This window comes from Camelus bactrianus, chromosome 17 (assembly GCF_048773025.1).
Source record: "Camelus bactrianus isolate YW-2024 breed Bactrian camel chromosome 17, ASM4877302v1, whole genome shotgun sequence".
Taxonomy (NCBI): Eukaryota; Metazoa; Chordata; class Mammalia; order Artiodactyla; family Camelidae; genus Camelus; species Camelus bactrianus.
In genome coordinates, this window is record NC_133555.1 from 45,142,230 (window position 1) to 45,248,705 (window position 106,476).

At 42.6% G+C, this 106,476-nt stretch overlaps 2 protein-coding genes and 1 non-coding gene across 6 annotated transcripts in view; all 3 read left to right on the top strand.

Moving 5' to 3' along the window:
• The first annotated feature begins 6,157 nt into the window (after positions 1 to 6,157).
• CNOT10 (CCR4-NOT transcription complex subunit 10) lies at positions 6,158 to 60,139 on the top strand. 4 transcript variants are annotated; one of them, XR_006726654.2, is made up of 21 exons: positions 6,158 to 6,463; positions 17,536 to 17,630; positions 18,494 to 18,655; positions 21,511 to 21,661; positions 24,094 to 24,236; positions 26,520 to 26,606; positions 27,164 to 27,247; positions 28,888 to 29,005; positions 31,515 to 31,664; positions 32,719 to 32,921; positions 36,396 to 36,517; positions 38,222 to 38,398; positions 39,309 to 39,389; positions 51,356 to 51,469; positions 54,566 to 54,696; positions 55,260 to 55,295; positions 55,491 to 55,618; positions 57,188 to 57,330; positions 58,412 to 58,636; positions 59,037 to 59,112; positions 59,793 to 59,828. XR_006726654.2 is itself a non-coding variant. In XM_010959657.3 (19 exons), exons 1-19 carry the CDS (start codon positions 6,442 to 6,444, stop codon positions 59,942 to 59,944), a joined length of 2,229 nt encoding a protein of 742 aa, XP_010957959.1. In that variant the 5' UTR covers positions 6,159 to 6,441; the 3' UTR covers positions 59,945 to 60,139. The 4 variants fall into 4 exon arrangements, 2 of the variants coding, with proteins under 2 accessions (XP_010957959.1, XP_010957958.1); XR_006726655.2 differs by lacking the exon at positions 58,412 to 58,636 and having other exon boundaries at positions 59,793 to 59,810; XM_010959657.3 differs by lacking the exons at positions 57,188 to 57,330; positions 58,412 to 58,636 and having other exon boundaries at positions 6,159 to 6,463; positions 39,312 to 39,389; positions 59,793 to 60,139.
• Positions 58,683 to 58,755, top strand: TRNAT-AGU (transfer RNA threonine (anticodon AGU)). The gene has a single exon. It is a non-coding gene; the product is annotated as a tRNA-Thr (tRNA).
• A 21,525-nt stretch (positions 60,140 to 81,664) lies between the features above and the next one.
• TRIM71 (tripartite motif containing 71) overlaps positions 81,665 to 106,476 on the top strand; it is a 62,675-nt gene continuing 37,863 nt past the window's right edge. The window contains exon 1 of the mRNA XM_074345345.1: positions 81,665 to 84,164. Within this exon, the coding sequence (XP_074201446.1) occupies positions 83,313 to 84,164 (852 nt within the window). The 5' untranslated portion in view covers positions 81,665 to 83,312. The remainder of the gene's footprint in view (positions 84,165 to 106,476) is intronic.

Below are 106,476 nucleotides of genomic sequence, written 5' to 3' on the forward strand. Positions count from 1 at the left end.
TTGTCTTGGGACCACAAGAGGAAGACAGAAAGAATCCCATGGATGCCAAATTGCTTCTTGACATTGCTGGGTCATTGAGATAGTGATGGAACAGTCTACCCGCAGATTCCAGTGAGAACTTATGAATGCCTATATTAGTTATGAGACTTTTATGTGGGGATCATGCTACAAAAGTATAATCATTTAGTGAAATACTAAACAGTAGTCAAAATAAACTACACGTGTAACTTAATATAAATATATATATTTAATGTAAATATTATATATTATGAATTTATATTTCGATCTAAAAAATATAATGTTGAGTTAAAAAATCATTTCAGAAAGACACTGTCAGTATGACATTTATATAAAGTTGAATGAATACAAATAAATGTTGTTTATGGGTACATTATGTTTTAAACATAGACTAGAAAGACACCATCTTCAGAATAGTGGCTACCTCTGGGAAGGGAGTAAGGGAAATGCAATCAATAAGGGAATATAAACTGGACTCATCAGTACCAGTAATGATTTTCAAAAGAAATACCTAAAGTAAATGTGGAGAACATTGACATTTGTCAAATCTGAGTGGTAAACAAACGTGTCATAATGTATTCTGTACTTTTATGTGTTCTGAAATAATTCATCATGATGATGATAAAGATTTAATTACTCAAATTTTCCATATTTATAGTTGAAATGATCTCGAATTCATGTTTCAGAGAGTAATAGAAATATTTTTAACATACATATTTTTTCCGCCCTTATAAACTGGAAATCTTCTGTAGAAGGTGCCAACATGTCATTAAAAAAAAAAAAAAAAAAAAAACCCTCTACCTTGGCGGTTTGACATAGAATACTCCTGAAATCACTAGATACAATTGTGAACATCTCACGTATACTATTAAGATTTCTATCAACAATATCTTGTATTTGCACAGTAGTGGTTTAGAAATAATGATAAAGACAGACTTTGTAGGATGTTTCTAGAAGGAATAAAGAACCTCTTTTCAGGAGGGCTTGGGATGAGACAGGAGACCATCTGGGTTGATATGTTTTTCCTAAGTCTTTTGCCAAAGGATTTATACAGGTCAGAGTCTAAAGAAGAAAACAGAAACCACTCTAAGCACTTAAAGCAAATGAGAGAAAAACCGGAGGGGACCTAATGCAGGGAGCTGGACGGAGGAGGTGAGAATCAGGCGAGAGAGGCAACGCAGACCTTAGCACAGTCGGAGGCTACTACCGCCCTCTGCTGGAGGAGGAAGGGAAGGAAGGAGGAGTTGTTCCTCGAGTCCAGGGGTCATTGAGCAAAGCCGGAACCGCCAGGAGCCTGTTGAGGGATGAAGCCTTTATCAGAAAGACTTAACTGAAGCCAAGAAGAAAGGGGAGAAACCTGAGTGTTTCTCCCCTTTCTTCTTGGCCTCTGATTTCCCAACAGTGCTTCCCATTGGCTGGACTTAGCCAGAGATCAACTGACGTGGGAGACTGGGAAAGCCAGCCTAGGGGAGTCAGGCTTGTCACAGAGAGCAGAACAGAGCAGAGTGAAGAGGAGCTCGAGATCGGAGGGCGGAAAGGATCCACTCCACTAGTTATAACCTTCAGGAGTTATAGTGAAACTTTTCGGTTGCTCATATTTATTTTATAAACAGTTCTCAATATCTGTATACCTAGAGTTGTCAGATTTATGGGGGGAGAAAACCAGGATGCCAGCTGAATCTGAATTTCAGATAATGCAATATTTGGAACATACTTACAACAAAAACCTTTATTATTTATCTGAAATTCAAGTTTACGTGGCATCCTGTATTTAAAGTTGTATCTTATATACTGTATACCAAGGATAACTCTAAATGATACCTGCTTTAAAACCAAAAGGAACTTGTACATTCAACTATACAAAAAAGAAAATTTATCCTAACTTATGCATCTGTTAAAGATCAAGAGGGACTATTTTGGAGAATTGGATGATACCACCACATTCCAAATATTCAGGGGACATTGCCTTTAAATATGGGGCCCGGCATAGGCTGAACCAAGTGAGGCTCTTGCCTTGGGTGCAAAGTATAACAAGGAACCAAAAAAAACCCAGCTTCAAGATAAATAGTGTCTTAATACAATATCCTGTAAAATAAAAATTAATGCCAAAAATCCACAGAGAACAAAATTTTCAAAAAATTTTAAATGCCAGGTTCAGGAGTTTTACTTCCTGGAGCCTCAGTTTCCTCATCCATAACATGAGTTTGACTATCCACATCAAAGGATGTTGAGGACAAAAAGAGATAATCATTGTGAAACCTTTTTATGAAACTGTGAAAGACCATACAAAAGTGAGGATCAACACCCCTGAAACACTGAGGAATTATCATCATCTTAAAGGCATCATACCTCATAGATACTGGAGTAATTACTCAGCATCACTAGAATGATGCTATCTGAAGACAGTATTTAGAGATTCCAATTGGTGTGATAGAGATTGTCCCCAGTAGTGTAATAGAAGAACGAAAGTTATTAGTACAGCCTCTGGCAGTCAGGAAAGTCTTCTTGAAAAAATGATGCTCATGTTTCTAGGGATGGAGATGGCACATGGGTGACAAAGGAGGGTGTATGCGCAATGGAGGCTGAAGAGGGCTGATAGGCAGGTGATAAAGGGCCTTAAAAGTTGTTTTAAGGAGTTTGGACTCGCTGCTAAGAGCAATGAATTGTTGTAAATGGATGTGGACATGATTGGATTAGCATTTAAAAAATCTCTCTCTGGCTTAATGAGGGCATTCGGGAGGGAGAGAGACTTGATGAGAAGGTTGCTGCAGCATTTGTCTCAGTGAAAGATGATGGTGACTTGGGACTGGAGTGGCAGGGGGAACGGAAGGATCCACCATACTAGAGAGTTAGAATCCACAGACCTTGGTTGATTGGTTGAACCAGATGGGGCATGAAGACTTGGGAGATGGTGTTTCAGTTATCTACTGCTACACCATAAAGCATCCCAAAGTTTAGTAGTTTAAAAGAACAGGTTGTATATCCACATGCAAGAGATGAAGCTGGACCCGTAACTCACATCATAGATAAAAATTAACTCAAAATGCATCAAAATCCTAAATGCAAGAGCCTAAAGTATAAAATTCTTAGAAGAAAACATGAACAAATCTTCATGACCTGGTTTATTAGATGTAACACCAAAAGCAAAAGTATGACAAAAGATAAAGTAGATAGATTGCACTTCATCAACATTAAAAACTTTTGTACTTCAAAGGACACTATCAAGAAAGGGGAATGACAACTCACAGATGGGAGGAAATATCTGCAAATCATATATCTGATAAGAATATGAATTTTACAACTCAACAATAAGAAGGCAAGTAATCCCATTTAAAAATGGTCAAAGAACTTGAATAGATATCTCTCCAAAGCAGATATACAAATGGTCATTACACACCTGAAGAGAAACTCAGCCTTATTAGCTGTCAGGGAAATGCAAAACAAGACCTCAAGGGGCTCACATTCCACAAGACAGCTATCATCAGAAAGACAATAGCAAGTGCTGGTAAAGATGTGGAGAAATTGGAACTCTCATAAACTGCTGGTGGGAATGTAAAATGCTGCAACCACTTTAGAAAACAGTTTGGCAGTTCCTCAAACAGTTAAACCAAGAGTTACCATATGACCCAGCAATTCCACTCATAGGTATATATCCAGGAGAAGTGAAACATATGTATAGACAAAAATGTGTACATGAATGTTTACAGCAACATTATTCATAATAGCCAAACAATGGAAATACCCAAATACTTGCCAATTAATGAATAGACAAAAGGTCACATATTGTATGATTCCACTTAGATGAGATGTCTGGAACAGGCAACTCCGTAGAGACAGAAAACAGATTCCTGGATGGGGGTTGGGAGGAATGGGGAGTGACTGCTATTGGGTACAGAGTTTCTTTTTGGGGTGATGAAAATGTTAGATATTGGTAACATTTGCACAGCTTTGTGAATATACAAAAACCAAAGAAACATACCCTGTAAAGGGTGAATTGCATGGTATATGAATTATATCTCAATTTTTAAAATTAGATACAAAAAAACCGCAACAACTTACTATTTTTCACCATTCTAGGGGTTGACTGAGTAGTTTTTCCTCTTCATATGATGTTAGCTAAGATCACTCATGTGACTACACTCAGCTGGCAGTTGAGTTGGGCTGGAGAGTTCGAGAAAGCTTCATTCTCATGTCTGGAACCTTGGTGCTGGCTGTCAGTTGGGGCATCTTGGATCTACTTCACATGGTCTCTTTCCAGCAGGACTGCCTTACAGCATGGTAGCTGAGTACAAAAGAGGATGTGTGGAAGCTGCCGTGCCTTTTTTCAAAAAAATTCTTTTTTAAGTGGATGTACTGGGGATTGAATCCAAGACCTTGTGCATGCTAAATATGTGCTCTACCACTGAGCTATACCCTCTCCCATGCCATCCCTTCTAAGGGCTACACCCAAAACTGGCTCAGCATCTCTTCTGCATTCTGTTGGTAAGAGCAAGTCACAACTCAGATTCAAAGGCAAAAGAGCAGCATGATCATATCGGGTTGGGAGTAACTGATGACAGCCATCCTTGGAGATAGTCTTCCATAAGTGGCAAGGACCACATCCAGTTGGAGGTGCTGTGGGTGCCCAGTGGTACCATCACTAGCTGGAGGCAAAGTGACTCGCTGTGGTTGGTGACAGAGCAAAGTCTCGCTGAGATTTTCCACCTCCCACTTCTAAATTAACTCTTCTCCATCACTGAGGTCAGCCTGGCTGTGAACAAGAGAGAGCTGCCTATATTGAAAGGTGAGAGACCCAAGATGTCTCTGGCTAAATGAAGGCATTCAGGAGGGAGAGAGACTAGATGAGAAGGTGGCTATGTTAAGCTGATGAAAATTCAAAACCCTGTGCTTATGAGGTATGCATTTTCTGTGGATATGTTAATGGGCAACCATGTCAAAGGGACAGAGGAGAAAACCTGAAGAAGCTCCCAATTAACAAAGCTGAAAAAATTTGAGCAACAAAATAATGTATTGGATTATAACCACAATATAAAATAAATATCCTTGTATCCATACTGACATAAAAATTGAGTAAGTGACTAAATGGGGGAGAAGAGATGAATCTCCCTTAGAGAAGATAATTTATGTACACACTCCACACTGCAGGAGGTAGAGCTTAGCACCTGCCACCACCAGAGTGTGGGCTGCGCTTAATGACTCACTTCCAAAGAGTGGAGTGTGGAGGTGACTTTATAGTACAGAAGCCTGGCAAACGCTAACCTGAGCCAGGTAATCAAGATCTGCATCATCAAGAAGTCACTTTGTTAGCATGTACCCTTGATTTGATGTGAGGCAAGTCACCTCTCTGATCTTTCTCCTAAAAACCTATAATCCTGGTCTAACCATGAAAAAAACACTGGAGGAAACCAAATCAAGGTCCATTATTCAAGAATCCTGACCAGTACTCTTCACAGCTGTCTAAATCTTCAAGAACAAGGAAAATCTGAGAAACGACCACAGTCAAGAATAGCCTAAGGAGACACGAATAAATTTAATGTGGTATCCTGGACAAGAACACAGAACAGAAAAGGGACACTGGGTGAAAACTGGTTAAACAAACAAACAAACAAACAAAAAGCTGAGTTTAGTTAATAGTAAAGCACCAAAGTGGTTTCTTATATGTGATGGATGTACCATACTAATTTAATAATTACTCAAGATGCTCACAACAGGGAAAATTAGGTGAGGGGTATACAGGAGCTCTACGTATCATTTTTGCAATTTTTCTGTAAATCTAAAACCATCCTAAAAGAAAATGTTTTGTTTTTAAACGGGGAACCGTTGCAGTGCCTTCTCACACAGCTGTGAGAAATCAGTAAGATTATACAGGCCAAGTGCAGGGCTCAATGCTTAGCACAGAAATGTCAGGTGTAGTTATTGTGATTTATGTAAAACGAGGGACAAGAGCCCTGATACTTAGGAATTTTAATTAGGATGAACAAGAGGAAGTGGCACTCAGCCCGCTCCGAGCCCAGCCAGGACACGCCCCGAGGCGCGGGTGAGCGCACGTCCGGCCGGACGCGCGCGCACGCCGCGGGGGCGGGGCGCCGGAGGACGCCAGCGTGGGGCGGGGCCAGCAGCAGTTCCCACGCCGGCCGCGGTTCCCGGAAGTAGTGTTGGGGGGACGCGGCAGGGCGGAAGCTGTGTACGGCTGGAGGCCGTGGCGCCGCCGGGGCGGAGACGCTGTTGCTGTTGCTAGACGACGCGAACTAGCCTTCGTCACTTCCTCAGCCCGCCGTCTGCCCACTCCCCAGGCCGGAACCCAGGGGCCCGGAGCCGGGGTGGGCGCAGACTCGTCCTCCGAGGTCCAGGACAGCAGCCAGCCGGGCAGCTGGGGTGAAGGCCACGCCACCTGAGGGGAAGAACCCGAGCTGAGGCGGGAAGATGGCTGCAGACAAGCCTGCAGGTGAGGCGCCCGCGCCCCGCGCGCTGGGGCGCGGGGGACACGCGGGAGCAGGCAGACCCTGAGAGCTGGGACGGCGGGGCCCCAGGTGGGAACTAGAGGGTGGGGGCTCGAGAGCGACTCTAGTTGGGGCGTGCATTTCTCTTCCCCTTCCCTTTCCTTGGCGGTCGCTAATGTGAGTCGTTGGGCCCCAGGTTCGATAGTTTTGGGTTTTTTTTTTTACCAAGTACAACATGAAGCGGCTTCTGACCGCCTTTGCCCCGCTCTCCAGAGTATCTCAGGTTTAAAAAGCTTAAATCTATGTGGCCGCTTCACAGACTTTTCGACTTCCCACCGGGGAAGGCAGAGCAAAGAAAGTTCACCCCGCAGCACACAGCTGCCTGGAGGACTCACCTGGGTGGTTTCGGCCACATAGCCGGCCTCTGGTCAGCGACGTCCAGTGTGATTAGCTTTGTGAAAACCACTTATTTAAATGGACATAACATTATTGTGTCTCATTCGGTCTGTGCCGTCTAATATGTTGCGTTTAGAACCTATTTTCCCCTAGTTTCTCAAGATGAACTAATTTAATCTCGACAGTTTTCTTTGTGGATTACTGCCCCATCCCTAGAGTCTTCTCCTTTAAGGAATGTAAAATTCTTTCCTGCCTACTTCTGGGACAGTCTGGCGTATATTTCCTGTGAGAAAATAATGTTCCCTGTGGCATCCAGGTTTTGTTGGAAGTAACTTAAATGACAGGACTTAGAAGTGGTCAACGGTTAGAGTTGTTACTGTAGAATTAATTTTAAAAAAAAGGAAAAGAAAATCTCAGTGTGCTGTAGGCTTATTTAGTAGATAAACTTGATTTGAAATTAAAGTGAGCCAACACTAATGCAGGTACAGATGATTAAAATCGTTAGGGGATCTTTCCAGTAATCTGCTAAGAAGGAAAACAACAAAAAAGGTTTAGAAAGTGAAGCTAAAAGAGTGTTCTAGAGAATTTTAGTAGGCTGGTCAGGGAAAACCTCTGGTGGTGATACTTGAGCAGACACCTCAGTGAAATGAAGGGTGAGCTATATGGAATGGTGAGGGGTGGGTGGAAGAATGTTCCAGGCAGGGAATAAGCATGACCTACCAAGGGGGCCATCATATTCCATCTTAATTTGGGGCACCATCTCTCCCTTGGGTTTATCATTCCTACTTGCCCAAACCACTACATTTGACTGGAATGACCTTTTTAGGCCTAAAACCTATCTAGTTTCCAAGTCCTGCCTCAGCCATGAAGCATTCTTCTAGTTCATTCATTTGTTCACAAAAACTGAGTTAGTGCCAGGCACTGCCTTTGATGTTAAAGAAATGGATATGGCACACTCCCTGGTTCTGGAGACCTACTCTTCAGTGTGTTAGAGACAGCCCTGTTACAGTGGTACTCCCACTGAATCAGAGCTATGTGATACGTATAGTAGAAGAGTAAGGTTGGGGGGAATTGGGGCCCATCTGTTTGACTGGTTTAAGCTTATAGGCAACGTTGTAGGAAACTTCCTACCTAGATAAGTAGGTTGATTGTGCATTAAGTAGATGAGTGTTTAGTGTGACTCCCTTGAATCTCTCTGCTCCTGGTCTCCATCTTTATTTCAGCTACTGTGGTTCTGGCTTTTATCTCTTGATGTGGTCTATTTCACCTTAAGCAGCCTTCTCAGTGGCTTTGTGTCTTCCTATCCAGTCCATTCTGACTGCTGCCTTTTCATTTTATTTCTAAAACGCTAATTAGATCACACCATTCCCCGGCCTGTAAACTTTCTAAGGCTACACCATTTTTTGGCATCAAGTCCTCAGTTCTTCCTGTCATTTGTAAGGCTCCCCACAATCTTTTTCCAGCTGATGCTTCTGTAACAACACATCTAGCTGTTCTCCCCAGAAATGACTCTTGGAAAGCCCCCTGTTCTTCTGAGTGGTGATGCCCTTTCTTTCTCTTCTCTATCTGGTGAGCATGCTCCTCATTCACCTTCTAGTTTATACGCTGCTTCATCTCTGAGCTCCTGAGCCCAGGGCCCTCATCCTGAAGCTTGTTCTTCATTAGGTGAGAAAAGAGCTTCTTGAATGGATTTAAGAAAGTAAATGACCTGGTCACACTGGCTGCAGTAGAGGGTGGTTTAAATGAAACAAGACTGGAAACCCAGGAACTAGCTAAGACCAGGTAATGTTGTGATAGGAATTTATCCAGTCAATATTCACCAGGGGCCTGCTCTGCCAGGCACTGCAAAGTCTGTCCTCAGAGGGCTTGTGAAAGACGGAGAAACTTGTAAAGAAAGGAAGAAAATAATTATGATTTCAAGTTGTGATAAATCTTGTGAAGAAAAGAAAAATGAGTAAGAGGATAGAAGATGACGGAGAGCAGAGACCCTGTTTTGATTGGACTGGTTAGAGAAGGAAGGGGAACAGAGACCCTAAAGGCAAAGCCATGAGGGAGAAAAATGATGGGGTAGGAGATGCCACAGTTGTCCAGACTCCTTGGAAGGCATTTAAAGGCAGCAGGAAGACCCCTTGAGGACAGGCGCTGTTGTCTGTTAGTCTGTGCTGTCTCTGGCGCCCAGGCCAGGGTCTGGCACACAGGCACGCTGGGCATTTTAATAGTGAGCAGAGGAAGCGTGGCCAGAGACGCTGTCAGAGCTGTGTCGAGGGACAGCTTCAGTTAGGCCCCGCAGCTGCAGAAGAGGCTGGAATTTCATTTTACCTCATGGAAAGCTGTTAGAATCCTGTGATCTGGTTTGTGCTTTAAGTGAGCCAGCTGACGAAGAGTTGGGAGCATGGTTTGAAATCAGATGGCCTAGGTTCATCCTAACTGTACCACTTGGTATTTGTGTGACCTTGGGCAAATTTTAAGAAACCTCTTTTTTTAAGCCTCAGCTCTCCTATGTGGAGAATGAGAATGGTAGTAATATCTATCACAATGTTGGTAAAGGCTTAAATGAGACCAGGTTAGGCCCTGGTTTTAAAAAATGCTGGCTGATACTACTTTAGAGTAGTGGATTTGGAGGAGATTGGAGGACAGGCAGATGTGAGAAGTGTTGAGGGAATAAAATTGGCAGAATTTGTGGCTGATCTGATAGAGTCGGGGAGCAGAGAGCCAGCCTTGCTGCTGGGGAAAGGTCCTAAGTTGAGCCTCGGTTTCTTCATTTGTAAAATGAGGGCCTAGTAGTCCCCTAATGTATTCCTAGTAGCTTTCTGATTTGTTTGCCTCACAGGATTGTAGTTTGTGAGGATCAGCTGAGGTGAGGTATATTTTAGCCGCGTCCTCTGGGAGGCAGAACCCGATGAAGGTGCCAGCCCAGAAGAGTGAAGGTGAGGGAGAGAAGGAAGATGCAGTACATTCCATCCCTGCCCACTGACCCACCTTGACTTGGGAAGAGACACAGCAGGTCATTTGCACATAGGACTGTTCTTTAAGGTTTTTGAGGAGAAACTGTACTTCAGAGTAATTCATACCAGAGAGAAAGAAGGGATGATTTATTTGTCCTGCTCTCTCCCATTTCCTGTTTCCAACTGGTCAAGACTCACCTCCTGGAGAACTAATTCACGTGTGCATCTAGGTTATGTGGCTTCTGAGTGACTGATCAACCCGCAGTTCTCACACCCTGATTTGTATTTCAACCAAATTCTAATGGGAGGGGTGTCCCAGGGTGGATGGGGCACCAACCAAAGACAGAGATTGAAGAGGCGGTGGAAAGTGCCAAGGTTCATGTCCCTACATAATATGTAAAAATGGTGCGAAACCAATATCATTTTTGACTAAAATACCAGCAGTATTTTAGGATGATTTATTCGACTTTACTTTTGATAGTTATTTGAAAAGAGAAAGTGGCTGGAGTTAGGACCTCAAATCCTAGATTTGAATTTATCTGGGAATTTGGACTTTGAGGATGATGGTAGTAGACTTACTAGGAAAAGGTTGATGACATTGTGAATAAGGAAAAGACAAGACCAGAAGAGTAATAGGGAATCAGGAGAAGAGTACTTAAAGGTGGCTTTGAAAGTGTGAGCCAGCACGACTGTAAGGTGGTAGGAAGGACAAACAAATGGGGATACTTTAAGCCAAGGCTATTTTTATTTTATTTAAAACACTCAAAACTTTCTGTTGTAATTAAGCGTACAAGGTGAGAACTGTGAAGTCCTCTGTTGCTTCTACGCAGTCCCACTGTCCAGGCAACCAGTACTGAGTCTGTGTGTTCTCCCAGACTTTTTCTATGCCTACCCAAGCTCACGTTGACTTAAATATACATGTATGTTTGTGAGTGTGTGTATATGCAAAGATAAACTGCAATACTGACCTGCCATTTGCCTTTTTCAAGGTCCAGTAAGGAATCTCTGCATTTTTTTTTAAGTTAGTGTCAATCAATTTAATTTTTTTAAAAAAACATCCTTGGTAGGATTTACACAGCTTTATAGTTAGATATTATCTTTTCCAGGTCCTTAAATAATGTAGTGAACATTCAGTAGTGTAGTGTAGGTTGATATTTCTCCTTTTTTAATCAAGGTATAATTGACATATATAACTATATCAGTTTCAGGTTTACAATATAATGATTTGATATTTGTGTATGATGTGAAATGATCACCATAAGTCAAGTTAACATCTGCCACCATATATAGTTACAAAAATCTGTGCATATTTGATCATTTCCAACTTTTTATTGCAAATGATTTCAAACATCAAAAAAAAAAGGAAAAAAAGAAAATGAATATCCAAATACCTACCACCTAGTTCAACAGTTGTTACATTTTGCCATGCTTACATCCCCTGTCTCTAGCAACAATTCTTTTCTTTTTTTTTTTCTTTTTTTCATGAAGGTACTGGGGATTGAATCCAGGACCTCATGCATGCTAAGCATGTGCTCTACCACTGAACTATAACCACCCTGCTAGCTACAATTCTTAATTCTTGAATTATTTCTAAATAAGTTATAGACATCGTGACACTTTATCTCTTAACTATTTCACCATGAGTTTATTAAAAATAAGAATATTCACCTACATAACCACAATGCCGTTATCATACTTGAGAAAATTAATGTTTGAATATATTAAATTTCCCTAATTGTTTCAAAAATGTTATTTAAAGCTTTAAAGAAGCTGTGCCTTTCACATAAGATCCAGTCAAAGCCCATTCATTGTATTTTGGTATGTCTCTTGAGTGTCTTAATTCCCAGTATCTGTTTTTATGACAGATTTTTTTTTTTTTTTGGAAAAGACTAAGTCGGCTGTCTTGTAGAACACCCCATACTCTGGATTTGTTTAATTATTTCTTCCTGGTATCCTTTAATTCTTTATCTCCTGTGTTTTCTGTAAACTGAAAGTTCTTTCTACAGGCTTGATAGACTTACATTTAACATATTTTTGAGGTACTTTGTAGGTGATGCCATGTATTTTATATAAAGTACAAATGTCACTTTGTTCACTATTAGTGATGCTCAGTTTGATCAGTTAAATGGTGATAGGAACAGCTTTTTCCATTTGCAGTTAGAGGTAATCCATGGGATATACACAAACATGAAATCATTATGTTGTACACCTGAAATTAATATAATGCTGTATGTCCACTAAATCTCAATTTTTAAAAAAAGTAATCTATGGGGTAATAACTTGGCATTATGTAAACATCCACCATTGGTGGTCTTTGCCTTAATCAGTTATAACATGGGGAGTTGCAAAATGGTACTTCTCTTAGTTCTATTACTGTGTCTGCATTTATTAGCTGGTATTCTGCAAAGAATAGCTCTCACATGTCAGCTGGGGATGAACTATAATTTTTCCCAGAAAGGCATGTTAATTGTTAAAAACTTAATTGGGGGTGGGGCGTATTGTTCAGTGGTAGAGTACATGCTTGGCATGCACAGGGTTCTGAGTTCAATCCCCAGTACCTCCATTAAAATGAATAAGTAAACCTAATTACCTCTCCCTCCAAAAATAAAAATAAAAACTTAATTTAGCCTTTTCATTTATCGGTTTTCAGAATAAGAAGTGACCTACATTGGATATTTTAAGTGTTTTAATGTTTAAGAATTTAGAGCCTCAAGATTCCAATTTAAAATACATAATTGAGTGAATAACTGACTTATATTTGTGAATGTAAGTTGAAGCCTGACTGTATTATTCCGTGGACATTTTTGGCATTTGGTTTAAGGGTACCTAAGAGTAGTCACTATTTTCATAAGCTTAATTTTTAAGATTTATAAGTTACTTGAGTTCTCAGAAAATTTTGCCTTTTTAAGTCAAACAGTTGTACTTTAAATGGAATATATTTATTCAATTTAATTAAATAATTTAATTGAATATAATTATTTAAAGTAGTTAAAATTTTATGTTTGAAGGTGTTTAACTTTGTAAATGAAATAACACATGCATCACAGCCCTTTGAAACTCCAAATAGAATAAGATGTCTAAGTTGAATGTAAAATGTTTGAGGAAAATCTAGGCTTTTTGAATTTGTAATATTAATAAGTCAAGTATTAATATTTGAAAACTAGAGTAAATCTCTTTTCTGTAGGTAAAAACTACTCTCAGATAGGAAAATAAAAATACCCATCAGCAGTGGTAGTGCTCTCCTTTGCTCTCTTCCCCAAAGTATGCTGACACTCTTGATGCTTGGTGCTCTGTTCCTTTATTTCTGCAGTGCTGGTTAGAGTGCTCAAGCCCATAGCGTTGCTGGTCACATGTTAGTCCTCTCAGCTATGGAAATCAGCCATCATATGTGGGGCTTTGATATGTCAGGGATACTTGTTCAAGTGATAGAAAACCACGTGTGAGGTGTGTGAACCTTAGCTATATGGTGGCTTTGGTAAACCTGTATTATTTTTCTCTGAAATGGCATCCTTCTTATTTAAAATTTTCCTTCACAAAGGCATCAACACTACTTTGTGATTGTACCTGTAGATTTCCTCAGGCCTTAAATTTCTTTTTTTTTCTTTGGAGAAAGTTTCTCTTTTCTTGAGCATCATTAGAGCTATATTTTGAAAAGTGTAGCTTTTATGGAAAACCCTCCTCCAATCAGATTTGAATTGTTCACATTCTGTACTGGAATGTGTCTGGGCTTTCAGTTAACTGACTTTTTTCAGCTTTGAAAAAGCAGTGTATTTCTTTCCTACTTAGTTTAAACCTAAAGGCAATTGTTTGGTTAGAAATGAAGCCCGTTGGCTTAAAAAGCGTCAAGGTTTGTGCACCGAAGAGCTCTGTACACCTGGATAGTCAGCCGTGTTCATTAGGCCAGAGTAAAAGGAAAGTCAAGCTTATGGATGAACGGTCATACACTCTTTCAATCGGCAATGGAGACTATTTTTGGACAAATAAAGACACATTGTGGAAATATGTGCAGACTCTTTCTGGTAAGAAGTCAGTAGTTGCAAAAAAAAAAAAGAGTATTTTAAAAACTAATTGCAAAAATAATACCTGTTCTTGCAGAAAACTTGGAAAGTACAGAAAGATAAGAAAAATAAAAATAGAGTAATCCCATTGAAGTGGGTTTTTCCCTAAGTTTTATCTTGAAGTAAAAGAATATAGGTGGTAGGTTAACATGTAAAAGGTTATTTATTGAGCTCAATTCTCTAAAATATCTGTAGAAATGGGAATTTCAGAGTCTTGTCAACCTTAAAATCTAGCTTATTAAAGTTGGCTTCTCTACTTATTTGGAAGATTTTTGGAGATTTTTACAGTCCTTAGAGGATAATGATAGCAGTGACCCCATAAGCCAGTCTGCTCTTGATGGGAAGTAGAAGCTTAACCTCTTCAGAGCCTCAGTGACTTGTTGGGTGTTCCCCCTGCCCTGTATTTATAAATCACAATTCATAAGTGACAGTTGGGCCCAGAAGTCCCATTGAATGTCATCTAATCTAGAGAAGATATGCTTTAGAAGAAGCCATGGAGGTAACTTGATGGCAAACTAAGAATTTTGGCATTTAGTTTAAATTTAGTGTACTTTTTTTTTAACCTAGTAATTATGCCATTTTTTTAAAATCTCTTTTTTTTTGATTGAAGTGTAGTCTACAACGTTGTGTCAATTTCTAGTGCACAGCGTCATAGTTCATAGTGTACTTCTTTATGAAAGGAGATACATTTTTAAAGCACTTCAGGTTTCCTAAAGTTTTTAAAGTATTTATGTTTACTGTTAAAATTTTATGATGAATATACATAGAGTTAAGGATTCTGTCTCAGTCTAAACTCATACTTTGCTTCCTGAGATCCTGAAATCGTGGGTCCCCATGTTTTACACATTTTAAAGAAATTGGCCCTTACTGTTATTGTGCACTTGAAAGTTTTGCAAAACAGAAATGTTGTGTAAACAGCTGAGTTAACAGTAACTTATTGTTACTGGCTTTCTAAAAAAAAGGCTGTTTGACAGTGTTCTCTTTAATCGATAAGCTCTCTTTATTAAACTGTTAGTTTTTCCTCCTTTTTAGGTCTCAGTTCTTATTTATCTGTATGAAAAAATGAAATACTAATTTTCTAACTTTAATTATCAGAAGTAACAAACTAAAAATGAACTTCTAATAAACCCAAATACTACAACCTTTTTTTTTAGGGCAGATCTAAGTCTTAGCTAAACTCACTTAAAAACAAGTTATATTTTGTTTTTAAGTATAAGTGGTGATTCTCAAAAGAGCATTTGATCTAACAATAGGAGTTTCACAGTGATCTGAGGGGCTGTTCACACTAAATCTAATTTCATTGTTAATTTGTATGTTTAAAGTGCAGAAATAAGTATAAAAAAAAAAAACTGTAAGAATCCTTAGTTGTTCTGTCAAAACAGAAGGTGGAAGAGAGCTAATATTTATTTAGCATCTCTAAGCAGAGAGTGAGCTGGCCAAGAGGAGACCAGGCTGAAGATGTGACTGATTCTGAGACTTTTGTTTCCATTATACCATGTTACCCTCTAGAGAGAGGGAAATTGGGTCTTCACTGACTGCTGACTTGTGCCAGGCCAGGGCTTCCCAAAGTCAGCGCTGCTGAGGATCAGTTCTCTGAAGTGCTCCTGGAATACAGGTTTCTAGGCAGTTATCAAAAAAAAATGCCCGCACTGTAGGTGTACATACAGTTTAATGAATTCTCACACACCCAGAAGCACCTACCCAACCCCACCAGATGCATCTAACCAGACTCCTGAAGGTAACCCCTTTCCTGACTTCTAAACCTTATATTAGTTTTAGGCAGGCATTTAAAAATAAAACTTTTTAAAAAAGTAATTCATATTCATTATAAAAATTTAAATTGCTGAACAGAAGTTCTTGTGCCAAGCACAGTGAGGCCAAACAAACCAAAGTGTCAAAGTTTGGAGCAGAGAAAGGTTTATTGCGGGGCCAAGCAAGGAGAACAGGTAGCTTGTGCTCAAAAAACTCCAACTCCCCTATGGTTTTCAGTGAAAAATTTTTAACAAGCAAAATTTGGGGTAGGGGCGGCAAGGTGTGTGACTTTCTTTTGATTAGTTATTGGTGAGGGTGACAGAGCAGTGTCCAGGAACGTGGTGCTCATCTTTTTTTATTTTAAATTTTTAATATATTTTTATTTAAGTATAGTCAGTTTACAATGTTGTGTCAATATCTGGTGTACAGCGCAATACTTTAGTCATATACGTATGTTGATTTTCATATTCTTTTTAACCATAAATTACTACAAAATACTGAATATAGTTCCCTGTGCTGTATAGTATAAACTTGTTATTTATCTATTTTATATATAGTAGTTAGTATCTGCAAATCTCGAACTCCCAATTTATCCCTTCCCACCCTCTTCCCCGCTAGTAACGGTAAGTTTGTTTTCTGTGTCTGTGAGTTGGTTTCTATTTTGTAAATAAGTTTGTCCTTTTTCTTTTTTAGATTCCACATGTAAGTGCTATCACGTGGTATTTTTCTTCCTCTTTCTAGCTTACTTCGCTAAGAATGACGGTCTCCAGGTCCATCCGTGTTGCTGTAAATGGCATTATTTTATTATTTTTTTATGGCCGAGAGTGTTCCATTATATAAATCTATCACAACTTCTTTATCCAGTCATCTGTCAGTGGACATTTAGGTTGCTTCCATGTCTTGGGCAGTCTGTTTTCTTTCATTTAAGAAGATGTTGAAGATATTTTTCTGTGTCCACATATGCAGACTCAACTTCTTTAACAATTGTTCAGTGTGCAATTATTTTTCTATAGTTAGCAATTTTCTTCTTTTTTTTTTTTTTTTTGTTAGCAGTTTTCTTAACTGAAGGATATTTAAGTTATTTCTAGACATTTGCTATCGTAAACAGTGCTACAGTGAGCATCTTTGCATTTGTAGAGTGAATGCCTAGAAGTGGGGTTCTTTGGTCAAGGCCATTACATAGGTATGTATTGCCAGTTACCTCCCAGGAGGTTGTACCAGTTTTTACTCACACTCAACAGGTGTCATACTAGAGTAGTTTAGGAGTTGCTTCAGCTGAGATTTTTACGTTTATTTTTGGGGTTCTTGTTTAAAATTAAAAAAAAAAAAATCAAAATCTAATTTTTAAAACAGTAAATTAAGGGGGAAAAATTGTTAATCTTAGAATGTATATGAACACATGTTAAGGAAACTTTTTAAATGTATTAAGCTTGGCTTTTGAATTTTTAAGCCTATGAAAGCATTCTTTGCCTGAAAATTACTTGTGAGTTCTTATCAGTATAGTTTTTTCATTGTTAAATGTTACTACAATCCAATTGGATTATAATTTTTGAAGGCATTGTACATATATTTATAATCTCCTTATGTCTTCAGGGCCTGGCATAGTTTCTTGAATATGTGGGATTTGGAGCATATTGCTGGGGGGCAGATCTAATATTTTCAAGAGAGCACAGTATTCTCAGCCTGAATGTCCTGATGGACAGGGCTGTAATCCTTATATAAGGACTTCCACAACAAAGAGAAACATTTCCTAAGTTTTCGAAGCAGTGGCATTTTACTCACTTACAACACTAACTAGCCATTGTGGTTGAGAGAGGTCTAACCTTGGCACCTTCGTTAGGAAGAAGACAATTAAGAAGAAAACTAGGGACACATTCTCTGAATAGCTGTTATTTCTAAAGAACTACAAAACTTGTGTGTTTGCAGATCAGGGAGCAGAGAAACATGAAGGGACAGGTCAGTCCTCTGGGATCACTGATCAGGAGAAGGAATTGTCCACCAGTGCTTTCCAAGCCTTCACAGTAAGAATGGTTTCTCTCAGTCTGCTCCGTTTTTAGCATCTGTCAAGTGCAAATCTTTTTACAGTGAATTTAATTTATAATTTTTGTTCTGTACTAATTCAAGTTGTTTTCTTTATTTTTAATTTTAGAGTTTAAATATGTAAGACAAATGAGAGTAATTTGAGCCATTCCTAAGTTTTTGTATTTCCACAAATAATGTTTTAACTCTCACTGTTAAGTCTCTTAAATTTAGATTTGTAAATATATGGGTTGGTTTTTTCATTTCACTGCTCTCTTCAGTTCTCTTCCTTGACTGTGCTTTAAAATGGAACCCCAACGAAAGTTTATTGTCAAAACTTTAACTTTTTTGACATTAAACAATATGAAAGGAAACCTTATTTGATTACCCGTTACATACATGTAAGCAGAAGAACTTGATACCTGGGTATTCAAAGTATACTAAAAATTAAAATTTGGAGTAATTAATCATATTGCCTTTCTTAGCTAGCCTTGGCTATTATATCCTGCTAGCAATGTATACCAATATGTACTCATATATTATATGTGATTATAATATATATATAGGTATATAATATACCGAATATGTGTATGTGTATGTCCTGTAGATACAATGCACATGTGTCAGTGTTAGAGTCTTAAGAAATGAATATCCAGGTTTTTTTGTTTTATTAAGATATAACTGACATATCATAGGTTCTTAATTGACGTGACTATTACTTAATCTAATGGTTTAGTATATTTAGTGAAATTTTATCTGTCTTTTTTTTAACAGTTTTTAAATAAAGATAAATGGAATACATTTGGAAGTGAATGTGTAGTTCTTAAAGTTGGTGTGTAATTTTGTTTGTGTGTTTTTGTTTTAGGCTGGAAATTATGATGTCTGTCTGCAACACCTTGCCTGCCTACAAGATATAAACAAAGATGATTATAAAATAATTTTGAATACAGCAGTGGCTGAGTTTTTTAAAAGTAACCAAACAACAACAGATAGTTTGAGACAGACGCTTAACCAGCTGAAGAATCAGGTGATACAGAAATGAATTTCACTCTAAAAATACTGTGGTGCTCTCTAAATTGTGAAATAAAATTAGTTAAGTAAAATTAATGTGACTTCTTATCTGATATTTATAACACAGTTTCTAATATATCTGAAACATTTGTTGCTATTAATTTTTATTTGTATAAAATTATTATTCCAGGAAATGAAACATTATTTTATTTTCTATTGGTTTTGAACTTGAGCAGAATGGACTAATATACCAAATTTGAATGAGCTTTGGAGAATTTGGAGTTTTGAGAAAGAATGAAAATAGAAACATATGAAAAGGATTAGCTGCTAAGATTATAGCTTATTTATAACTGTAAAGAGCTGATTATTAATAACAGTGTTAAATTATTTTAGGATTTTGGTTCAGATGATTAATTGATTACATGGAAGATACTCTGATTTATATATGGTTTAGGTCTTGCCTTGGTCACTGGCTGGTCATGACAGCATCACAAGGTTAGACAAGGCTTGATATTCAGGAGGGCTGATGACGAGATCAGCTAGCAGACGTTCAGTGCTTGCCATGTAGCTAAGAGCCTCGTATGGGGCATCTTGCTTATTCCTCCCAGGAGCCCTGTGAACTAGCTACTATAGTTTTTCTTTTATAGATGGGGAAGCTTGTGTAAATTGTCCAAAGACACAAAGCTTTTTTTTTTTTTTAATGATTATTTTCCCAAAATACATACCATAAAAGTATACCCAGGTGTCCCTCCAAGTCTAAAACCCAAAGACACAAACTTTTAAAGTAGTAAGAGCTACATGAGGCATGGAAGGGTATATCTCAAGCAGTAGAGTGCATGCTTAGCATGCACGAGGTCCTAGGTTCAATCCCCAGTACTTCCTCTAAAAACAAACCAACAAACAAACCTAATATCCCCCCCAAAAGAAGCTACATGAACCCAGTTCTGTTTGATGCTAGAGCCTGTGCCTTTAATTACTGTTTCATGCTATAGAAAAAGGTCTTGAGACGGTTTGAGCCCCTGTCCTATTTTCACAAGTACCACTGTGCTTTAGAGTATCACCTGAAATGTGACACGGCTAGAAATAAGTGACCCCTTCGGGCTTTTCATGATTCTTCGTAAGAGTAAAGTAATTTTTAACCCTATTACTGTTCTTCAACAAAAGTGAGACTAATAGCCAACATTTATTAAATGCCTATTATTTGATTCCAAATTTCATATAAAGTGCTTTTTGCACTGTATGTCATGTAGTCTTCCTATAAAAGTAGGTACTTGTTATCTCAATTTTAAACTGGGGTTTGGAGAGCCTAACCTTACAGCTGAGTAGGGGAGGAGCAGGCTTTGACCCAGACCTGACTTCTGGACCTGTTCTCGTAACTGCCTCAGTCTTTGTTGTAAATGTCTGTCATCACATTGCATCACTACTCTAGTAGTGTTAGCCATGACTTAGCTCCAGAATCAAAGGAATAGTGATGTTTGTTGTCTGGTACACGTGCCCTGCAACCCCATAGACAGTTTCTTGCAGGGAACATTTGGTCTTTGAGCACAAGTTCATCCTTAAACTTTCTGTAGAATAAGAGGTTTCTCCAAACTTCCTGTTAAGCCAAGAAGACTGCTTTTTGAAATCCTTTTGATATAACCTATGCACATTCCCATATACTTTAAATCATTTACATTTAAATCATCTAATCATTTACAATGCTATGTAAATGCTATGTAAAAAATTGCCAGTGCACAGTAAATTCAAATTTTGCTTTTTGGAACTTCTGGCATTTTTTTTCCCCAACTGCAGTTGGTTGAATCCACAAATGCCAGACCCATAGGTACAGAGGGCCAACTGTATATCAAAGTTCTACTGTGTAATTTAGGGAAATATCAGTCTTAGAATTAATTACTTCACATTCCTCAATAATTTATTGCAGTCTTTGTAATGGCAAAGAAAGTTAAGTTTTAATACAGGTAGAATTCCATTTTAATGTGTTATATGGAATCACAGAATGGTTGTGAAACTTGATTAAAATTTAAAAGCCTATTGCTTCAGCCTGAAGAAATTGGGCATACAGATAGTCACTAGCTCTAAAATGCAGTGTTGACTTTTTTTCTTTTGGTATCAGATGTGGTATCAGGGTTCTAGTAAAGCTATTAAAGCCTGTGTTCACTGTTATGTATGACAAAGTGTATTTTTGTTGTTCATTACTTTGAAAAAATCTATTTTTTTTTATTATGGGAATAAAACCTGAATATAATAGGAAAACTAGAAAATATACTTCCTAGCCACATGGCCTTGGGCAGAATAATTAAGCTTTTTGTGCTGGTTTGCTTATTTATAAAATGAAACTGATAATGTGATCTGTGTCCTTGAGGTGTGGGGAGGGTTAAATGAGGTGTTCTCTGTAAAGGATTTAATGGAGCAGGCCTACCACTTAGTTATTAGTTAGCTATTGTTTGTTAATGTTTAAATTTAGTTTGTACAAAATGGAATCAGGCTTATGTATATGTACCTCATAACATTTTCATAGGAAAGGTCATTTTGAGTTTCGCCCAGTCCCTTTGTAGCCTCTTGATACGTGAGGCTAGAAAGTGGGGCTCCGACTCAGATGCCACGTTGGCTGTTAAAAAGCACTGAAGATGTCTTCATAGTAGCAAGGAAGAGACTCACCTTGCCTTGTGCAAGGCACTTAATAAAGTCCCAAGAAAATGTTTTATTTAACAGAACTTTATTATGAATGAAATGATTTGTAGTATGTGAAAGTAATTGAAATGCACAATCCTGTTGAAAATTTGGGAAATTTTAAAGTAATGTTGGCCTGTTTATTCATATAGATTCTTTCACTGTGTTATTAGAATATAATCCCTGGTGAGTGTTTTATAGGTCCACTCGGCTGTTGAAGAAATGGACGGATTAGATGATGTTGAGAACAGCATGCTGTATTACAACCAGGCAGTCATTCTCTATCATCTGCGGCAGTACACAGAAGCCATATCAGTCGGTGAAAAACTTTATCAGTTCATAGAACCTTTCGGTATGTTAATCCGTCAAGTCAGAAATGTGCCTGTCTTCTCATACTTGCTGAGGTCCCTGCTACTTTTACCTAGACCATCTAAATCAGAACTGTGTGTGTGTTTAAAGAGAGAAAGAAAGCTTTGTCACATTTTCTTAATAATAGTTCAAAAAAATTAAAACTATATTACTTTTAGATGAATCCAGGCTTGCTTTCAATATCCTGTGCCCCATTCCCGCCACCCCAGTTTTGGAAGATAACTGTTAGAAATGCTGTTTCTAATTGGAAAGACTTACTGATTTCTTTTTTTTGTTCCCCTTGCTGTTTAAATCCTGCCTTACTGTACCTGATCCCTCCTTACTTGAGTAGGCATGAAGGAAGGAGTGTTTTGGAATGTTAGGGAACAGGGTAGTATTTTATTTTGTGTATTGCCTAATTGAAATTTTTGTGGGTAATCATAGAGTAGATAGTATAGAGCTATGTTAGCTTTTTTGTTGTCTTAACTACTTTATAATTACAAGCCTGGAGTAAGAGTAGTAAGAAAAGTAAGGGCAAAGAAGAAAGAGGGAGCAAAAGAGCAGCAAAGCTGGACCCAGAAATGTCTAGAGAGGAAATATTTCCATCCCACAGGCTGTCAGATTTCAACTTTTTCTCCATGGCTATTTTCTTTTAAATTCAAAACACTAGTGCCAATTCCTGACTTATAAGACCCTGATTGCTGTTATGGTCACCAAGGGGAGGTAGGGGAGTGTGATGGCCGCTCTGGGAAAGTTCCAGGGTCCCTCTTGCTGACAGCTGACTGGACACCTCTTCAGGGAGCCCTCCTTCCCCTCCGCCCTGGGGACACGGCTGACAGACTGGGCAGGAGTGTCCCGTCAGGGGTGGAAGATTATGTAACTAGTGACCTGTTCCTTTCTCCTGTAAAGCTGGAAATCAGAATTACACTTCTAGGATGGCACAGATGTGTCTTTTCTATAAAACTGGTTTTTAGAATTTCCAGAGCAGTTGATGAAATCCTGTTAATCTGTACCATGGCTGAGCAGAATATGGCAACCAGCGAGTCAGTGTTCAGAGCCGTTTTTCTTCTTCTTTGAAACTCTTTTTTTTTTTGTTAACTTTATTACTTGGTTCTTCATACAGCGTATATTTATCGAGCATGTGCTATGGACTGACACTGTTCCGGGATCTGAAGATAATACAGTGAATGAAATAGAGAAAGGCTTTCTTCTCATTAAGCTTATATTCTGATGGGAGGGAGAGCGGTACAATAAATGCGTATGTGAGGCAGTTAAATGCTGCAATGAAAAGCTGAAATTGGGTAAGAGGGTTGACTGGGGATGTTATTTTTAGATAAGGTAATTGAGGAAGGCCTGGGATAAGACAGTATTTGAAAAGAGACTTGAATGAAGGGAAGAGGTGAGTCCTGCAGTGTGGGGGGTGGGAAGCCTCCCAGCCAGAGGTAACAGTACGTGCAGAGGCCCGGAGGTGAGCAGGGTCGGGGAGGAGCAGCAGGCATGCCCCTGTGACTGGAGCTGGGTTGGGGGAGCAGGCAGCACGCTGTGGCCTCGGTGAGGACTCACTGTGAAGTGTGGTGCGAGACCCTTGGAGATGTGTGGCCTTTTGCACACCGGCTGCACTGATGTTAGTTCTAAGTGGATTCTACTCCAAGAATGAGGTCAGGAAGACTTGTTAGGAGGCTCCTAAGGGGTTTTGCAATGTTCGGTTCTTGACTATGGCAGCCTTCTTTTAGACCCTCTGTTTATCTTTTTTATTGAAAGAAGAGAAAATAGTGTATGTCATATGCCAGGTTACCCCTCCTCTCTTCAGTAGGCTCCTCATCCTTTGAAGTCCTTGTCTTTATTTCTTCCTCTTGGCTATTTCAGTTTTCTGGTATCCTCCAGTCCACACCTGGTTTCTTTTGTCTCTGTAATCAGCCTGTGTTACTTCCTCATCTCTGTGCCTGGAGAGGAAGTCTGTTTTCCAGACTCATAGACCATCTTAGAGTTAGAAGGAACTTCAAGAGGTCACCTGGGGTCCCCTCTCTTCAGGCATGTAAAGTATTCTCCCCATCTTACAGGTCAGCCAGCTGAGATCAAAGTAGTTCAGTGATGTGCAGAGGCTGCATGTCTGTTAAGTAGCCAAGCAGGTACTGGAATTGAGATTTTCTTCCACCTTAAGTAATACTCTTCATTTCATGTACTGGTATTTGGTAGGTATTTTGCCAAAGGAAGTTCAGTCACTAGAATCCCTGATAAGAGAGGCCTTGAGATGCTTCATAGAGTCACATTGTTGACACTGCAACTTGCCTCCATCCATGGCTCTCAGTAATGAACATTCCTATAAGTAAAGACTTGGACTTTGCTTTTTAAAGCTTTTTGTTGGGGGAGTGACCTGAGATGTCTGCTTCACTTTGGATTGTGACTTTTCTTTTCCTGTTTTTTTTTTCACCCTAGAAGAAAAATTTGCCCAAGCAGTGTGTTTTTTGCTGGTAGACCTGTATATATTAACCTACCAAGCTGAGAAAGCTCTGCATCTTCTTGCTGTTCTAGAAAAAATGATTTCCCAGGGCAACAATAACAAAAACGGAAAGAATGAGGTGAGTGTTCTCAGGTGATCAGGCTAAAATTTAAAGTTTGATTAACATTTGTGGTTATTAAGTATTATTTTAACAGCTTTACTGAAACATAATTCACATACACTGAATTTATTGTTTGTAAGGTTAGAATTCAGTGGTTTTTAGTTTACTCACAGAGTTGTACAACCATCACCACTGTCTAAATTCCAGAACATTTTCATCCCTCCAGAAAGAACCCCTGTACCTGTGAGCAGTCACTCTGCCCCTCCTTCCCTCGGCCCTGGGCAGCCACTCATCTGCCTGTCTTGGTGGATTTACCTGTTGTTGACACTTCACACAAATGGAATCGTACACTGTGTGATCTTTTGTGATTGGCCTCTTTCACGTAGCGTGTTATTTTCAAATTTTACTGTGTTGTAACCTGTGGCATTCCTTTTTCTTGTATTTCAGTGCTTTTCATGGCCACATATTATTCCATTATGTGGGTAGGCCAACTTTTTTTATCCATTCATCAGCCGATGAAAGTTGGGTTGTTTTCCTCTTCTGTCTATTATTAATAATGCTGCTATGAACATTTATATTCAAATTTTTGTGGGGGCATATGGTTTCAGTTCTCCTGGGTATCTATATAAGAATGGAATTGCTAGATCATACGGTAACTTTGTTTAACTTTAGGAGGGACCATCAGAGTAGTTTCCGAGGCAGCTACACTATTTTATATTCCTGTCAGCAACTTTTGAGGGTTCCAGTTTCTCCACGTTCTCGCTGTCCCTTGTCTGTCTTTTTAAGAATTTTGACCGTCCTAATGGGTGTAAAGTGGTTTCTCAAAATAGTTTTGATTTCCCTAAGGCTAGGGATACATGCTGAAACCTTTTCATGTGTGGGGTACTAATTTTACAGAATGTAAAGACTAGAATTAAGATAACAAAATTCCATAATCTGGTTAAACAGAGTAGCTTTCACTAGACAAAATTTCATCATTAAAGCTCTTCAGAAAGAGCACACATTTATGACAGTTAAGCTTCACCATGTTCCGGTGAGAGACTGGGTGCACGTTAAGAATACGTCTTGGTTGTCATGTTTTTTTTTCATTTTGCTTGTGCTTCCGACTGCCCGGGCATGATCCTTTCTTCCTGTTCCTCCTCCTTTGTTAAAAAAAACAGTATTTGCAGAAAACAGGTTGTCAGTACCTTTCTTTCTACCTGTATAAACCCTTGAGGTTTAAAAATAAACATCAAAAAAAAAAAAAAAATCTAGCAGTACTTAAAAAAAAAGTGTGTATATAAGAAAGATCAGTTAAATAATCTTGGCATTGTTCCCAAATACTGTGTAGTAAAATATTTCACTTTCATATTCAATACTTGTAACAGTTTATGAAATATAACTCGTTTCAACAGATGCTTGTGTGCTCTCCTGGGTACTAAGGTGACAAAAATAAAAACATTGCAGTTCTTGCTTTTCAAGAAACTCAGGTCTGTGGGGAGAGAAAGATGGAACAACATCTATTCATGAACAGGGAGGAAGGACATTAGGGAATGTTTCAGAGTAGTTGGGATGTTTGTTTTGAGCCTCGAAAGATGTGATAGCTGAACAAGTTGGGAGAGGAAGGGTGGAGCAGGATGGCCATCCTGGCAGGGAAGGTAATACAGAGAGCGTGAGAGTGCTGTGTTGGGGGAATTTCTGGTAATCTGACGTGGGGAGTGCCTGAGAATGTCGTGAAGCTCATCGGGGGATGCGACGGGCTACTCAGGGATGGGGGATGCAACAGGTGACTCAGGGATAGGTCCTGTCATGGAGGACTTGGAATGCTTTACCAGGAGCTTAGCGTATGATGTTGGTAGTGTTTATACCAGAGTAAGTTTTTAGAGAGGGAAAGACTTAATCTGTTTTGGGTTTCAGAAAGATCATCTGAGTTTTACCCAAGTAATATCCATGCTTTTTATATATGTGTGTATATATATATATACATATATATAATTTTTTTTTGTGGGGGGTAATTGGTGAAGGTGCTGGAGATTGAACCTAGGACCTCATGCATGCTAGGCACGCACTCTGCCACTGAGCTATACCTCCCCTCATCTATGCTTTTTAAACCCAGCCCTTTTTATACACTCAACTGTGAGCTGCTTTAAGTAGAGTTTCCTGCACCCACTCCAGACTGTTACAACTGAATGTCTGCAGCTTGGAATTTGGAATTTTGAAAATGTTCTCTGGGTGATTCAGATTAATTCTCTTGAAACTTAGTGATTTCAATTATGGTCAAAAATATTTAATTTTAGTTAACTTTGTTTCACTACCCTACAGACTGGTAATAACACCAACAAAGAAGGATCTAATCATAAAGCCGAAAGTGGAGCTCTAATAGAAGCTGCAAAGTCAAAGATACATCAGGTAGTGTAAATTTAAAAGAAGCTACATGTCGCATGTATTTCCTTGTAGTTATGGATGATGAAGGATGTGATAGGTCATGGAAAGCCATAAATAATTCAAGGCAGGTGTGTTTATTTGTCTTTGAAGTATTACAGTTTAGAAGCACATTTATCCTTCTAAATATATTTTGCTAAAGATGATAATGCAATGTCATTTCTTTTAATTCTCTCTGAAAAATTGAGAGAAATGACCTGAGAACCTACTGGAGGATAAAATCAGTTTGTAGAATTTTAAAATTCATTGTTAGTTAGCCATATGCAGATAAGGATTGGTAGAATTTTTGCTTGGAACTGAAGTATAAATTTCACTCTACTGTGTTTCAGTTTTTAAAAGTATGTTCCAAGAGTACAGTAAATATAAGCTATTTAAGATAATTTTAAACATGCTTTTCCAAGTAACTAGTATAACTGTGTTGTAAACAGATTGGGTTTAATTTTCTTAACTTTAGAAAGTAAAACTACTCCAGCGTGTGTAAGTGCACCACAGTTCTTACACAATAGCATTTTTCCTTCCGACAGTATAAAGTAAGAGCTTATATCCAAATGAAGTCCCTGAAGGCTTGCAAAAGGGAAATCAAGTCGGTCATGAACACAGCTGGAAATGTAAGTTTCTTCTTGACTTTTTTTTTTCTTCAATTAGTGGCTTTTATGTCCTAAAATTTTCTTGTTTGGTTAATAGGTATTTGCTAGTCTTAAATAATTTATCATACTCGATTATAGTGTATGTACACTACCAGCTGTAAACCTTTATATTGAGTTGTGCAGTAGTTCTCACTCTGTGTCTGCCATTTAATGCAATACTTTACTCAAAGTTATAACAAGCATCTCCCCTTGGTACGTAGCCTTCAAAACACCATTTTAAATGGCTGTCTAGTATTCAGTGAGTGGTTTGTCACAGTTCACTTAAACATTTACTGTTATTAGACACTTTAGGACTTTTCTAGATTATACTCAAAACAATTATTAACAATAAGCAGTCTAGTTGTAGTCCTAACTTGCCCCTTCCAAATGATCTTTGGCCCGATGGTACCTTCAGTTTGATTGATACTAGAGTGGTATTTCAGATATAATTACTCCTTCCTTTTCCTCCACTGATAAATGATTTTTGAGACAGTAGAGGGAAGAGACAGATACTTTGAGGAAACCTGTTAATTAAAGAGTGTGAAACCCTGAAGAGATCCAGTTTATAGTAGGTACAGCTTAAGAACGTGACTCCAGAAACCTCAGACAGGTTCCAGATGAGCCACTGGGTCAGTAGTGCTTAGGTGATGTTGTAGAACAACTGTTGTCTAGACCTGAAGGGGTAGGGTAGACTTCAGGCTAAGGGGGAAGGGCTTAACTAGCCAACCAGCCGTTAACACACCTTTTTTGGGAGAAAATACATGATCCCCTGTCTCAGAGGATGCCACAGCCGTAGGGAAGAGACAGATAGGAAAATAAGTAATTGTTCGTCACACCCAAATCAGGGAAAACTCCAGGAGGAAACACTGCCTCCTGGAATCAGCTTTGAATGCCTTGTTCCCTTGGTGACCAGGGGGCAGAGCAGAGCATGAGGGAGGGTTTGGAAGGAAAACCTGTAGCTAAGCTCAAGTGAATGAATAACGAGGCAAGGATCCCAGGTGTCCTCCAGGATCTCCAGATCTCTGCATGCTTTTTGCATTCTAAACTTAGTTGCTATGAAGGAGACCCTCACCACAAGGATTCTTAGGAGAAGCAAAATGTGGTCTGCGATCCAAAACATGATTTTTTCTAATGGCAATATTAGCCCTTGAAAACAAGACATTCTGATTGGAAATTTTTCCATTCATAGAATGACACCTTTTTTCCTTACTTGGCAAAGCATTTGATTATTTCTACCTCTCTGGGTTCTAATGAAGGTGTATTTGTATCCAAAAAAATAAGAGAGATCACTGTTCTCTCTAATAACCATTAAAATGAAGGACCTGGTTTGTGCTGTTGAGTTGGTTTTCAGTTGATACAGTGATAGATAGAGACAGTCAGTTGATACTTTGCAGACTGTATTCTTATACGTATATGTTGTGTGTATTTTTTTAGGTAGACCTTTAATAATCAGTTTATAAAGTGCTCTCCGCCAGGTTTCAGTTTTTATGATTGTGAGAGCAGTGGGAAACTCAGAGACTCTAGTCTTTCGTGCCCATGACTTAAGTGATTCATTTATGCTTATACAACAGCACGATTATGATCTGAAAACAAATTGTAAGTAACTTGTATTTTCTTTACAGTCTGCACCTTCTCTGTTTCTCAAAAGTAACTTTGAGTACTTAAGAGGCAATTATCGAAAAGCTGTGAAGCTATTGAATAGTTCAAACATTGCTGAGCATCCGGGATTCATGAAAACAGGTAAAAGAAAGATGGGAAGTTTTGCTATTTTTTCTTCCTGACTCTTCTATGCCTTGATGCTTGTTTTTTTGTTTTTACTAGGCTGCTTTTCAGAATAATTTTTGCTAATTTTTTAAATGAAAATGTTTTATTATTTCTGCTGCAGGAAATCCCTGGAATTTTATTTTATTATTACTTGTTTCCATTTTAGTAGAAGCCTCATTCTTCTTTTTACTTTTCTTTCACCTCAAATGTTCCCTCTATCATTTTGGTTTTAATACCAGCTTAGAAATTATATCCAGAGCATAAAGTCTTTGGGCTTTTGCTTTGTGAAATGACTCCCTTTAAGGAAATGAGATGATACTGTTTTTACTTTTCCCTTCTCTCTCATAAAAGCAGTGAATAATACAATATTTTTAGGCCATTAACTGTATCAAAAATATTTTTATAAGCTTAGGAAGCTAATTGCTGTTATCTCTTCTTGCCTCTATTTAGAAAGCTTTACCAAACTGATTAATGTTAATAATAAAATGAAAGATAAAGTTTGAGGCTGTCGTTTAAGTTCGTATCATTTCTGTTTTATGGGGAGAAAGGAGAAAAATCAGTGTATTCAAGAAATGAGGTTAAACTATTGAAAATGTTTTGTACCAAGTTCAAAATGCAAAGGATGAATATGGTGTTTGTTTTGTTTTAGATTCTGCTCAGATCAGTGCACAGAACACCCATGCAAACATAATCAGACTTTCCTCCACTTACCCTTCAGTTCAGTGGAGTCATAGAGGACTGAGAAAGGCAGTTTCTGAGAACTGAGGCTGCAGTTCTCTTGGGTACTCTGTTGTGAGTACCCATTTCTTTCTTTTCTTTTTTTTTCTTTTTTTTAATCTTTTCTTTGGGCAGGGAGGTAATTAAGTTTATTTATTTATCTTTAGAGGAGATACTGGGGATTGAACCCAGGACCACATGCATGCTAAGCATGCGCCCTGCCACTTGAGCTATACCCTCCCCACAGAGTACCCATTTCCAATTCTGCTGAATTTTTATTTTTCATGTTTTTATTGTCATGATTTCCCCTCAGACCTTCTAACACCCAAACTGGAATGATCTCAGACTAAAAAAATAATATACTTGGCAGAAATTTTGCTTAGGATTGACACTAGTCCAGATTTCAGAATTGGTACTGAAATTGATACTTCAGTCTGTAAAACGGAGCAGGGCATATAGTTGACTAGTCGACAGTTGTGATAATCTAATAGGAAAGATGTTTTACATAGTTGTGTACTTTTATGTATTGATTATTTTCATAGTTAATTTTTAAAATCTTCAGCTTGTTTCCCATTTATCATATTTAGTGTTTGCTGCTGAAAAAATAGGCTTATTAGGGAAGATTTGGGAATGGAATTTTTCTTAAACTGTTCACAGTGCTGCTTCCCAGGAACAGCCTCCTTTGAACATATTAGTGTATTTCCCACTCTTTTTCTTAAATATTATGGCTTAATTTTAAAATATATCAGAAGCCAACCTTTAGTTTTTAGCATTAATAAGCATTGAGTGAATATTCTGATTATTAATTTTATCAATCTAGTCAAGTGTTTCATGTCATTGAGGAAAAGATAGACTGTCTGTAAATTGTTTTGGAATATTTGGGAAACCATTTAGAAAAAGAAAACTGGATTGGTTTCATTACACCAGAATAAAACCCAAAGAGATGAAGGATTAAAATGTAAAAATAAAATCATAAAAGCAGCAAAAGAAAACTTGGATGAATATTTTATTTGTGTGGTGGGGAAGCCTTGATTAAACATTATGCAAAATCTAAGAACTATACGGTTTAGAAAAGGTTACTAAATTTGACCACATAAATAAGTAAAACTTTTTATAATTAAAGTCGTAAGCATGCACATACACACACTGAACTAAGTCACAAGACAGATGACAAACTGGCAGTGGAGGGGGATATTTGAAACACGTGACAGCAGGCTTCTGTAACATACACACTAGCAGGTAACCAATAGGAAAAACATCTGTAACCAGATTTTTTAAATGAGTGTGAAGAGCAGTGTACAGGATAATACAAATGCCCAACCAACATGGGAAGATAAATGCTCAACCATAGTGTTTTGACTGTTTCCAAAACACGTGCATCATTCCTTCCAGTTTCTACATAGTATTTTGTTGTGTGGATGCAGTACACACATACTATATAATTGAGAATATTTCTTGTCCTTAACATTTTTGTATCATTTGCTTATGATTTTTAAAAATTAAATGAGAACAAAACAACCAGCTAAACGGGCTAACAAAATCAATGTTGGGGGTTGGTTCATCACCTTTAATAAAATATTTTAAGAGAAAAGGAGTTTACAAAATTTTCAGATGTTCCCGAAATTTCCAGTGCCTTTTAAACTGTTCTGTAGGGACTGAGTGGAATTGCACGCAGCGTTAACTCATGCTGGATAAACCTGATTCTTGTATGACATGTATCAACAGTAGAATTTTAATCTGTGGGTAAATTCATTTGTGCTTTTCTCAGGTGAATGCTTGAGATGCATGTTCTGGAATAATCTTGGTTGTATCCATTTTGCCATGAGCAAACACAATTTGGGAATTTTCTACTTTAAAAAGGCTCTGCAGGAGAATGACAATGTCTGTGCACAGCTCAGTGCAGGCAGCCCTGATCCAGGTAAGCCCGTCGCTGGGGGACAGTTTGTATTTTACTGCTTGAGGAAAGCGTGATTTTAAAGAGCAAGCATCTGGTTAAAATGCATGCCTTGTGTACTTGCATACACTTAACACTGATCCTGCTCCAACAGTTGACTCTGGGGGTTTTTAGTAGATATTGCTACTTTGAATAGCAAAGTGTTAGGAATTATAATCAAAGAAATTTAAATTACATTCACTTTTTCATGGATTTGAAAATCAGTATTTCCATATGGTAATGTTATAAAGCAAAATATTTTGCTAAGATTTCTTGACTGTGCCAAACTAGTTTTATTATAGCTTCTTTTCAGGATTTCTTGTTATATACTGTTGGCAGCACGTAACAGTCTTTAAGCAAATTCCTGAAGTCTATTCCTCTTATACTCATGGTATATGGATCCTTGATCTGAAATGCTTAAAATCAAGCAATTATTTAGCTTTATAAAATATTTTAAAAACTATTAAATTTATGAAAAATGTATCCCAAAAAACCCCACAAATAGTCTGGTTTTATCATGGCCTGTGAAACCCAGAATGAGTGAACAGTAGTCACTGTAGGTATAGTACATTAATTTTTATTTCCATAATAAAGTTCCCTAACACCTTAACATTACCTGAATACTTCTGGTTAAGAAAACGCATAATGATAAAAAGGGTAGCTAAACTGAAAGTGAAATTGTGGGATCTTACAGGCTCTAAAGATGTGGAAAAGTAGTGTAAGTTTCACTGCAGTGGGAGCGGGTCCTGTCTCTTTCCTTTGCCTTCCTGGAGCATTGTGGCCTGAGGAGCTGGCAAATGAGAAGACACATCTCTGGCTCCCCCAGCAGACAGCTGAGATGACTCTGGAGGGTATTCGTGAGGTTAGGGGCGGAGGTCATCACTGTGGTGAGAGCTGTTGACAACTTCAGATTGGAGATTGGGGTCATTGGTATTGAACAAGATAGAGGCTGAGTCCTCAGTGGAGCAAGTGTTTTCAGTGGAACTGTTGTTTTAAATTTAATGATTTATTCTCATGTACTTTTTTTTTTTATCATCAGGCAAAAAATTCTCAGGAAGACCCATGTGTACATTACTAACCAACAAGAGGTATGAGTTGCTGTATAACTGTGGGATTCAGCTCCTCCACATTGGACGGCCTCTGGCTGCGTTTGAGTGTCTGATTGAAGCCGTTCAGGTGTATCACGCAAACCCCCGCCTCTGGCTGCGGTTGGCTGAGTGCTGCATTGCCGCCAATAAGGGGGTGAGTGTCTTTTTGAACTCACACCCTTCCCCCCACCCCCATTTGTTACATGGAGATCAAAAAATACTTGTAAACATAAAGACCTGCCCTATCAGTTGGACAAAATTTAGTTTTATAAAGTCATGTGTTCACTTTCCAGCTCTTGGTAAGTATGGCAACTTGTATCAGCAGTCACACTGGAAAGCTGAAGCCGTTAGGGTCGTATCTGTTCAAACAGTGGTCTGCTCGCTGCTGGGGCAGGGGCCGTGCCGTCAGCTGACCTGAGAGAGGTGTGTGTGCCCAGTGATTAAAGAAGGACTGCTGATAACATAGTGAGTGTGGAAAGAGCCACATTACCCTGTGTTTTCCTCCAGTGCCTGTGGGTTTACTTTAGATTCAGTAAATGTTTTAGAGTTAGAGGATTACCAGGCTGTGTCTCTCTGACACACGTTTGTCCATGAGGGCTATGAGAAATAGGCTAGTTTACGCTAGTGTCCATGCCTAGGTTGTCTCCAAATGGCAGTTAGTGAAAGCCTTTTGAATCTCAAGCTGGGAGGGGTCACTAGAGGGTAGGGGAAAGACAGTTTGTATCAGAATTACCAGATGTCTGTACCACCCCATTTCCTAGCCCCCTTGCCGTTGCCGGGCTCCTTGGGTCTGGAGGCCTGGAGGTAGGGCAGCCTGAGGTTTTGCCTGGCCGGCTTGCCATAGGTGATAGCACTTCCTCAGAAGCAGCTTTAGGAACTAAAGGGATTAAAGAGGTGTGTTTGCCTGCTGACTTTCACACTTGATACTAAAGTAGTTTATGATTAAGAGAGTACCCCACTGGGGGAAAGAGATGAATGTTGTCTTCTGAAAGGCTTTAATGATTTACTTCCTTGTACTTTTCCTTTTAAGGGACAACTTTGAATTGGATAATTCTTAAATTAACTGATAAACAGCTCTAGGCAGAATTTATACTTTTTTTGAAAACAAAAGGATTTTTAGAAATTGCTTATTCTCTTTAATTTGATTAATTTGATCAGTGTTGGAGGCCTTAGTAAGGTTTAATATTTTCTTTTTAAATTATTTTTAGAAACAGTACTTTTAGGATTGTCTTTGTTCAATGGATTGCATTCTGAGATTTTTTTCCTCCCATTTTCTTCTAGAAAGTTACAAATTTGGAACTTTTAAAAAGTAATAAAGATGACTTGGTTACCATAACTTGGTGGATACCAGAATACTCACAGTCTGTGCTTCTAATAGGAAATTTGCCAGAAATAATTATCTCTCTTTGTGCTTCTGCTCCTTCTAAAACCTGAGGTGTCCTAAAAGACAGTAAAAAAAAAGAAAAGAAAAGAAAAGAAAAAGACTCTTGAATAAAATCAGAGAGCACAATCCCAACAGGAAGGATTGTAAACCCAAAATAAAATTTCGTAACATTTAATCAGGACAGAAGGGATGCTGAACAAAGCAGTTTGTACCTTCCAAAATAAATTCATTTTTAAATAAACAGAACCAGTTTAATTGTTAAATTTAATTGTTAAATTAGTGATGATTAGGTCATTTTGTCCTGATTATCTGATGCAAGTTGTTTCCGACCTCTTTTGGCAGATGCAGGGTTTACGTTTACCTGGGCAGTGTATAATATATAAGAAAAGATTTGCTAAATTAAAAACAGACTCCCACTCCTGGAACACAGAGATGAGAATTCATCTCACTGGGAGAAGTGAGAAGAGGGTGCCAATCCGGAGACACTTCCGGGGTGGAATTAACAAGAGTCTATGTGCACAGAAGAGAAAAATGATTTCTGTGTGGCTATCATCTGAGATAGTGCGAGAGGAGAAATAGCAGATTTTGCACCTGATATATTAAAGTTATTCAATAAATATTCACTGCGTAAAGGAGGAAAAGGAAAAAAAAAACCTTGCTATTCCCTTCCCCTCAAAAAGAAGATGACCTGGCCCAAAATAACCCTTTTCTTTTGCTGATAACTTTCTTGCCTCACCCTCCATTCTGTAAAACCTTCTGTTTTGTACCACTCCTGGAACCCCTTTCTAGTTGTTAGATGGGACATTGCCTGATTCATGAATCACCCAATAAAGCGAATTAAGTCCCACCCTCCCCAAAAAAACCCAGACTCAATTAGAGTATTTAAGAGAAGGCTGCTTTAAAAATCAAAATGTACCTTTACTTCTCTGGAAACTTGCCATTTATTTTTCTGAGTTCTGAAACATTTTTTGAGTGCAGTTGCTGCCAAGGCACTGTAAAATCAGAAATATTTTAATTACATATTACTGTTCTACATCAAGACTGTTCTGGCACACTTTCTGGCTACTGGTGTATTATTGAAGATATGATTTATTATTGTGGATTTTTTGTTCCATCTAGATCTAGCCATCTGATCAATTTGTATGGCCTTAGGCATCAGGAAAGAGAGTATATGGATGAAATATTACAAATTTATCACCACCACTAGGAAAAGAGGTCAGAATGGGGAGCCTTCCCATCATGGTTCAGAACATCCACTCTTACTTTTTATTAATATTGCTTGGCTGCCTCCTCAACACAAAATTAGTTCCAGTCAGTTTTATTGTATCGTTTAAGCATTGTGTAATATTTTCTCTCTAAAATGAATATTTAAGTGAATCCTTGTTTTGTTGGTCATCAGTGGAAGTACAGCTATAGTAAAGGTATGTTAGGGAGCAAGAAGTAACGGTACAGGAACATTTGTGTTTGGAGGACTTTTTGCAGGGCAGAGTTTACCTCTGCAAGTTTGTTCTGGTGTGTGTGACTCTGCATGGCTTAATAAAATGACTAGTTGGGATTCTACCTGCGGGTAAATCAGAGCCTTAGCGTGAAGGGGGAGAGAAAAGAAATTGGCACCAGTGAGCTCCTATAGTGAGATGATGTACCTTAGTGAGATATCCTAAAATACTATGTAATGTGTAGGCAGCTTTTAGTATTTCAGTTCGCGTATGGGGCTTTAGGATTTATATTTCCTAGAAGGTAAGAGTTGCGCCCATGTAAATTTTAACATATGTAGCTTGTTAGTGTTTCTGTGTTGTTGACAATTTAATTGATGCTTTCAGTTAAGACAAAAAAGATCTGTGTTTTAGAAAGTGGGGCTGCTTCCCTTTTCTTTTTCACTGTGTATTTGGGGCCCTCTTATTTTCCTTACTCTGACGTCAAAGTGCCCGTAATATGCAGCATGGTGCCTGGGGCACAGAGTGGTCTGTGTAAATCATTCTACATAAATGCTTAAGTCATTCTTGAATTGTTTTTCATCCTCAGGATTACCTTTGGCCTCATGCTAATCAAATGTGGCATCTATCACAGACTCTGAGCCTCACGCACTCTTCCCTTCGCCATCAAACATATTTCCTTTATCACTCGAAACTCCCATTGATGGATCTTAAGAACTTTCTTAGAGTAATTATGAAAGGTATTGGATTAATTTTCATGCCCCACCTTACAGCTCCATTAAGTTAATTGGAAATGATTTGTATTTTGTAGACTTCTGAACAAGAAACTAAAGGTCTTCCAAGTAAAAAGGGAATTGTACAGTCTATTGTTGGTCAAGGCTATCATCGGAAAATCGTCCTGGCATCACAGTCCATACAAAATACTGTGTATAAGTAAGTATTTTGTAAAGAATAAGTGTATATATTTAATGCTATTTCATAATAATGTTACTTGTGTATAAAAAATAGTCTTTGGAATTATTTCTTAGGAGGAGCCACTTTTAACTAGGTTTTATTGCTCCTTCAATAAATAGACCCCGATACTAGCTCCACAGGGAATGTTATTTGACATCTGATTTTGGTTTATTACATCCATGGGTGCTAAAATTGTTGGTGGCCTGAGAAACCCTGATCTATTCAGTGCCGTTATTCAGAATGTCCAGAAGAGGGCATCTTGAGGTTAACTTTTTATATAGTTTATTATTTGTTATGGTACTTTTCATTTAGTTATTTTCTCATAGTCCCTAAAGCTGATTCTTTGTATTAGGAGAAAAAAGCAGTAGTACATATAGCAACCCAAGTAATACAAAGCTGTCACATGTAGAACGACTTTGCAGTTGAACAGCTTTTCAGCGTGAATATGTTTATAACGATTCCAGTGTGGAGTTGCTGTTATTTCTAAAGTAGTAAGCTCTAAAAAATTCACTCCTTTCTTTTCCAAAAAGTTGTTCACTTTTCCAAAGTTTTGAAGTTTCTGGCGCACAGTATTTTGCTCTTAATTTATTCCAGCAATAAGGCAAATTTCTTTCAAAAGACAAGTTAAAACATTCCGACAATTTCAAAATTGTTACTGCTTTTTACTTTTTTCCCCTAATAAAGCTGACTCAGTTTGATATATACAACCAATAGAAACATATAAAATCTCAGCAAAGTTGTAAGACAGATAGCACTGCTTTTTCAAAACTTATCAATAAGGCATTTTCAAAACCAAGCATCAACCAAGACAGGGCTCAAATGTGAAAATCTATTTCCTTACCTGAAAAGACCAGTTCTCAGAGTACCTATCCTGGCCGGCCTCACAGTTTTCCCATCTGTAACTCCTGTGTTAGGTTAACATTGATACTGCAAGTATCCCTCACGTTGTCTCCTAGCCTTGGTCCCATTCCTGCAGACACACTGTGGTGTATAATGTGTATACTTGCAATCTACTATTTACACTTCATACATCTTATATACAGACATACCTCCTTTTATTGCACTTTGTTGTGCTTTGCAGATGTTGCTTTTTTTTTTTTTAACGGCATGTTTGTGGCATCCTTGCGTAGAGCAGGTCTATTGGTGCCATTTTTCCAACAACAGGTGCTCACTTCGTGTCTCTGTGTCACAATATGGTAATTCTTAGAATATTTCAGATTTTCTCATTATTGCTTGTTATGGTCAGTGGTCAGTGATCTGTGGTCAGTGATCAAAGATGATAGTATTGCAAAAAGATTATGACTTGCTGAAGGCTCATGATGCAGTTTTTAGCAATAAAATATTTTTTTAAGGTATGTACGTCATGTTTAAACATGACGCTATTGCACACTGAATAGACTACTGCATAGTGTAAGCATAGCTTTTATACGCGCTGGGAAAGCAAAAAATTCATGTGTCTTATTGTACTGTGATATTCACTTTATTGCGGTGGTCTGGAACTGAACCCACAATATGTCTAAGGTGTGCCTGTGTAACATTTAGGATTTGGGTTCTTTAGCATTCTCTTACAACTGCTTATATTAAAATGTCTACCTATCAGACGGCACAGTTTCATTCCTGATAATGGAGAGGTCTTATTTATTTTTGTTGTTTTCTCTGCTAACTTGATTTTGTTCTTTTCAGTGATGGACAGTCTTCAGCCATTCCGGTAGCCAGTATGGAGTTTGCAGCCATCTGTCTCAGAAACGCCTTGCTGCTGTTACCTGAAGAACAGCAAGATCCAAAGCAGGAAAATGGGTCTAAAAATAGCAGTCAGTTAGGTGGTAACACAGAGAGCAGCGAGAGCAGCGAAACTTGCAGGTATCCTGAGCCCTTTACCTTCCTGGGCAGAGTGAGCCCTTGGCCTTTACAGGAGTTCCTGAAATCTTCAGCCTGAGTTTCCAAAATTCTCTGTTTGGAGTAAAAGAAAGGAAAATACAACTGTTTAAGCATTTCTGGAAGAGAGAAATAAGGTGAAGGCTTAAGTGAGGAGAGAACCTTGAAAGAGAAAAGTGGAAAGTAACAACTAATAGGAGGAATAGTTGCAAGAAATCATTTTGCTACCAGACAGCTTTTTTTTTTTAATTTTTATTGAGATAAATACTTAAATCCCTAAAACTTTTCATTTTTTATTATCTTATACTTTTTCTCTTAATGTACTCTAAGCCACTAACCTCCAGAATATTTATGTATTTCTAGTTTCCTAGCATAAATTAAATATTATGCTAATCTGTAGAAATTGGGAGAGTTTATGTAGTAATAAAACAAACACTATTATATGTAGAAAGTTCTTTTTACACACAGCACCTTTAAAGTCAGGTCTCCCATTCCAACATTTTTTCTTGATTATAATAGAAATACATGTTTATTGTAGAAAATTAAAACAAAATTGTGTAATTTTTTTCCCTCCATCAAGAGGTTGTGCTTTATTATGTTGGTAAAAGACAGTTAAAAGAATGAGAAATGTGTGAAGGTACTGGAATGGTTTCCTTTGTATAGCAGAGGTGTTTTCTGTTAGAGATTTTTGAAAGTAGTATGTACTGGGGAAAAGAGGCTAATATACAGTATCACTTTAACATGTTAGTGATACCAAGTTACTAAACATTTTTCAATGTTTTGATTGTTTTACACTTTCGTCATAAAAAATTGGGAGTGGGGAATGGGGAAACAAAAATTTACATTTAGTTGTTTATTTATGCTCTTCATAGTTAGGAATCTGTCTTTATTTTAGCAGTAAAAGCCATGATGGAGATAAATTCATTCCAGCTCCACCTTCTTCTCCATTGAGAAAACAGGAATTAGAAAACTTAAAGTGAGTATCTACACAAAATTAGCGTTGCACCTGTTGACGTGAGCACATTATCTCCTTTGTTCTGTTAATGTTGTGAATTACACTGATGAAATGTCAGATGGTAAACCAGCCTTTCAGTCTTGTGATTAAACCCTACTAGTCAGAATGTATTACCTTTTTCCTCAGTTGTTGGATTTGTTAATATTTTGTGTTCACAAGGAAGGGTGGTCCATGCTTTGCTTATGATGTCTTGGCTGGGCTTTGGTTTCAGGGTTATGCTGAACATATGAATGAGCTGGGAAGTGCTGCTTCCTCTGTTTTTTAGTTTGTGTAAGATCGGTATTTCTCCTTCCTCATATGTTTGATAGAATTCGCCAGTGAAACCATCTGGCCTAGGGTTTTCTCTGTGGGAAATTTTTGGTAATGAATTCAAGTTCTTCAATAGATGAGGGCTTTTTGGATTTCCTATTTCATCTGTGTCGGTTTGGGTAAGTTATGTTTTTGTCCATATAGATTCTAAGCCCCATTATTTTTGTTTTGAACAGTCAGGTATAAATTGAAAGAACAGAGTATTCTTTTATGTTTAGCCACACAATTACCACTTCCTGATGACTCTAGCTTTTGTAAGGTAGTTCCCTTCAGTCTGAATATCTTCCTTCAGTGTTTCTAATGGTACAGGTGTTGGTTTTCCTAAAGTTTCAGTGTTTTGTTTGTTTTTGTTTTTTTCCTTTCTAAATCTAGAATTGTCTTTATTTCAGCTTCACTCTTGGAGGATGTTTTCACTGAGTATGGAATTCTAGGTTTTGGTTTTGTTTTTGCTTTCCTTTCATTCGGCTCATTCAATATGTCACTGTGCTGTCTGCTGTCCACTGTCTCTGATCACAGCCACTGTATTGTAGCTGCCGTCTCTCTGTCAACGTTGATTGTCTTTGTTTTTCAGCAGTTTAGACTATGATGAGTCTAAGTGTGATTTTTTTGTTTGTTTTTAATCTTCCTTTGGGTTAGCTGACTTTCTTAAATCTATAAATTTATCTTTCAACAAATCTGGGGTATTTTTTACCATGATTTTTTTCATGTTGCTTTTGGAAGTACAGCGTTACTTTTAGGAATAATTTTAATAATGGAACTGCAAATTAAAGTGGAAAGAAAGAGCCATCATCAGTTGTGTTTTCACCTATTAAGTTGCAAAAAAATGACATGGGTACAGTTAAAACATTCATACGTTGCTAGTAGTACTGTAAATTGATGCATTACTTTTGGAAAGCATTTTGTTTACTCCTCTTTTTTCCACAAACGTTAGTGCTTGTAGTAGTTGGAGGGGAATCAGAGGTAAAAGAAGCAGCACTGCCCTCAAAAGCAGATGGCAGACACTTAGGAGAAAATGATATTAGTTAGATTAGTTACTAGGTGGTGAGATTTGGGGCGTCTCTTTTCTTCTTGTGAGAATTTGATCACCCTGACGAGTGGAAAATGACCCATTTAAAATTTTGCCCTTCTTCCAGTCCACTCAAGGTGCTCAGTCTGATGCCGAGGTTTACCTATGTTACCTTTTCTGTGATTGTAGGATTTATCATTTTCATACTGGGTTTTTTCATCCTTTTCATTTTTATAAGAGTTCTTCTATATTAAGGAAATTGGCCTCTATCATTTGTCCTGAAACATTGTTTCTGACATTTAGTTTTAAAGGAGAGTTTCATTTTTTAAGTATCATATTTATAAGTCTTCTTTACTTTTTTCCATTTTGTGCAATGTTTAGAAAAGCCTTTCTTATCTCCAAGATTTAAAAAATAATTTAGCCATGTTTTCTAGCTTTTTTTTTTACTGTTATACTATCATTACCACCAATCTAAATTTTGTTTCATCTAGAATTTATCTAAGCAAATAAGGTAGGGAATCTATCCTTATTTTGTGTGATTTTTCATAGTATATTTATTTGAAACATTCATTTGATTAATAGCTTCATTGAATTTTCCGAATAAAACATGAAACAGGTATAAAATGTGAAGATTTTGTGTCTAAATGGTTTAAATTACATTTTTATAAAATAACATATATGTATTTCTATTTGCATTTTTTTAAAGTCTGGAGGGGATCTGTGTCAAAACTTTCAAGGTGATTAGCCCCGAATGGTGGGGTAACTGATGATTTTTATTTTCTTATTGCATATCTGTTTTTTCCAACTTTTAAAAGATGAAGATACTTCATTAATCTTACTGATTCCCTTTGGAGGAAAGACTGGCCAGCAGATGTGCCCTTTTCTGGTCCTGTATTGTCAGACCAGTGGGTTCACGGAGGGGTATGACTGTCAGCGAGCTCAGGGCTCCAGGCACCCTGTTCAACAAAACAATAGCTTTTTACCTCTTTATTTCATTCTGTCAAAATATACCATAAATTCCCACTTTGCAGTAACACCCTCTCTATCCTGGGTTTCATATATATGTGTATCCCCACTGTATTGTATTGTCTGGAGGAAAGCATTAATCTTCTAATTATATGGAGGAAAATCTAAAATCTCAAATTTAGTTAGAAATGAGGAGTTGGTCATTTAAGGTTTTGAAAGCAGTGTTTTGGTTTTTTAAAACTTGGCAAAGGTAATTAAATTTTTTTTAATTATCTTCAGTTATATTAAAATTTCTTGATTTCTTATTTCTTGTATGAATCATAAGAAGCAAGAAAATAAAAAATACTATGACAGATTACCAGTGAAACAATGGCAGAAACAAAATATGCAAAAGAATATTGCTGTTGAATGAAATAAAATTGAATTTAAAAAACAAAATTCCAAACATAGAACTAAAATAAATTCACTACGCTGGATTTTTGTCCTGAGTGGAAATGTGTAAAAAGAAAGCAAATTAAGTAAAGTTAAACTGGATTTGGTATAAAATAAGCTGGTGAGAAGGGGTAGATTGTAAACTTCAGCCAGGACTGCATTTGAGAGAACACTCTGATATAGCCAAGGATAGTATACCATCCCCCTCCACCATATGCCTAATATTTTCTGTAGGAGTCTGTTTATAGAGCCACCTGCATTTCATATTTATCTCAGGGTTCATCTATTTTTTATAGGTTGTTTTATATGGTAAATATCCAAGTAAGACAGAAGGTTCTACAGTGTAAAGTGAATCTTGTCCCATCAGGTCCTCTGCTTCCTCTCCTCTGAGGGGCAACCACTGACCCACTTCTTATGTGTCCTTCCAGTGAGGTTTCAAGGTTGTTCTGTATCAGTACACGGAGCTCTGTTGCATCCTTTTCTAATGGGTGTACAGAATTGCAGTGTATAGATATGACAGTTCATTTCACATTGATTTATTGTTGGTCTTTTGTTTTTGGAGGGGGAGGTAATTAGGTTTACATATTTGTTTTTAGAGGAGGTGCTGGGGATTGAACCCAGGACCTCCTGCATGCTAAGCTTGTGCCCTATACCCTATACCCACTTGAGCTATACCCTCCCCCTGCCATTTCACACTGATTTATATTTAGCTCTTTGTGGTGTTTTCAGTCTTTGCTATTACAAATAATGCTGCAGTGTATATCACTGGACATGATTTTCAAGGGGAACTCTTAGTGATGAAGTTTTTTGAAATGATTTTTAAACTTGATTTAATTTTTATGAATTTATTTGAACAAGTACTAATCTTAGGGTTGCTTTATGTATGCATGCATTATCTCATACCGTTGAACAGCTGCAGAGTTGTGTGATTTAACTTTACCTTCTGAAGATGGCATTAAAGAGAAGGGTACCAGCAGAGTGGCCTTTCATGGCACAACAGCTCTTTGCTTTCCACATATCCTTGTAGAAGGAGTGGTGCTTTTCAGAGAAAATAAAATTATGTCCCTATTTTTGTGGGAAGGGGCAAAGGGTCTCCATAGGGAATTCCATCATCATAAAGTGAGGTAAAGATGGGCTTGCTGATGTAGATTAACCTTTTTTTCTTATGGAGCAGATGGGAGAAAGGAAATGGAACAAGACGGAAGGAGCCTTAGGGTAGATTTATAAAAAAAAAAAGAACTGCTCTGCAGGACAGTGGTAATGGTGATGTGGAGACAAATGGGGTGGGGGAAGGAGTCGCAAAAGATTTGTGTCGCGATTTTCAAAGCTATAAAAGCTCACAGTGCAGTTGGGTGTGTTAAAGGGCAGTTTGGAGGCAGGAGCCAGCTGTTTTCCACAGAAGGGAGGAGGCGGAGCACACTGTTTCTCTGTTAAGATCCTGGAATTTAGAGATTTCATCCACTTCTGACCTGAATTCTTTTATGTGATTGGAAATGTGTGTGACTAGTATATAGTTTAGTTTTTATGGACTATTATGTTTGACCCTTTGCGCTCTATAATACCCAAGACACCAATGCAAAACCTCATTTCCTATTTCCAGCATAACTAATATGCAGTAAATTATCATGACTGTTCTAATGGCCACTTCTTACCGTATGGGTTGAGCCTCTTGAGTATTTTCATTTTTTTCTTTTCATTTGTACATAAAAGGAGATGGATCTAAGAAAAATTTATTCTAACCAAGTAACAAGTATGTCTTTAGAAGGCATGAGATACCTGAAGCAGTTGTGAGATGTTGTATTAAAACAAGGTAGCTTTCAGAAAAATATTCTCACAATTAAAACAGAAATCTGTCCCCAAAACATGAAGGTGTCTCACAAATCAACTAAATAGTTACATTGTGAGGCTCACATGAACTTAGAGGTACTGATACAATGGATCAACAATATAATGACACTGTTAGACTGTTGCTTCAATTCCTGAACTACCCACAGCTTTGCAAAGCTATCAGTTTCTTTTGATTAAGAACACATACACACAGTAGCCTTGAAATAAATAAATGCTATGACTTTAAATTTTTTAAGTAAAAGATGATTCTGTTTCTAGTTTTTTGTGTAAGAGAGATGAAGACTTGTCCACACAAGAATTTCACAGCGGCTTTGCTTATGATAGACAAAAAGTAGAACTAGCCCATTGGTATGCATCAGTGGGAGGGTGGGCAACTCAGTTTTAGTCCACTCTGTATATTGGAATACTACTCAGCTGTAAAAAAGGAACAAGTACTGGTACACAAGTCAACACAATATGAATCTCAAAACATTTCCTATTTCTTCTTTAATCAGTATAAGGTATAAACTGTATAATTCCATTGATACCATTTGTATGACAGGCAAAACTATACAAAACTAATTTATATTCATAGAAATTAAAACAGTGGTTGGAGAATTGCCTCGAAGGAATCTTTCTGAGGTGAAAGAAATGTTCTGTATCTTCATTGGGCTGGTGGTTACATGTGTGTATTCAAACCCTTCAAACTTTACACTTAAAATAATATGTTTTAATACATAAAAAGTATACCTAGCTGAACATTTTTAAGATATTTTGAAATTTTTCAGTTAATATAATTGTAAACTTACTATTTTTGCAAATGTGAGTTAATCACTAATGATCAGTGGTCAGTTTCTCTTACGTATCACTTAGAGGTGACATGACATGGAAAACTTGGCTTCTTAACAACAACAGAGAAACATCTCTTTGCGTATTTATCATGTATTCATCAGACCCTAAGGCTGCAGTGTCCAGTGCCAGCACCAGTCATCATAGGAGGCTCCTGAGCGCAGGAAATGTGACTCATGAAAGCTACACTGTTCAGGTGTACGATACACACAGAATTTCAAAACTGAAAAAAAATATACGACACATCAGTAATTTTTTATATTGACCATATGTTGAAATGATATCTTAGATATACTGGATTAATTTAAATATATTAAAATTCATCCTTTTCACCTGTTTCTGTTTTTTTTTTAATGTGTCTACTAGAAAATACATTATATTTATGGCTCCAATTAAATCCCTGTTGGGCAGCACCGCTCTAAGGGTTCAGACGCGTTTGAAGGGCCTGTTTGTCGCTATGTGGTTTCTACGAATGTGCGGTATTGTTGCTGGGCCGTTTTTCTCACGTACCACAAAATGTAGCTGAATCTCTCTTCAGAAAAAAAAGGCCTAACATCCACATGAATCTGAGAATGTAGACACATGTGCATGATTGATATTTTGGCCACATGCTGATTTAAATACTAATGTCTCCACAAGCATTTGGGAGATAATGATTTTCTTATCCAGTGATTGGTTTTTATTATAAGGATGTACTTTTAATATCTTTATTTTTTTGAAGTCAGACATTTATTGACTGACTACTGATAATATTTTCAAAACAGCTTTGAGATCTGATTCACATACTATACAATTAAAGTGTACAATCCAGTGTTTTTTAGTTGATTCACAGTGTTGTGCAATCATCACCACAGTCAGTTTTCGAACATTTTCATCACCTCAGAGGGAAACCCTGTATCCTTTAGCTGTGACCCCTTTATCCCGAGTCTGCTCCCCAGCCTTAATTAATCTACCTTCTGTCGCTGTAGCTTTCCCCATTCTAGACTTTCCTATGGATGGAATCACGTAACATGTGGGCTTTTTATGACTGACTTCTTTCACTTAGGGTAAAGTTTTCAAGGTGTATCCAAGTTGTAGCATGTATCATTGCCATTTCATTATAGAAAAATACTTCATTGTATGGATATATCACATTTTGTTCATTCATTCATTAATAGACATTTGGGTTGTTTCTATCTTTAGACTGCTTAGAATAATGCTGCTATAAACATTCATGTACCAGTTTTTGTGTAAACACATTTTTTTTTCCTTGGTTGTATACCTAGACGTAGAATTGCTGGGTCATAAGTAACTGTTTAATCATTTGAGGAATGACCAGACTTTTCCAAAGCGGCTGCACCACTTTACAATCCTGCCAGCAGTGTATGAACGTTGCGATTTCTTCGCATCCTCACCAACACTTGTTACTCATCTTTTCGGTTATACATTGAAGTGGGTATGAAGTGTTATCTCTTTGTGGCTTTGATTTGCGTTTCCCTGGGGACTAATGATGACGAACATCTTTTCATGTGCTTATTGGACATTTGTATCTTTTCCTTAGAAAAATATTTATTGAGATCCTCTGCCTATTTTTTAAATGTGTGATTTATCTTTTTATTATTGACTTGTAAGAGTTTATGTATTTTAGATCCAAGACCCTTATCAGGTAAGTGATTGGCAAATATTTCCTCCCCTTCTGTCGGTTGTCTTTTCACGTTTTGGAGGTGGTCTTTGAATGACAGATATTTTACATTTTGATGAAGTTCGATGTATCTGTGTTCCCTTTTATTGATCTTGCTTTTCATGTCATGTCTAAGACTCCTTTGCCAAATCCAAGGTCATGAGGTTTACTCCTATGTTGTTATTTAAAAGTTTTATAATTTTAGTGCTTACATTTAGGCCTTTGATCCACTTTGAGTTAATTTTTATGTATGGTATGAGGTAAGGGCTCAAATTAATTGTTTGCATTCTAGTATCTTATTAATAGTAAGGAAATACATTCATAGGGTTAGTCACATTAACATTTCTAGTTGCGCAGTGTTTTTATAACTGTCATGGGTATGTATGAAGTCTTACGTGTTGCATATTGCAGGACGTCTTTATTATTTATTCTGAGATTGTGATATTAGCTAACTTTTAATTTCTGAAACTAAATTGGAGGCTTCTCTAGAACCTGGAAAAGAGTATAACAGAACTGGAAAAGGGTAGGAAATAATGTTGGGGCCAACCTGGGAAATAGTGTGTATGAGAAATTAAAATCAAAGTATACAAAATAAAAATGAAACTTCAGTTTGTCTTTTTCTTTAATAAGAGTCTCAAAATGGATAAAAAGAAATGTTCAGCCAAAATTTAATTAGGCCCACTTATTCCACAAGTATAAATTATGGAGCCTTAATTAATTAGTTCATTTAGACTCGGATGTGACACTCAAGTGAATTATTTCCCATTCAGTTAAAAGGGACCTTACATGGCCCAGTGTTTATAAAAGAAGACGAGTCAAACAAATGGTTGATAACATAAATATTGCAGACAGTTTTAGTGTACTTAAGGAATCATATTTCTTTTGGTGTTAGCTCGTGAGATATACCAAAAGCAGGAATATGGCTAATAATCTTTTGAATCTCATATTGCTCTTGCTAGGGACCCATCCCCATTTCAGTCTTGTAACTGAATGTGGTCCTACTGAAAGTTGCTCATCTACTAAACTCTACCAAAGAGGGGAACCTGCCTGTGTGACATATCCCTCACCTTAGCAGCAGCTTGTGTTTATGACGGCACGATTCACATCAGAGTCCCAGGACCCCATTTAGATGAACTGGTGATCAGACTGGTCACAAGCCAGGGTTAGAATAATTCTTCAGTGGTCTCCCACTCTGTAGAAACCCCATGGGGCTCCTGCCGACATTGGACAAATTGTTTAACCCCTTTGGGCCTTTTTCCTTTTGTCAAATAAGCAAGTTGGAGTGAGCGATCTTAAGGTCCTGCACATGTATAGAATGCTAGGTCTGTGACTATGCATTTTATTTTCTGCCTGGAGTAGGACTGGATTCCTTGAGATGCTAGATTTGGTTGAAGAGAAAAACTTCTTCAGCTTGTTTGAGCTGGGCTTTTATTAGTGTTGGGTTTGGGGTGTGTTTGTCAGTAAGATGCTTTTTGTACAGAACTGTTCCTAGAAAGCAGAGTGTTTACGGAAGACATGAAGTGAAAAACTTATCCAAAACTTTAAATGTTTCTGAAGAATTTAAAGTTGGCAAGTTTAACATTTTCTAGATTGTTGTAGATAAATGGAAACAGCTTGAAATACATTATTTTAAATTTTAAAATCCAATACCATATTCATTCTGTTCGAAGAAATTCTTTGTAGAATTTTTATGAGCCAGTTTTTCAAATAACGTTTGTATGAGGTTCCTTTGACAAATGGAGACTGACTGGACTTACCCCATTTTAGCTTCTTTTGATACAGGTTAAGCTATTTCAGACACTTGGTTTAGATGCATTTTACTCACAGAATATATGGCTTGACAAATTTTTAACGCCAAGTCTTACTTACATAGCTTGCTGCTAGAGTTTGGTTGTTTAAGGACATGTCTTCCCCATGTCTCTCCTTTCTTTCTTCTTCTTCAGCTTTTTTGTTCTTTCCTTTTCCAAGGGTTGGTGCTCTGTTCTAGAGCCAGCTCCTCCAGCCTATGGCAGGGAGGGTGGGGTTGTGTCAGACCTTCCGCGGGGGGAGGTGGGGTGTCCCTTCCCTTGAGCTAGAGTTCTTCCAGTCTGATGAACTGTCAGATCCACTGAGTGGCTGCTAAAGCAGATTGGACAGTGACTCGAGGAGGCAGTGGGGCAGGGTTGGGGGGGGGTTCAATATTTTAAGTAGCAACTATCAGAAGTAAAATGATTTCCAGAAGCTTAGTAGGTAGTGCCGTGTGTGTTTCCAGTGTTCTCATCTGCAGGAATTATGCAGTGTGGAGTGGAAAAGCAAGAGGGTGGAGGGTGGTGGGAGATGAGGTAGGCTGGAGGGGAAGGTGCCCTGAGAAGAGGGGCACATGTGTTAGTTTTAGTTTCATGTAGTGAAACTGGTTGAATCCGATGACTCTTGATCAGAATGCCAGCCCACACATTTAAGTACGTTTTAATAGGAAGCTTATGTTATTATTAGAATCTTTCACCCTGTTGTAACTTGATATGGTATCTTAACGGGGAAGGAGGTAAAAGCTAAGGAAAACAGATCTTTCCCTTGTACATAATTATAGTTTGGGAAACAGAATCCTGCTGCAAATCGTACATGACTGATTTCTGGACCCAAAGTGGGCTTGACAGTGGGCTAGAGCAGTAATAGCCCCCCTACTGTCAGGAGTGGCTGGGGCAGGCTTTTCCCAGCAAGCCTGCCTGAGGTGAGGCCGGTCCTGGACTCCAGGACATGAAGCGAGCAGGAGACTCCCGTGTTTGAGGGCCGGGAAGGAGGTGGCTTTGTCAGCAAGGTGGCCTACCACCAGGCGGTGGAGGTCTGGGTTCCTGGAGAGGTAAATCTAAAACGTTGAAAACTGTTGTCTTTGGTGATTACCTGTTAAACACCTACTGTAGCACAGAGAGATTACTCTCATCTTTATGTGGAAAACGAAAGATGCAGGCTTCTGCTTTTAAGGAGCTTGTCTTGCCCTGGCCTTTGGCAAAGTCACAGATGAAAATGGATTTTAAATTTTGTGACTGTCAGTCATATACTCATCTGAGCTGAGGATGGTCTTGGGCCTCTGGAGATGGAGGCCTTTCCAGGTCATTCCTTTTCTTCGTAAGCAGTGCATACCTGGCTGATGAGTGAATGTCTATTGCCATTTAAAAATAAAACTACAAATAAACCAAAAGAGTAATTAAGTCACCCTGATCTCTCCACACAGAGCCAACCACTGAAGTGCGTCTGAAAAGGGGAGAGAACTAGCCAGTGCCTCCCTCCTTTGGGCCCTTGAGTCTTCCATCAGGGAGAGGACTCCCTCCAGGGGCCGTGGCCACAAGGTCGCCTTGCTAGTGAAGACACAGGGGTGATAGTAGACTTGTCGGGAAAATCCCTTCGGAAATGACACAACTTGCCTGCTCTTAAATTAATTACTCTCCTCAGATTTTAAATCATGGGCTCAGTAATAAAATTCAAACTTGAAATATTTCAGTTAAATTCTGTTTTCTTCCTTTTAAAAAAGACAGGTTAGATTATATATGTGTGCATAGGAAAAATCATGATGTAATCTTTTCTTTCTACTTTTATATTGGTAGGGCAGTCTTATGAATTGACCGAGAAGCAGTGTGGTAGGACAGGAAGGGCAGTGAGTTGGGAGTCCGCAGTGTGGGGTGTTGGTCCTGACTCACCAGACTCTAAGCTCTAGGATGTGTTTAATCACTTTCAATCTCACTTATAGAATGAGGCACCACAGTAGGCGATCTTTCAGCCCTTCACATCATAGCATAAGGCCATCAATCTGTTTCCTTGTGCCAGTCTACTCTGCTGTGTTGTTAGGGGTCGAGGGCCTGTTTTTTCCTTTAGTGGATAATTTTCTAAGGTTCCAGCAACCAGAAGTGAGCCAGTGACGGGGAAACGGCAGGCTACTTCTGAATTTGCCCGGCTGCGCTTTTCCTAGATGGGCATTTGAAGTCGGAGGATTTCAGTGTTAGAAAACTCTGGTTCTGTGATGCTTACATTCCTCCTTAGCCTGAAATTACAACCCAGATGCACTTAATGATATACATATGTATTGTAATTTGTAAACACTCAAAACCCTGTATCTAAGTCAGGTCATTTGTGGTCGGCCATTCAGACCTCTTTTCTATTTGACAGGGGTTTATTTTAAGATTGCTTTGTGGAGTGGTTGTTTAACATTCAAATGATCTATTAGTGTCTTGGTACTGTTTTAAATGAGCTGCCTGTTAAGTAGAAAACCAAATGGAAATTTAGGTTTCCAACACAACTTAGGAAAATCTGTGTAACTTAAATTTTTTATCTTTGCGTGTATTTATTCAGCCTGTGTGTGTGTGTGTGTGTTTTCCCTCCTGAATAGTCATATAGGACAGTAGTACCTACCTATGTGAATGAAATTCTGTTACTTTGGACACTGGTGCTTAGCAAGAGCTATAGACTTCTTAATAGTTTCAGAGAAGAACGCTTTACAGTAAGTGGAGCTAAGTGGGTGTTTTAGTAAGGTAATTGTTCCTTAGAGCAGCAGATGTGCTTCTATAGCTTTCTTTCTTGGAGGTTAAAGGAACTTGTCACTAGGCCATTAACTACATTATTTTTTTTTTTACAGGCTAAATATATATTGTAACTATTTGGTTATTTTGTTGGTTATTTTGGCTTCCAGTTGGATGGAAGCTAAAGATGATTTAGGTAAATAGCTAAACTGAGCCTCAGATTGTAGTTTTTGCCATCATTCTGATTCTTGCCATTAGTATTGTGGCTTCCTGTCTTCTTTCCTGGTGTCCAGATTGCCACAGCCATAATTAGGGCGTCCTTTCCCGATTCACAGACGTTGTCATCGTCATTTGTAACTCTGGTTTACGGCCCTTGCCTTTTGTGTTGCAGATGCTCCATTCTCGCCTGCAGTGCTTACGTGGCTCTGGCGTTGGGTGATAACCTCATGGCTCTGAATCACGCAGATAAACTCCTTCAGCAGCCCAAGCTGTCAGGGTCTCTTAAGTAAGTGTGACTTGCCCTGCGTGTTCCTTGTTTGTTTTGTTTGGAGGTTTTCAGTTAATGTGTGGTGTGCTGCAGCTGCTGCTGCTGTTGCTTTTTTTTTTTTTAACTCTCGCACTTGAATATATGTTATAGAGAAAGCACAAAGTTTCTTTTTTTTCTTAACTTTTTTTTTTTTTTTTTTTGAAGGGGGGAGGTAATTAGGTTGTTTATTTAATTTTTAGTGGGGGTACTGGGGATTGAACCCAGGACCTCGTGCATACTAAGCACATGCTCTATCACTGAGCTACACCCTCCCCATCAGAGTTTCTTAATTTGGTAATTGTTTATTTGATAGTGAAATTTTTTTCACTTGTTGCACCTCAGGGGTTAGCGGAAGTGGCACTTGCTGCGCTGAGCATTTGGAGGCAGGGACTCTGGACTCCCTAGTGTCCGCTGCTGGGCCCAGCCGGAGCATGTTGTCACATGTTAGCTCTCCAGACAAGATGAGTCCTCAGGGAGAAGTCCCACACCAGAAGGAGTGTGGTCAACTTTGAGGAATGCAATTCAAGTAAACAAATAAGAATTTTAAAATAATTTTCCAAACTACTGTACCATTTCCTGAGTACATGAGTTTTATTCGGATTCCTCAGATGCCTCCTCAGCAGCAGTGTCACTGTCATTCTAACTTCTCTAAAGCACTTCATCCTTCCTTGTATGGAAGTAGAGTAAGCTGCAGCATTCTTTCAATCTCGGTATGATGCTGATACTAGAAATTCTATCTAGGACCACAAGTCCTCTGCATAGCATTAAATGAGGGCAGTTGTTTTTCCACTCACCCTGTGGGTATGTACTTAAAATCTGCAAAATATGTTCCTTTGCCTTTTAAAAGTAGCGTTGTGTATAACATGCAACACTTAGAACTGTGAGGTCATACTGTGAGGAGCAAGTCTGTTTAAATAATGTGTTACTTTATACAAACATCTAAAATTAACATTGATTAAGGTTGTTTCAGGTCATTGTTCCCCAAACATACCTTGTGTTTTTGTTTTTGTTTTTAAAAAGATAATGAAAAACATCCAGGAACGTAAGAAACTTTGTCCTGATTCAGATAGGAGTGCTCTTCTGTGAGAAAACCCTGTCTCATGTCGAGACCTGGGGGGCCCTGAGCTGAGTGCCGGGCACTTGGTTGCATCTGCGGCTCCTCCGCTCCTTTCCATCACCCAGCCCTGCGCATTCTGGCCAGAACCGTGGCCTCTGCCCCGCCAGGAGCGCGCCGCTCGGGCTGTGGTGTGCGTGGCATCGGTAGAGCAGTGCTTTGTGTTTTCCTTTTGAACAAGAATGAAACACAAATCCTCGCTGCTTTTTTTTTTTCAATCCTCTGGCTGACGTTGTAGCCACTATTCTCAGATAATCCCGACTAGGGTGTCTACCTGGCGTTCATTGGAGGGTTTTTAACCTCACTTAGTAGCTTCTTTCCTCTGAATGTCAAAGCAACAAAATTCTTAGGTTATGTGATTTCTTAGCCAACTTTGAGGGATTGGCCACGGCGTGTCTGATCATTTCATTTTTAATCCCTTAACCATTCTGTCCTAGCGTTGGTTTCTGATTAATAGCCAGGCCGCTGTCTTTCCAGTGAAAATAAACAGGTATTTCTCCGTTTGGCAGCCCAGATCCCACAGTTGCTTCCCAAACACCTCATCAAGGAGTTCTGGGCTTTGAATGTCAAGAAGGCATTTAATTTGGTTTTTTTAAAAAAATTTTAAGTAAATTCACAGAGAAGAGTTTGAAGTAGTTCTTTGAATATGTTTGTGTTTTGTAATGATTATTGGCTTATGGATGCTGCTTTAATGAAATTTTTGAAATACCTTATTTCAGAATATATTTGAAGTTACTTTTTTTTTGTTTTTGTTTTTTGGTCATTTCTGTTAGTGTTTGGTGGGGAAGCAAAATAGAAGGTCATTACAACTCCAGCGCATTAGAAGAAACTGCTTCGTAAAGAAATAGCTCTTGAGGGTAGAGTATATAGTTCAGTGGCAGAGTGCATGCTTGGCATGCACAAAGTCCTGGGTTCAATCCCCAGTACCTCCATTAAAAATAAATAAATAAACAAATTTAATTACCTTCCCCCCAACAACAACAAAAATAATGAATTTTTTTTTAAAAAAGAAATAGCTCTTGTGTGATTAATGTGCATACATCCCAGAAAAATGGTCAAATTATAAAGAGGCTAGGATTCAAGGACCCAAATCCATGTAGACAGATGCAGCTGAGACTGGCTGTCTAGAGGAGGTGAGACCTGAGCTGTCCTTTGAAGGGAGGAGTTGGATTTTGGCCTGGCTTTGAGCCCTCAGAGGCAGGCAGCAGGGTGTCCTGCCCAGGACACTGTGTCTGGTGGGAACAGAGGACTCCGGAGGAGTGAGGGTGAACTGAATATAGGAAACTGGGACCGAATTGTGGAGAGCTTTAAATCCATCAAAGTTTAGTTTTGTTTGCTCTGTCTTGTTCTCAAGTAGAAAAAGTCATTTAAGATTTTTAGTAAGGGTGTAATATGTCTAAGACTAGTTTAATTTTGAAAAATCGATCAGATGATCGTGGGGAAAATGGCTCAAAGTCAGACACTGGAAGGAGCAGGCTCTTGGAAGCCTGGAGGCAGCACATCTGCCAAGTGGGAGTCAGATGGATGATGTAGGAGGGGGAAGCCATTGTGAAGTTAATCCCACCCAGCCTCGTGCCTGTTTGACTGTTCCAGCACCGGAGGCTGGAGGACCCTAACTGTGATGTTCCGCTGGAGGGCCTCCATCCTCAGTCATGCCTCTCATTTCAGAACTGTTCGTGTTATTTTCTGTATACATAGAACAGCATAAATTTGCTGTCTTAATGAGTATGTGTCATTTGCCTCTACTCAGCTAACATAAAAGTTATTGTATATTTTAAGATATTTTTAAAGAGAGAAAGTTTAAGTGACTCTTAATCCATTTATAAACTTAAATTTCAATTTAAATACTTGAAATATGTGAAATGTGAAACATACACAACACCAGATTTTATTACGCATTGGGTATTTTTGTGATGACCTACTTTTCAGTTTGGAATCTTTTCTTCCCCCCCAAATTTTAGGTTTTTGGGCCATTTATATGCTGCAGAAGCCCTCATCTCTCTGGACAGAATATCTGATGCTATTACTCACTTGAACCCAGAGAATGTCACTGATGTCTCCTTGGGGATCTCTTCAAATGAGCAAGACCAAGGTTAATGAGGACACATTGATCAAAACTGTTCACCATTTCCACTGCCTTTCTGTTATAACTTAGGATGTGTGGAAATTTAAGGGCACGGTTGTGAAGTGAAGGGAGTTCTAGGTCGGCACTCCACAGTATGGGCTGTACTTTGTACTAGTTGTTTGCTAAGTTGACCTAGGAGCTGATTATCACATGGTCTAAATTCTAACTTTTGAAAGGCTGGTTGTGTTGGAACAATTCATTTTGATTTTCATACTGTATTTTTCTCTTCGGAGGGATTCCACAATCCAGGGAGAGTAAAAATACTGCATTCACGAGTCGGTTTTCAATCATGGCTAAGTTTTTGAAGGAGTGAAACCAGCATTCACTCTGTTCAGGGTTATTTCTCAGGCGTGGGGTGGTGATGAGTGGGAGCATTCCAGTGTCTTTTAATAGAACCTCCAGCACCTGGAAAGGAAAAATGTTATGACATTCCTTTAATAGTAGATTTCCATTTCATGAAGAAAAGTAGGTTTTTAGAAAACGGATTCTGTTGTCCTGCCCCCTCAGATTTTATTTTCATGTCTTTGTAGGATCAGACAAGGGTGAAAACGAAGCAATGGAATCCTGTAAGTAAGCAGCTTTGTCAATACTGAAGTAGCCGGGCCTGCGTCCCAAACACTTACACTCAAGCCTCTGTGTCTTTCCTTTGCCACCAGAGGAGTGGTGCTGGGTTTTATCTTGGGCGGATCCTGGGGGCAGTGGACTGGGTCGCTCCCCTGCCCTTGGCCGTCCTCTTCACCTGGGTCTGGTCTCCTCCGCAGCCGGGAAGCGGGCCCCTCAGTGCTACCCCAGCTCCGTCAGCTCAGCCAGGACCGTGATGCTGTTCAACCTGGGGAGCGCCTACTGCCTGCGGAGCGAGTATGACAAAGCCCGAAAGTGTCTCCACCAGGTGAGGCAGGGACGCTGCCAACCCCCTTGTGAGGCAGCCAGCAGAGGGTTGGAGTTCATGGGCTTCGTTGTTTGTTTGAGGCTTCTGGTCAATTTGTTAAACGTTTGAATGTTGCTCTTCCAAGCATAGTCTTGCAAGGTAAACAGCTGATTCTTGTTGCAAATGAACCTGGGTGCTTATTGGAGTTTTTTTCTGATGATTTTAATCATGAAAATTTCAAAAGATTGGAAACCATCTAAATAAGGATCTCTTACAATGGTGTGTCCATATAGTTAAACACAGTGTAGCTGTAAACTCTGTGGACTGAAATGATAAGATAGCCCAGACATATTAAGTGAAAAGAACAAGATGCAGAGCAGTTTTGTATAGTCCTATATATGCATAAAAAAATCTCTAAACAGACACACCAGCAACTGCCAACCTTGGCTGCAGGGCAGGCAAGGTAAATACTCTGTAGCTGGAACACTGAAATGGGAGACTTTTCACTGGATACTCATGTGCTTTTTAAAATTCTGAATTGTATGAACCTCTGTCTATTCAGAAAGTTAAATTACACCTTTTAGAAAGAAGGGTTCACAAAGCCAATTCTAAAGAAATTGCACATACAGTAAAGGAAGCGACTGAGATGTGTAACCAAAATAGACCTCTGACTTCCGGCACTGGAAGGGCGCCTCGTCAGCAGGTCTCAGCGAAGGTTGTGATCGGGCTTCTTTAGGTCACCTGCCCACCCTGGACTGATCATGAGACCCGTACCTGGAGTAGGGGATCAGGTACTGCCACTGAGGACTTCACCAAATTGGAAAGGGCTTATTCCTCAGAAGGGTGTAATTCAGCACCCTGACTGCTGGGCTGAGCCCAGGGAGTGAGACAGTAAGTCAGTAACAGAGGCACAGCCTTGCCCCATGGACCTTACAGTGAGGAGCTGTCCTAAAAAGGGCATTGCAGGATCAGAGGGTGTGCAGAATTTTGCTTCTAATATTGAAACTTTATGCCAAATGGTGTATTCACCAGCAGCACATAAGCGAGCCTGCATCTCACCAGGTGTTTACCAGAGTACCAGAAACTGAGATGAAACCTGTTCTCGGGAGAGAAGGTGGCTTTTGGAAATTTCCTTCCTCTGAAGAAGGAAGGAAGTGTGTCTTCCTTCCTTGTTGTGTCTGGAAGTGAAGTTTTTCCATGTAGAAAATGACCATGAATATTTAGTCAAGTTAGGGCATCGGGTCAGCATTTCTGATCCAAAATCAGGAAAGTTATAAAGTGATGGACTGACTGTCCAGGGAGCATGTTTGATACTCCCTGGGAGCTGAGTGCCCGAGTTAGTCGGGTGAGAGAAATGGGGCGCTGCTCTCCGTGGCAAGGCGAGGGTAGTTAACAGCCCTGGTGAAAGTGCCCGTGGACAGCGGCGGCCGCAGCACGCAGGGCCTGTGATGGGAAGTCGCAGTGTGCACGGTCCCGCTCGGGTTCCCGTGCAGCAGGTGGCCCCGGCGGCTGCCGCGCTGGGAGAGACAGATGGGGTCAGGCCTGGTTCGGGGTCTGAAGGGGGTTTTGTTTTGGTCCCTTGGTTTTTAGGTTAATCCAATGGCTGGACCTTTGTTAATTGGGAGGCCCCCCGTGCCTGGGAGGGCAGAACAGTGATGTGTGAAGAGTTGGAAAGGGCTCCAAGTAGATGTTTCCAAGGTTGCCTGCCCACCACTAACCATTCTGAACAGCCAGTAAGCAAAATACCATTCTCTCGTAAAGTTGTTGCCATGAATTCTTGTGTTTTTGAAGAAGCTGCAGACTGTGGTCAGAGCAAAGAACGATAAATGACCTGTGCTAACTAGCCAACTGGAGTGGAGGTGGAGATTTTAGTACCCACAAAAATGATGTAAAGATGGCCTTGCCCGTATAAAGCTAGGCCAAAAGTATCAAATCTTACTTTCTAAGTTGAGTTTTGTTATACCTCAGTGATGTGGCAGGAGGAATAAAAGCCTCCCAGCTTCGTTCACAATGTGGACCTTGGGAGCATGTGCTCTGGATGAGAATCTCCACTAGCCTGAGATTCCTTCTGATTCTGCCAGGAACGGGCCTTGTGCGTGCTTCTGGTCCCCCAGACATCTCCCACGTTCACACCTTGGCCCGCAGTTCTGTTCCTCCCCATCTTCTCCCAGGAGGATGTCTATCCTGCGAGGACTAAGGCAGGCTCCCCTCGCCCAAAACCCTCCACTCGAAAGAAGCTGTTTTCTCTCTTCATGTTCATAGTACATCCACTTCCCTTTCTCCCTCACAGTTAGGAAAATTTGTTTGGATTATTTTTAGTTATTTGCAGGCTTGTTTATTGTCAGGGTATGTCCCTGTCTTACCGTCATGCCTCACTCTGGTCAGTAAAGATTTCTAAAGGACACTTTCTGATTAGATTAAGGGGAGATGCAGAGTCTGGAAGCATGAGCACCTGAACCTGGAGGGGGCGATACCAGGTGATAGGGAGTTGAGGAAAAGGCAGCGTGAGGCCACAGCATGAGGCCCAGGAGGACCCAGACTTGGGTCCTTTAATCTCAGCACCTTTAATCAGAGCGGCCCTGGGGTCTTTTTGTCAGGACTGGATCAGAGAGGCAGCTGCTGGCTGGTGCTCTGGCTCTCAGATCCAGGAAAGGACGGCATGTTGCCTAAACAAATAAATTATTGTATTTGAGTAAACTGTGCTGTTTCAGTCCTTAAGAAGGGAGACATCAAACATGCTTGGTGGTAGATATTTTTCCTGTATTTACAACCTCCTAAATTTGAATTCTTACTCGTGACATTGGGAACCGGCAGCTTACAATATTGGGTTGTTACTTGGGAAGACAAGTAGACGTGCAGATTTTGACAGAGGTGTACCTGTGTCTGCGGTGAAGAAGTACCGGCAGACGGGAGTGTAGTCACGAGTGTCTGAGCACCCACCTCACAACCAAGTTCAGCCAAGAGGCAGAAGAACCCCTGGCAGCTGAAAACCAAGAGGGAAGAAAAGCTTTCTCATACTAAGAACTCAGTGTGGACTAGGTAAGGGAAGATTAAAATTTAATTTAAAATTACATCTGCTTTAGGGGGAGGGTATGGCTCAGTGGTAGAGCACATGCTTAGTATGCATGAGGTCTTGGGTTCAATCCCCAGTACCTCCATCAAAAAACTAACTAAATAAATAGAACTAATTACCTCCCCCTGCAAAAAAAAACAAAAACAAAAAGATAAAATTACATCTGCTTTAATCGGTAGGGATTAAGACAGCCAGCTGAGGGCCACCAGAGCAGAACTATAGTGGTCCCCAGTGGGCTTGAAGAAGTTTGCTACCTTGTCATTCATTGGTAGGCTGACGTGTGTGTGTCTGTGTGTGTGGCATTACTTGGAGTTTGTATCTTAAGCTGTTGGTTTTTCATGGGTCTCCTTTTTGTTTTGAGCAAAGGCGGCTTCAATGATCCATCCCAAAGAAGTGCCCCCTGAAGCCATCTTACTGGCCGTCTACCTCGAACTGCAGAATGGTAAGAGGTTCTTCTCTTGAGTCAGGACTGTATCCATCCCCTCAAAGAGCCCAAGATTTTTGATGTCTGCTTTTTCCCTTCAAAATGGAAACTTTGCCTTCCTTGAAGATGTTACCCATCCAGTTCTTCTCAACAGGAATGTAGCTAAATCCAGGTCACAGCTCTGAGGCATATACCGCCTCCTGGATGTAGCTTGCTAGAGGAAAGGCTGTGGGCCCCACAGGAGAGGTGGAGTGAAGCAGAAACGGAGAGACGAATGGGAGAAGGGAAAGGGGACGGAAGTAGCACGGGCTGTTAGTCATACCTTCCTGTTGACCACGGGCCTCTGCACAGGGCTCCCCTCTGACAGCTGAAGAAGGGGCCCCCGGCAGGCCTTGCCCCCTGCGAGGCATGACTGCTCAGCGCCTGCTCTTAGCACCCTCCTTCTGCGCAGTCTCCCTGTAGGCAAGTTCTCAAACTGGGCTAAACCCTCAAATCAGTGGGGAACTTTTAAAAATCCCATTGCCCGGGTCACACACTGAGTTTCTTCCCTCGGAGTCTGGGGACGGAACAGTGGTGTTCTGTGACTCCAGACCACCGCTCCTCCACATCACCTCTGCCCCGCTTGCAGGGTTCCCATGGCTGGCTTTGTACGGGGTGGCACAGTCATACGCTTTTTTTAATGGGAAGTGTTTTTATAGGTAATACCCAGCTGGCCTTGCAGATCATCAAAAGGAATCAGCTGCTCCCTGCAGTGAAAACTCTCTCTGAAATGAGAAAGAAGCCAGTGTTTCAGCCTGTCCATCCGATCCAGCCCATCCAAATGCCGGCTTTCACTGTACAGAGAAAGTGATATTTTGCTTTTGGAAAACTGTTACCTGAGACCCAGGGGAGTATTTACAAGACCTTTTTAGTTGCATCACAGCAAAATGAATAAAAGACAGATGATGAAGGGTGCTAGTTTTGAAGGCACAATTTTGAAACGATTCTAGCCCATGATTTTTTGTTTTGCCAGAAGCTTACTTAAAATTAAGGATTCACAAACTCATTTTCATCTCTTTTCCGTTCATCGTTGCTAGACTATTAATTTTGAGCCATTATGTGAGATGCCTGTGTCATAGGCAATTAAAACACAATCTTATTAGAATAGTCTTGTAGAATGCATTTTATCTTTCTTGGAACTACTGAGTGTTTTGGCCTCTGAGATTTAGTGTTAAAGTTTTAAAAATGGAGAGCAGAACAGAAGCAGTAGACGAGTAGCCAGTCTAGAGGCCGACCAGGGCCGAGGGAAGGGGCAGCTGATGTGTTGTATGCCTAGTTGTGACAGTTGTGACGAAAAGGACCAGAAAATGCTTAATAAGACCCACAGGGCTAGCAGACGAGTTAAGAAGAGATGACTGATCTGATAGGAATCAGTCGTTTTGCTTAAAAATTACAGATGAAGACAAACAGCGTTCAGGGCACTTGCTCGGCCTCCTGTACCTGGAGGCAGAGGCAGTCGTTCTGGAGTCTGTTAGCAGGGAGTTCAAGGTTCATTGCTAACCCCTTTGCAAATGCAAACAAGAATTTAAAAGCTTCTTTCCAAGAGACAGGTTATGTGTTGTGTGGTTGACATGGCTGAAATTTGTCCGTAGGGTCGATACACTAACTTCAAAGTAGGAAAAAAAAACACACTCTACAGACTTGCTTTAAAAAAACTGGTGGGCCCCTAGTTAAGATCACATTTGGTAGAGTCATCAAAGCTTGTCGTTAGGATCATCCCTTGCTGTTGACATCTCTTCGGTTCCCTACTTTGGAGACCAAGTTCAGGTAGGGAAACATACCAGCTGAATCTACAAGATCCTCGGTTTCATGGCTGGAGAGGGGAGCGTTTGGCTAAGCATGTGATTTATCCAGAACATTACCTGAGGTATTCCGTTGCTCACATCAGTTGAGTTAGGGATCTACACCGGAACTGAGGATTTGTGGTGTGACTGGACCTACTGTCCACTGCTGACGCAGAGAAGGGGGATTCTCCTTCCACTTGAGCATGGGATGGGTGTGCACAGCTTGATTGCTCTTTTGCCACATTGCAGTTGTTTTATTTACAGAGTAGATTCTTTCTGGGAGGATACGGAAAACAGGTGACCCAGTTTCCTTGGGCATCTCAAAGCCTTTTCCAAATGAGATGGGAGTAGGACCCATCAGCTGCACTGGTGTTGGTCCAGGTCTGCAGCTGCGACTCTCCCAGCCCCCGACAGGAGCCCTCCCATGCTGCAGGCTGGTAGCAGAGTTGCTTGGCCTGAGCATTTTCAGGACAGAGTCCACACACTTCGTAAACTGCTGGGATTCCACAGTGTCTCGGGTAGTGTCATGTGGTGGAAAGCCTATCATTGTACTTGAGAACACTACATGTTTGGAGGAACCTCAAGAAATTGGAACTTTCCCTGCTTGCTAGTTGGTTTTTGGAAAAGCAGGAATAGCTATGAGGCAGATTAGGCCCTAGGTGCTGTGTTAAATAAGAATACTTTTGGCTGCAAGTGGCAAAAAATGGACCCATAATTTAAACAAAGAGTTTTCCTCTCACTGGAGAAGGGGGCACATTGGCAGCCAGCGGCCTTGGCTTTTTTGCTGAGTGATGCCATCAGGGATCAACTCTTTTTCCATGCCACCATCCTTGGTATTTGGGCTTTTGTCCCCGTGGTCACAGAATGTTCCCACAGTACAGCTGCATTGAAGGCAAAAAAGAAGAGAGCAGAGGCAGCCCTCCTGTGTTGATAGGAGACCCTCAGGAACAGAGTTTCCCAGAAGCCCCCACAGACCCCAGCTTGCTTCTGCTGTCGGGGCGTCCAGGCACCATCCTTAGCCGCGGTTGCTGGGATAGCCCGCGCGACTTCAGGAGAGGCCAGTGGAGTGTCTCCCGCTGGAGGACTCTGCTGGATGCCTTGTCACATTATCGTCCGAGCAGCCCAGCCTTGCCTTCCACAGCCACCCTGGGCAGATCCAGGCACAGTGAGCGTCAGCTCCTCGCCGCTGTGACTCCATCCTCCTGAGTCTACACGCCAGAAAGGCTCCTCCTGCCAGTTTGTCCTGCCCAGTCTGTTCACACTGCCTCTGCAAGCAAACTGTGCTGAGAGGTTTTAGATGCCCCGTCCGTGGAGTTTTTCCTGGCTGTCCTGATTTCTCCTCACTTCTCCCCTCTTTGTGTCTCTCTTGATACACACTTTTTCTTCTACGGTATATGGTTTTCTTTCTTTTTATTTTAATGGAGGTAAAATCGAACCCAGGGCCTTGGGCAGGCTAAGCATGCGCTCTGCCACTGAGCTGTACCCTTCCCCCCTTGCGGTCTGGTTTTCTGTAGTGTAACAGGTGGGGTGCTCTGGGCATGAGGCTCAAAGGGTGGGGTGATATTTGATGGGTTGTGAATTCTGAGACGAGCCTCAGCAGCTTCTGTTCCAGCTCCGCCACCTATTCAGCGGCATCATCGGCAAAACAGGGCAGAGTTCACTGCGTGGACCCCTTCACAGACCCACAGAGAACGTGACTGCAGGTATCCCCAAAACTGCAAGGCATGAACCCTCAGAGGAGCTGGAGTAGTCTTTGATTTTGCCCCCGGCCCCCAACCCACAGGACATCCTGTGCCTTTGGGGTCTCTCCTGCCCCCCGGCCTCACCTGCGTGGACACCACTCACCCCCACACCCTCCTCAGGGCAGCATGCCTGGTGCTCCCACCATGCGGGGGCCCTCACTGGCTGGTTCACTGGGATCTCTGCCCCTTGTGACCAACCAAAGTGACCTGATCTCTCAAGGTTTTCGATGGGTTGGCAAAATGAGGGTAACTTTCCTCAGGGCCCAGTGTGAAGATTGAAATGGGATAATGAATCAAAGAGCACCTGGTGGACATTCACTACAGGTGAGTTCACCTAACCTGCTGCTGCCTGAAAGACCTGCTCAGCCCGGTCACCCTCTACACCTTCATCTCAGCGTCACCTCTCAGCCTCCCAGCATGCCCCTTCTTGGAAGCCATCCTGGAGAAAAGTGACCAGTGACGTTGTGGACCCCGAACCAGATTCTTGGACTGGCTTCAGATCTCAGCTCTCTCGCTGGGACAGACTGATCTGGAACACGTTGTTTTGCTTCTTTGTGCCTCAGTGTCCTCGTCTCTTAAAAACAGGGTTCTAACAGTGCCTACCTCGTGGGTTTGGAATGAGGTGTAAGGTGCTGGACATCATTACTGTTGCCAGATGTGCCTTGAATTCCAAATGTTTGAAAGGGAACTCTATAATTTTTACTATGTAATAGAAAGGATTATCAAAGCAGAGACTTTTCTGAGCCACTGACATTGTGGAATTGAGTGCTGGAGAGCAGGGGACTCCATGAGGCAGACAACTGCCTCCTTCACTTTGGATGTGTCCAGTGTCTGGGCCGTGGGAGTTGGTTCAGTGTCCACTGGCATCCTATGTTCTCACCCCATTCTCGCCTGCCTTCCTCAAACCTTATCCCTTGATGACAAGAGGTCCCTTCCTCTACCCTTTCCTCCTCACCTCCGCCTGTGGCCTGACTGCCTGTAATACAGCTCTGACTCCCACCAGGGGTCTCTACCTTGTCCTTGTGCCACTGTTCCTTAGCTTCCTTTGGTCCCTCCCTTACACCCTATGTGTTACTCAAACTGGAATCTGTGCACCTCCCAAAAGGAATCACCACTTCCCACCCTCAGGGCTTTGCCTCAGTTTCCTCCACCCCCTCAAACTTTGTTCCAGTTCCAGTGTGCACATATCCTGGTCTCTTCGAGTCCATGACTCCCAAGGAGATACCTCTTAGGTCTCAGCTCTTCATTCCACAGGGGTTTACAGGGGAGCGTGTTCTGTTCTGGTGAGCTTTTCAGGTGAGCCCCCCCCCCCCAACTATAACCTGTTGGACCTTGGGGTTTAGTCACTGTTCTGTTCTCTGTCATCTGTTTTCCTTCCCTTCCCAGATTGCAAGTGCTTTGAAGACAGGACTGTGCCTTATAAGTGTGTGGATTATTCTACATGAACGATGAAATCTGCAGAACAGGAGTTAGGGTGACTTCTTTCTGGGCCTGGCAGTGTCAGAGTGACTTCTTTCAAGGTGGCTATGGTTTATTAACATAATCCCAAGGTTCACAGGGCCTCAACTTCCTTGACCCTCAGAACTTTTCAGAGTGAGTTTAACAGTGGCCCAGGGTGGGTGGGTTACTGGTCAAACTGCTGGCCAAGCCGAAAGTAACCAGACCTGTACAGACACCGGGCAAGCCATTTACACACTCAGCTTCTCTTCCTCCCTGGGCAAAACGGCAGAAATAAGGGCTCTGGGGTGGGAGTGGGAGTGTCGCGGGAGGAGGCCGCGGAGTTCATTAGCCCCCTCATTTGGGGCAAAGGGGATCCGTGTGGTGACAAACAATTGTCCTGGAGGATTTAGGAGGATTTGGCCAAGTGTCCCTGTGGGCCCCAAGCCTCCTCCTAATCCCGTCCACATTTCAGACTACTTAGGATCGCATTAAATGTCAAAGCCGGCGTTTAGGGAAATATCTACATTTCGTATGCATCGCCCTGGTCAAAAGAAAAGCTGAAACGAACCTTCGAGCATTTGGCGCGAGAGGCGCTCTGTGTGGTCCGGAGTGTGAATGGGGAGAGGGGGGCGGCGCCCTCACGGCCTCCCCGCCCAGGAATGCGGGCTTTTCACATGGAGAAAATGCTAATGCTTTGTTCCAGCGCCGGCCTCCCGGAGGCGCGGAGGCGCCCGACCGGATTGTCACAGCTGCATTTGCATGTGAGCGGCCCCGTCCCCATCCCCACCCCCACCGCTCCCCTCCCCCAGCACGGCTTTGCGGGGGGGGGGGGGGGCCTCCTGGGACTGAGGGAAGGCCGCCCGCGACGCCCCTCTGCCATCATTCAGTCCCTGCGAAAGCCACAGGTAGCTATTCGAAACTTTCTGAAAGAATATCCTTTCCCCTGAGGCACCAGGCAGGTGAATTTTTTTTTTTTTTACTCCAACAGGTTATTTAACGCTTTCAGTTATTTTATATGAAACAGTTTATCCCATCGAGGAAGATCAAGGCGTAGCATGAACATCCTCCAGTCCAGTTTCCCATTGATGGCAAGAACCCTGCGTCTGATGTGACACTTTGCAGGGGTTCCAAACTAACCTCCGAGGGAGCAGCCAAGAGCCCGCAGGTGGCCGGGGGAGGGGAGAGTCCAGAGAGTTAAGCGGGCTGGTGGTCCGGCAGCAAAGGCTCAAGGAGGGGACCTGCTCCGCGGGGGCCACGCTTGGGCCTCGGGGCCCAGAGCGCCACCTGCCGGCGGTGAACCAGCCCCAGAAGAACCCAGACACTGGCGGCCCAGGGGACCCGGTCTCCCCAACAATGCTCCACGTTTACCGGCTTGGAAAGCCACCCAACCCGAGGGCGCAGTGCACAGGGGACCCAGCATTTCCCAGGGCTGAACTTTATTCTGGCCGACCCCCAGGGGCCAAGGGATGCAGACAGAAAAATGGGATCCTGCCCAAGGAACATGCTCACTCTCCTCCAGTCGTCACGGTGTTTGATTCATTTCTTTCCTTTTTATTTTACTGATTTTCTTGTAATTATTTAGCTTTATTTATTTTAGTTATTTCCTTTTATTTCGTTTTTGTTCCATTTATTCCACTTCGTTATTTTACTTGGTCTGTTATTTCATTTCATATTCTTTTGATTTTACTAATTTTTCATTATTTTTGTTTATTTTATTTTTATTTTCTCTTCATGCCATTAATTGACTTTTAATTTTATTTTATTCATTTTATCTCATTTCACTTATTTTAAAATTCATTTCCTCTTATTTTACTTTATTTGTGGTTGAAGGGAAAAAAATGGATACTTTTTTATCCTACTCTGAAGCTTATGTATTTTCCTGCCTCTGAGTTTTGAGAAATAGTGAAGACAAATACTATCTCAGCTAATTATTAAGGATGTTTGTCTCATCCTCACAACTAAATTGGAAGCACTAAAAGTCAAGGGCAAGGTTTGATGTCATAATTTGGCCAGAGAAATGTGTTGACCAAGAGCCAGTTGACATAATGTCCATCAGTCATATATTTTAAGCTACATCAAGATACCTGCTCTGGGCATGATTGTTAGCCTCAGGAGCTCCATGCCAAACTGAGGACAGAAAAAAGGACCCAGGAATTCCAACAAGGCTTCATGGAGGACGTGTCACTTCAGGTAGGCAGGTGGAGGGGGGCAGGAGACGGCACCAAGTGACTGGACCATAACGGGCTCCTTCCAGATAAATAAGACTAGGAAAGAAGTTCCCAGGGTTTTGTTTTGTTTTGTTTTGTTTCCTGTCACACTGCAGTGGGTCTCAGGTGCTGCAGGGAGAGTGGTCTGTATTTGAGGTAGGCAAGGGGTCATTTATTTGTCAGAGCAGCCTCGGCTCTCAGATCTGATGATTCTATGTGTTCCCTGGAGGACCAGAGCGCTCGTGACTCCCTGAAACCATGTACAATATGGTGTGTGTCTTATGTTATTTTGGGGAAGGGGAGGGTGAGTCACTATTTGCTATCAATTCTCTGGAAGGCACTAGGAATTGCATTTCTGGGTTTTCACCTTATCTTCCCCCAACCTTTTATTTGGAAAAAGATTGAACATGGAAAAGATGAAAAAGTGGCATAGTGAACACCTTTATACCCCAGATCCACCAGTTACCACTTGGCTAACATTTGCTTTCGTTTCCTCCCTCTCTTCTCTATGTGTATTTTTCAAGTGAACTTCTGAGAGTAAATTGTAGACATGAAACTTCAGCACTGAATGCTTCAGCCCGTGTCTCTAAGAACAGGGCCATTCTCTGCATAACCATAGTAATTTTATTGTAATAACTTATTATAAGAATTTAATAATACACAGTCCATATTCAGTTTCTTCATTTGCTCCCAGAACACCCTTAGTGGCTGTTTTTCCCCTTGGTCAGTACCCTGCATTGCATTTGGTTGTCTTGAGTCTTTAATTCAGAACATTCCTCTAACCTTTTTGGTCACTTTTTCATTCCTGACACCCCGTCCCTGAAGGATCTCTGAAGGACCTCTCCTCAGAAGCCTGGACTGTGGTTTCTTAAGTTTTCTGTTCTTGCTGTCCTGTCTCTTTAAATTCCAACACCTCTACCCCCAACATCACTCCCAAACAACCTAATAAGGCAAGCTCCAGGACATCCATATTTCCCTTTTAAAAATGGCACTCTTTCTGGGCTGAGAAATTCAACTTTGTATTGCTCCTTTTTAAAAATATATATATATACTGTGAATAGTTTTGTACTTTTATTACTAAAACAGGTAAGTTCCAGTATTATGACAAGTTCATTAGATACGTTTTGAGTCAAAACAATACCAGAATCTTGTTTCAATATATAATTACAGGAAAATGGATGACTAAATTTTGGTATATTCATATAATGGAATACTACACAGCATTTAACAGTTAAAGAGCTAGAGCTGCATATATCATTGTGGATAAATCTCAAAAACATATTGTTGAAGAAAAAAAAACCATATTGTTGAGCCAAGACATGGAAGCAACCTAAATGTCCATCAACAGGTGACTGGATAAAGCAGCTGTGGTATATGTATACGATGGAATACTACTCAGCCATAAAAAAGAATAAAATAATGCCATTTGCAGCAACATGGATGGACCTGAAGATTGTCATACTAAGTGAAGTAAGTCAGTCTAAGGAAGAAAAATAGCATATGACATCATATGTGGAATCTGAAAAATGGAATCTAAAAATTTATGTGTGGAATCTTAAAAAATGCCACAAATGAACTTATTTACAAAACAAACAGGCTCACAGACATAGAAAACAAACTTATGGTTACAGGGGTGAAGATGGTGGGAAGGGATAAATTGGGAGTTCGAGATTTGCAGATACTAACTGCTATATGTAAAATAGATAAACAACAAGTTTCTTCTGTACAGCACAGGGAATTATATTCAGTATCTTGTATTAACCTATACTGAAAAAGAATATGAAAAGGAACATATGTGTGTGTATATATATATATATATATGACTGAATCACTAAGCTGTACACCAGAAACTGACACAACATTGTAAACTGATTTATACTTCAATTTTTTTAAAAGAAAAAAAATACTGTTGAGCACAAAAAGTAAGTTGTAGAATAATATGTTCTTTTGAATACAATTAAAAACACTAAAAATCTGAAAAATTATTATATTGTTTATGGATTCATAAGCATGTACTAAAAGTAAGAAATCATGCCTGAAACTGATAAACACCAAATTCATAACAGTATTAGCTCTAAGGAGGAAGAAAAGAGGATGGGGTCAGGGAGGGGTATAGAAAGTCTCAACTGTTCCTATAATGTTTTCTTTCTTTAAAAAGGTCTGACTCAAACACGCATAATGATAAGGTTGGATACAGAATATGGCTCCATAATGACTCCACAGGTGTCAGTCTCTGATGTCTATGTTTGAAGTATTTCCTGTGTTGCCCTTTAGTGATGTGGCTGTCCTTAGCACTGAATGCTGGAAAGGGAGGCCTCTGGGGGATATGGGAAGTGGTTGCAGCCCCAGGCCACACCCAAAACGCTGGTTGGAGAAAACGAGTTGGGATCCCGGGAAGTACCATGGTGGAAAGAAGGGGATGGCCACAGCTATTCGGGCCTGACCCACATCTGGTGAAACGCAGGGTGGACAGCAGTCCTGAGTTGATGAATCCACGTGCAGGTGGGGGCAGGTGTTTGGGGACCTCGAGCTCACACAGGGCTTTCAGAGTCTGGCGTGGGTGGGAGGTGGTGTAAAGAAGGAAGCCGCCTTCCAGTCCTGGCCCCGTGGCCCTGCTGCCACAGCCAGTGGTAGGGCTAAGGGCCCTGCTTGGACAGGGTTTTTGCTGCGCCTGTGGGAAAGGGCTCCCCGGGAAGAACGGGGTTGCCATGAGCCCAGTGAAGACACTGTCCGGGCCTGACTCCCAGGGAAGCTCTCAACACTCAAACTGGGCAAAAGATGAGTTTCCTTTCCATGAATTTTGGGAGGTGTCCTACTTTGCTTTCTAATATGTTTGTGAAGCATCTTCTCGTACACCCTCTCCTCTTTTTGGATCTGGCTTTAGGGAGGGTAGGAAACATACATACTCTGAAACTCAATTGCTGGATCCAAATCCCAGTTCCACTGCTTCCTGTGTGACTTTGGGCAAGTTACTTCACCTCTCTGTGCTGCAGTTTCCTCATTTGTAACTTAGGATCATAATATGAACCTCATAGACCTGTTATGAGGGTTAAATGAGGTAATATTTATAAAGCTCTAGAAACAGGGCCCTGCACCTACTAAGTGCCAGATCAGTGAAGGTTAAATAAATTAAGCTATGAGGGGAGGGTGTAGCTCAGTGGTAGAGCACATGCCTAACATTCATGAGGTCCTGGGTTCAATCCCTAGTACCTCCAGTAAAAATAAATAAATAAATCTAATTACCTCCTCCTACCAAAAATAAAGATAAATTAAGAAAATGTATTGACACAGCATTGTAAAATGACTATAACTCAATAAAAAAATTTAAAAGAAAAAAGATGTAGAAGCTACTATAAAATGCCTTCTGGAGACCCTGAATCCAGCTGTCTTCTACTTTTTGGGAAAGAATGTAGGATGGTTTCATGGGAAAGTATTGAAATCAGACACTTCTGGATTCAGCTCCCAGCTCTGCCACTTCCTAGCTGTGTGACTATGTGCCCATTGCTTGCCCTCTCTGGGCCTCAGCTTCCACAATTAGAATGAGAGTAAGGCTCACTTTGCAGGCGATGTCAAGAAGTGCTTCCTTAGAGAAGCTGCTCAGGCAAGGGCCTCTAGCCGTTTTAAGAGGGGTGCCTTGAGTTTTTAATTTCTGCCTGTTAGAAGCCAATGTGCTCAGGAATGAGTAGGTGGCAAAGGGCCTCCTCTGGCTGCCCCTGGCCTGGAGCCTCTGACTTTTCCAGGCCTTCTCTCCCTGGCAATGGGTTTCTTCTTCCTTTTAGGTCTTTCATAAGAACAGTGCAATAAACCCTGTAAAACCAAACAGTGGCTTCATGGATGAGGACTCTGAGGCCACTGGCAGCCCCTCATTTAGCCTCTATCAGCCCCTCAGAGGCCATAGAAACAGAGTGGCTGTTGGCTACCTGGTATTTCTGTGATGACTGTCCTCTCTACTTAAAGTTGGAATGTTTTCTAGCACCCTGAGTATGGGCTATCTTATTTTTCTATCTACCTGTCTGTCATCTATCAATCCATCCATCCATCCATTTCTGTCTGTCTGTCTAGCTATCCATCCGTCATTAACTAAAGTCCAGGCCAGGCGATCAGGAAAATGGTGGACAGGATTCTGGGGGTAAATGACAAGCTTTGGTCCCTCATTTAAGGATTCATTCAGTAAAACTCATACAGCAAAAAGGTTCAAGGCCCCTGGAAGCCTGCCTGAGCCAGAAGCGCCTGCGGATGGGGACATTGAGGCCAGAATTCAGGAGAGAAAGTCTAGGCTTTTCTTGGTAGTCTTGTGTATTTGGGGGAATTCCAACGATGTTTAGTTGTTCAAAAAACCTTTAATCAAAATAAGACGTTTGTGTTGTTGTGTTGTTGTTAAATATTAGAGTGAAGTTCAGCAAGGGTCAGGACAAAAGGAAGAGCATGTTGCTGACAGGAGGTGCCCAGGAGAGTGGTGTCAGGCCCCCCACCCATCCAAGGCAGGGGCCTCAAATGTGAGAGGTGACAGACGGAGCCAGGACTGCCCAGCTTCCCTTGGTAGGCCATCCAGATTTTCCTCTGCTGAGGAGGAAAAGGGATTTCTTCCCTATGATCCAAAACAGAGATGAGTGTAGGGCGCTGTGTGGCAGGATTTTCCACCCTCTGAAATCCCTACTGGGTCTGGCGGCCAGCACTTGGCCTGCAGGGCCACGGTCTCTCATTTTAGAGGGTGATCCTAATGAATTAAAATTCAATTAATCTGACTTTTAAGGGCAAGAAAAACTATTTGTGAAAAATCATTAAACAGCACATAAAACCCTTCGAGGAAAGGGGAAGACTAGAAGTCCGGCCTGGCTTTTGTTAAGGTACTTTTGGCCCAACGAGTTAACTTTTGGGAGGAATTTTAACAAGACAGTGGTCAAAGTGGAATTTGTTCATGGAGTTTATTTAAGGTTTTACAAGGCTCTGCAAAGAGTCCTCCCCTGAGTCTGGACAAGAGGAGAGTTTGGTAACAACGTGGTGAGAGGTGAAATCTTCTGGGGCATTCTGAAACCTGTGAGGAAACAAAACAACTGGCCTGGATGTTTCACAAATGTCAGGTCCTGAAAGACAAAGGCGGGCTGGCGACCTGAGCTGATTAAAGGGGATTGGAGGGATGGGCCCCTGACCGGGTCCTGGGAGGGAAAAACAAACGCGCCCGGAAGGGACATGACTGGGGCAACTGGTGAAATGTGAATATGTCTGTGGATTAGATAATAGTCGTGTATCAATGCTGAATTTCCTGATTCACATACTGTGCTTTGGTTACATAAGATAATGCTCGTGTTCTTTGGAAAGGCACCAGGAAGTGATTAGGAGTAGCGAGGGGCATCTTACCCTCCCAGATGGTTCAGAAAAGCCAGTTTTACCTCTATCTGTATCTGTATTTTATTTTACATCTATCTGTATTTTATACATAGATACACAAACATATATATACAGATATACAATGCACATATTATGTACTATACACATATTACATGTGTATAATAACATGTATGGGGAGGGAGAGGGTGTGATAATGCAAATGGGGAAATGTTAACCTTTAGGGTCTCTGGGTGAAGAATATATGGCAGTTCTTTGTGTTATTATTGTAATTTTTCTCTACATTTAAAATTATTTCTTGGGGGGGAGGGTAGAGCTCAGTGGTAGAGTGCATGCTTAGCATGCACGAGGTCCTGGGTTCAATCCCCACGACCTCCATTATAATAAATAAATAAATAAATAAACAAACAAACAAACAAACCTAATTACCTCCCCTCTTCAAAAAATAAAAAAATAATTAAAAAATAAAATTATTTCAATATACAAATTAGCAAAAACAAAAATAAGTGGGGGGAGAATATAGCTGAGTGGTAGAGCGCATGCTTAGCAAGCACGAGGTCCTGGATTCTATCCCCTGTACCTCCATTAGAGAAAAATAAACTGAATTACCTACCCTCCCCAAAAAAAGCTGAAAAAATTTTTAAAGTAATAATAAAATAAAAATAAGTAAAACTAAATAAAGAAGAGATTAGAGCTTAGAAAGAAAGGAAGAAAGAAAGAAGGAAAGAAAGAAAAGGTATGACAGAAAACAAACTTATGGTTACCAAAAGGGAAAGAGGGAAGAGGAGGGATAAATTAGGAGTCTGAGATTAGCAGATACACACTACTATATATAAAATAGATGAACAACAAGGACCCACTGTACAGCACAGGGAACTAAATTCAATATCTCGTAATAACCTATAATAAAAAATATGAAAAAGAATATCTGTATGTATAGCTGAATCACTATGGCTGTACAGCAGAAACTAACACAACATTGTAAATCAACTACAATTTAAAAAAGAAATAAAAAGAAAGAAAATATGTGGTACGAAAGGAAACAAACAAAATGTTCACGTCTGTTGACAGCATTTATTGGTTTCCTCCTGTCTGAAAAATGCCCTGAAATAGGTACCAACAAGCTGGACAAGAATTAGGAATCTTCCTCAGAGAGGCTTGCAACCAGACTGGGGAGACCTAAGGCACTTGCCTTCAATCACCGGAAAGCAATGGTCATCCACATGCCCAGAGCCAGCATTCAACCAAGAGTTCCTGAGGCCACTGGTGCCCAGACCGAAGCTGGTGACTTAGCCTCCCCTCCAAGGAGCTGGCAGTCGTAGTTGGAAGACGTAAGTGTAAAATGACTGCAGTGTGGTTTGACAGGATCCGGACAGCAGCAGTAAGGTAGGAGTTTGCTTCTCAGTCTGGGGAGGAAACCTACCAGAAATCACTTACTCCCCATGTGGGACACTTGAAGTAGGGTTTGAAGGCTGAGTTGAAGTTTTCCAGTAAAGGGAAGTTGTGAGCAATGGGAGAGGAGACCGTCTGCCAAGCACAGAGGCAGGAGACAGGATGCAATACCGAGCGATTTTTCAGCAAGTGTACATTGAGCCAAGGCCACAAGCTGGAGGCTCGACAGGTGAGTCATTGCTGACAGGCTTACAGGAGGCCACGGGGGCGACGGGTTCTGAGCCGGGGTTGAAGGGGGCATTGCCTCCAATGCATGGAAACCACAAATTGCACACGGACGGAGGGAATGTCTGGTACAAAAGTACAGAGGTCACGAATGAGTAAATCCCAAGGTGAAGGCCTGGTAAACACCTTGGAGCCCGGGAGTCTGCCCGGGTGGGGCTGGGCAAGGGGTTTGCTGCTCACCTGAGCCAGCAGGCCTTCACCCGAGTCCTCAGCCTGCAGCGCCATGGTCAGGGGCAACCCAGCAAAACAGAAATGACTTCACAGATGTCTAACAGAGGGAATTTAATGCAGAGGTTTGGTAGGAGGTGATGGAACACAGAGGTCAGGAAGCTGCAGCCACTTCTCCTGGCTGGAGGATCAAAGGAGGCGACAGAGTTATCAGGACCCAGGGGACCCCGGCCAGAAGCTACAATCACAACGGGCCTCGAGATGCAGCCAGAAAGAGCTGCAGCCATGGCTGGAGACTGGAGCTGCTACCCAAGGTAAGGAGAGAGGGCAGAACACCTGGTGTTACCCTTCTTCAGGCTCCCAAATCAGCACCAGACTCCTATTGGCCAGACCCAGCCAGAAGCCAGCTGATTCAGGAACCTGGGGAGGAGGGCCACAAGGATCAGGGCCTCTGTGACTCAGAACAGAGCAGGGAAGGGCAGGGAACAGACCTGAGGGCACACAGGTCCAGAAGCAGCCCGGTCAGGACTTCTCCGGGAATTGTCTTCTGTCCTACCCGTAGGTTGCACAGTTGTTTTAGTACTATAGTAGGCATAAACTCACTCCATCCCCCAGGATTCTGTAGCTCAGGAAATGGTACCACTATTTGTCCAACCACTCAGGCCAAAAGCTTTGGAGTCATCCCCACTTGTGTTTCCTGATTTTTTATCTTTCTCTTATCCATGCCACCAGCAGATCTTCCTGGCTCTACTTTCAAAATACAGTGTATTTCATTATTTTGAAGAGGCCCATTTTTTCATATGGTAATAATGGTAAATGCTCTGATTATGGATTGCTGCTTAACAAACCATTCCCAACCTTAGTTGCATAAACAACCACCATTTTATTGTACTCACAGATTCTGTGGGTCTGGAGTTCAGACAAGGCAAGGCATGGGCTATTTGTGTCAGCTTCACAATGCCTGAAATCTCAGCTGGGAAGACTTGAACGGCTAGGGTGACTCTAAGGGTTTGAGGCTAGAATCATCCAGAGATGACTTTGCGCACGTCTGGCTCCTTGGTTGGGATGACAAGAATAGATGGGGCCCTCTGGTGATCTATTATCTACTATCTACCTATCGAACGGAACCCTCCTACACTGTTGGTGGGAACGTAGTTTGGTGCAGCCATTATGGAAAACAGTAAGGAGATTCCTCAAAAAATAAATATATTTGCCCTATGATCCAGGAATCCCACTCCCGTGCACAGAGAAGACTCTAACTCAAAAAGACACATGGACCCCAATGTTCATAGCAGCACTATTTATAATAGACAATGTGTGGAAACAACCTAAATGTCCACTGACAGATGACTGGAATACTGACATTATGGTAAATGGAATCCTACCCATCATAAAAAAGAATAAAATAATGCCATCTGCAGCAACGTGGTTGGATCTGGAGATCATCATACTAAGTGAAGTAAGCAAGACAGAGAAAGAAAAATACTATGGTATCACTTATATGTGGAATCTTAAAAAGTGACACAAATGAACTTATTTACAAAACAGAGACAGACTCAGAGACATAGAGAGCAAGCTTTGGTTACTAAAGGGGTGAGTAGAGGGATAAACTGAGAATTCAGGATTTACAGATACACACTACTATATATAAAACAGATAAACAACAAGGTTCTACTGTAGAGCACAGGGAGCTATATTCAATACCTTGTAATTGCTTATAATGAAAAGAAATATATATATATATATATATATATATATATCCCAACCACTAGGCTGTACACCAGCAACTAACACATTGTAAACCAACTATATTTCAATAAAAATAAATAAGTAAACAAACAAATAAACATATTTAGAGTAAACCCAGGTCACCCAATTTAATTCTTTAATCAGTTTTATATTCTCCTAAAACAGTTTTTAAAAATAATAGAGAAACTGAACTTCATCAAAATGTAAAATTCATTCAAAAGAGAGTGAAAACACAGGCTCCAGACTTCGAGAAAAATCTTTGCAAAGCATGTGTCTCATAAAGGAGTCATATCCAAAATATATAAAGAACTCTCAAGCAATAAGAAAGCAAACAACCCAGTTTTAAAAAGGCAAAAACTTTGAACAGACACTGCACCAAAGAAGATCTATGATTCGTAAGAAAGACACAAATGAGAAGAAGAAACAACATCACTAGATATTAGAGAAATGCAAATTATAACCACAATGAGATACTACCATACACCTATTAGAATGGCTAAAATTAAACAAAAACCGTAACTGACTATACAAAGTTTTGGTGAGGATGTGGACAAAGCTGAGCTCCCATACGCTGCTGGTGGAAATGCAAAATGGTACAACACTATTTAAAACCATTTTGTGGTTCCTTGAAAAGTTTACAAACACCTGCTCTGTGATCCAGCCAGTCCACGCATAGGTATTTCTTCAAGAGAAATGATATACACTTCCAAACAAAGGCTTGTATATGAATGTTCAGAGCAACCGTATTTGTAATAGCCAAAACTTGAAAACAAACCCAAATGACCCATCAACAGGTAAGTGGATCAGCAAATTGCAGTGTATCCATCTACTCAGCAGTACAAAGAAAGGAATTACCAATCCATGGACATCATGGATTAATCACAAAGTAATTATGCTGAGTGAAAGAAGCCAGATCCCCGCCCCTCGAGAAAGTAGAAATGGTGCAGAGGAATACGTGTTATATGGTTCCATTTATACAAAACTCCAGAAAATGCAAACTTATCTATAGTGACAGAAAGCAGATGGGTGGTCGCTTGGGGAGAGGTTAAAAGCAGGGTTTATCAAGGGGTCCAAGAACACAAATGAATTTATTTACAAAACAGAGACAGACTCACAGATATAGAAAATGAACTTACGGTTACCAGGGGGGAGTTCAGTGGGGGTGGAGGGATAAACTGGGAGTTCGAGATTTGCAGATACTACTAACTACTATACATAAATTAGACAACAAAGTCCTACTGTAGAGCACAGGGACAGTATTCAATACCTTGTAATGGCCAATGATGAAAAAATATGAAAAAGGAATATATATATGATAACTGATCACTATGCTGTACGCTAGAAATTAACACAACATGGTAAATCAACTTCAAACTAAAAAAATTTAAAAAAGAAAGGGGTCCAAGAAAAACTTTGGTGTAGTTTTTATGGGGATATCCATAAATCGAAGTGTATCAAACTATCTCTAAATGTGTGTAGTTTATTATATGTCAGTTGTGCCTCAATAAAGCTGTTGAAAGAAAGAAAGGAAGAGAAAAGAAAGAAAGAAAGAAAGAAAGGAAGGAAGGAAGGAAGGAAGGAAGGAAGGAAGGAAGGAAGGAAGGAAAAGTGAAAGGGAAGGAAAGGAAAAAAAGGAAGGAAAAAAGAAAGGAAGAAGAAACTCAGGGATGTTAATCTGGCAGAGAATGTGTGTCAGGTGCGGGTGGGCATGTCCCAGTGATCTATTGCTGTGTAACAAATGACCCCAAAATTTAGTGGCTTAAAACAGCCACCATTTTATCATATTTTGCAATTTTGTGGATCAGGAATTCAGTCTGGCTCAGTGAGTGAAGCCCAGTGGCACCAACTTGGTGGTATTCAAGCTGGGATGGTCCAGGTGGTCCAAGATGGCTTCACCCACATGCCTGCATCCTTGGTGGAGACGGCTGGGAGGCTGGGCTCCAATGGGCCCCTTTCCCTCACTTGGACTTTCCATGTGGTCTGTATAGAAGGGATGTCAGACTTCTTACATGGTGGCTCAGGCTACAAAAGACCCAGGTGGATGCTGCCAGTTCTGAAGAACAGACATAGCATCACTTCTGCCATACTCTAGTGGCCCAAGTAGCCAGGGGCCAGCCCAGACCCTGGGGGAGGGGCGATACTCCCCCCCTTAGGAATAGCCCTGACAGAGGAAGGACATCATGGGTCCTAAGCCGTTGAGTTGGGTGTATGTGGACAGTGGGCAGGGCTTGTGCGGAAAAGCAATGGAAACGAAGATTTGGGACAGGGCAGATAGGTCCTTGGACGAGAGGGAAAGCAGTCTGAGTTGACTTCTTCAGGTAAGAGGGAGCGCATGAAGTCTGGAGCAGTTGGAATGAGTAAGGGTCGGTGTAGGCTGAAACAGGAATAACTTAAATGGCAGACAGTCTTTTGAAGCTACAAAATCAGACTGTTTGGAATGAGAAGCTGGTCAGGCTTCCGCAGTTACGGATCAGTAGGTACCGATTTATGTATCTCTTGATTTTCTGCTATGTTTATGTAAAAAACGACTTTTATAGTTTTTTGCCCCTTTATTATGAAAGACACACATTTCATTTTAGAAAATCTAGGCTGAGAACTTAGCTTAAACATGGTGGGCCACAGGCAGCCACCATGGGGTCTTGAGCTGTGAGCGGTGGGAGGCGAGACTCCAACTCTATGATGGAGGGGAAGGAGGATGAGACGCTGAGGTTCAGTGGAGGGTAGCGACTGGGCAACAGCACATTTAAGGGGTAGGCAGGCAGTTTGTAAACTACTCTGCAGTACAGTAATGATGGTAATAACAGCAATGAAAACAAAAGGCTAAATTTTTTAAGCATTTTCTTTTCTTTTTAAAAAATATATTTTTGTTTTTGTTTGTTTTTGTTTTGGGGGTAGGTAATTAGGTTTATTTATTTATTTGATGGAGGTACTGGAGATTGAACCCAGGACTTCTTGCATGCTAAGCACACACTCTACCATTGAGCTCTACCCTCCCCTACAAAAAGCTAATGTTTAAATGTGTGCTTCCAGGTCATTGGTACTGTACTAAGCACTGTACACTCAGTAGCTCGTTTAATTCTGATGGGTATTTGCACCAGTCCGGTTATGTGCATGAGAAATCGGAGGCACAGAGAGGTGAAGTCACTCGCTCAAGGCCACAGAGTTAAGACTGTTGAGCTGGGATGTAAGCCTGGCTGAACGCTGAACTACTTTTAACTCCCAAAGCTGGATATTGACTTTAACCTCACATGTAAAATTCAAGGTTCTTTACCCTAGCCTATAAAGTTGTAGGCGACCAGAGTTTATATCCTCTAATTTGTTGCTATTCTGAACTCTGGGTTGTTGAAAGCAGCTGACACACTCCTGATAACGGCTCCAAGGCCAGAGTCAGGGCAGAGTTAAGAGTTGACCCGGTGTGTGGAACGCCAATCCGCCTTCCACTGGCAGATTGCAGGCAAAGATTCAGGGGTTGTCTGGTTGTCTGGTACTGCCTCCCCCAACCCCCGCCCCCATGGTTTAAAATAGTTATTGTGATGTAATGTTTGTTTAATGTTTAAAAAGAATTTCCTGGTGATTTATGTATTTAAAACTTATGTGAATGCACCCTGAGGACCATGGTGAAAGGTGCAATTTTGACATGAAAACAAGCGGGTACATCAGATATTTAATTAAAGGATCAGATGGAAAAAGCAGATGCAGAGTCACTCAGATGGCAGTGTGGTGGAACCCCAACCCCAGGTCTGAGAGCAGCAGGGGCCAGTGTCATCTTTGAAAACAAAATATGGTTACAAATGAATTTGAGAAAGCATGCAAATTTACTGCCTCCATAATTTCAGAACTGGTTTCTTTTAAAAAGTGGTTGCTTATTTAAATACAAATGATTTATTTTCAGGATTCGGAAAGGTATATATATACTCCCTTTCTAATATTAAGGAAAACTGGATGGCTGCTTGCTCTTCCCTTGCTAAGAAAGGGTGTTTATTAGCTAGGATGGCAATGAAAAATTTAATACTAGTTTATAGCAAGAGACTGTCTTTGGCCTTTCATCTGGATATGTGGCTCCTGTTCCTCTCCTGGAAAAGCTATAACCTTATTAAAGTCGAATCCTAATTTGTTCTTTATCACTATACCATATTTAAAAAACCCATAACTGTATCTCTATACAATTGAGATTAAAGTAGTTGCTTTAAAAATTTCCCTCTTTCCCACCTAGGGTAAATTTAGTCTTAATGGAAATAAGAAATGTGCTAATTTAACAATTTACACTGCAGCCCTGATTCCTGGCAATGTCCCGTCAGTTCAAGAAAGGAAAGAAAGGGAAGCTACTTCATGTAGAGAAATCAAAACCCTTTTGCTCCTTCTCTTTCCTTTTTTTTTTTTTTTTTCCTTTTCTTTTTGGCTTATTGTGCGCAATCGTCCCCAGGAAACAAACTCACCAACTGCTGTCAAGTTTGATTCCTCTTTCTGGAGTTACAGCCTTCCTGCTCCTCCAAGATGTCTCTCTCAGCTGACTAGCCACCTCCGCTAGCCACTGGCAAGATATTTAGTGTTGTAGGACCAGGAGGACTGGTAATTTTTTCCCCAACTCTGGTAATCCTTTTTTTTTTTTTAAAAAAAAAAAAAAAACCTTCTTAGATGCTTGTGGGTGGGGCCAACCCAAGGGAGAGACAGCAGGTCTGGCCCATCCCTTTTCTGACCCTCTGGGGCCATCTTCCTTCTGGAGATTCTCCTCCCCCATCTGTTTTCCTTTAAAAAAAAAAAAAAAGCAAGCAAATTAAAGAAAGAAAAAGAAACAATGAAAGGATACATACAACACCTCTGCTGAAGCAAGGCCAGAATGGGACAAAATTCTGTAGGAAAATTCACATGTGAGCCTGCATGTGTTTACACTCAGGTCTCAAACCGTGGAAGAAGATGGTTGCATGAAAAGCTCCTCTCTAATCTTTAAAGTATAAAATGTTTACTTCTCTTTCATTGGCAAAGAAGGAGCACTTTTTTTTTTTTTTTTGGAGGGGGTAGGTAATTAGGTTTATTTATTTTTTAATGGAGGTACTGGGGATTGAACCCAGGACCTTGTGCACGCTAAGCATGTACTCTGCCACTGAGCTAATACTTGCCTCCTTTTTTTTAACCCCAGTTTTAATGAGATAAAATTGACATATGTTCTGGTTTTATTTGATAATAACTTTTGCATTGCTCACACATCTCGGTGAATGTTCACTGAGCTCAGATTGGCTCCAGGTGCTGAGGAGACCACTCCTGAGGGCAGCTGAGGGCTTGGGCCATGGCTTGCCCTCACCTGGAATTCTAACCATCTCTGACAGTGCTGGCCCCCACGATGGCTTTGTCCCTTTAGAGTGGTGTTTCGCAGCCTGGGGCCTTCTACATGCTTGTCCGGCAGGTTGATTTAAGGGGTGTTTCTTTAGAAAACTCCCTGAATTCTGGTGAGCCAATAAAGAGAAAGAGCTGGGATGTATATATACTGTTTTTCTTTTTTTATTTCATTGTTATGATACAGGCATGGTTATTTAGGTTGGACACCAAGGTTTTTTTTTTAATTTAAGTATAATTTACACAGATGTGAAATTTTGCACAGATCTTAAATGGCAGATTTACAAGTTTTGACAAATTACACACAAATATATTTCTATTTCATCACCCCAGAAGATTCTCTCATCCTTCCCAGTCACTACTCGAGTGTTCTTTTCCCATCCCCACAGCTTAGTTTTGCCTGTTCTAGAATTTCTTCTTTATGCAGTCACGCAGTATGAACTCTTTTGTGTTTGGTTTCTTTCTCCTAACATGATGTTTCTGAGATTCATCCAGGCTGCTGCCTATATAAGTGGGACCCAAGATGTCACTCACAGCTTGGTGTTAAGACTGGGACAGTTGTTCCACCCGCAGGCCTCCACACCAGATACCCTCTAAAGCCTGGTTTGTGGCCCTCTATGCTCTCCCAAGTCAGTCTCTTTCCAGGACCGAGCGAGTGCGACTCCCAGAACCGCCCAGGCAGCCTCGGGCACCACCCAGATGGCCGTGGGGCCGTCACCAGGAACCTCCCCTGAACAGCTGCCCTCTGCCGCCCCCCACCCCCCCCCAGTAAAACTCAAAAGGAAACTGACCCCTCTGCAGATCAAAATTCAGATTTGTTTAATTTCGACTGCACACAAGTGCTTGATGTTTTGGTGTTGATCACAGATATGCAGTCCCAAAAAAAAACGTAAAAAGAAAAAGAAAAAAGGTGGTTATGGTGGGGAATCCAGATCTCAAGGGCAGTGTATATCAGCCTCTGTAGAACCAGGATTCAGAATGAAATCTTTTTTCTTTTTTGAAATAAACGGAAGAGTCCCTCTCCATTCCTCGCTCGGAAGGTTTCAAAGGTCGTCACACTGAAGCCCGGGGGCGTTCATCTCCCCAGCGGCCTGGAGAAGGGAGGAGGTGGGAGGGAGAAGGGAGGGAGCACACAAAAGCGAGCCGTGCCGTGAGGGCTAATGTTTCCTGTTTGCCTGGAACCCCCTCCTCTGTGTCCCCTCCCCCAGCCCCCTCCCAGCACTCGGGCGGAAGTGAGTTTGCTCCTTTGGAGATTAAAAGGATTCCGAATTCCGATCAGTCCCAATAACCAGCCTACTGAGAGGAGGAGGAGAAGAGGCGGCAAAGCAGAGAAAGAGGGGGGCGCGCGCGCGCACGCACCCCGAATTGGGGAGCTGTGCAAAGCCCCAGGAGGCCCGAGCGCACGGCGCGAGCAAAGCCCGGTAGACGCAGCGCGGCCGGGCCACCCGAGTCTTGCTCGGTGACTCCTTTCAAAAAGAAGATGACGCGGGCGCTGGCCGGCGGCGCTGACCACGCGGCTCCCGAGCTCCCCGCGCCGGGCCGTAGCCGGTTCCACTGATTCCGGCGCGCCCCGGTGGAGGCTCCGTCCCCGCGGCTAGGGATCGGAGGGGGGACCAAGCGAGGGCGAAATGGCCCGATGACAAAGGAAATGTGATCCCCCTTCGCTGCCAAGGTTTCAGAGAGGACGGACGTGAGGAGGAGGAGGGGCGCGGGGCGCGCGCGGAGCTCGGATAGCATTGCACGACGGCTCGCGCGGAGCGGGCAGCGAGTACATCTAATATCTTCCTGCCGATGAATAATTCAGGACGGCCCGCGGGGACCTGCGGCCCCGCGCTACGGCGCGGCTAAACCAGAGGAGAAGGAGCGCGCGGGAGGCGCCCAGCCTGGGCGAGGCGGGGGCGAGAGGGCCCCGGGCCGCGTGGGGCGCGCGTGCGTGTTAAGCGCCGGCAGCGCGGCCGGGTTAGGCCGGCGCGCGGGAGACTCGAGGCGCGTGGGGCGCGCGTGCGTACTACACTCGTGCGGCCGCGGCCGGCCCCCACTAGCTGCAGCTGCGGCGGGGCCGACCGCCCTGCAAGGAGGCCGCAACGGGCCGTGCGCAAGCCCGGAGCGCCGCACGCCGGGCCACCCAGGAGCCCCGGCCACCGCGTCATGCGGCGGGGCGGCCGGCGTCGCGCGGGGGGACACGGGCTCGGCGTCGCCCCGCTCCCGCCTTTACTAGTTTGGGGAGCCTTCCTCTCCCAAGAAGAGACTAACTAAATCCGTTTAAAGAAAAGCCACGCACCAAATACTCGTCGAACCAAATTCTACTTCTCCCGCCGGGACTGGGATTGCACAGCGGACTCGACTTTCGGGGACTCCCCACGGCTGGCGAGAAGCTAAGCTGCAGCTGCTCCAGGGAGTCCTCTGACCTCCCTGCCCCCGCTCGCCCCTCGCGTGTCGGGACTTGTTCCGGCGCTCCCGCTTCGGAAGGCACGCAGCCCCCACGTCCTACTCCGGGAGGAATCTGTGTCGCCTCTGGAGAGTGGCATTTAATGCCCGCATTGTCGGGGTGGCAGCGCGCGGGCCGGACAAGACGAGGCCGAGCGGGCCGCGCCGCTCTGGTGCGGGCGCCCGGATTGCAGGCCTAATCGATGCCTTTTTCTGAGTGAGTCGGCGGCTCCCCCACCCACCTCGTCCGCTCTCTCCTCCTCCTCCTCTTCCTCTCTGGTCTCCTCCCTCCTCGGGCCTGGTTGCAAATGGCTTCGTTCCCTGAGACCGACTTCCAGATCTGCCTGCTGTGCAAGGAGATGTGCGGCTCGCCGGCGCCGCTCTCCTCCAACTCGTCGGCGTCGTCGTCGTCCTCGCAGACGTCCACGTCGTCGGGGGGCGGCGGCGGGGGCCCCGGGGCCGCGGCGCGCCGCCTGCACGTCCTGCCCTGCCTGCACGCCTTCTGCCGCCCGTGCCTCGAGGCGCACCGACTGCCGGCGGCGGGCGGCGGCGCGCCGGGAGAGCCGCTCAAGCTGCGCTGTCCCGTGTGCGACCAGAAGGTCGTACTGGCCGAGGCGGCGGGCATGGACGCGCTGCCGTCGTCCGCCTTCCTCCTCAGCAACCTGCTCGACGCCGTGGTGGCCACAGCCGACGAGCCGCCGCCCAAGAACGGGCGGGCGGGCGCCGCGGCAGGCGCGGGCGGCCACAGTAACCACCGGCACCACGCGCACCACGCGCACCCGCGCGCGGCCGCCTCGGCACCGCCGCCGCTCCCGCCCGCGCCGCCGCCGCCCGCGCCTCCCCGCTCAGCCCCCGGCGGCCCCGCGGCCTCCCCGTCGGCGCTGCTGCTGCGCCGGCCCCATGGGTGCAGCTCTTGCGACGAGGGCAACGCGGCCTCGTCGCGCTGTCTCGACTGCCAAGAGCACCTGTGCGACAACTGCGTCCGCGCGCACCAGCGCGTGCGCCTCACCAAGGACCACTACATCGAGCGCGGCCCGCCCGGCCCCGCCGCCGCCGCGGCGCAGCAGCTCGGACTCGGGCCGTCCTTCCCTGGCGCGCCCTTCTCCATCCTCTCGGTCTTCCCCGAGCGCCTCGGCTTCTGCCAGCACCACGACGACGAGGTGAGTGCGGGGGCCGCGGCATGGCGGCGTGGGGCGCGGGTTTGTCCCCCGGGGGGCCGCGTGCGGGCTCGCGGGGGCCTCCGGACTGGTTCCTAAGCCAGGGAAGTGTCCACTCCTTTCCGGATTCTTTCTTTTTCGTTTGGCTACGTGGCAGTTGCTGCCACCAAGTAGATCACGACCTGGGAAGTTTTGTATATAGAAGACCTGGTCTCTGTGCGGGCCTCCCCGAAGGGTCCCAAAACTTGAAGTCCCCCGCTTCCGTATCTCATTTTCTGTGTGGCAAAACGGTTAGGTATGAGCCGGGAAGAGGTAGATGTGTGTCTGTGTACTCCTGGCCTCTATGTGCTAGGGTCCCTCATCTGCTCCCCGACGGTTCCCGGGGTTGGAGACACCCCTTCTTCTTGATGGACTTCGATTTTTTTTATTTCTGTTTGATAAAGCGTGCAGACTATTGTTTTAGTGAGACACGGGATGGAAGCGTGTGTGTGTGTGTGTGTGTGTGTGTGTGTGTGTGTGTGTGTGTAGACGCAGTCTCCTTGTGCGGGTACACTAGAGGCCTTCCAGCTTGGTGAGGGCTCTGCTTTAGGCCCCCCACCCCCACCCCCCAGGTTTGTTTGTAGAATTCGTCGACTGTTGCTTTAGGTACGGCATGAGCCAGGAAGAGATGGCCGTGTGGGTGAGTGGGTGGTTGTGGAGTGCGTGTGCAGACCTGGTTTCCACGTGCGCCCTTATGAGGGAGGACTGTACTTTTTGTTGGGACGCTGGTAGTCGTTGCCTCCTTGTGTTGGGTAGGAGGGCAACTACGGATCTTTGAGGGCCAAGGGGCCTTGGGTTTTCAGACCTTCTACTCCCGCGGTTCTGGAAAAAGCGTGTTTTGGCCGCTGAACTTCCCTTGTGTGGAATCGCCCTTTGGCCTCGTGGGCCCTCCGCTGCTCCCGGAGAAGCGGACTCGGGGGACCTTGCCCATTGCCCTCACCCAGCTGGGAGTCCTTGGGCCATCCCCGGCTGCGCCGGCTTCGATCCCTACGGGAACCGGTTTCCCTGGTTGGGAGGTGTCCCCACCCCGTTCAACCAGGGGCTCGACTTCCCATGGAAAACAAGCCGACCCAGCTGCAGGCGGCTCGAACCCGGTGCGCAGAGTCCCAGGGCTGCATAGCAGCCTTTGGGCTTGATTTGGCTCTTTTGGCTGTGGAATAAACCTTTGTTGCTTTTTTTCACACCATGTGACTACTTCCCATCCACCGGAACACACCAGAGGGAAGTTTTGAGGCGCGCACCCTCTGTTGAGTGGGTCGGTAACTTAATGCAATCTGTACCTGTAGACCGGTGAGACCTGGTGCTATGGTCTCGCCTTGGAGGGGAGCAGATTTCAAAGTCGGGGTGGGAGTTGCTGCCTGCGAGGTGGAGCGGGCGTGCTGGTTCCGAGCGCGGCTGAGGCTTGCCCAGCGCAGCCAGCTCGGCTCCTAACCTGTTATTTGGGGAGGAGGGCGGAGCTATTGCCTGCTGGCCTTCAGCCGGCTTCTCCTATTGGAAAAAAGTTGAAATTCTAATGTACTTGTTGTGGACGCATCATTTTTTAAAAAGTTTCCTTCTAGGCATGAAACATAGGGGGTAGTTTTTTTTTTTTTCTTTCCTTTTTTAAGTTTCAAGTGAACTAACCTTAAGTTTTCCCACATTCATGGGTGAATGTTTCTAGAAAGTTCTTTCAAAAATGGATTGAGTCAAATACCGATCATTCGAATCCCAAGAATGGAGAGAGAGAGCCAATTCACTGGGAAGATTAGGAGGAGGGGGAGCCGAGGGAGAGGGCGCCTTGAATCCGCCACAATTTCCCTCCTGGCAGGGGCGTTGATTGAACCCTCCCTCCCACCAGTTGAGTTTAAATGTCAGGTTTTATTTATATTCCCAGTTAAAGATCCACATACGTTTTATTTGGGCTAAAACAGTAGATGCTCAGTGTTGCCAGACTTGTAAAAGGTTTATACACTTTTTAAATTATAAAACCATTCAAACGGTATGGGAGCGGATTAAGTGAGAAGTGGCACTCCCCTCACCCTGGAAGGTACCTGGATGCCTTGAAAATCGGATTTTTTAACTTGTGCAATACTAGATTGAAGTTGAGCAAAAGCATTAAGGGATCACATTGTTAGACGAGCTATCCTTTAGAAACATGAAATTTGCTCAATTTTGAGCAAAAATTCTACTCGTTGATTTTTTTCATTAAAGGAAGGAAACTTGGAAGTTTATTTTTAGATCTCTTTAGTCGTTCCTGGATTTGGGATGTTAGAGAATTCAACTTTAAAGGGACAAAACAATGGGGTGAATAGAGAACTTGAAGTGTTAGGAGGTAAGTCAGGAGGTTCACCTGGGGGCCCCACTCACGGCCTCAGTTCTTTCTCTCCTTCCAAAAGAGTGACCCTTAACAGCTTTGGAATATTGTTCCTGTAAAAAAAAAATGTAGTTTTCTTCTGGTTGGGAAAAGAAGTCTGAGGGCACTTGGGAGGATGACCTTCCTGTCCTCTGTCTGATTGTGAGGATCTGAATGCCTAAATCCATGTATTGTAAAATGTACACGTACTGTATGTATAACCTACTTCAATTTTTGAAATGTGCTACTTTCCTGAGTTGCTTCCCGTCTCAACAGGCTCCATTAAATAATTCAGAGCTTCCTTGCCTTATGGGGACTGATGCCACCTGACCTTGGGAAGGGGGCCCCCCCGACCCTGGCTTTCCCCATTTAATTTTAGGGAGGGTGTGGGGGGCAGCTGGTAGGGTCTCTTCCGGAGGACTCTCCTTGAACATCCCCCTGGGAATGGCCCCTCAGGACTGACAAGGTAGTCTGAGCCTTTGGTTTAAAACATGACTTTAAAACCAAAAAGGAGGGAGGTGAGCTTTCCAGCAAAAGGATAAGAGTTGTTTGCTCCCACTCTATATTTGGCCCATTTCAAAAACATAGTTTGGGTGGTCAGTTCCAGAGGCCTACAGGCCCCGCGGACGGACAGATGGACGGACGGATTGGCGGGCGGGGAACTGGAGACAGGGGCCCCGGAGAGGTGGGGGGAGGCGGCGCGGGACCAGGGGGGCACAGCGGGACTGGGCGAGGGTCTGCACCCCTTTGCGAGGTGAGGTAGAGGGTGGACGGGACTGGAGCGCGCTGCAGCAGCCGGCCCAAGGTGCCCTTTAATGTTGTTACTGCAAATGGGATGTGAGCCCCGTGCTGCCTCGAGGCGACACTGGGAGCAGAAAGGGTGTGTGTTCAGGGCTGGGCGTCAGGATTCTGTACGTGGCGAGAGTTCATTCTGTAAATGGAGAGAGTGGGGTAGGAGCATGTTCCTGTTCTCCTGTTCCCTGGACTTTGTCCCTGGGGGGAGGGGGGTGACACAGTTGCCATCTTGAGGGATACTTTGTAAACTGTCACACCAAGGGTATCAATATTGTTCCCAGTTAGGAAGGCAGTGGGGTGGGGGTGTTTTTCCTGAGTCTTCTAGATGGAAAATGGGGTGTAGGTATTGGTAGAATTAATTTTTGGTCCCTGCATTGGACTTAAAAAAAAAAAAAAAGTTCCTGGAAAGATAAGTCCTAGAATTCCAACCCAATGTGACCTTGAATATTGAGCCATTCTAGGTTTGGAGGGGGACTGGGACTGTCTTTCCCCTGAACACCATTCTCAAAATCAGCCTCAAACCACTTTGAGGAAGGCGGTTTGCTGCCTAAAATAATTGGTTGTGGAATGAATTCCTGTCTTGTGATCTTACTTCGAATAAGTCGAATAAGTCACTAAATGACGATTGTGCTAGTGTTGGCACCAATGTTCATTCTATTCTGCACTCCCAGAGTCTGAGCTTTTCAGGCATGCATACCCAGTGGAAGTTTTAAAATGCATGTGCATGTGTTGTGTAAATTGTAAAACTTATATGCAGACTTTTTTTTTTTTTTGATAAGGACAAGAGAAAAAGTGAAGATATATGCATTCTCATTGTTTCAGCACCCCATTTTTGACCCGTTCCGTAGGCTAGGTGCATGTGTGTCTGCTTTGCACATACAGCTCACCTATTCACCAGAAAACCGAACTTTCCATACCTTGGAAGTAACTGGAGATTTCCTGCTTTGAATCCAGTTCAGCAGGAAGGGAGATGTTTGTAGATTGAAATCTGTTGAATTAAGAAAATGCTTGGTGAGACTATATGGGAGAGAATTGTTCATTATTGAGATCTTAGTAACTTAGCTTTACGTGTAATTTACTTGTGGGCCTTTTAAATATTCACGTTGGAGCTGAGGAATATGCTGTCCTCCATTGAAGTGCACCGAGATGGGCTTTATCAACATGGCTCCCAGGGAGGTGGGCCCTGGCTGGTTGGCTTGCGATGGAGCGCTCGCCTCCAGGCACAGCCCGGGGTCCTGAAGGGCGCTGGTAACGTTGAGGCCGAGGAAGTGTTAGCACTGTCTGGGGAGACTTGAGACTCGTTTTCCTTCCTAAGGAGTAAACACTGGTTTGGGGCTGCGTAGACTTGCTTTTGGTCTGCAAGGTCTTTATTTCCCATCTAGGGATACATATTTTGGAAACAATGAAGATATTTTAGGAAGAAAACAGGCACTTTCTCAGACTTCGTTCTTCCTGTGATAGTACTGCACACTGTTTATGATTCAGGTGTTTTCAAGTTAAATAGTTGTACATGGTATAAAGAAATCTGAAAGTGAAGACTGAGTAAAATCCCCCTTTTCCCCCCACGTGTTCCTTCCCATTTTAGCCACTTAAAAATACTAATTTGAGAGCCCCTTTCAGATTTCAGGGTGCTACAACCAGCAGTAAAACCTACTTTCCTGAAGCACTGCTTAATGGAAGCAACTTTCTCCTCTGTCGTGTACAGTTTTGAGCACAGCTGTTTGGCTATTTATATTTTCATTTTAAAAGCAACTTGTGCATATATGGAAAGGGAATACCTTTGGAGGAAGATAAAAATGAGGTGAAATGGTTAAAATGCTTTTGTTGTTGACGTAGTTTGCCAGAAGAAAGGGTTTAAGTTCTTCTGATTATGAGAAATTTTAACTTCTTTGATAATCCTATAGCTGTAAAGTTTAGTCACCTCCAAGTTGTATTTCCTTTGGTGCTAACTTAAGTCACGTGAGTTGCTTTTTCTTACCCGTTCCTCACACTGGGCATGGTTTATTTCAGATGTATTCATTCTTTGTGAATAAAGGACCGTTTCTATGTCATTCCTTCAGGACACTTCAGGGAGAGGTTGAGAAGAATTCTACCATGCAGGCACTTTCAAAGTGGTGGTCCCTCCCCGCTTTCCGCATAACACTAACAGAGTTAAAGGCTTGGCTCACTAAAGGCTGTGGTGGCCTTTTCTTATTTTGGAAGAGAGCAGAGGAAAGATGTTGATAAAGAATTACAGTTACCTAAAGGGAGCTCGATGCCACCATTGGAGCCCACTCTGTTCCCCATTTCCTCGACCTTCCAAGCTTTGTGACTTGTAGGAGGGAGCTCGAGCCATCTTTCCTCTTCAGCTGATGTGACCTCATGCTACTTCAGTACTAAATTATTCTTCTCCCTTTGAGGTTTTGTCTGTACCCACAAACGTAGTTGACTGAAACCAGACTGACTGTTTTGACTGACAGAACTCTGACTTTTTAACAGAAAAATTGGGAGGAGTACGGGGCTGAGCTTTGGCTATTTATATCTGAAACTATTTGGCTTAAACCCTATTCCAGCATAATTCTTCCCCTCTTCAGATTGCCTCTCCAGCTTCCTTCATGTTTTAGATAGTTTGCTTACAGTTGGCTTTGAAGGGAGGGTGGAATGACGAGGGGGGACAGAAAGACCCCCAGCTGCTGGGTTGCATCTCCCACCCACACCCAACTGAGATTTTGGGAGATTGATTTTCAATCTGAAGACATCAGGCCAGTATTTTGTCCTCCTTGATACAGGTTTTCTGTTACCCCCCCCCACCCCCGACAGTTCCTTACCTGAGCTCCAGTTCCCACCCATTGAGTCCTATTTTGAGTAAATCTGCGTGATGACCCCAGTTTAATGATCAGTGCGCCCAAGAAGTTGGTAATTTGTTCAAAACAATTTTCCACACACATGCCCTACGGAACTGTGCTCTTTGGTGATAAAGTTACTACTAATAGGTTAGCAACCTGAAGTTGCAGGTATTGAGAAGGGGACCCTTGATCATGAATAAGGGGATAATTCTTGACTGTGATTATCAGACAGGCTTCTGCCGAGTTGCAGATCCCGTCTACATTAATGGAATTTGAATGAAGCGGAGCAGTGTGCACAGGAGTACAGAGTGGGTCAGAGCCAGTTGTGTAGACTGAGGGCGCCCCCCCAACTCCCTCACTCTGAATTTTGAGAGCCCCTGAGAGGACCCCCGTCCCCCCAGCCTCTGTCCTCTGTCAGCAACTATATCCTTTAATTGTTACTTCTGGAAAGTTTTGTCTAACATTTCCTTCTAACCTTAACTGTTTGCAATTAAAAATGTGTTTTTCTCTTGATATGCCAGTGGGTTTTTGCAAACTTTCCTATCTTTGACTAATTGAGATAATGACAGAAATGCTCTTGTACTAAAAAGATCTGCACGTGTAGATTTCCTGCTAACTGTGGGTCTGCTATGACTTCTTCAGCACAGGTGTTTACAGAATGAGAATTGTGAATAGGTGACATTAGCTGTCGCGATTATGGGTTAGATAGACCACCTCTGCAGATTGTGGTCTGTGCCTTCTGCCTCTATTTGGGATCAGTGTCAGAGGGAGATCTTCCTGACTTAGGATCATCTGTAAGCTTGTTTTGAATGCTTGTTGAGCAGCAAAGTGGCTGTGGTAAGGAAAGTTTTAGTCGTAGTTGGGAAAATGTTTTTGTGATGTTTCTGATTAAAGGTGTCTGTTTATTTAGCTTTATTTTTTACTCAAGCACTCTTAGTGTGGTTTTAGATCGAGATTCTTGCTCAGCCTTTGTTTTCTCATCTATAATAAAATAGCAGTAACACTTTGCAGTGCGTGAGGATTCCAGTTAACCGTCATGGCAGGGTCCCACAGTAGAAGGCAGCTGTAAACACTTGTAATAGCTTTTATTAATAAACTGTTAAGAGTATTGAAGCTGACTCCTCACCCCACCCCACCCCCTTTCCCCAAAAGGGGGTGCTGTAGAAGAAAACTAATTGTCAGCGCTGGAAATTGTGGCTGAGCTGTGCTTCTCTGTCAGTTTGCTGTGATCTAAGTGGAAAGATGTAGTGATTATTTCGGGTGATTCTAGGTGAACTGGAGAACATGCATAAACTTTGTTTGACTTTAGAAAAGCTGGAACTCAACTTTAACTTCTGGTTTCTAGACCATTTTAAGGTTCCAGGGCTCCCTGAGCCGAGGGGCAAAGAGGCATGAGTGTACTTAGAGGCTACATCAATGCCCTCAGCTTTTTTTTTTTTTTTTTTTTTTTTTTTTTTTAAGATGGAAGGCCAGTTTCTCTGGTCACATTTTATGGGATGTATTTGAGAACCATTAATCTTTAAAGTCTTGATCTTTTTTGGAACCCTGGCCTTTCAAGGAAACGGATCAACTTGCTCAAGGGAACAGCCTGATTTCAGGGACTGGAATATTTTATAAGCTTTAATTTCACGGTGTTGTCAGGTGTGTGTTCAGGTGTCCCTGAAGAGGAAACCTCAGTTATTACAAGAAAGACCTTAAATCATCGTGGAAAAATGGCTCCTTTACAAAGGGGGATACAGGCTGGGGTGGTGAAAGGAACTTATCAGGAACTTGCCCTGGTCCAGCCCTCTTCACAGCACTATTTATATATAATATTTGGCAAAAATTTTTTTGAAACTAGTCCTTAAAAATCTGATATTTAGTATTAAATACGTTGCTTGAATCTTTAGCTTCTTGTGTCTTATCTTGTTTTCATCTTTTCTAAATTATTGCAGAGAAATTAAATAGCATACAGATAATTACAAACGGGCCACTTTTGTCTCTTGGCAAAAGTGAGTGTGACAGTCATTACTGTGACTGCCTCTCCCCTCCCAGGATTAACGCGATGCAGAGTATTACCAGAACAATAATTCAGCAAGGAAGAAGCCTTGCGTTTTAATTGATTTCTAGAACTGATGACTGCATCTCACAGGAGAGCTCTACAGTATCCGAATGCGATGGTGCTTCCTCTGCCGAACAGCCTGACACAGGCCTGTTCTATCCGTGATCTTGGGCAGTGGAGGCCGCCCCCTGCCCCTGCCCCAGCGTCCTTGCACCGAGGCGTCAGCACTTAAGAGCAAGCACTCTGGCAGTAGTTGGTCGGGCTCTTACACCAGATCTGGCCTTGGTTGATGTTAGTGGATGGATTGAAGGACCAATTCCAGGAAGATTTTGTCGGTTCTCAGAGGTAATGCAGGTTGGGTTTGACTCAGAAGATGCTCAGCTGTGTAAATGTCATCTCTCACATTAAGCGAAAGGAGGGGAGAGTTTCGGGATGAAAAGGGCAACAGTAAATGGGGAAATGCTTGTAGCCTCTTGGTAACAAGAGCATGAGCTTTAGAGTAAGAAGACCTGGGTTTACAGTTCAGTGTTACCCTGCAGTAGTGGTGTGACCTTGGACAAGTCACTTAACCTGACTTTTCAGGTAGGGGTGGTAGGAGTTACCTTTTCAGAGACCTATGGTAGAGGGTGTTATAATTTACACAGAGATGCTTTGAAGAAGGAGGTAGAAAAATTTGTGTTTCAATATACACGTACATAACCATGTGTGGAAAAAAAATTGTCTTCAGCTTTTCCTGCAAGTCGCAGCCAAACGGGTAAAATTCCTTTTTCGTGAAGTTAAATACGCTGCTTATCTTTCTCAGAAAAATATTACCTGGTTGATGGCCAAGTAATATTTGGTACCATGAAATAATTTGGGCAGTTCCTTATTGCCAGCAGGACTTGATGTGTTAAGATTTGTCATCAAGGTATTTGAGTGTCTGCTGCTGAAAATCATGCCCCTTGGTGAAGACAGATAAGAACAGTCTGAGATCTGTTCCCTCCCTGAGCCTCCTGGTTTGTCTCTTGGAGAAGACAGAACTGGAAGGAAGTAGGTGAATGGGGAGGGGGTTCTTACCTTCCTACACGACAGCCCTAAATGTGGTCTTATTTACATCACCAGAGGAAATCTAGGAGTTTGGGCTGAAAGAGGAATTTAAGATGAAACTTGGAGGATGGTGTGTTACAGGAAGAAAGTGGAGAGAAAGACAGAAGTGGGTTTCTAGGAGCCTGCACTGGATTGACTCTAGAGGAGAGTGTAATTTAGATCTTCTACCAAGTTTTTCCTTTTGACGTCCCTAAGAAAGGTGTTAGGGTCCCCTCCCCCTTTTTGTTGTACAGTTGATTTACAATATTATTAATTTTAAGTGTACAGCATAGTGATTCAGTATTTTGATGGATTATCCTCCATCAAAAGTCATTGCAAAATAATGGCTATAACTCCCTGTGCTGTATTCTTGTTGCTTATCCGTCTTGCGCTTAGTAGTTTGTATCTCCTCAATCCCCTGCCTTTATCTTGCCCCTCTCCCCGCTGGCAACCACTGGTTTGTTCTCCATGTCTGAATCTGTTTTGCTATTTCACTTGTTTTATTTTTTAAAATCCCACAAATAACTGATGTCATACTGTAGTTGTCTTTCTCTGTCTGATTTGTTCCACTGAGCATATTTTCTAGGCCTGTCTACATTACTGCAAATGGCAAAATTTCGTTCCTTTTTTTATGGCTGAGTGATATTCCGTTGTAGATCTGTACCACATCTTTATCTTTTCATCTGTTAATGGGCACTTGGGTGGTTTCCATCTCTTGGCAATTGTAAACAATGCTGCTATGAACATTAGGGTGCGTGTATCTTTTCAAATTGGTGTTTTCATTTTTTTCCAGATACCTACCCAGGAGTGTAATTGCTGGATCATATGGTAGTTGTATTTTTAGGGGTCCCTTTTTACCCATCCTAGTGGCGTGGTTACTAATCTGTAGAGGAAATAACTGTCAGTCCCTGAGCCAGAGCCACCTTAGTTACTTCAACAGATAATTTAATGTAAACAATTGTCGCCTGTTATTTGAGTTGTTAACCTGGGAAGCTGAAATGCAAAGAGAAGTAACTGGGAAGTAGCAGCTGTGGGCAGCAGCTGCCATCCTAGGCCTGGGAGATCCAAAGAGGAGCGGTTGGAGTCGGTAATACTTAGGGGGAGGGTTCCTGTGGGTTTGGCTTCTGGGTAGGGACGATGAAGCCAGTTCTTCAGTGTTGAAGACTGGAATCTGGTGCCGCCCCTGGAGTGACGACCCAGTGTTGCTGGAGTAAAGGAGTCTGTTGGGAAGCAGGCAGGAGAACGTGTCCTGTCTCCTCCAGCAGCCCCTCTTGTCAGCATCACAGGGATTCAGCAGGCAAAGTAGAGGATGGATGTGAGGCTGGGAGACAGTAGGAGCTCAGCAGCACAGCTGCGAAGGTGCCACCCGCTTGGGCCAGTGCTCCAGCGGCATCACTTGGTACTGGACTTCATTTGACAGTTTCATGAAAATAGCAGGGAGACCTCAGGCTAAGGAGAACCGGGATGTGTGCAGAGTTAGCAGTGCCGTCTGTCCCCGTCCATGTGACTGGCCGGCTTGCTGTTGACTCTTGCCAGCCAGCTGCACGCGCCCCAGGCGGCACCCCCGCCCTGCGCCCCGCCCAGCTCTGTCCAGTGAGTGGTGTGCTGGCCAAGAGAGGCAGACCTGTGTGTGTCCTTCATACATGGATTATTACACAGTTTAAGTGAAAATGACGTGGGTACAGTTTCTATGTAGACAAACCTGAAATTCTGTGAAGACAGGGATTTGGTAAAGTAGGAGGCCCGGGGAAACAGCAGTGAGCAAAATAGCCCCAAACCCCTTTCCTCGGGAGCTGACACCACCCCAGAGGCCTGGGGATTCTCCCTCCCTCCCCCAGAGGCCCTGATTTGTGTTTTGGTCTGGCGCCTAGGGGCATCTGTGGGTACTGCCCTGGGGTGAGCTGGGCTGTCTGGGCCCATTGTGGTCACAGCCTCAGTGAGGGGAGGAGCCTCAGCCCTGCAGGAAGGAGCCCCCCTCCCTGCTTCCCCTTCCTCTCCTCTGCCTTGGAGGCGGCCCGTCCCCGCCACCCCCCCAATCCCAGGCTTTGTCCTGCAGTTCGTGCTGCATAACTTTAGGCTGGGAGGGAAGACTTCACTTTATACTCTGGTGATTTCCTATTTGATGTTTTTGGTATTGTTCTTGTTTATTGAGGTAAATGTACACATCGTAAACTTCGCCTTTTTTGGCGTACAATCTGCACGTTTTGACAAGCATGCGGTGTGCAGTCACTCCTGCTCCCAAGACAGAGCAGTTGCATCAGCCCGTAAGTGCCCGGGCCCCCAGCCTCGGGCAGCCAGGGACCTGCTCTCCAGCCCCATCGTTTTGTCCTCCCTGGAAGGTTATGAAATGGAGCTGATCCTTGTTGTTGTTGAATCCTTTAGTGAGTTTCCTCACTTGCCGGGCCGTGCATTCACAAGTCATCACGAGGTTGCTGGTACCAGGAGTTCCTCCCTCCCTATTTGTAGCTGAGTAGTTTTCCATTGTATGAATGTACCACAGTTTACACATTCACCAGTTGAAGGGCACGTGAGTTTCCTGTTTTTGGCAACTGTGACTATTTATGTTAATGCCTGGAGTACGAGCGGTGTCGGGTCTCTTTCTCCCTCTGGAGCCCCCGTTTTGATCCGCAACATTTGTCAGCAAAATTGTGTGGCCATGAGCCTCCTGCTTTCCTCATCCTTCTGTAGGGTGGTAACGTTTGCTTCTGTCTGCCCAGGGCTATCTTTTTTTGTTTGAGAATCAAGTGAATTATTTTCTGATTAAAAATTGCATGTGCCGTATATATAAATGCAAGTGAAGACAAATCCAAAGTGAAGGAACAGTGCTGGGGGCGGGGGGCGGGGGTGGGCAGTGGAAGCACCCAGTCCTGCCCTATATTTATTGTTAATAATTTTTTGGAAAAATTTCCCTTGGTTTTTATTTCCTTTGTTTCTTTGTTGCTACCTTTATCAGAGCTCTGAGGGATTTAGAGGTATTCTAAGAGGAGAATTTATTTTCCCAATTTAATTGGATTTTTAAAAAGTCACCTGGGTGCCAATAAAAAATTGAAAAAGATAGCTCAGATCAGCGATGGATGAGTCCAGATACTTGGAGCTTTGAGGGAACCTTGGGAAGAATCACTTCCATGTAACGTGGATAAAGTAAGGTTTAAGTGTCTCCACTTTCAACTGAAGGTGACTAGAGAAAAGGGGTTTTCATGTTTGGGTTTATATTTGTGGTGATCAGTGGAAACCAGTTTATGAGGGGACAGCAAAATCCTCTCCTGGCGAGAGAGAGCGGTTAATTCTAGACAACATTTGGGGCTCACTTCAACAGCTGCTAATTTTGTAATCTTATTATTTGTCCTTAAGTGCACTGTGCAGTAAAAACACAGATGTGCCTTGATATCTAAGAACTGAGGTATCACTGTTAATTTTATTTATTTAAATCTATTTTTATTGAAGTACAGTCAGTTTACAGTGTTTTGTCAGTTCTGGTGTACGGCACAATGCTTCAGTCGTACAGGAACATACATTCATTCTCATTCTTCACCACAGGTTACTACAAGATATTGAATATGGTTGTCTCTGCTCTACAGTATAAACTTGTTTATGTCATTGTTAATTATATTTAAATGTTAGTAACATAGAAAAACATGCCAAAAAAAAAAAAAAGGCACTGCCTGTACCCGGGCATCTCAGCCTGTGCAAATGCTTCTCCTGCAGCTAGTTTTGAGGTTGGAAAGCAGACATTCCCCTCTCATAAAAGGAGGGATGGTGTTGACATTTGGTGTTTTCAGCATTTGTAGTTTCCCCTGAATTGGTTGTGTAGGGTCTGCTGCAGGACCAAGTGCAGAATTTGTCTGAATTTAATGTTCATCAGTGCCTGTTTGTTCCAGCCTCATAGAACTCATTTTCAGGGTTTTGGGGAAAGGATTGCATTTCAGGCTCTGTTGCTGCCTCGTGGAATATGATGGAGGAGGGGGTGTTGCTTAGGGGGGAGTCCAGAGTATCCAAGGTATAATGTTCTGTGGTTTCAGCAGATGAAGAAAACAAAAGTAAAAAATTAACTTGGGGGTACATCGCTGTGCTATCTGCCAGGCCCTTCTCATTTCGCTTCCACTTGGGAATGGTGTCACTCACCTGGTGAGGGTCTCACCCCATCTTGGTGCTAAAGGCAGACAGGTTTGCCATGCTGAACAAAAAAACCCCAGATGAATGAGTGCTTAATAATAATAATAACTATAGAACATTTGCAAACACTTGATGGGGGTTACAAAGGAGAGAAGAGGAAACAATTTTGTTTGAAATTTGTGTTCTTTGAACAGCACTGAAAAGTTTTGTCTTTGTTTTTTCCCCTTAACTGACATTTTGTTTAGACTTCACAGCAGTTGTCATTTTGGGTGGTAATTTTTCCGAATATGTCTCTGACCATTTATTTGACTTTTCTTTCTTTCCTGCACCATCCTTACCTCGTAGTTGCTGGATGAATGGAAAATGGAGATTTTTCTCGGGGCTGCCTTGTATTCTCAGGAAGTAACTTGGACCAGTTAACTCTAATCCTGATTTAATTATGCAAGTAACACATAAATATCTTTGTTCAGATTATCTGTAGAAAATGATTAGAAGAGTTCCCCCAGCCCCACTTCTTCCCAAAGGGTGTGATCTGGGTGTGTGTTTTCTTCCAAACGTTAACAGCCATTCCCTCCCCCCACCCCCTCAACACACACAAGTATAGAAACACAGTCTTAAAAACATGTAGACATCTTTCTGTACTTTGCTTGGCATTACTGCGCCAAACTTGGTGTTCATAGTCTGCAGTTTATTTAGCTGGTCTCTGGGATTTTCTCTGCATTGGCCATTGCCATTGATTTGTGTCCTTGTTACTAGTAGTGGGAAGACCCCCCCACCCCCTCCCCCAGCCAGGGACGTGCTGAGATACTGAAGGGGCACATTTGAAATGTTAATTTGCTCCTGAGAGCCTGCCTCTCTGCCAGCCACATTTCCTCCCACCCACCCGGCCTTGTGGCCATCCATCTACTGGGAGAAATGGCTTGTCCTGTTGTTTTACTTTGCATTTCTGTGATTACTGTGGGGTGGGCATCTTTTCATTTGTTTATTGACCATTTGGGTTTCCTCCCCGAACTGCCTTGAATCCTGGGTCTATCTCTCCTGGGTTTTTCAAAAACCATTTTGTAGGCATTTTGGATAAATACCCAGTCCTAGGTGTTTCTTGCAGAGGATTCCTGGGCTTGCCTCGATGAGGTTCACTTGGTAGACGTTTTAAATGTTAGTGTGATTGATCGTCTTTCAGTTTCTCGACATCTTGTGGCTTTAATCCTACTTTAGAATACAGTCTTGGTGTCTTGTGGGAGGTGAGGATCTAATTTTGTCTAGAACAAATGATGAGCCCGATGTCCTGACTGCTAGTGAACGGTCTCATTTCCCCCTTTTCTCTGAACCTTACATTTCTGGGAAACAGCTCTGAATATAGCTGTTAGCTGGGGGTGGAGAGGGCGGGTATTAAGGCCTTTACTCCATGAGTGCCAACTGGGTTGCAGTGTAATGTATGTATATTGAGTGTTCATGCTTTGTGGTCCTATACCGGTGATGTCCCAAAAATCTCTTTGATGTTTGGTAGCTATGAAGGAAACAGAGCAGATGAGTGCCAGTGCTCCTGTGAGGCGTCCATCAGGGTTGGAGCACGTGTTGCTCTGTTGCCTAACTGTGTACCGCTCATATTGTCCAGGGCCCTACCGACCCGCCTTTCTCCCGTTATTTTTTTTTTTTATCTTCACTGGGCTTTTTAAACTGGAAGAGAAGTAGTCATTTTAACACAGGCAAGGGTTAAATCTTTAAAAAATACACACCTTGCTAATTCCCCTTCCCAGATGTAACTGCTGCGGTCGCAGGTTGGATTGTATCATTGGCCATATTTCCTATGCCTTTGCAGCATTATGACTCTGTCTTTTATTTAGTCCTTCATTGTGTGCATACACTGACGTGAATAAAGCTGTTTCAAACTCTCATTTGTACACTGCGTCTATAGTTCTACGTTTTGCTTTGTTTTTTAAGTCTAATAACCTGGTACACCCTTGCATGACAATATTCAGCTTGTTCACCCAACACCATCTTTACTGAGGTGTAGTGTAGTTTAGGCATGATCCGATGCCCTCATATTAAGCACAGCTTTTGACGGATTCTGGCAGATGTATAATCTGTGCTACCACAGCCACAATCGAGGCAGGACATTTCCACCACCCTAGAAGGTTCCTGGCTGCAGCAGTGCCTTCAGCGGTAGTCTCTGGAGAGTTTGGCATGCTGCTCTGGCCATGGGTCTCGGGAGGATTTATGGAAACCAGAGCAAGACGTGGGCCTTTGGATGTGAATGAGTCTTGCCATGGCTGATGTCCTGGTTTATTGCTGATGCGGGGGTAGCTGTGAAACGCCCTAAAAAAAAATCTTTAACCTCTGAGACATTTTGGCCTCTGCAAGGCCCAGATTATATCTCTTTTTTCCACCTCTCTTAAACATTTGCTATTTCAGGGCCACAATGCAAATGGTCAGGGAACATTGTTTTCCAGCAAGCAGTTGCCTGCTGGGAGGCAAATTCCTCCAGGATTGCTCGGAAAATGTGGAAGTGAATTCCGTTCCATCAGCACACTTCTTATTGAATGTGCCATGTGCCTGGCTCTCTCCGGGTGTTTGAGGACACAAAGGAAGAAAACGGAGGTTGCCTTCTGAGGACTCTTAACATCACTATAAAGGGAAATAGAATGACCAGGGATTTGGGGTGTTCTGATGAGTGAGGTACATGTAAAAATACTAAATTGTTTCTGGTTAAGTATGATAGCTAAATTCAAGGGCTCAGGAAAGGGTGAGGCCATGGAGGAGTGAAGTTCTAACAGCAGAGTGCCAGCTTCCTGCGTGTCCCTCAGGAGAGGGTCGGTGGAGGGGAGTAGAAGCTGTCCTGTCCTTGAGTCTAGGACAAAAAATCCATAGCTTTCCAGGCCTGCCAAGTCAGTTGGAGGTGACACGTTGGTGGCTTCCATGTCCAAAGACTCCTCCTTTTAGGAAATTGTTGGTTTTGAGCTTCTTAGAAAATAAAGAGTGGTTCCAGAAGACGTGCTTCACTTTGGGGTGGGGACAGTTCCTTGCCCCAACCAGCAGCTATTGGAAACCTCCGTCATTCGGAACTGCCTTGCACTGGTTTCAGGCTGTTTTCCTGTGTGCAGAATTGTTGCATCTTCAGTTTAGAAAGTTGATCATCGAGTTTTGCTGTGGGGGGTGGGGTCCTTCACCTCCGATACTGTCACGGTTCAGAGCTGGTTTCTGCACTGTATTTTGGAGGCGAGGTAATTAGGTCTATTTATTTTTAGAGGAGGCACTGGGGATTGAACCCAGGACCCTCCTGCATGCTGAGCACATACTCTGCCACTGAGCTCTACAACCCTCCCCCACCCCTGGTTTCTGCACTTTCCTTCTTCCTCCTGCATGGTGTCTGGCCCAGGGAGAACTGGGTTGGCTGAAGGAAGTGGCAGGTTGCTGAGCTGTGCTGGGACAGAGTAAGGAGAGGGTACTGGGTACAAGGCATGAAAACAAACTCTTTTTGGTGCAGGCAGAGGTGGGTGGTGGGTGGGGAGGGACCCAGGTACCTCGGCAGAGGGGGAGGACCAGGGTGGTGCTCCAGGAAAAAAGACCTGGAGCCTTTGAGAGCATTTGAAAGACTGGGAAGCATTTTGCTGAGGACTCCTTTGGCGATTAGAACTTTATCTGCAAAGCAAATGTTCAACCAATGTTTACCGAGTTAATTCAAACAGGCTCCAGGGAACTGTTGGCCCCCCCTTTAAAACCTGTGGTTGGGGACGGTGAGAGGGGACTTTCATGGGAATATTGGGAACCACCTCTGCCCTCAAAGCAGTGGAGACCCTTGCAGTTGCCAGCCTGTCCCCAGACTTCTTTACCAAGGTCTTGGAGAACCCAAGTCTCTCCTCTCCCCTCAAGCTGTCTGAAGATCTGTCCACTGTGGTCCCCAGAGGTGCGTGCCCATGCACACGGGAGAGGGAGACACGCTGATGTCCTCAGTTCTCATCCCTGCCTGCTCCCCTTCCGGAGGTCCTGGGCTGGGGCTCCCTGGTTGGAATCTGCCTGGAATCATCTCTGGCGATGCAGGAAAAACAAGCCCGCGAATCCCACCCTCTCTGTTTTGAAGGACAGTAAAATGTTTGCACTGGTTACAGTAAAAGCCAGTCCATAGCAAGAATACAGAGACCCTCGAGATAAAGTTAATGATTAAATGCAGAGCTTTTTGGCCTGCTTCCTTTAGAGAATTTTCTCTCTTGAACTTTATTCCCGGTTAGAGACTCAGCCCCCAAATTGCTTTCCGTGTTTATAAGGTCCAGTTCTAATATCTGCGCTGGAGTCTCTCCTCGGGCCCTCATTCCTCTAACTGGACGTGGCGGGTGTGGGCTCTTTCTAGGGCCTCTTGTTGGGGGCGCTTTTTTCTGCCCCGTTTTGTTTGGATAGCACCCCACCCCCAGGCTTGGGGCAGCAGGAATTTCCCCAGGCTCTTTGTTCCTCCAGAAGGGCGGCAAGGGCTGCCTCCCGGAATGTTGATCACCTTGGCTTGAGTGGCCAGCACCATTGAAGCCGTAGGTCTCCACTCCTGGGGGGTGGTTCTCAGGGCTCCATAGGGGTGGGGATAGAGGGGGTGCATCTCCCAGTTCAGTCACCCTCGGGCTGGATTAAGTGAGCCAGCTTTTGTCCTAACTACAATCAAACTAAAGACTCTTCCCCTCATTAAAAAAAATAAAACTTGTTATGAGGGTTAATCTCAAATTTCCGGACTCCCCTTCTCCCCTTCTCGAGATTTGCTCCATCCAAGTGGGGACCCCCCCCAGAACTCACCAGGAGGCCCACTGACCAGCATTGCCAGCTCTAGCTACCCCCCTCCAGCCCCCCAAGAGGCTCTCAGTTCATAAACAGTAAATACTTTTTTTAGTTATGAATATGCCCCATGCAATATTTGCGACACACCTAGAGAAGAAATTGTCGGAAATTAAAATTTAACCGGGTGGTGCTGTATTTTATATGGCAGTTCTGCTTCTGACACTCCTCTTACAGCTATTGGGAGAGGCCGGACTTCCCAACCTGAAAGGCGGGTTCCCCAGGGGACCACCCCTCCCCCACTCTGCATCTGGGTCCTACCGACCCTTGTTGCACAGTTCCTCATAGGTGACTGCAGTTTGTCACAGGACAAAATACCTGGAATAGGATTTCTCTGAGCTCCTCACCCCTACCCCAGTCGCTGCAGGTCCTGGCAACCAAAAATTGGTTAGAGAGAAGGAGGCTTACCTTGGAAACCAAATGCCAGCTTAGGAGTCAGAGAAAGCGTAGCTCTTTCCCCCTGCTCTTGATCCATTGCTGCCGAACACTGCCCCTTCTGCCGCCCTGCCGCCACCCAGGTCGTTACAGGGGTAGGGTATCTCATTTCTCCTGTCCAAAGGGTTTCGACAGGAGGGAGAGTAGTTCCCGGATTTCTGGAAGAGGATTTGGTAGGGAACTTCTTCCACACACCGTAGGGGCTCTGGGCACCTGTATCTGCTTTTCTCTACCAGAAGAAAGATTGACCCTATAGGATTTCAGCAGGGATTTGCACAGCTCAGAGAGGAGGGGATAAGGGAACCCAGAGAGCAGGTTACACATGCATATTTGGGACTGTTGAGGAGAGGGTGACTTGCAGGCGCATTGCTGTGTCTGAATTTGCTGCCAAGAAGACTATTGGTTCTCTCACACTGATGGTTTGACAATGACGTAATTGTGTAGTACTGCCCATTTTGCTTCGACTGCCAGGAAACTCAGAGCCAAACTCCTGGTTTCAATCCAGGACGTCTCATTGGCATGCCTTCTCCAGGTTTGTTTCTGCATGTTACTGGCTTTCTTTTTAAGCTGCTTTTCTTAGAAATGGGTAAGAGTTGCTGAAACAAATTTCAGTAAAAGTTGAGTGAAACAGCCTCTCTCTTGCCTTCCGAGACAGCCTGCACTCTGTAGAGTGTGTATCTACCTTTACTTTAACTGCCCCCGGAAACCCCACCCCGTGTACATCTCTCTAAATAAATCTGGTTTTACTTAAAAAAAAATGAATGAAAGATGAGGGAGTTGTAAGCTTAAAAGAATTAAGCCATTGTGCCAGCGTAGTACTTGTCAAATAAGCACGTAATCCTCATGTATGCTCTGTCCATCCCTGGACAGAGTCCGGCCCGTGCTGAGGGGTGCTGAGGAAACTTGCTGTTGTGCGCCCCGCATTGCTGCGGGGGCAACAGGACCTCTGAAGCCCTCACTTGTGAAAGTCAAAGCAATCTGAGAGACCCCAGTGTCAGTTGTGTCCCCTGGGGGCTGTGGCCGTGTGTAGGATCTTCTGACCCGCGTCCCTGTCTCCTCCCACCCTGGGAACCCTTCTGTTCTGCAATTTGGTAGAGCTTGAAACCCCTTCTTGAGGGGCGGGAGGAAGTGGTTAATCCCCACTTCCTTCCCTGGGAGTTTTATGGGCCTCGGGGAGCCTACCTTACTCTGGTCTTAATGGTCATAAATGACCCTCTCCCAGGGCAGGGGCCAGGCCCCTCGGAATCTTTGCCCAGACTCTAGGCAGTTAGGTGCTTAATAAATGCTGTTTGATGGGGATGCCCTTGGTTTTCTGTAGTTGGGAGGTGGGATGGGAGGCCTTGGAGGATCACCAGGGTGGTGGCTTGAGCCCTTTCCAGCTGGGCCTGGGCTGGAGAGATTGTGACTGAACAAGGGCCCCCTGGGTACTGGGTTCTACTGGATGGGGGCACTGAGAGGCACAGGGGAATCCTGGAGGGGCGGGACCTCACGCTCCTGCTGTTTGCAGTCCCCCCACATCTGGCCTGCGTGACTGGGTAGGTGGGGGAGAAAATGGAAGGTGCCCATAACAGAGGGTTGAGTGATTGTTGCATTTCAGAGAATCCCTCCCCACCCCATTCCCTTTGTTTCATTCATCAGCATTTTAAGATGTAGCAGTTACCCCTCAGGAAACTTCATTTTTTTGATGAAAAAAGTGTTTGAGATTGCCTGGCTCTTGGGATTAAGTAAGGGATGCTGGGACCTTGCCAGTGGAATGATGGCTGGGGTGCACTGCACATTGGATGTTACTGGGGCGAGACAGCTGGGAAGGTAGGCATCTCTTCTTTTCCTTGCTTTCTAACTAGTGCCCTGCCTCCCCCATTCTGAAGGTTTTAATGAACTGTTTTTAATCTTCGCCGGGGCTGCCCGCCTGCATACTTATCCCATTACCTGCTGAGTTTCTGTTCCAGCCTAGCTAAGGACAAGTAACATTCTGGGAAGGAGTCCTTGCCCAAGGGCTATTAGAACCTCCCTGAAAACTCGTGTCTTGCTGCCCTCCTGGGACGGTGTGCAGCCAAACCCCAAAGCACCCAGGGCAAGCAACCTGCGTTAATCTGGGACCTGCCCATGAAACTCACACCAGCCCCAGGAGGCGCTCCTGGATTTAATAATGTGCAAATAACATGTACCTTTTCTGTTAAGGTGCCTGGAGGTGAAATAAAGAGGGAAAAGTGTCCTAAACTTTGAGAGCAGAAGCTTTATTTTATGTAGAGAGCATTTTTAGTGACTGCCTACTCTGAGCATGCTTATATTTTCTCATTTCAGTCTTTATTTCTTGCTAAAATCAGCTTTTTCCTGTTTAACAGTGACGGGAGTTGATTAACCCTGGGGCTCCCTACCCCACAGAGATTCTGATTCTTTAAAAGTGAGGTGGGGTTCTGATTTGCATTTTTAACAAGTACCTTGGGGTTCTAATGCAGGTGGCCCGTTTGAGAGAGAGATTTAAATGGTTCCTTGGGAGAGGGGATTTAAGGTCACAGCAGAGCCCTGAGCACACTGTTTCATTTTTTTGTATTAGCATTTTAAGACCCAAATATCAATCACAAATTCTCTTATCATTCATCCTAAGTGGCTGGAGCTGAGTTACCAAGTCTGTTGATCATCAGGCAGGTACCCTGATTTCAGCGGCCCTTGTTAGTGGCGCCGCTCTAACATAGCATTTCTTGCTGCTTCAACTGCAGGCTGTAACATTACAGACTTTGGATCCCATCCTCTTTTCTGAACCACTTTTGAAAAGAGTCAGGGGCCACTCTGTTTCTGAGAAATTACTTTGTGTTCCCAAAGTTCTCCGATCTTACTACCATCGGGATGAAAATCCAGTTTAGACCGGTTAACGAAGACAGCGAATGTTTTTGCCTGGGTCAGAGTGAAATTGCCAGAGTTGTGACTGCGGACCTCTGCTGTCCACAGACAGAAGCAGCTGGAACAGGGCACCCCCACCAACACACACGCACACACATCCACACACACCCCGGACGGGATTCCCGGTGCCCGCGCAGCTGCCAAGGGAGAGGCTGCGTCTGTTGCCAGGTCTTCAGCTGCTGCTCTTGCTGCCAGCTGGCACCTCCTCTGTCTAAACAGAGCCACGCGGGGGCCACCTGGAGGCCTTCCAGGTACCGGTCTGCAGGGCACGGGGCCCCAGGCCTGCGCAGGCACTCAGGCTGCTGGGAGGCTGCAGAAGGGTCTCAGGGCCACTTGCAGGAGAAAGGAAGGGTGGAAGCAGCTCGGGCCTTCCTCCCCGTGACTTGTGGAGGTGCACACTCAGCTTTCGTTTGGGCTTAAGAAATAATAATTCTAGAGCTACACTGCTATTCTGTGGGAAAGGTATCTTTTCATACTGTGCTATCGCCCAGGTTTTTTTTTTTTTTTTAATCTCCATGTTTCCTTGAAAGACTAAGTCAGTAAATAAAGCTTTTCTCTTTTTTTCTCCCCGTAAGTCCTCTGTCTAGTTGTTTCATCCAGACTCTACAGTGGCAAAGGCCACCTTGAATTCATTTGCTGCCCCCACCCCCAGCAGAGCAGCCATTGACAAGTGCATGGAGGAACGTTCATAATGGGACACATCTTCCCCATGTGTCCCTTTCATTTAAAGGTTGTATTGAAATAGCTGCTGCTGTGCTGTGGTAGGGAGTAATTTTAAGAAAAAGCTGCAGATACATGCTACCATATATAAAATAGATAAACAATAAGAACCTACTGTACAGCACAGGGAACTATATTCAATACCTTGTAATAGCCTATGATGAAATAGAATATGAAAATGAATATATATGTATAAATGAATCACTATGTTGTACACCAGAAATTAACACAGCATTG

Coding starts and splice junctions, on each gene's coding strand:
- CNOT10 (XM_010959656.3), top strand. CDS start 6,442: ATGGCTGCAGACAAGCCTGCAG. Junction 18,656..21,510: donor TTAACCAGCTGAAGAATCAG/GTGATACAGAAA, acceptor AGTGTTTTATAG/GTCCACTCGGCTGTTGAAGA. Junction 39,390..51,355: donor CAGGAATTAGAAAACTTAAA/GTGAGTATCTAC, acceptor TTTGTGTTGCAG/ATGCTCCATTCTCGCCTGCA.